Source organism: Amblyomma americanum, chromosome 7 (genome assembly GCF_052857255.1).
Source record: "Amblyomma americanum isolate KBUSLIRL-KWMA chromosome 7, ASM5285725v1, whole genome shotgun sequence".
Classification (NCBI taxonomy): Eukaryota; Metazoa; Arthropoda; class Arachnida; order Ixodida; family Ixodidae; genus Amblyomma; species Amblyomma americanum.
The window spans coordinates 10132649-10275656 of NC_135503.1; the positions used below are offsets into that span (position 1 = coordinate 10132649).

The window sequence follows — 143008 nt, forward strand, 5'->3', positions numbered from 1 at the left end:
GGAATAATTCAAATTTCGCCCCTCATATGGTTAAATATCATTCTATGCACTGGAAATGAATATTGACAAAAATCTTTATGATATTTGTTCGTTTATTCTTCAAAGTTGCCAGCACGCTGCTTTATCGCTGTTCGTGATGCAAGACGCGAACAGATTTATCTGGATTGATCGCGCCCAGGCGGAGTCGATTCTGTGTTGTTCCAGACAATTGTGGTTATTTGCTTGCCGTATCACAAAAGTTTGTTGTCGTTTTAAAATTGAGCGCAGTCGAGGGTGGCAGCTAGGCATTCTGTTCGACAACCACTAAGGACGCTTGTTGCCTTCGCTGCAGCAGAGCCATTCTGTTCACCGTGAGCGCAGGTCTGCCCAATAAACAGTTTCATTTGGAAGCCTTCTTTCGTAGTCTCGCTCACTGCTTGAACTGCCGTCACCACTATGTGACAATATTTGTCTTCTTCCGAGCATGTCAACACAGCCTTTTTTAAATGCCTCGCAACTATGTAGCAACTACTTCAAACAAATCTTAACTTTATTGAGGCAGTTATTTCTGGTCTTTAAGCAGATTATTAAAATATGTTCTGGTATGGTCGGCCAGAAGCATAATACACATGAAGCAGCACATTTAAATGATGAGGGCCAGGCAGTTGTAAAGCATACAAGGCGCTGCCTTTCTTTCACCCCTGTTTCGTTGCTTACCAGTGACAAAAAATATGTAGCACACACTTCTACTGGGGAAAAGCCAGATAAAAAATTTTATCGATTTTATGTTACGCCATGATGTAAACCAATGTCTCTGTTGTTTTAAATTCATTTCATAAGCGTGAAAATCTGAAATGTGACTGTAGAACACACATTAGCCATCATAATCATGCACACAATGACAAGAGTTTGTCATATACCTTTTAGCTCTGATGAGTAAATAGTGAACAAATTTAAGTTATACATGCGTACACCAAGATTTGCATCACTCATTAAATAAGACACTCACCTGTTCAAATTATTCCTCTTGAGATAGCCATTACATTTCTGGCTCCAAGAAATCACGTTGTATTGGTCTTCATATGAAGATGTGTCAGTATAGCTTTTGTATGCATTTAGATTTTGGTCATGAGACATATTAGTTTTAAACAATATCCTTTTTTTTAAATATGCACAGAAAAGATGAACCATGGCAAGCGGTCATCAATATATTTATTATGCAAAAAAAAGCAATCATAAACAATTGTAAAATGACTAGGTCTTCATACTGTGACCACCTTAAGAAGATAGCTGCTACATACAGGTCTCAAGCCAAATGAAATGGCCAGTAGAAGCATTAAACTAATACCTATGATTACATGCTTCAAATATACCACAGTTTAGTGACATCACAAGAATCACAGCAATTGTTCTCGTATGAGGTTGTTTTTTTCACCATTCGTTGTGAACCATATCTGTACGCATGTGTGCATGCTAATGGACTAGTCTCCCACAGGGTAAACATAAATATTGCAACAAGTGGCCAAAAAACGTATGACCCTCAGTCAGATGCTGCTCTCCATTTATGAGATCGCCTGAGCTTCTTCTTGGTTTCCCGTACAAGCGTCTGCTGACTTGTGTACACTGAAAAAGAGGAATACTCCGTTTAGATTCTTTGCTTGCATGAGACCTGTGGCAAAGGCTGAGCACTCCCGCTACATTTGGAATTCAATGACACAGTAATTTATAGCAGCGCATTTCAATAAAAATGCTTACAATGAGTAAAAATTACAAAAGTCAATGCAAACTAAGGAGAGCACAAAAAAGCAATCAAAGAAAAACAATTTTCTCTTGCGACACATGTAAATTCAAAGACAAGTACAAGGACAAAAGGTGCTCTGTGAGGACTGATAGTTTCTCAAGAGCATGGCGGTCACTCTCTTCTCTGCTTCGACAAATGCATCAATGTGCAACCTAGTCGCAAACATGGTAACCATGCAAAGCTGCACTAAAGTTTTTATTAAGTATGTGGACCTCAAAATTTATCTAGTGCCCCAGTTTGGTTGCGCTTATTTGTTTCATGCCAGTGAAATCAAACCTTTTTGTTTTCTTGCCTTGTGGCTTGCTAATCTTCTTTATTTGTGCCATCTTTTTACCAACTGCTAATATATTGCAAACTTTGTGCCACATAGAGCATAAAAGGGTACAGCTTTTAAGTTCTATGCTACAGCATTTCATGAAAACAGTTGAAAATTTTTTCTGCATCAGTTTCACAAATTTCCATAATGTGGTTCATACCTTCATCATACTTGCGCAAGTTCATGGGAGAACACGTGATTGAGTTCCCTTGGCTTGATGATGTCAGCTGCCCACGATACGTCATTGATCCAGTGACGCTTGGAAGCCGGATATCCAGATGCGAGCCTTTTTCTGTCACAATCTGCAGTCATGGATTGCAAACGTAAGTTGTTGAGTAACTCTTATTTCATAGTGGAATTGCCTGGCAAGTGGGAGGGGGCTAGTTTCTAATACAGTGGTATAGGCCCCGTATAACTCCATTCATCGTATATTAAGAGCAACAAGTTCATTAAGACAGTGCTGCACAGGAGATATATGAATGGTACATGCCTTTTCATTCATGGCGTAGAGCTTAGATGTGATATCCCTAGCAATCAGCAGCGAAACAACTGTTGCAAGCTGAGGCTCTTTGATGAGCAAGTACTCCAGATTAGAACGCTGCCAAAACAGGTATCGACAGGGTGTCACAGCCAGTATGGACACCTGAAGAAGGAACACAGGGTAATTAGCAAGTGCTACACAATGGTTGCTAAAGAATATATGACATCGAAATTACCAGTAGGTCACAATGGTTAAGGAAAACCAATTACAGTCACAGTCCCCGCGTTTTCATTCTGCTGGGAAGGCAGGGGCCCAATTAGCACCCTCTCCCTTTTTCGTTAGTTGATCTCCCTTCCCCCCTCCCCCCCTGCATGCATGCTCCTTGGTAAAAGGCATATACAGGCGGGAAGGCTAGATATGCAAACATCAATTTTATTCATCTCTAGTCGAGCGAACATGCTAAAAAGAAGGACCTCATGGTCTAAGATATTAAATAAATAAATGAACAAAATACACTGAAAAATATGTGAACTCTTGGCAGACATTCATAACGTCCTTAGTTGAAGTGAGGGAAATCATTGGGCAACACAAACATTTCCACAACAAGCTAAGAATTTAAAAATTTAAAAAAAGATTTTAAACTTTTCGTGTCTAAGGAACACTGGGCAGTACAAACATTTCCACAATTAGCTAACAATTCAAAGTTTATAAACTGCTTATAAACTCATCTTTCAAAAATGTAAAAGAACTACCAAACTCTATATAAAACAGAAAGACCGAAACAAACGTCAAAGAGCAAAGGTTGTAATAATGAATCAGCAGCAACATGGGGTATTGAATGCCGATTTTATGGGAGGGATTACTCTGATGGAGTTCACTGTCCATCAGTTTATACGAAGGCTACCTCGCAATCAAGAATGTGTTTCTTCAATCAGTTGATCTCCAAATAAAACGCGCGGTGATGTCACTGAGATTGACTCTGCAGACGAGTTCTCTCTGCCCATGGAGAAGTGCTATGTGATTTAACCGCACTGGTCTCATTGTTGACCTTAGCTATGTTTTGACACGATGGAGGCGTGAAAACGATCACTCAGTTGTGCATGCGCGACATTCATACTTGACGTTTCGGGACAAGGCTTGATTTAGGTGTTTGGGGAGGGTTCGAAGTCTTAGAAAAAACTGTGCACCAAAGAAAAATCTGCTCTTCACGTGGCCACTCATTTTATTCCGCATAGTGATTTGGAACAAGAGATGTTTCGAAAGCTCTCGTTGCCAGTCGGATCCCTTGATGATGAACTGAATCTAAAACTCATATAGTATTGTCATCCTTCTCCTTTGTTTGTGGGAAAGAAATCTATGTGCCCGCGGCAGCTTATGGCAATGCTGTGCTTAAAACATTTAGGCAACTAGTTTTGTAATACATTTGTCGAAAACTGTACAGAAGAAGACATGCTGCCCCCCCCGACCCCATCGCTCGATCTCTGGGGGTGGGGGAAGCTGGAGCCCCTCGGCCTGCTCGCCACAGTCAACGCCTATGACTACAGCTGACTTAGTTAACAATGAGAGTCACACATCGTGTGTGCAGCCTAGGCCTCATGCATATGATTCCAATGAATTTAAATTAAGTACTCTATAAGAAAGGATAAAAGCACTTCATTTAATCAAAAATCAATAGTGAATTTTTATCTATATTTAAATTGCTCTGATGCAAACTGCTAGAACTCTTAATTACTAACAATGAACTTCACCTTGTTGACTATCACATTCCTTTACTGACAGCTAGTAAAGACAAATGAACGATAATCTGATCTCTGCAAGAAATAAGGGAACAGCGTTTTTGCATGGCAGTGAACTTACCTTGAATTTGTCACCAACACCAGATCGAGTAGACTCAAATTCTGGAGAATCCAAGAACTGACGGGGGTGTATGTAATGTAAGAAATGATGGTCTGTCAATACGCTGACCCTGAAACATATAAAACACTTCAATTTCATGACTTTGAAAAAAAACAGTTGAATATGAACAATTTTGCAGAGTGATAGTGCGCACATTATGTTATATTCAAAGCAGTCTGAGTCCAAGTTACAAATACAATGTGTCTAATCTATTATAGAAATTAATCTATTATAGAAATATTATAGAAATTAACGTGAAATATTTGGAGCTAATAATAACCTTTGTTAACTGGCTTATCTTTTAATTATCTGAAAGTTCCACAATAACTTGACCTAAATTAACTACAACAAATATACCTGATAATCTTGACAGATGTGTTTCAATACAGAAACTCAAGACTATGGCAGCATGCAAAGTGCAAGTGCACCATGATGATATAACTCATGACCACATTGCAACTTCTAAGCATTTATTTCACAACAAAAAGAAATTTGTATGTGAATATAATAATCTCAGCAGCCACAGAATTATACAGACATTATACAGAATTGGACATTAAAAAAAAATTTCAACATCTTGTTTTCAAATCTTTCTTGCATATTTGCATAATTCACACTACAAAAAACCATACATAGCGCTCTCAAAGATGCATCTTGAAGTTTCAGCGTGCAATGGTGGTCTGGCTGCAGAAGATGACATGACAAGCGCAAGCAGAATAGATTCGGTGGCTTCACGACTGAATGCCGACGGCACCCTGTCCCTCTTCCGCCTGGCCGAGCGGTCCTATTAAAGATATATTTGTGGAAACCTGACGCAGACTTCTGTCTGGGATTCTTCTGCGGCCAGATCACCATGCCACACTGCAAATTAACATCAAAAACATTTACTTCACCGATGACGAGAAAAATATTACTAACTTTCCTGCAATCAGGAGACCAAGACGGTCTGTCTTTGTCAAGTTTTGCATGGCGTAAGCTTCTCCAGCGTGAAGGTTACATATCTGGGCATACTCAAGGCTAACCAATTTCTTGAACAGCAGCCGTGGCACCTGACAAAAAAAGTCAGAATTTATAACCGTGCACATTCACTTTCACCTGAAACTGCAGCCATTAATTTATTTCCAAAAATTCACATGTACAAAGAAAAGCAATGCCTGCTAAATTAAATAGAGGCTAAAACCCTAAGTGGACATGTGAGAATAGTCAGTGTTATGAGTGAGTGAGGGAATATTATATCAACAAGATATATGAGCAGAAATTAAACAATAAGTTTTATACATTTAAATTATTTAAATTATTTTTTTTAAGTTGAAGGTGCACCATAAGCTTCGAGGCAAGTTGTAGTGCTGGGCTCCAGAATATGAGTACACAATTGTCATTGTATTTCAGCTAAATGCAGCTACTGCAAATGAGTTTAAACCAATGAACTTGCCTTCCAAAGCAGGACACCACAGTTACTAATTACAGTAAGTTATACATAAGGGTTGGACATCTCGGTTTTTATTTTTTGAAAATTTGGTCGACTTTTTCGGTGGTCATTTCAGAATGCAAGTTGCGGTTTTCTTCTGCGAATATTATTTTCGACGAATCAGTTACTGACTTTTTTGCGTGAGTTAATGCGGCAATCCTGTGTGGACAGAAGTCACTTGGAGTCTATCTTGGTATTTTTGTCAGCATGAACAGTTCATTTAACAGTCATTAGCAGAATTTGCCAGTAATTTTTAGACTTGGAGGTATGGTTTTAGAAGGAATTGCTTTGTTCATTAAAAAAGTAATGCAAGTTTAATGAGACGTCAGCCAGCAGACAAGAATGCAAGTGGAAGCTTACTTCTAAGAGCTAGGTCGACAAGTTTTCTTTGTGTTGTTGCATAATGGGTTCAGCTACAGAGCGCAGCATCACGTGGTCCGCGTATTTATGGCAGTGATAGAACTACAGCTCGATCATCGCAGCAGACCGAACATAACACTTTTAATGATGACCATGTACGGTTCCGTATCAGTGTCTCATATGCAGTTGACAAACCTACTTAACTGACTAACAACTCTAAGCAGGTGCTGATAGCGAAAAAACACTGTTTAGCTAGCTAGCTTTGAGGAGGTGGTGCTTCCCGGTGTACAGAGGCATGTGAGCAAGCGGAAAAATGCTTCAAATCGTACAAATGTGCAACTTATCTAACGATACCACCATCTCATCATGTCCCTGTATTCCCTATTCATTAGTTTTCAAGTTTGACTGAGTGTAACTTGTAGTCGACAGCCAGCCAGCTATGCCTTGCATGCCAAGAATACTGACCTTTCTTGCATGAAACCGAATTTGAATTGAAACTAAATTCGGCGCACTTTCATTGTTTGGTTTTTTCGGTCTAAACGTAGAAATCTAATCCCTCGTTATACGTATACCGAGGCTCCTGGTAAAATACGTAGAAGGACTTTGTTCCTTTTTCAGCTAAAATTTTTTTTTACTCCAGCAACTTTTTCTCTGCATGTTTATAATTACATGCCATACACAATGACGACTACAATTGTACTTTCAAAGGCACAAGTACAGCCTTCCATATTTTTGATAATATCCAGGCAGCGCCAACTGCCTATTGCTACTGTGCTGGATGGTGAAGGCGAGAGAAAGAGGGTGAGGCTGGGGCATGCGCACAAATCCTGCTGTGGGGGGAGCAGCGTCTAGTAGGCTATTCTTGGTGCACAACCCCGCAGCAGCGCATTTATTAGCAGCGTGCGTGAGCGTTCTTTCTCTGTTCTACTGCACGTATCTGGCTCTGGCTGCCCATATAAGTGCCGCGTTTTGAGTACAGAGCTCCACCTCGGCTGCATTTGTGGGCACTGTCCAGAGAGTGTTAATTGGTTTTTATGTTGTTAAAGTGCCGGCATTGAAGGTCCTCCAGAATTCGTTTTAAAGTATTAGCTGCTTATGAGACACATTCCAATCATGCGTAGCTACCCCCAACCACAGGGAGCTCTATGCTGTGCGCAGGTAATAATAATAATAATATTAATTCGGTGGGCTCAACTCGTGCCTGGCTCCTCTTGCCAACTTCATTGCCATTGGGTGAGACGCGCAGCTCGTAGGAAGCTGCCAAATGCTTCGAAATACCACCCAGACCCTCTGTTCACTTCTGTACAGGGTAGGTATAGTTATAAAAGGAAAGGCACAGAAGCGTCTCACCGTGGATGAACACCTGAATAGTGCACAGTATATGAAGGAATCAAGGAATAGGTGGAAGGGGAGAGTTTTGGAAACAAAGCGTTAAGTGCGCTCTCTTTGGGTTTCACAAGTTACAAAGCATAGCATAAGCATAGTAAATTGTGAATTTTAAAATTTGTAAGAGTTATAAATTCCTGAAGCGACACAAGGGCTACGAGTCATGCCGTAGTGGAGGACTGCGGATTAATTTCTTTATGTGCAGTGACATCACACAGAACATGGGCGCAGGCATAGTAATTATTTGCAATTCGATTCGTAACAATTGCAACTGCAACTCTTTCCTCAGATTTTCGCTATTTATTGCAAATGCGTGCTTGTTTCAAGGTACGGCTCCACAATGTATCGGGTGGCCAGTTGAAATCAAGCAGGCGTAACAGCTTGGTGTTCTGCTGTGCAGTAGCGATGAATGGGAGCTGGGGGTTAGTAGTATTGGTGCATGCCCTGACCCTTGCCCTCTTTCTGGTATACTTTGCTCCTGCGCAGGCGGTTGACACTTCCCAGATATTATAAAAGATTTGGAGGGCTCTGTACATCCATTGACACTTGCAGTGTAATGACTCGCATTACAAAATCAGTGAAACTGGAGCAACCTACAGATATTCTTACCTGCAAAGGCTGAAACATCAGCACATATATGTCTTCCAACTCCCTGGGAAATTTGACTTGTCTCATGGTGTACAGAAGGAACATGGTTTGAACCATGTTGAGTATCATGAAACTAAAACTCCATGAGAACATGTCAGGAGCACATATCACATTCCATGCCCATGTGGAATTAAGCAGAAATCCTGGAAGAGAAAAGGAAAAATTGTAAATAGACAAATAGAAGAATGAATAGAATTTTGTTTCATGAAGAGAGGCAATATATATATATATATATATATATATATATATATATATATACACACACACACACACCACTCAAAAGTTTACAGAATTTGTTTCCTGTTTGCAAAGGACTGCACCAATGATACATACCCCTAGGCATCTCCAGAATGGTTAATCCGTTCATATGCGCTGTACACAATTGTGCAGACAGCAAACTCACAGCTTTTCTTGAGTGTGCTGCACCTAGGACTGATTTCATTGTTTCAGTCGAATTTAGCATCCTTCTTGTCACAAATAAGTTGGAATGTGAAAAACTGCACTCAAATTTCGCAATACTACCGTAATTGTCCGTAATCATAGTTTTTTGTGCCATACAGTGAATGACATCACATTGCACCATTGTCACTGACTTGTTATGATGTCATGCTCATATGATATGCCATCACTATGCTAATTAGTCTTGGTGCTACCTAATTACTATTATGAGGTATGCTAATTATCATTAATGATGTGAAATCATCATCATCATGTGACTTGTTGGCTCGTGGCGTCACACGGTGCCCTTTCTTGCAGACATGACCTTGAGACTGAGCCATCTAATGCTTTTGCATTAATAAACTAACCATAATAATAAATATTAATTGGTTTTGGGGGAAAGAAAATGGCACAGTATCTGTCTCACATATCGGAGGGCAGCACTGTAAGGGAAGGGAGTAAAAGGGAGTAAAAGAAGACAGGAAGAAAGAGGTGCAGTAGTGGAGGACTCTGGAATAATTTAAACCACCTGGGGATCTTTAACGTGCACTGACATTGCACAGCACACCTCAGTGTTTCGCCTCGATCGAAACGCGGCCATCGCAGTCGGGTTCGAACCTGGGTACTCCGGATCAGTAGCCGAGCGCCCTAACCACTGAGCCACCGCGGTAACCATAGTGCTATCTCCTCTTTTGCGAGACACTATACTATATGCCCTGTTTGCAGTTATGAATTTGCTTTGTCTGCTGTAAAATCCTTCAAAGTATTTGTTCCATAAGGCAACTGCATAATGAGTAAAAAGAAAATGCTTTAAAATTGCTTCTGAAGACGAATTAAACAGAATGATGCAAGCAGTGGGCCAGAAAATGTGCATACATGCACCACGATATAGTGTGCCAGCTCATTCAACACTCATCAGTGAGTGTTCTGCTTTCATGGAAGCAACTGCCACTTTAAACCACAAGTAGTCATCGCACGTTACAGTGATTTTTATTTGTTCTCTAAACTAAAAACAGAGTTGACTGGGATCGAGAAATTTTAACACTGCATGCATGCTGACATTCCAAGCAGGGCATCCATATATTAATTAAGAGAAGGATATGGCCAAATAACTCCAGAATTACATTGGTGTCTCCTGCTCCTGTACTTGCAAGTGACACCTTTGCATGTTTAAGTCATATGGTTTGTTGCAAAAGTGATAATTATAGTGACAGAGGGTTCTCAAAACTCACCTAGAATGAGAAGGGCATGTAGAAAGAGTATTCCATATCGGCCATTTGGAGCGAGATAGGATATGCAGAAGCAGGTGTTGGCCAGTTGAAATAGCACATGTTGAGGCTGTTTCCAAACATCGCAAGTTGTGTCTCCAAAAAGGCTCGGAAGCGAAATGTTCCGCATGGTGTACGCCTGGACGCTTGCATTGGCTAGCATGGCCGCTGTAGGAACTGAACTGCGGCCGACCTGCATTGAGTAGCATGAAATCAGCGCACCACAAATTGGGAAAACTCATCCTATGCGTGTTGCACACAAGCAAGTTCATTTTTGAAGCAAAAACAAAAAAACCCACTTCGCTGAGCCACCAGTGAGGTTCGAACTCACGACCCCTGGTTTACGAGACCAGTGCTCTAACCACTGAGCTATGGTGGCGGCTGCTGCGGAGAGTCCTAAACATCCATTAAATATCCTATCGAGCTTTTTTAACACTACTACTTGCTTTGGAATTGTATTTCCCACAAGTAACATTGGACAAAGGACCGGCATGCATGTACCGCACTAAACGCGTAGCTGCATGCAAGTAGTCGAGTAACATCGTGTAAGGAGCGTTCCGATGCGATATACGTGACAGCAAAACGTTACGCACGCATCGAAGTTGAGCTCGCTTCATAAACGCCTTTGTAATAGATATTCAAATTCAAGTGACACTGACCGATTCAAGAAATGACCAAACAATAGCTATTGAATAGAAGTAATCACCATTACAGCGCAGTTATCCCATTGTATGTGCGGTAAACTTTGTCCGGCCGTGGCGCGACTGACGAAGCGCAATGCGGAACCATGTGCGGAATTATGGAGGCGTGATCCCGGCAGCACCGACAGTCTTCAGTAATAAGCACTGCTCACGGAAAGAAGCAATTTAATTCAAGCCGCGAGTCATGGAGAGTAGCATAGGCCACTCGAGTTTTCATTCCCATTCTATTATGGCCCTCATTTTTTTTTTTTTTTGCTTCTCAACATTACGGTGACAAACATAGCAGACAGCTTCTGCCGAGCGACTTCGGTGCTTAACTCACAGCAGCGTGCAGCTTTTATTTTTAATCTAGACTAGCAGGCACCTCATGCGTAAGAAATATTTCAGTAATTCACGCAGTAAACTCGCAAAAAAAACTAACAATAATAATGAAGCGGGAGAGATCCACGCGTGAGAACTTAGCGGTGAAACTCGAATATTACAGGCGCTATTTCAGACATATAAATCGAGTAAAAACGAACCTCATCAGCAGTAAATCCATGCATTTAGCTGAAATGTCGGGCACATCATCCTTGAGAAGTACAGTTATTCGAGAACAATAACAACCAAAACATATGTTCGCGCATGGCGACCAAGCAGTGGAGGACAGCCAGATCCCCATCGATCGCCTCGACGTTCCATAGGAACTTCACAGTGTTATTGATAATATAATAAAATATATTCATTAGTAGTGCGGTATTATCAATGCGTTACTGACCCTGTTATATTAATTTTTGCTAAATTGCAGTAAAAAAAAATGCTTTTTACAACTAGCGCTAACGTTATTCAACGGCGAAAAACTTTTTATGAGCCTTAAAGCAAGCCTGTGTGGGCAGCCGGTCACTATTGCATGATGCCTGTTATTAGAATGATCCAAGCAAGTAACAACAAGCTTGTATTCCTCGCCGTTAGGTGGCGGCACGAGTTTTATCTTTGAGCGCCTAGTTTATTATCAATCTTTTTGGACGCATGGTGAGAGTTATGATTCTAATAGAGATATAAATCGTGAAAACTTGTTATTTTAAACCTATGCGCGTATTAGTTTTCAAGCGTGTGTTTATGGAAAGATTTTACCGCTATATTTATTTGTCCTAAGAAATTTTTTTTGGTTTGCAGCGCCCTCTGAGCAAAAGGCGTTGGGTTGCAGCTGACAGCAACGTCAAAACGAGAACTGGCGGCTTGGTGTGTTCTCGTCATAGTTGGTTGTGTAGGTGTGGTCGCGCGAGAAATGTTTACACGCATGCGCAGCTGATCTGTAATCTGACATGGCGGATGATCCGCAGCTCGCCAGCCCCAAAAGAAATACGTCGGGTGAGTAATGATTTTTCTAATCATATTTTGAAACGGTGCCTCACGCAGTGAGTATTCGTGTTTGCTGACTTCGCAGTGCGTTCGACGCAGATGTCTTCCGGTGTACTGCCGAAGACTGGTGTCTTACGTTAACCCTAAAGAAATCTGCGATGATATTTCATTCAGGGTGTAAATTGCTTCGTCTTCTGATCCGATTCTCATGCAGAAGATAGCGTCGACGCAGTGAATCTGTTTATCCCAGTATATCCTCCAAATCGCCAATGGCGCTTTCTTTTATTGTCGGCTCGCAACTGCGCCCATGCATCCTATTAGGTGGCATGCGGTTTACTCGAGCTCTGGAGCGAATATGAAATCATCCCGATGAGTGGGATCGTTGCATGTGACAGCGCACAATGCTTCGTCTTTGGCATACGCAGAAAGGTGTGGTGATGTAGTGACACACAATTATATCGATGAATTGGTTTTACTTGACTGTCCGTGTCATTTCTTTCTCTGGTTTTAGCAGCGCTCATGTCGATCAAAACTGAAAATGCCGGTCTGACGCTTCCTGTGACAAGTCCCTGCGATACGCACATTCGTTTCGCCAGCCACACATCTTTATCACCGAAATGAAGAAAATCGAGGCTGGTGAAATCTGAAGTTCCCTGGCTTCTATTATTTTCGCGACGGTACGTAGGCTCTGGTCTTGCGTCATGGTCGTTTGAGAGATACACGACGCCCGCAAGCCACCTTTTTTATCGTGGAATACTTGCTGAGGTTACCGTTTTGTCCTCGCTTTTTTGCTAGTTTTATTTGCCCTTGAATCGTAGCTAGCAGGTCTTGCCCTGCATTTCGCTGCCGGGGATAAATAAATCTAGCCTGAATGGATGTCGCTACGCTGCCGGCATACCTGAAAGGTCGTACGCGCGTCCTGTTTATGTGGGGAAGGGGACCTCGGGCGGCACTACGGGATTACGAACGCTGATAAATTGTGTTCGGATCGAATTTTTCTCACACTGGAATGCTTCCGTTGGATCGCCAGCTGATTTCATTTCAGGCAATATACGGCGAGGAGGCGCCTCATTCTTTAATCCGTTAAGCTATTTTCTTGTCTCTAAGCGCTACAGTCAGCTACTAGCTCAGATAGGGGCTTGGTCTCACCTGCTTCTGGTACAGGTGCCGTTTTTGAGCATGACTGCTTGTTTTTTGTATTTTTGTTAACCCTCGATCTGCCGTAACATCCGAATAAAATTAACTGTAGCTGTCGACTGTGCTTCAAGTGAATAACCTTTCTTCTGGTAGCATATGAATTCCTTGGCGCGATCATGGGATGGAACTCATCGCTATTTTTGCGTGCACAGCTTTTTCTTTGCCTCTGCGGTGTTTCCCGGCGATTTGGCGCGTGCTTGCTCACTTATGCTGCGGCCAGCTTGCCTCTGCATCCGGCAAGGCCGGCACCGAAAGTAGAGCGTATTGCATTCTTCATTTGATGTGTGGCGAGGGTGGTCATTGATAGCCGTAGATAAGGTGATGAAATAACCTTTCAGTAACGGGTCAAGGTGGCGCGGTTGTCTGATAAGCGACTGTATGGTGACAGGAAAATGAAAATATTTATTTAGAATATCTGTTCGGTTTTGTGCAATAGCACTGCGTACTAGGCTTACGTAACAGGAACAAAAGTACAAAGCGTGATAAATGAAAACAGGCAAAAATAAAATGCAAAGGACGCTGAATTATACTCCTCTGTATAGCGCGATGCGTACGCAATCGCAAACTATCTCGATTTTTGGTGGAAGCGACGGCATGCAGGTGATCATTCCGAAGTAAAATGCCATAAAGCAGCTCAGAAGAAACGAAACTACGTCTGGGGGGGGGGGGGGGGGGGGGGGGGGTCGATGGACTAGTTTTCTTCTAGTTTCTTTTTTTCTTTTTCGGAAAACATTTCCTACGGACCTCTTTCATGGGGTGATTGATATATTGTGCTATGGCTGTGCCCTAAAAAGTAATTTAGAGTTTACCTTCTCTTTTTGTCAGTCAGGGCATTAATTTACTAATAGTTAACGCACAAGTGGTCGTTAAGTACTGGTAACCACTTATAGGTAACCGCGCAGAAGGAAGTGCTATCGCCAATTACAAATATTTGCGGGAATTATGTGATGAAACTGTTTGACAAATTCGCAAGTGGAATTTTATTTCTGAAAGATGGGTTTCAAACGCTGCGTTGCGCAAGTTCAGGCGAGGGGGCGGGGCATCATGTGGTCTGCGTATTGACCATAATGAACTGCCGCTTAACCGTCGTGGTCACCAGAGGATGACGCGTTTTCGTGACGCTTATGCATGCTTTCGGTATCCTTGCATGCAGTGTAGAAACCTGCTTACGCAGGTAACTGGCCAAAGCGGGTGATGACAGTGAACAGCGCTGCGCTAGCAGTCGACGTTTGGCGACCATCTGAAGCCTCCCTGTCTGTAGAAGGCAGGTGATGTAGCTGGGCAGTGCTTCACAACGCACAGCTGCGCTACTTAATCCATCCAACAGTGCACTGTCTTACCTCGCCCCTGGGTACCCGCACTTAGCGAACTCCCTCCACTGACTGAGTCTGCTCCTTCGATGACCAGCTAGCTGCGGCGTGCCTGGCAGGATACTGACTTTTTGCGGGGGAAACCGTATTTAGAAAATTGTATTCGGCGTATGTTTTGCCCATTTTTTTCTCATTCATTTAAAACCCCATCTTTTTTTTTTCTATTTGTACCTCCCAACTCCCTTTGTGCCCCGAGACAATAAATAACGTTATCAGAAAAAAAAATCGCAAAGCTCCGCCCTTACCTATATCTTGCCGCTTGAAGTATGAGTGGATACGGGGCAATCTGGGCGGGTGCTATGGAGTTATGAGAAAACGAACCTGACCATCGGGAATCGAATCTCCGTGTGACAATTCAAATCCATATGAATATGACCCCTCCAGCAGCAACGTCCGCGAGGAGCTCTATGCTATATGCCCAAGCCTTTTGGGCAGTTTAATCTGAAGCTTCAGGCACGTGTATTCGTGGGTAGTCTTGTGGTCAGCGGTTTCATGCCTGTCCGATAGTGCTGATTTCACTGTCCGTGTCCCCTTCCTATGGTCTCGCTGCATCGGCACGCCCCCAAGGGCCTCGTGCGCATGTGTGCCGCCGCGAAATGTCAAGGTTTCCTGTTTATATTTCTATTTCCTTCTGCCCGCCTGGGGCGAGGCCGTCGCCTTTATCCATAGGGCACGCCCTTCGCCTCTTTCGGCTGTGCAAACCGCGACCAAAGTCGCAGGCTGTGGCGAATCTCATGAGCGTTGGTGCCGTTAGCGAGTCACGGTTACGTTTGCGGAATGACCCCGGCACGGAGCACTGAGGAGCTCCTTCGCCTCACGTCCTATCCGATGGTATGTACTAGTTGCCCCCCCCCCAATAGACAAAAGATTCTCGTAAGACAGCTGAGCGCTGGAAGGGAATCTGTCTCTCCTCATGGAATCATGGAACAAAGAAAGGAGGAACAGAAGAAGCGTGGCCGTCTGCGTTATAACGAGCGGGACCCCGCGCAGACCGAGTTGCCGCTGTGTGTGCGTGCGCGCGCGGTCGTTCCTCCTTTCGTGGTGGAAGCCGCTCTCGTATGGCGCGCGTGCCTTTCTTCTTAGCTTTGCTCCACCATTGGCCCCCTTTTTTTTTCGCATCGTCTGGCTGTTTTCGTCGCCGCGTGGTGCATCGTGGCGCCCCGAGGAATGCCTCGACTCCTCCTCGAGGTCGTCGCGCGGGCCTTTTGTCTTGGACCCCCTGTTGGGACGGACGTGACCGTGTGGCGGCAACCCTCACCTTTCGTTTTTTGCGGCCATTGTCGCCGAGCCTTCTCGCTTGTGCGCGGCCCTCCGAACGTGTTTTCTTCTCTCATTTTATGCCTTGGAAAAACTAAGTAAGGAAGGCTTCCGTGACGTTCGGTCGAATGGACCTCGTTGACTACTGTGTTTCCAAGTGACCGCCTGTCGCGATTGTCTCCCGTTTGCAAAATATAAATAGATAAAGAAAGCGTAAGCGCAAGGCACTTGATATGCATTTGCATTGGGGGCGCTTCCTAACAAGGCAACCGTTCGTACCTCGGGCGTCAAGTTGGCGATGCGCCGGAGTTAGAAAGAAGTGTGGTCGCGGGGAAAGAGTGTGACCGAAGAGACGCGAAAATTGCGACTAATGGCATCGGCTGGCCAATTAGCGCTGACGTCGCGGCACGCGCTGATCATCGGAAGCGGCCGTCGCGGTCGTCGTAGCTATACACGAACTGCGCCGCAGGCCTTGCTCCTTGTTTCAGTGCGTCGTTTCGCCGCAGCTTGCCATTGTCGCGCCAACTCTATTATGTGAGCGTTCACTCCCGCATCTGTAACGAGCATTGTGCGGACGTTGAATGGGTTCTGCGGTGCCGATGCCCCCCCCCCCCCCCCCACCCCCCTTGCTGGGCTGTGCACCGCTCTGGAAGGAGCTTTGGTGGGCTGGTGCTTTTAGCAACAGCTGCGTGTTTTTACGCCGAGTGTTGTTTTCTGGCACTTGAGCACCAAAGTACAGAATGAGTAAATCCGCAGGCATGGGATGAGCTGTGTATGCGTGCAGCGTTTACCTCGCATTCGTTAAGCCGCATGGTTTGTGTCCCCGTAGTGGCCAGGTTAAGGAAACGATCGTCGTCATAATCATCAGCATCTTCATAATTAATTTTCAATCATTCCAGGTTTATTTCAGACAAAATTGTCCAAGCTAGGGGTCGGAGCTGGGTCAATTGTACGCCAGAATTCACGCTACATGGCATTCAGTTCTTGTTCGTGCTTCGCGTGTGTGTACTGTATGTGTGTGCATACAATGAGTGTTTGATAAGTTGTGGAGCCCAGTATCTTGTGCCAGTGTCGTCAGAGCTCAGCTTGACATGCAACACACATGGTTGCGACAGTGTGGGTCTACACAGGTCAGGGATTTGGAGCTTTTCCTTATGACATAATTCCTTACAAAACAAAGCCAAAGGGATCCATGAAGTAATCATTGCTGTATATGTTGATGGTGCACCTTCTTATTACTTTATTAATAAAGTTTTGAGCCAAGCAGTCTACACGGGGTAGGGAATTAGTTGAAGATGATCTTTGTTAAGGACGACCTGCCAAAGCAAATGCAGAGGACGTGTGCCTTAAAGTGGGGGCCATGATTTTGAAAGACAGTTAGTCCGAAGTGTGTTTTAGCTTGGAGTTAGGCATTTGAGTTAGGCATTGTTTACAGTATCATTCATGATTTTTTGATTAAGTCACAGGCCAGTTCCTTGTGGATGCCATGAATGTTGATGCCAGAGAAAAAAGCTTGTTGTGAGTATTTTAGCCAAGGTAATTTATACATGTTTAGAGATAATTCAGGAGGCTGCAACATGTGTCCACCACCATAATCCACAAGCCAGGAAAGAGATCATTGCAATAGAACCAAAATAAGTTGGTGAGCACCAACTCTAAAGAAATTTCATGCTCATTTCACTTGGATTGAAAGATCATGGCAAACAATTTTTTGGAATACAGAAGGCGCCTTATTACTAGAATTTATGCCTCACAAGAGAACAGTTATTGGAGAAGAGGCCAATGCTTCAGTAATGAAGGTGTTGCAGGAGGCAGTTGAATAGACACATCGTGTGCAGTTGTTAGCAAGTGTGTTGCTGCTTCAGGACAATACCCCAGCTCACAGGTGTCTGAAATCAGCAGTTTCTGTCAAGGCATACATCATCATGGAGCCTAGTCATCCACCCTACAGGTCAGACCTGGCTTCCTGTGATTACTCTCAAGTCTCCTGAGTGCATCCAGTCACTGGCGGAAAAGTGGATAAGGGTGTTGAAGTCACTTGGGACTGGATTGATTTCCTCACGAAATTTTGTTTTCATATGCAGTTATGCAATTTATTGAAAAACCCCTCGTACTCGTAGGAACCACCCCTTGTCGAAAGCTAGCTTGACTGCCCTGTAAACGAAGTAAGGCTACTGCAAGTGGAGTGCGTTGTTTGCATGCCCTCAGTTTTGCCTCTGTTTCCTTGGGGAGCGTAAGTGCGAAAACTTAAGAGGGGCAGAACGCTCGTTTAGCGTCCGTTTTCTTTGTCTCTTGCCGAGAGAAGATCGGTGACTCCCCCCGAGTTTCCGTCGATATGAACTTGGCGTAGCATCAATCCACAGCTACGTCTCTCCTGTGGAGGAGGCGCTACCGAAATCTGCACGTCCTCAACGTTGGCGGCGGGCCGGCGGTAGGTGTGTGTGTGGGGGAGGGGGGGGGGGCGGTAGAAATCCGCTGCGGAGGCATGATAATGTGTTCACGTTCATGAGTGCAGGACAAGCGTAGCTAGGGCATCGGAACTTTTGGCTGATTCGTGCAGACGCGTATTTGCGGCTGACGAGGTCGACGTTCACGTGTCTCGTCAAGAACTGCGTAGTTTAAAAAAAAAGGAATATATATATAAAAAAAGAAAGACGCTGTCCCGCTCTGCGTGTCCACCCGTAATACATCGATCCCGTATCGAACGGGTGGGCGGCGCGATACGTGCAGGCTTTCGCCGTGATGCTCGCTTTCCGGCGTCGCTTGCCTGCCTTTCCCCGTCCCCTGTCCGGGTTCGCTTCCGTTTTCGCCCGGATAACGGGTGGTCGCTGATTCGCGGCGGAGCTCGCTCTCGGCTCCAACCCGATACGCGACCGTCGATCTGGATGATCGAAGACGCGCGGAGGCGTTCGCGTCACGCCTTCCGGGCCGGTATTTTCGCGCTGTTGTGGATTTTAAAAAACGAAGAAGAGACAAAACTCGCAGGCAACTTGGGATTTCTGCAAGCGCCGTGTAGTCACTTTGGAGACAGGTACGGAAAAGACGCGCTGTAATTTACTGGCTAAGTTTGAACAGGCGCCGGCCCGATATAGATGGGAAGCTACCGATTCAGGAACGGCGGCCCTTTTCACGGTCCCGGTACTGATCGAACTTCCGGTGCGCGTTCAGTAACCCCCGGGGTGGTCTCCAAATGTGCCGGATTTTTTTTTACCTGTGCGGCGCGAAATAAAAAAAAAATTGTCCTAAATACGCCGGCATTGTGACTTGCATTGCCGCAGCGTAGAAAGGGTAGCTCTGTTCTCGTGCATTGTTGGTGAAAACTCGTTTGGGCGCTTGCCGCTCAGACAGGCTTTTTTTCTTCTTTTTCTTTTGCTTGAGCGCTCACATAGTCTTGAGATACACTGGGGGCATTCGGCTCTGTAGATTCCGGCCAGTCAGTGAAAAGCCCTGCCAGCTTTTGAAAAGCACTATAGCCATCATGTCACCGTGTCATATTGCCACGCGGGTACGTAACTGGCGGCTGCAGCGCTTACCAATGAAGCTCGGTTTAGGAGCAAAACCGTTGTCGCGATGCAGTTACGAGAAATGTAAGAGGGAACACAAGTTTGGTGCTCGAATACCTATTCAATGTTTACGTCTGCGCTGATCTTGAAAGGGCGAAAAACAAAAGTAGGGTTCAAACGTCGAGCGCTAAGCTACCTTGGAGGAAAAAAAAAAATTAGTGTAGCCGGAGAGTAATGTAGTCCCTAGCAGAAAGGGGTCAGAAGTCACGGCAGAAACACTGCGATCACGGCGGCGGTGGCAAAAACCTTGTGTACCTGTATGAGGCCAGCTGAACGTGGTTGAATGCTGCGTAAACATAACGTCATATTCCGTAGTTAAGCGCTGTTCGCCAAGATGTCGCTTACCATCGCGAAGATTCTCTCGGCTGCGCGCGTGGATGCGACGCTACTAATTAATACAATACGCTAATTACGATCGCGGCGTCCCGGCCGTCCTGCTCGCACATAAATGGTGGCCTGTGTGGCCTTTGATGTATGTACGCCGGTCACACTGGCCAATCAGAGAAAACTGTCATGAGTGTGAAAAAGCTTTTGCGATTTTCGATCCGTGGTCAGCGCTGCTACACGCAGACAAACCTGTCTGATGAGAGTCCAATCTTGGCTTTTAAACAAATTGTTATATTTATAAGCCGACTCCTGCTATGGAGCTTTTTCTCAACGCTTATATGCGTTGTGTTCTTAAGGCGGTGTATGAGAGTGTACTGCTCTTCAGGCGCGCATTCCTTAGCCGTCCGTCCGATGTCCTCTCTACCGCCACGACAGTTCTTTCCTACTCACTCGCGCCTACGTGCCTCGCACTTCCTTCCTCAGCCTTCGGTTTTCCCTCTTTCGTCGCCACTGCGCAGTGATGCTGCGTTGCGGGCACGGACGCCGCCAGTGTCTATCGGGATGCTGCGATCGTCGAATTAAACCGCGGCTCACTCCAGCCTCGATTCTGGCGATAGACGACGCGCCTATAGTGCCTTCCGTTCGCGCTCACCTGTCTCGGCAACTTTTGTTCGTTGCGCCGCTTCGGAAGAGATTGCCGGAGAAACGCCTTTGAGCGTTATTTGCAAACTTACCTTTTGTAACCCTCTCCTGCCTGGGCAGCACTGCTGCCTGCAGTGTTTGGAAATAAATTTATTTTGGCCGAAAAGCAGTCAAGTGCCCCATGCGGGGTCTTTCCCAATGGCACGTCTTTTAACGCAGTCTCCATCGCGGTGCTGTCGTCGTCTTTGTTTTATCTGCTTCCTCCGATGCAGCCAGGTTCCACTACACTCATGCTGCGTCTTTTTTGTTTGTTTGGCTTATCTTCCATCTCAGGTGTTGTCCTGTTTATGGAAGGCGTCTCGCCGTCTCGCGCTCCTATCGGCGGCTGCGCGAGGGGGACAATCACATCCTCGATAATTGCTGCCCTGCGGACAATTACCGTATATAGTAGAGTTATCGCCGCCGACCTCCTGGCGAGATAACGGTGGGCGTTTCGATAAGGCACTGGAAGACATACGCTGACGGTTGGGGCTGCCTCTGTTTTGTATGCCGGTGGAGTTCGTTTGTGTCCCGTGTCGTTGTCTTTCTTTTTCTTTTTTTTTTGTGGCTGCGGATCGTCAGATGTGACGAAGAGTGCGGTGTGCAAATCGAAGTGAGAAGTTTGTGCGCTAAAGTGGTCGTGCGGATCGGCCCTCTCCTGGGCGGTTTTAGTCGGCATTTCGGAAGATATCTACCAAGTCGGGAGACTTTCAGTTGCGGAGAATCGCTGGGAGAAGTGTACACAGATAGTGGGAAGTCGGGAGAATTCCAGTCTTCTGAGGGATTATTCTCGTTCTCACTACCCCGACTCCGGAAATCCTTCCGGTCTGCGGCACTTGGAAGTCTTGAATGGACGCGCTTTTCCTCAGTTGCGTTCAGCACGCTAATGTGTAGAAAGACCGTTGTAAACAATTCGCGGCTGCGTGATCACACACGCCTGGACTGTGGCGGATATTCGTTTTATTGACTAATTACCCTCGCCTGAGTTCAGGCACATCATTATGCACACCGCCGGCTTTGCGAATGACGTGTAGCTGCACCGCGCGTTATTCTGTTTCTGTTGTTTTTTTTTTTTTGCTGTACCTTTCCTTTCCGGCGGTGAGGCTTGCAAGAGATGGCCTCGGTGGCTATAGATCGGTGAGGGCGCTCCGATCCTGTTTACCTGTGGGCTGGCTGTCTTTTCGTCCCGTTATCGTTCGGGCCAGGCTGAACTTGACTGAAGCCTATACTCCGCGCGTGGGAATTTCACACTTAAGAGATTATTTGCCCTTTGGGCGTTCAGCTTCGCCGAACTTGTCGCGTACTTATCTTTTCTCATTTATTCCCGCTGCGGCCTTGTGCAAAAAAATAAAATAAATAAAAACAGAATGCTTCCGCACCCATTGGTCTTGAAAACGAACGGCCTTTTTTTTTTTTTCTCGCTGCATTCATTACGTTTTCCCAGCGTGTTTATCGCGCGCACGAAGCGACACACGCATTTGTATACGCGGATGCCCGGTCGACAGCCGTGGCGGCGTTTTTATCTTACATATATTCGTTCCCCCTGCTTAACGCCAGAAATGAAAGCGGTACGTATACTACGCTTGTCTAACACGTTCTCAAAGCGAGACTATAGATTTCATTTTTCTTTCGTTTGCGCTCGTTTTCTCTCTCTCTCTCTTGGAGGGAGTAACCGAACAACGATCGAGGAAGAAAGAGGGCAGACAAGGCCGCCAGCAGCGCTGGCGCTTTCTTTCTCTGCGACACTCGAGCGCGCTAATCTCCGGATTAGGGTTACGAATGCGCGTCGGATCGTGCCGCCATCGCTAAAAGCCGATTGTCGGGAGCCTGGGTTCCGCCGCAGGCGTGGCCTTTGTGCCGTGCTCATTGAAGGGGAGGGGGGCTTCTTCCTTGAGGTGGACCGTTTTTCCGCTTCCTCCTATGTTTGCGTGTGACATTCTTTGTCGCGGGGACTCTCTCTCTCTCTCTACCGACCGAAACAACTTCCTCGTCCTTTCACTTCCTTTAATCCGTTTTTCTGTATTTTAGGGTCCCCCCCCCCCCCCCCTCCCCCTTTTCCGTGTCCTCAGCGCTCGACTCGGTAGATTCAGGCGCGTGGCGCGAACGTGAGTTTTGCGCCTGTTGACGTCGAGGCGGTCACATAGTTTGTCAAACGCAGCGCTTGCTACGTAGACTCGACCTCAGAAGCGTGCGTTGAGTCTGGTCGTCGAATCGGAATCTGGCTGTCGGCTTCGTGCCGCCTCAGTCGGAGCTGGCGCGCCATGATGCGTTTGTGCGTTGCGGCCGACCCGTCTTCATTCGGAGTAGATTATCTCGACTCGCTTAGCAGTGGCGTATAAACGCGGTCGGGGAGAGGGACGATCCGACGCAACTTCCGAGTCGACCCGCTTCGCAACTGTTCTCTCGGCAGGGAATATTAAAATGAACTCGTACGGACTGCAGTGCCACCAGGGTTAGTATATTGTGCGCAGTGGAATAGAGTGGTCTGATCCACGGAGCATGTTCTCAGTGGCGCGTGACTGTTTGACCGCCGGCATCGCGCAGCCGTTGTTCGAAAATGAGCGCATTGCGCGCAGCCCTGGTTGAGTGTGCGTCCTGCGGCCCCAGTAGTAAAGTTAGCGGCACCTTCCCCAGCGCCGACGGAGCTTCTGCTGCGAGGCGGCTGCTGGCTTCAGCGTTCACATACCTCTAGGCCCGTTGCGATCGCAGGCAAACAGGTTCTCTACAAGCCTGCTGGGGAGATCGGGTGCTAAGATAGCGGAGGGAGCGCGCGAAGCTCTATATCCCGAAAAGTTATTATGGCGGCCATTGTCCGCGCTACCGGAAAATCACTGCCATTAGCGCGCGGCGCTCGTATAGGCGTATATACCGCGCCTTGACCAACGGGGAACGTGGGTGTGCGAATGCGGTCTTCTTTTGTTGGGAGAATAGCCTGCTTGCGTACGTCGGTCGGTGGTGCTTCGCGCGTGGTGCGATTGAATTATCAACGCGCCGCGTTATTCGCCATTTCTATATAGAGCGCGGGACCGACCCCGAGTCGTGGTCTAACGTCGCGGTGATCTCTTGTAACGGGCTCGTTTCTTGGCGAGCTGATCTCGGCGGTCTGTACCGGCCGATGTGGGGCGTGAAATTGAGTCGCGAAAGAAAAGAAAGAGAGAGATGCGGTATTGAAGTGCGACTAGCGTTATGTTGTGAATTACTATTTCGATGCACTACGCAGCCCCAGTGCCGCCGAGTGTCCACCGGTGTAGTATACAGCAGGTACAAGCTTTCCCCTGTCCTGGTGATCGGATGAAATGGTTGGGAAATAGGTGTTCGACATCACCTTGAGTAGACGAAAACACCTTGTGCTATGGCGCTCTTTGGCCAAAGCTGCGCTTTCGCCAATAAAAAAAAAAATCAGCGTCGTCATTATGCACTATACCCGCAGCATGCACAGTCGCGTTTTGTGGTGGCCTCTAACCATATATATAATGAGCGGGAACAAAGGTATACCTGCATAGTGGCGGCTTTTCGACGAAATTGTGAGGTCCACTACATTTGACTGCGGGCCCTGCAGTGCAGCCCGTTATGCGTCGCTAGCGCTCTTTTTTTTTTTTTTTTTCAGAGCGAAGGGAGCTATCGGCCTTGCCCCTTCAGAGCTTGAGAGTTACTATAATTTCTGTACGAGTTAACGTGATGGCCTGTAGCTAATCCGGTGGCCCGTTTATTTTTTCTAAACAATGTACGCGGAGTAGTGCGAAAATTCCGCACCGAATATACGTGGTGATCGCACTAACGTCGACATCCTTCTAATCGTGTCTCAGCTCCTGGGGCGAAGCAGAAAGAGTGGTACAGGATTCCGCACACCGATGGAAAACCCGTATGTTGCGAAGCCGGGCACTTGTGCTTCGTGAAGGCTCAGCATGCGTTCACTCGCGTGTCTAATGGGGCTAACATTAAAACTGAAGTAGTATCCTTTTCTTTCCCGTTTTGTCGGTGTAATGCGTACGTGGCTGTCTGCAGAGCGCTTATCTCTCATGACGGTTTCGTGAAGCTTGCGCGGTGCGTATATTTGGCGGCCGGTGTTTTGACTAAGCCTCTCTTGCTCGTCGATGAAGCGGCGAGAGACGGGAGCACGAACCGAGCAGCCGTGAAACCGGCGACGCGTATCGTCAAGGGCGCAGTGAATCATCCGGACGGCATGGTTGTGTGGTTACGTTTAGAGTGAATCTATTCCTCGCCCAGATACCGGTTGAGCTGCAGCAGCGATGCGAGCGCGGTCGCATTCGAGTGGACGCATTGCTGCGCCTCATTGTTGCGTTGCATTGTTGCGTGTGCAACGATGGTACCACGTTTCTATTATTGTTCCGCTCGCCTTTCAGTTGCCCTGCGGCGAACAGCGCGTCACTTCGCGTGTCGCTTCAGTGCCGTGAGATGCATAATGTCATAGTAGTTGTGCATGATAACGGGAGACTTGTCGTGTCTTTTCGTGACATGTGAGAGCACATATATAACCGGAAAGACGAAACATATCGCGAGTGTTTTTGATGGCATTGTTCTCTTGAAGTTGCCGCGGCTCCATCTGTTGCCAACGGTCCCTTGGCTCCGGACTCCGGGCTGTGTGTTCACCGCTTGCAAATGTAGCCCTGGACGGGACATAGGCCAGAAGCGGGTGCCTCGATTCCACTGACCGATACCGGTCGTAGAGCGCCAAACCGACTTTACAGAGCGGAATAGAGCTCGTAAGGACATGACTTAACACGACAACATAGCATGGCTGCCGCTGTATATACATAGAGGTATGTGTACGATAGCAGCGAAGTTCTTACCCATGTGTGTAAACTGCTTCTGAATTAACTGCTGTGTGGGACTAATTGGCTCACTTTCTGAGCGTTCGCAGGTCACTTAGCACCGCTTGGCGTTTTTGCGCAAGTGCCAAGGAGCGGGAAGCCGAAATTGCTACTCAGAAGTTTTGCACGAATAGCTGATGTGCTCACTGAACCAAGCTAGCACCTTCCTTCGTCCGAAGTGCAGGAAAAATAACCCACACTTGGCCCCCTGCTAGTTGGTTCTGAGGTCGCCGGCGTCTTCGACGAAGGCTTTCGAGTTCCAGTCCCCCCCACCGCCCCCGAGAGACCGAGTTCGCGGTGGCGGCGGCCCACACCCTATATGGAGCTTGCGTGCTCGGCGAGCCAGCGCCAACTTAAGCGTCTCTGCCGTGGCGACCCACATTTTCTGCAGCAGCAGCAGCAAGCCGTCGTCGCCCGACGCGGGGTCGGCCATAACTCTCCCGCGGAACGGCCTTGGGCGTCCTTGGCGAGGCGGAAAGGCGCGGCCTCCTCGGCTCAAATGCCTCGTCGTCTCCGCGTGCTGCGTGTCATTCGTGCAGGGCGGCCAAAGCTGTACTGGTCGGGTCGGCTGAGGTGGGGGGCGGTATGAAAGGGGACAAGCATCCAGTTCTCGCTCGAAAATCAGCCTTTTTACTTGGGTGTCAAACTAGAAATGTCGTGAGGAGAGCGCTAGGCCAGGGGAAAACTTCTTAGGAAAACTGAAGCCGAAAGCATACGCTTCTCGTTTTTACTTGGGGAGTGATCGCCCGTTGCGGTGCTAATGATAAGGCGCGTTTTGGTTCATATTTCACGCACCTTTACAAACTCGCACAGCGGGCATGCACGGTAGCCGTACCGACTTCTTAAATAAAATTTTGAAAACTAATAAAGAGCGACAAGTCTATCTGGGGGAATATGTGCATGTGCTCGCTTCGTCGTGTTCAAGCATTTAGTGGTCGCCTCTTTAAAATCCGAATCCTTACTTCTAAGTATAGCTGTTTATGGTCCGCTTGAGATCTGACCAATTGTTAAAGCGCTTCTTCGTGGAACGACTTAAGGAAAAGGTGCATCTGCAGCTTACAAGCGGCCTCAAAGCACGAAACAGTGCACATTGCCGCCGCCTACTTTCGCCTAGCCGCAGCCTGGGCAACGCTGCACGGAACGACTCCTCTGTCTTCAAGTGCCCACCAAAGGCATTGCCTTGTTCTGTCTGGGCCCCTTTTAAAGGAATCGTTTTGTAAACGGCCGGATCATTTCGACTGGTCTCCCCTCTATTCACAGGGCTCTCGCGTTCGACGCCGTCGAGATGCGATAGCTTTCTTTAAAAAAAAAAGTAGCAAACGCGTTTTGCTGGCGTCGTCGTTGCGTGACGTCGTCAAACTGCAAAATCTCCAGAGATTGCGAAATGAAAAAAAAAAGCGCGAATAAAATGAGGAAAAGACTGTGAGAGCAGCCAAGCGAGAGGCCCATCCGGTTTTCACCTAAAATATAGAGTAATTGTTGAAGGTGCCTATTGGTTTGTAGCGATGGAAGCCAGACAAGCAGCGTCCACGCCGGGCGCTCTTTCTGGAAAATTCGCTGCACTGATCCTCGTCATTGAGATTGGAAGCTGCGCTACGCTTCGCCTCCTGCCAGCCGGGGCCTCTGTTCGCGGTTTCTTTGTGAGGAGGTTGGGCTTTTTTAGACCCGCTCGGCCGGCGCTTGGCAACTCGCTGGCTGGCGACTGTCCACCGCCAGATTACGTCACACCGGCTCAGTTGTCAAACGCCGCTGGGGCCATCGTTGCTCGAGAGGGTAGGTTTTGGCTCGTTTTTGTGTGAGGCGACCCTGGAGTGCTTGCAGCGCGGCTTTTCGACGGGTGGCTCGAAGAGCCACCAGATGGCGCTAGTTTGATCCGAAATTTTTTCGTTAAACTTTTCTTTTTTCTTCGAGCGGTCTTCCTTTCTTGATGCGACTGTTACAACTCTAAAACATGCCATGCAGTTGCATCGTGTTGTACCGTTCCTGTCTGACTGCTTGTGTGGGCTGCAAAGCGTGGTTAACAGCGTTTCAGCGCTTGGATTTGCGCCGGTATTACGTCAGCTGAGAACGCCCTGTTCCTTCTCGTCCTCTCTTTTTCCGCCAAGTCGCGATACGTGATTCGCAATTCCTTAGGTGTGATTTGGGACCGTCTATCAGCATCACACTGCATTGAGCACATGCGCTCAAGGCACCTGGCAATAGAGACAGTTATAGCACCGCCGTGACTACGACCGTACGACCAATGTGGCTCTATGCGCGCACCCTAGACTCGCTGCAGACCCCTAACGTGCATGCGAGACCTCCCGCGCACATTTATCACTCGCGCTTCATGTCGCTGACTGCGCCTTGCATACGGGGGTGGGTGCAGAGTGGTGTCGCCCATGCGGCGCCTTCCCAATCGTTGCGGCACCGTTCAGCCGATCTCGACGCATAGCCGAGCTGCGGGACAGTCGGTGCATGCGGAGGGAAGAATGTTCCAATGCATCCGCACTTGTGGGTGCGGCGCGTGGCGCGTTTTTTTTTTCTTTTTTTGCGTGCGCGCGAACGGAGGGTGCGGGTCTCTGGCGTCGGGCCAACGCGGAAGAGTCAGCGGCGCTCGAGCAGGCGCCCATCTCCGGTGCTGCTGTTCCTCCTCGCCCTCTCCGGCTGTTGCGTAAGGGCAATGCCTTCCCCCCCATTTTCCTCGTACTCTGTACGAGCGTAGTGCGTAGCGTACGCCTGCGTGCCCATGAGCGCCAGAGTGACGGGACACCGTATAAGGTAGAGGCGACGCCTGGTGATCGGCTTTCCTGTGGGGCGGCTCGCGACGGCAGATGCCCCTAGAGGGCAACCATATACCGCATTCGTGACCCCAGCCATCCAACCAACCAAGTCACCAAGATGCGCTAGCGCTGCTGTCATGCATGGTTACTTGCCGTTGTATGTTTATAGCGATAGTTTTTACAGGTCCGTTTCTTGGGTTGGGCGCCGTTGTAGTAGTAGTAGTAGTAGTAGTAGTAGTAGTAGTAGTAGTAGTAGTGGACGTAACCAGAGGATGGGTACCACGGTAATCACTTGGAGCGGTTGCCGTGGAAGGAGGAGGAAGGTTACACCGACGTCACTCATGACGTCACTGGAACGCGTCACGTCACGTGCGACAGCGTATAGTTCCTCTACCGTCTTGCAACTCCCCGCATTGCTGTGACGACCTTCCGAAGCGCATGCATTGAGTCTTCCTGAATCGTGCCTTGGTCCAAAACCTCGAACACGTCTCGTATGACTTCTGAAATCACAAAGCTTCCTTCTAGACTATCAAGGACTGGAAGCGTGTGGTCTATAACAGTGCATATACATGTCGCTCACAAGTTGCGAAATGTGGAATGAGCTGCCCATCCTGTAATTTTTTTTATTTTTGGGATCCTTTCTAGAGCTGTTCCAGTCACCCGGGTGGCGTACACGAAATTCCTTTTGTTTTGTACGCTCAGCGGTATCAGCACGTTGCCGCTAACGTGGATGTGTGCAGCTGATGCGCAGTACTCTAGTGGAAAAAAATGGCCTGGCTTAGCTAAGGTTAAGCCTAGGATGCGAAGCATAATAGATTTGTGAAAGGGATTCGGTATCGCCTGCCCGTAAGTCAGGCTAGTCTCTTCGTTGTTTAGCAATCTCCTGGAGGAGCGGGAGTTAGCCTTGGTGGTCGCGGCCGCGCGACGACCACGCGAGTTGAGCCCTGTTTCCCCACAGCTGGCGTGACGTCAGACCACGTGCTCGGCTGCCGCGCCCCTAGCGGGAGGAGCGGGAGTTAGCCTTGGTGGTCGCGGCCGCGCCAGGCTGGGCTATGGTTGAGCTAAGTAGTGTCCCTATTATGCTTAGCATAAAAGTTCTTTGGGAATTCATCGACACTGCAGTGTGTAGCCTTCAGCAGAATTTCCTGGCGGATTTATGTCATTCTGTTGTTGCGTATGATGACGGTGCAACGCCTACCACCGCTCTCTTGTAATGGGCCGGCGGTTGTACTTTGACATGTTTTGCATTTCGATGGAGCGACCCCCTCCCTTCACCGAGGTTTCGATGCACGTCACTTGGCATCTCTCCAGTGTGAGCCACGCCTCTGAGCGGGGGTGGACGTCGGTGCCACTAACTTCATCAGTATTTGCGCATCATCGTCTCGCCACGTTGGAGTTCCCCGAACGCCGTCTTAATTCGTTGTTGGGCCGCAGTCGGCGAACCATCTCCGCTCGCTGATTTTGCCCTCGGGAGCACGGCGTCGGGTGACTGCCCCCCAACGCTCGGCATTCCTCCCACGGCTTCGTGCTAACGCGCGCCGGTACACAATTATCGGAAACGCCGTGGCAGCGAGCGCGTCGCCTAATTCTCTCAGACACCCATGCATGTTGAGGCCGCCGCGAATCAAGTTGCCGCTGGCCTGTATGCTAGGCGCGCAGTCGGCCGCGTTTCTTGCGCTGGCGCTCGCGACCTTGGCCCGAGTCGGTTAGCCGCTCGCGCCGGTGCGCTGACCCCTCCGTGTAGTGCCGCTGCGGGCGGGCAAGTTTCCGAGAGGCGATAATAGCGCCCGTGGGACGGGAGCTGCGTCGGCGTTGCCGTTTCTCTGCTTGTGCGATTTCGCATGAATGCTCCTCGCTTGCAAGGCCTTCCGCGGCTGCGAACACCTCATCATTCCTCGGACGTCGTTGACGGCTAAGGTTCTGAACTTGTTTTGGCGGCTTCCAGAGGACGCCTCCGCGCTGTAATTGCTCGAACGCGTTTCTTCTCGCGTACGTTGTGCCTTGTGCTGGGGCGAAAATTTCCTTTTTCTGTCGGATTTTTTTTACCTTCCTTTTATTGTTTATCGTGTATCTTCTGCTGTTATTTTTGTCTTTATCTTTACGCTTTTCTTGCAAATTTTTCACCAGCTGGTCTTTCTCGAAGTAAGTTCCTGTGCAGCTCGCCCACAAGGACATGTACTGCGTGCACGGCGTGCGACGTGTCGCGTGCATCTACGCTTCCAATATGCGCTATCTACGCGTGCCGTCCTGAACATTGTTTTTCTTTTTTTTTTGGGGGGGGGGGGGGGGGGAAATGGCGCGCATTGATTGTCTCGCGTCTCGGTGGACACCCGAACCGTGCCGTAAGCGAAGGGAGGAAGGTGGGAGTGAAAGAAGAAAGAGAGAACACTCCGCGGGGGTCCATTTGCGACGCATCGCCCGAAGACAATCGAGATACCCGCCGGTTCACAGGCCTGCCCGTACATCTGTAGGCGCCCTTGGATGTAGAGCGTTCACTCGCACAGTCATCTATGTGTATCTTTGTTGACGATGTGTGTGTGTCGAGGCCCGTGCACCTCGCAGTAGCGGCCCGATCCGTCAGCAGCGCCGTTGACAGCCGGCCGATGAGCTGTCGTCGTCCCAGTAGAGACGCGTCGCCTCGCCCCTGGCCGTCGTCCACATCGGGTCGCGAGCGCACAACGTCGTCCTTTTTTTGGCCGCCTGCTCAGTAACTGGGCACAGTGTGCGGCTTGTCCCCCCATAGACACGGGCCAGCGGTCCCCCCGCCAGGCGCCGCCGCGCTCTAGAAGAGTGGATAAACGGTGGACAACCGATGTGGGCGGGCCCCGCCCCCTTATTCTTCAATCGACGTCGCCCGTTGTTTGGCGCTGCCCGAACGGGGCGCCCCGATTGTCTCCTCCTCTGTGTGTGGACGGCGACCCAGAAAGATCCCCGAGCGTTTGCTGTTCTTTAAAGCTCTGCGCAGACCGAAGTGCGATACGGTACGTCACGTCTTCTTTAGTATACAGCCCGCAGCGACAGCGCCCCTTCCCCCGTGAAACCCGGTGTTACGCCCTAATGATAGCAAGAAAAAGTTTTTCTTTGTGTCAGAACAAAAGCACCTTTTCTTTCCTTCGGCCGCGTTCAGCAGTGGGTTATAGGTACGGTCGGGTAATGCGAGGCTAGGCGAATCTACCTGGTTAGGGTTCTAGCCGAGGCACCGTTCTTTCATCTCCGTGTGCGAAGGACATCGCGCCGCCTCTCGAAGTGGCTGTCATCGCCCCGATACACTTGTCGTCGTTTTTGTTTGTTTGTTTGTCTGTGTGTGTGTGTGTGTGTGTGTGTGTGTGTGTGTGTGTGTGTGTGTGTGTGTGTGTGTGTGTGTGTGTGTGTGTGTGTGTGTGTGTGTGTGTGTGTTCTCTGCACAGCAGGGGTCTTTAAAAAGCAACAGCTAGCTGACCAGAACCGAACTAAGCGTAAGTTAGGACATCGCTTGTCCAGGCCGCCTGTTAGTTTTCTATTCCTCGAGTAAAGGGGACCTGCTGCGCGTGTGCAAATGAATGCGCAGTGGCAAATGCACGTTCCAGTTTTCTATTGCGCATGCGCTACATGCACACGGGCCACTCCGGTATACGTCCACGCACATCTTGTAAGCGAAAAAACTCGCTGTTTGCCTGCGAACACTGACAGTGCCATCAACAACAGCCCAACTGTGTCCACTGCAGCACACAGGCTGACCTCTGCGAACTCATTCCTGCGCTAGCTGCGACCACTTTCCCCGCAAAATTGCCCATCTCATCCGGCCGTTGGCTATCGTGACTTTCTGTTGACTTCCATTTTGGACGGGGCTGTACAGAGCTCGTCAGCGTCGGCACCTCCCCGCGTTCCTGCTGCTTTCGGCAGTGATCCTTCGCCTTCCGCATTGTATCGGCCTCTGCGGCGGAGATCAAAAGGTCCTCTCCGTTACTGCTGTCGGTGCACACTCGGACTCCTCCTCCGCCTCTGCCCGCCGGCGTAACGGACCTGTCGGAGCTCCGGATGTGCCGAAGACGTAGCCTCTCCTCCGTCGGCCGTCGCTTGCGGCACGTGTGGGTTGCCTACGCGGCGCCGAGTTGTGGAGATGTTCGAGAGGCATGTCGAGAGGTATATGAACGGCAAGGCGATAGCCGCCCTTCGGTGCTGCACACTGCGTCCGCGTTTGACGGACAGCCCCCCCCCCCCCCCCCCCCTCCTCTCGACGCGCACCGGCGCTTCTTGGTGCTGCGCGCCGCCGTTACACTCTGCGGCGCCCGGGTGAAGCAACGCGCAGGCAACATGTGGCAGGCACGGAGAATAATACCCCTGTCACACGGCCAGTTTCAATCACCCTTGAGTCGAGGGTCTTCGAGATTCTCAATCGCCATCGAACTCGTCGCTGCTACACGGCAAATCTCAATGGCCATTGAAATGGTTCTCGTGTCTTACGCCACGGATGTGTGGCGCCACAATCGCTACTTTGGATTTTGCAAAAATAACAAAATTATTTGATAAATGTATACTAAATGCTGAAATACACGCATACGCGAGTCGTTCAAAACCCTTTTAATTGCACGTACGCGACGGACATGTGCAGACCCTGCTGTAGCCACTCTAATACAAGACGAGCCAAAACCAAGCCAGTACAACTGCGTCGGAGCGCTGCCTCGTCAGGCTTAAGACCTGGGAAATTGCTATGATATCTGAAAAACAAGAGCTACTTGTCTCTTGAAACTTTATGCGAGGGTAAGAATGGGCAAATCGAAGGCGAATACAACAGCTTAGAACACGATATTGCTTTGAGGGATTAGCGACGAAGCTGTTATCGCTGTGAAGCGGGCGGGCAGGGTGCCGCCATGTTGTCAACATTAAGTACGCAAGCAACGCAAAGACTGCAACGCAAAATTAATGCGCTTAATGCACTTAAAACCAGACTAATAAAATTTTAAAATAATGTTACAGGCTGTTTGCAATAAATTTTATGCGAATAATGATTGTTCATGCTTTTGTACAATGAATGTGTCGTGTACGAAAGTGCGCTTGACGCCGCTCGGAGCAACGCTAGCAACCTTGGGCAGCGCTCGAAGGCCCTCGAAATCTCGATGGAGTTCTGCGCTACTCCGTTGACTCGATAGGCTATTGACTCGATCGCCATTGAAACTGCCCGTGTGGCAGCGCTCGATCGCCTTTGAGTCGATAGACTATCGGTTCGAGGGCCCTCGAAATGCCCGTGTGACAGGGGTATAACACCCGCATGCCCGGCGTCGTGCGTTATGCGGACGAGAAGTCGGCTGCCGACCGGCTCTTCGGATAGGTTTTCGTCGAGTTCGGTGACTATATGATTTCCGTGATGGCTGCCGTCCCCGTCTTGTATCGTCGTCTTTGCGTGGCCCGCTACCTCATAAACACTCGAGCAGTGCACTCGGCGACACTGGACGACCTGTGGCATCGCCTTGTTCGCTGGTGTTGTCCCGTCAGCCGTCGCGCTGCGCTGACGCCACTCGAAAGTATACGCACCGGTCCTTGTGCCCAGGGCAGGTCGCAGCCGAACTCTCAGCTAGGGCAGCGTGTTCGCGATCAGAGGAACCGTGAGGGAGGGGGCGGCTGTTCACACTGCAGCAGCGAAACGGATGCCGCTGCTTTTTCGGGGCTGGGTCGCGATTACACGCGTAAATCGCGTGTGGGACTCGTGGGAACGCTCTCGGTCGTGGGGAAGACGCGCGCTGCAGCTGCTGCCGGTGACTAACCCGGACCGGCCTGCGCGATGTGGGGCGAAGGGGGGCCGCGCCGCTTCCCTCTTCCTCCGCTGTGCGTTCCTTTCTAAAGGTTCGTTTATTGTTTCCGTGCTGCCGGTGGGGGCCAGCGTGGGCAGCGATGACTTCGGTACACCTCACAAGCGCGGACGGATGCTGCCGCAGTGGCGCTTTAACGTGGTAGCGTTAAAATCGCCGTTGTCCAGAAAATCCCGAGTCGGCGTTTTGAGCGAAAAATCACGAGCGTGACTCTGGCAGGTGGTGTCCAGAGGGCAACCTACAGGAGGCAAACTGCCCACCGGATAGTGAGCAAGCTGCCCACCGTGACAGGTGGCAGTCAAATCAGTGATTGGTCGCTCGGAAAGAGCAACCTGGGTCGCACAAAGGCCCACCGCTGGGAGCATCTTCCGTCGCAGTGGCGCTTCGCTCAACCGCTGCACCACTGCGCCAGGAGTGGTATGAGGACTCCCAGGGATCAGTGAATGTAGGGAATGACCTTCTGCATTAATTCGTTATCGCGTCACACCCTTAAGGCGGGCCTCAAGTGTCCACTCCAATTTTTTATTGAATTATTGGTATTGTTTCTTGACGTCAGGGCTGGAATACTGTGGGCGTGACCACCCGGTGTTTGACGCCCTACTACCGGCTCCTTTGTTTCCTACGCACCTGCCGTGCTTGAGCCATGCTGCGAAGCACGCAAGGCTCCACTTTGGTATTCGTGTTAACTCTGGTGTTGATATGCTCCGAAATCACTTCTCGCCACAGATGAGACAGATGCCGTTATTTTTTCTCTCTCGCTTCCCTCATAATTCGGGCATTGACGTGGCCGCCGCGGTGGCTCAATGGTTATGGCACTCGGCTGCGGACCCGAAAGACGTGTGCTCGACCCTGGCCGCGGCGGTCGAATTTCGATGGAGGCGAAATTCTACAGGCCCGTGTATTGTGCGATGTCAGTGCACGTTAAAGAACCCCAGGTGGTCGAAATTTCCGGAGCCCTTCACTACGGCGTCCCTCATAGCCTGAGTTGCTTTGGGACGTTAAACTCCCACAAACCAAACCAATCACCTACTGACGCAAACAGATTGTACGCGATACAGCTGTGTGAAGGCGATGAGCGTGCCTGGGCACCATAAGACGCGGCTCACTCACGAATACTCTTTTTGCAGCGAGAACTGCCATGAGGAGCCTGATCGGAGCGCAACATCACGTCGCCCGTTATTCGCTTCGCCAATTTGGCCAACTTCGATGGAGGGGCGGGGCGGTCGTAATTCAACCAGTCAGAAGCGCTGACGGTAGTTGGATGCTGAGGTGCATTGGTTTCGCTGACTTTACGGCGTTGTGCAACGCAGAGCGTTAACTCTTGGCAGTGTTTCCTCCCCCCAATTTACTCGCTCTCAGGCTCACATGTACCCACTCACCCTATCTCTCTCACATACTCTCAGTCACACGCTGTACCGCCACTCATTCGCACTCACATCCACTCACACTTATGACAGCTAACGCTGTGAACGAGATAAACAAAAAAGAAAAGGCGGTGGTCCGTTTTTTTTTTTTTTTCACGTCGCCCGATTTCTGCGCCATGCGGAAGTGGCGGCCAGTCGCTCGGACACAAGCAACTCCACGCACAATGCGCCCGCGCGCTTTCTCTCGCTCGCTCTGCTCACGAAGCGTGCAGAATGGACCAATTAGGCGAGGACCCGGTTTCGGGCAGATAAGAATTGCGTTGGTTATACGCCCCCCAGACTCTGTGAAACTGCACGGCCGTTTTTCCACTCTCTTGCTGGTTGGTCGGCCGGTTGGCGTGCGCTCTCGTGTAACACCCCGCGTTTTCCTTAGCCCTTTTCGTACCACGAGGTAGATGAATAAACCGAAAGATCGAATCTATAGCCCCATGACGCCAACCCCTTTGAATGAAAGGCCCCGTATGGAGGCCGATGCAAATGTTGTTTATGGTTTCTTCGCTGTCATAAGTGACCGGTTGCGAAGGCGGTGACTCCGTTCTGTACAGTATCCTAAGGAGGTCGTGTGAACTTTAGCGGTAGATGTCATCTCATGGCGTTCAATAGAGGCGTCGTGTTGCACTTCGGCGGGTCGGCTTAGTTGTACGCTTTCATATCTGGCACTCTAGCTGTTGCGCGACACCGTGGTTTCAAACGAAAGCTTCCTCGCATGTGCTAATGGCTCATGACCGGGTGTGTGTGGCGATTTGGATTCCGAAATCATCTGCGTCCGTACTTGAATGATGACTCCGGAGTGGTGGATTAGGTAACGGCCGCGTCGCCAAGGCATTGCACTGTTTTTCGGCGTTGTTTTCGTTCGCGACTGACTTTTTAATGACGAGTTACTGTACACGTGTGTGCGCATTAATTTTTCATGCTAATGGCGAAGGCGCACTTTTGTTGGCTGCTTCGTTGCTCAGTCCATACCGATCCCTGTAGTGCTGCATCGTGGCTGATGGCTGGGACGTCAGATTCGAATTCATGGCCTCGGAGATCACCTCCAGGGTTTTTCTTGCGCGTTGTAAGCAGGTCCTCCACTGGCTGTGGGGGGCAGCCCGGACATTTAATGACTCGTCAGCGCCATCTCCAGCGGCGTTGTGATGCCGAGGCGCTGGATGGATATCTTTGCGTTGGAATAGAGATCAAACGAGCACGCACGCACCCCCCCCCCCCCCCCACACACACACACACAAAGCAAAAGTATGTTATTTGAATTCGATTACTGCAGTCCCCGGATAATTATAACCCTCGGTATAAGGCGGGCTCGTCTCCTTGGGATTACAAGGCGCCCAAAGCCGGTCGAGGATTGATGGTCCGAACCGCGGCGCGCGTCGGGGCCCTCCCCCATTGTGATGCAGCGCCGCGCTCCCTTTATGCGCGCGCGTACAATAGGCGGCGCGCTGTGTACCGGCGGCGCATGCATAACTCGGCCGTGGGCCGAGCAGCTGTTGTGGCGGCGGTCAGCCGTGGCAGCGGCGGTGGTGGGTGCCGGTTGCGCGAGCCGAGCGAGGAAGAAGCTTCCAGCGGAGGCGGGCCGACCTCGAAATAGAGTTTGCCCGCGGCGGGCTGCCGTGGCCGTCTCCTCACTCCTTCGCCAGCCGCCGATCGAGCCGCATCGACGACGGAGCGGACGACCCATGGATTAGCGCGCGTGGCCGGTTGTCTCTCTCTCTTGGCGGTGTTGTGTGTGTGACGAAAACTCTGCCCCGAGGAGGAGGAATACTATGAGGCTGTACTTCTGCGATTCCGGCGTCGTCCAATTTGCCGGTGAGCGGGCCTCCTTTGCTTGCTTACTTGTTTCGTGATGGTGCCCTGCCGGTGTGTGGTGCTGGTTGTCTAGTGCTCCGACGCTGCTTGCTGATTGTTCCTTTGATAGTGCTCGGTCAAGTCGGCCGTGCGGTGCTGAAGCGTGTTCCCGTAGCCGCCCAGTGAAGCGTGTGCGGAGGAGCGGGACGTTGACAGTGTTAGGAGACAAAGCTTAGCGAGCAGGGATAAGGTACTGGCTCCGGAAGCTTTAATCACTGTATGTACAGGGGCTGTGGCAAGTGTGTGTGTGTGAGGGCGGTGGACAACTGCGCACGTTTGACCAATACATGTCTCGTGCAAGTTGAGAGGCTGCAGGGCCAGATCAAGCGGATAATGTATTTGCATTGTGCAAGCCTCCAGTATAAGCGGAAACCGCATGACTCGGGACGCAGTGAAATGTTTGTTGTTGTCTTTTCCTTCTTCAAAAGCGATGTGCTCGCGATTTGAGACCTTTGTTCGCTGCGTAAAGATAAGAGCCACTGTGAAAGAAGCCTGTCTTCGTTCTCCATGCAGGTGAAGCCTGCGAACTGCCGCGTAGTGCCAAGCGATTTAAGTGGCATTGAGCCCCGTCGTCGTAAACAAAACAAAAAAATCCGTGCCTATTCTCTTTGTCTATATATAGCAAGCCGCTCGCTCGAAGCAGGCGGGCGCCACCGTTCCCAGTGCGGTAGGAACCCCCCCGTCCTAAGCTCGACCCCCCGGCGGCTTTCAGCTAGCTATACGGAGTGGCGCCGGTGGCGTACTACACGCCGACCCTTCCTTCGGCTCCCTGCCGGCAGTGGCACCGCTGGTGCGTGACCCTTTCCGCGGCACTACGTGAACGGTCGCTATAAAAAGAACGCCTCCCGGTTGTGGTGGCGCGAACCCCGGGTTCAATGTACGGGGCGTGAACCCTGCCGAGACGGACTGACGCTGGGATGCCTCCGCACTGGCCCGAGAGACGATATTAGTGAAGAAAAATTGGGAAGAGCGGGTTCACCTGGTGAGGTTGTAGTGTTCGTTCGTTCATCTCTGTTTATTATAATTGCGGTCCTATTGGTCGAGTGACCTTCGAGGGTTGCGCGGTAGTTTGGGACGTGTCTATCGTCGCTTGGGACAAGTCAGCGCAACGGACCGTTCCAGCTCAGTGGACAGGGCTTCGGTGACTGCGTGTCCAAGGGTTGCCTTCCCAGCTTTTTGCTTGAGTGAAACAGTTTCGTACAGAAGAGCGCCCTTTGTTCGACTCTAGATACTCAAGTGTATGGGTGCCCGCTTTCTGGGCACGGCTGTACGGGATGCGGGTGCGCGATATTTCGCTCACCCGCCGCTACAAATAGTCCGTTTTCTCAGAAGCTCTGGTTCTTTTGCGAAAGAGTTGATGTAGTGCGCTGGGTCTGAAACCCGGCGTTGAGTGTTTGGTGGGCTTTCGAACAATTATCCACTGGTCGTTCTTCCCGAGTCCCCTGCCGGTTCGGACGTGTTCTGTCTGTTTTCGAGTCGCGTCAGCGTTGGGAGGCAATCCTGCCGCCTCGAGGAAAGTGCGACAATGTTGTACGCCGCTGCTCTTGTTTTTTGTTGCGTTTTTTTTCCCGCTTGCGATGGCGCCTTCGCTGGTGGGAACGTCCTCCACGCTCCGCTTTCCCGCTGCGTTCCTTCCGCGGCCGCAGTGCGGCGTGACGATTTTTTTCTTTAGTTTTGCGTCCTTGGCGGAAATTCGCGCCACTGTCGTCGTCATTGTGCTTCTCTCTCTCTTTCTCTCTCTCTCCCCCTCTCTCTCTCTCTGTTTTGCGGCTGCAAGGACGAACGTGTTGATTGTCAGCTCGTTCTCGTCGCAGCCTGCCTGGTGATCGCCGCGTCCGTATTATGCGCGCGATTGGTGCCCGCGCTTGAGCGCATGCCGTTTCCATTGTGCGCGCGCATACTTGCGTAAGCACCGTGCAACTGCGGCTGCCTGTTCCCGTGAGCAGAGATGCGGAGAGGCGTGCTCGCGACCTTGCCTGGCGCGCGGATGACCGGACTCGACGTGCTTCGCTTTCCAGCCCAGTTCGTATAGCTTGACGAGGTGGGAAAGAGGGGAGGTGTTGTCATTCGCGACGAAAGGCTGCCGCAGGAGGACTGAACGTCGCTGCTGGGTTGTTTTCAGGCCTCGCTATAGATTGCATACTGTATATGACGCTTACGATTGTAGCCTGCCCTTGGCTGAACGTAGCTGCGTAGTGTAACTAACTGCACATCGTCACGGAGTTGTATAGTTGCGCCGGTTGGAGGAACAGCATGGGCTGGCGTCGAGGGCGACATGAACTTTGTCAACTTAGGAGGATATAAGACATTACTTGCACTAAGTTAAAAATAGATTTGAAACGGGGAACGGTTTGTGATAACATGTTGCGCGCGGCATCTCCGGGGGCAAGAGGTCACTGGCTGCATCACGCTGGTGGCTGCTACCCTCTCGATCTCCAAATCCTCAGCTGCCCGCTTCAGTAACGCTCGGCATCATTTTAGGGACCATTTTTCCTGATCGATCAGAACAGATCTCGTCGGGACCAATCGTTTGGCTCTGATTTGAACCCAATGGACAAATCAGATTGCAGCGTTCGTGACCTGTTAGTAGTAAAGCGCTGCCGAAGGCTTATACGAGGCTCTGAGCTGAAGTGGCATGTGACGCTGCTTACAAAAGCGGAAATACAAAACCATTCCTGCTAGCCGGCCTGGAATGCGGAGTAGAGCGGCGCATTCCCCCCCCCCCCCCCCCCCCCTCCCTCTTGAAGCTAATTTGAAACAAACGCACTACAGCAGTGGAAAAGACGGCTGTCCGCAAGCTAAGCTGGCAACACGCGACCGTCGTATCTTTGATGAACCGCAGACGCGACAAGAAATATTTCTCGCGTCCATGGGTCAATGCACCCCGCATTCAGGTCTCGGAGGTTGCCTCGCTCGTTGGGTTTGGAAACTTCGAACCGCTCTGGAAAATTCGAAATCATGTTTCGCGACAATAGCCAGGAAGGCGCCAACCTTTATCACGCTGTGGTGCAGTTTTAAAATTCGGGTCAACCGGACCGTGAACTGCGAGGGAACTTATGACGTCTTCCGCGATCCTTAGCCCGTTTTCTTCTTCCGTGCACCTAAAAGCGTGCTTCTCTGGTCGATTTGGGTTCAAATCGTGTGTTCTTATTGGCCGAGGCGGATTTCGTGCTCCTCTGCGGATTTAGGGCTTTGCTCCGGATCGACGATTGGAGTATGGGTCATTATTAATTATACTGATCGACCCGCTGTTCACATTCATTGCGTTGTGATTCACTCGAGCTGCATACTTCTGCGGGCCCCATGTTGTTGTACAGGCGATGTAGTACACACCTGTGCAGCTTTACTGTTCCGCGTTATCTAGCTTCGACCTGCTATTCGCGTTTGTCGCTGCTGTTTGCCGGCTCTTGCAATCCTTGTTTGCTGTGTCGGCCGTCACTAGGTGTAACCGCAACAAGGCAGGAGTAACTGGCATACCTATGAGGACATCGGCTGATGCGTTGTCCGGACGTGGTTCACGTTTCTGCAGATAGTATCAGCCGCTATGCGATGACAAAGCTCCATATTTTCCCTTTTTCTATGGCGCGTAGATAACTTTGCGAAAGCCGGGCCGCGTCATGGACCTTTTAGGCATGAACGTTTGAGTGTGGTGGGGTCGTGCGGGTACCCAGGGGCCTGGGAGGCCCGAATTCCTGTGCAAAATAAAGTCTCTCTCTCTCTCTCTGCCGCTATTTTTTTATTTGCCTCGCATGCCGTTCCCGATTTATTTCCTTTTCTCATTTTCTTTTTTTTTGCCCCTCTCACCCATTTCTCTTTTTCTCTCTATCCTTTTATTTCCGCCTTCCGCAGATAAGCTGTTTGATGAACATGTAGCAGTTCGCACTATTGGGAAGTATTTGTTTTCTTAGTTTCGACTGCGATTTCAACAAAACCACTACCGCCGAACCAGTTCCGTAACACTGGTCCAGTAGTGACAAGCGTCAGTGTGTACTAGTGAATGGCTGGCAGTGGCTGACCATTCTGTAGGAACTTCCACGTGTAGTCGCTAGTTAAATCTTGCGCTACGTTGGCTACTATGGGACGGTTTGCGCGTAAGTGCGCTCTCGCACAGCGGGGGCAGCAGTGAAGTGGTCTCACGAGAGCCGCAGGTGGTTTCGTGGAACCGCGAAAGTATTAAACGCAGTGACTGACCGTCGCGGAAGGAATTCGCCTTCGTTTATCGGGGAAGCTGGTGAGATGCGTGAGATTGGTCCGCGGAAGCGCCCCGCTTCTCGGTCGTCCCAGGGTGCCTCGATGCCAGGACGGCGAAGCTGGGCATTTTATTCAGGCGCCCTCTGCGCGTGCCAAAACGGCGCGTGCCGCATTAGTGGACCTTCGCAGCGCGACCTCGCGCACTTGGCGCGTTTTCTTCCGCGCGCTTTTTTTTCTTTTTCCGCGCGCCGTCTTTTGCCTTGAGCGCGCGCGCGCACAAGGCTGGCACTCTGCGTGCTGTAGGCCGTCAGCTGGTGACCGCTGTCGGGCCACGCCCCTTTTTCCGGTACTTCCGTTTGTTGTGTCTGCGAGCACGTTATTGTTTGGCTCGCTTTGCCTTTTGTTATATTGTTTTGTTTCCACTACCCAGAAGCGCTTTTTGTGTGGTCGGATCCATTTGGGTTGATTATCTATTTATTTGCGCGTCCTTAACGAGTCAGCGTGGTTGGCACTGGCGCTATGTTGTCAGGAGTGCGTACGCCGAGTAAATAAATTACCGTTGGCTCTTGTATACCCTCGCTTTTGTCCCTGCTGTCGTTTTTAAACGCGCCTTATGTTTGGTTCTGTTTGATCTCTTGTTTGTGCGTGCTTTCCGCGCCGATAATTCCTATTCCGGCGCGAGCACTCGGTAGTCTTCTAGGTCCGAAGCAAGCCTCCGCTCCCTCGGTGGTTCGATGTCGGTGCCGCAGCTGCAGTGTTGAGAGTCGCGCTCTGAGGCTGCCTCTGCCGTCTCGTTTGCTCGGAGCGGTTGAGGAGCGAAGAGGACGTGAGGAGAGAACGAAAGAATTACTGCGAAGGAAGAAGGGACGAAAGAAAGAGAAAGCGAAGAGCACGCTTTCGTTGTTCCCTCGTGTCTGCGCGTGGGGCTTCCGTCCCCTGCCCCACTTCTCGGCCTGGGCCCCGCTTCCAGCTTTCATTCCTGGCTCGCTGGAATTCGCCCTCCGCTCGGTTTCGCTCGCTCTCCTACGCGGAATGTCGCGCTGGCTTATTCGCGCGGGGACACAAGGCTGCCTCGTTGTGTCTTTCCTCGCGCTTACTCTCCCCCTTCTCTCTCTCTCTCTCTCTACGGTGTGTGCGTTGCGTTGTTAGGGGGGTGTATTGCTGTGCGTTTCCCCCTAACTGTGAACCGAGCTCTTTGTTCGGGGATGCCGTGCCGCCGATCATCGTAATAACGAGCGCAGAGAAGGCATTTTGTTGTGTGATTCCCCCATCCACTCCTTGCATTCCCTACACGCATGAGCGTGCGCAGCTGTTTCGTACACGGCAGATGTACCACGTTGGTCTCTTGGAAGGGGGATCCCTGTTCCTCCCGCAGTTCTGGTGAGACGCGACGAATCCCGAGAGAGAGTCAAGAATCAAGTTCATTATGGCCTCCTGTCGTGTGTTTGACAGGGGCTTTTTTGCGCCCCTCTTCGCAACCCACTCGTTCGTTTCCGTCTTTTGATGGCTCTAGCGCGGACACGAGGAGCTAACCTAAATATTAGCTTTCCCTATATACAGCGCATGTCGAAGAGGCATCGCGGTCTTTCTGTTCTATTTGTCGTCTGCTGTTGCGCAGTTAGCTGTCCGTTCTCTCGCGCGCTCCAGTAGTGAAAGCGCGCTGATTCTGCCGAATGGATTCGCGTCGGTTACATTTCCTTCCACTTTCTTTTCTTTTTTGTCTTCTTCTTCAGTGTCAACGGCAGCAGTCGCACATCTTTTTGTGTCTCAGTCGTGCCTACCGTTGCGCGCCCTCCTCGCGTCGTCCGGCCGGCCGGCCTGGGGTCGTGGTGTTTCTTATTACACCCCGGCTCCTTTCCGGCTTTCGCTGAACCGCAGCCGCGCGCGGTTAGCGAGAACTCGGGAAGGAATATATATCCGGTCGCAGCCAGCTTTCCCGATGACGACGAGTCTGTCACAGCCGTGTGTGTGTGTATACCTGCGGGTGACTAACCTCGCACCGTCACTCTCTCTCTCTCTCCCGCGCGGTTTGAACGAGAGTTCGTGCGTGCGTTTGTCTCCGGCGTGTCGTCGGAGGTGTCGCGACCGGAGGCTGCCTCTTTCCCCTCCTCCCCTGTCTGGAGGCCCGCGCTGACAGGCAGTGCCTCTGCTGCTGCCTCGTGTTGTGGTGGTGTTGCTTTGCTCGCTTTTGCTCCTGTCGTGTTGCACGCGCGCTGCTCCAGGGCGGCAAGCTCGGGCGGGTGAGGCAGTGCCGATTTTAGACGGCATGCACCTCCTCCTTTTCCACCGCGTCTCGACGGCGTAGGGAAGGCTGCCGCCAATGCAGTACCTGCAAAAAGGAGAAGCGAGAAAACAAAAAAAAAAACAAGATATTTGGAAGAACTCCCGGTGTTGCATTGCTTTACGTAACGAAAAGTCCTTGGGTTTTTTTAGACGCGCGCTTGGTTGTTGTTTTTCTAGAGGGGCCCAGATTTTGTACGTGTTCTTTACGTGCATAAACTTAGCCCGTGATTTACGGGCTGTCTTCGGTAAGGTGCCCGGGTACAGCGTGACGCCGTGCTATAGCCGGCGTGTAATGTCTCGGTTTTGCTCAGCTTTCGCTTTGCTGGCGTCTTCGGTATCGGGGAAGTTGCAGTACCGACTTGATACGTTATTGCCGTGATGTGCCTCCGTGATATGCGTCATTTTCGGCTCACTGCGTTCGCTCCCTCGGCAGCCGCCGTGTGAATAGTTCCTGGCTATGCTGCGCCAGAGGGAAAACGCCGAAGGCCACAGCGCTGCGGCGTCGCCATGCTAACTTTACCGAATGCTCCTTAATTGCTGCTTAGGCTTATAGCGCAGCCTCCGCAGCGAAGGTCGTAGCTATCTACCGTGCTCTCGGATTTGAATGTATGCCGGTAAGGTCCAGTCGGTTTGTACATACATGGGCGTCGAATTCGGTATTGCTTTTCCGATACGTCTTAACGTACGGGGGACAGCTGTCAGGAAAGCTTGAAGCGAGTCAGGAGCACGGACGGGCGGGTTCGAAGGCGGTGTCGGTATAAAGCTTGCAACGGGTTCCGACCTCAGAGTTGGGAAGTGCTGGCACTGAGAATAGAAAACGGGCGCGGCGTTTCCCGAGGCGCGACGTCATGTCCGGTTCGGCAGGGCGCCAGCGCTTGCTCTTTAACCTAACCGAGTGCCGCGTTTAAAGACGTTGGCAGCAGTCTCTCCGCGACGAGCGTGGGTCAGCGCGAAGATGCAGCGGCGGCTCGCGCGTTTCCCCGACGCCTGTGTTACGTGGGCTGCCGGCCTCTGCGTCTGCATGGCTCTCGCCACCGCAGTTAGCGCGTGGGACGAAATGTCGCGGACGGTCGCATGCCCGCTGTGCGAGGTTTTGTAGGCGGGCCGCTTTCCGATGAGTATGCACTACGGGCGCGAGCAGCACGAAAGGGAACGCTTGGCTCCAACAAGCGGGGGAGCTGTACATGCTCGCAAACCACGTGCTCATCTTTGTCCTTTTTTGCGCGGCGTGGGGGAGGGGGAATGTCGTAATCGTTGGTTGCGGAAAAATAAAGGTGTTTGTTTCCAACTTGCTTGGACACCTGTACTCGTTAAGCTGTCAGTGCCACCGCGCGCAGAATGTACGGATCTCCGAAGCATTGGCAATTCTTTTTTGCCCCCCACGGGCCCGCACCCGGAAACGGGGAAGACGATATAAAGTATGTGTAGCCGCCGGCGCTAGCAAGGCGTTTTGTTTCAAAGACTGGCCAGTGCTAAAGGGGTGCGATGCTGATCGACATGAAACTCAAGATGTCACAAACGGCGCCAACAACTGGCCTGCGTTTCGTTTCGTCAAGCTGTGTAGGCCGGGTTAAGCGCCACCGGTACCGGAAGCACAGTCTGCAGCGTCACAACCTCCCACTGTTTATGTACGCAAAGAATAGAATGGGCCGGTAAAAATTAAAAAAAAAAGTTAAAATGCCCACGGGACGAGATAGTGCTCAGTTGCTCCCTATATTGTGGTCACCATCTGCGTGAGCGCGCCTTGTTAGAAGCGAGGAGGCCACTACAGGCCTGATTGAAACGGAATGCATGGAACGCTGCAGAAGTCGGCTACGTGTGAGGTGGCCGACCTAACTCTTCTTATATATCCCGTGTTCCGAAACACGGCCGGCCTCATTGGAAGGCGTTTCGTCCTCACCCACTCTCATCGACCTCTAGCCTAACAATCGTTTGCTTGACCGAGAAAAAAAACACAAACAAGAACGACCACGTCGCGGAAGCACTGCCGCTGTCGAATGTCAACCGTATGGGGAACTTGGGCTGAAGTTTGCGGTGCCGATTGCAGCGCCATAACACACTGCGTAGCGAGAAGAGCAAGCAGTTTTGGGTAGTACTGGATGGATGGATGGATGGATGGATGGATGGATGGATGGATGGATGGACGGACGGACGGACGGACGGACGGACGGACGGACGGACGGATGGATGGATGGATGGATGGATGGATGGATGGATGGATGGATGGATGGATGGAGAAATTTTACTCCTGCCTTGCTTTTAGCCACCAATCAGATAACCTTCGCTTGGTTACTTCTAACCTCTTAAAATCCACTTTCCCTTCACTATCCCTAAACCCCAATGCCTTGGGTAAGTCAGCCCCGCTGCCTTCCACTGTAGGGTGAAGCCCTTTACAGAAAAGTATCAAGTGTTCAGCCGTTTCCTCCTCCTCTCCGCACGCAATGCACAACGTGTCTATCTCGTGGTACCTGACTCTATACGTCTTAGTCCGCAAAACTCCCGTCCTGGCCTCAAACAACAAAGAACTTCCCCTACAATTATCATAGATATTTTCTTTGACAATTTCCTGTTTAAAGGTCCGGTATGTTTCCAGTGCCGATTTCGTACTCTTAGTACTTTTCCGCGCCATCTTCAGGCGCTTATTGGCGTGAGCCTCCGCGCTCTGTGGAAGGCGCACGTGCCGTGCGTCAGCTATCTGGGCTACGCCGAGAGAAGCTAGGCAATGAGTGCTGTCAGCTAAACGCGGGTATCTAATCGCGCAGAATGTGTTCTCGCGTTTGCAGCGGCCCAAGCGGCTGAAAAAAGCAGTTTTGAGTCACTGAATGGAAGAATTGCAGTGCCACCTTGGCAGCGCAGGTTCCCCATACCCTCGACACGGCCCGGCGTTGGTCCCGGCCGCCCGTGCGGTGGGTATGCCGTGCATTTTGCGGGCGAACACTGTAGTACGCGTTTTCTCGCCCTCCGGGTGTCGACAGCCGCGCATGCATGCGAAAACGCACGTAGCTGTGCGAGGGCACGCTGTCAAGGTCGTCGCTTGTCGGGCGGGAATTTACCGCGGGTTATCGCCTCACTTTCTGTGTCTGCGTAGAAGTGGAGGGAGGGGCGGTAAGCGGTGCGGCGTGGGACCCGCGGTCGTCGGCGTCGACCCAGCGTTGCGTGGTTCCGGCGACACTCGCTCTGCCGCTGCTTCTGCGTCGTCGGGAGCCCAGCAGCTATGTGGCCGTTATCGGGCGCGCACTCTCGCCCCCTGTCACCTCGTGTTGCCGCGGACGCCGCATCTGCATGACGGATCCGCTTTCTACCTCGGCTGCCTTGGGGGCGCCATCTCCCGTCCTTCTCTCGGCTGCAGCCATCACGCCGAAAAGACGCCTGCACTCTGGGACGAGGAAAATGAGCGCAAAAAAAAATATAGAGAGGGGACACACATGCTCCGCCTTAAGGGTATGACGCGATAGTGTAATGGGTTAATTCCCATATATGCAGAAGGTCACTCTCTACATTCATAGATCGCTGGGAGTCCCCTCATGGCGCAGTAGTGCAGCGTTTAAGCGATGCGCCACTGCCTTGCGATGGCAGGTTCTGGCTCCGGTGGGTTTTTGCGACGCAGGCTGTTCTCCTCTCGCTACCAATCACTTATTGAACTGCCGCCTACCACTGTGGGCAGTTTGCCCACAATACAGTAGGCTAGTTGTGATGTCGGGGGACCACCTACGGGTGGGCCACCCTACGTTGCTTCTGTGGGGATTCTTTCGTGGATTTTTCGCTCTCCGGTGAACGACGACGACGACGACGCCGCCAGATTTTCTGTGACAGGAAATGGAGGGGATGCAGAGAGAGGGGGGCAGGTAGGAACTCTGGCCATCGCTTTGTTTCAGCTGGCGGCTCACTCTTTGACTGGGCGCCCAAGTTTACTCTGTACGTATGTGCTGCTTGTCGGCGGATTGAGTTCATGCGCCAGAGAGGAGCGCATCCTGAGAGGTCCCGTCACTGATGACCCTCTTGTTGGGCTCGGAAGGAAACCGCGAGCGTGTTCCTCTCCGCCCCGCAGACACGTCGTGCTGAGCGATGCATTCGGGAAGCTTTCGCGCATTGACGGTCCGCATTAAGTCCCGCTCGAGAGATCCCGCGCTAGACATTCGCCCTCCGACGGGTGTGCGCGCACCGAGAAAGCCGCGCGCCCTTATCTCTCGGTCTCCGCGTGTCGCCCTGAGGAGTTTGTCCCGGCACTCCAGCTGGCAAACAGCTGATCGAACGGGAGCGCCAAGTGCCTCTTTGTGCGTTTGCTGGAGCACCTTTGTTCGCGTTCTCCGTGTGGGCGGCTCTGTCTGGAGTGCGATTCCCGCGGTCCTTTAGGGATGACTGCGGCTCTCGCCACGGCCTCTGCGCTGCTGGCTTTGGGAGGTAAACGCGGCTTTATTATTAACACCTCGGCCATCCTCCACGTCTCCTCGTCTACGCTTCCGCGGCCTTGTGTATGTGCGCGCTGTGTCGCCCTTGTGCGTCGCGGCTGTTGACTCAACCTTGTAACCCTTGTTTTAACTAGGAGCGGGGCGGTGAGCGTGTTAAATGCCCTTCTCCCTCGCTTTCTCTCCTTTGCGGCGAAAGTGAGAACTATGCGTGCGTGTGGCTCGCTTGTCGCGCCGCCGCGGCCGCTCTGTGCGCTGAATAATTGAGCGGGGAGGAGGACGTCGGATGCTCGCGCGACCTTGCCGTGAGGCTACGCCTGTGCACGCTGCATCTCGTCCCGTCTCTCTCTCTCTCTCTCTCTCTCCCCATCTCGTCGTGGTTTGTGTTCCGTCCGTGGCTCGCGCGTGGCCCCCATTCATTGTGCCGCCTATTAGCACCGACTGTGGTTGGCATTGGACGAGCGTCGCCCGGCGCTGCCTCCTCGGCCTTCCGCTCTGGGGTGCCGGGCAAAAAGAATGGGAATATTGCTTGAAGCGGGGAAAGAAAACAAAGCGTGTTTGTAAACGGCGGGAATGAAAGCAACCAGCTCTCTCAAAGTCTAAACGGCGGCTGGGGCGTTGCAGTTAACCAGCCGCTTAATAAGCGTAGCGTGGCGGTCCTCCGCGCGGCTTTGAGACTTATATTTCTTTGAAATTCCGTAGCCCCCCACCAGAACTTTATATCGTCGTTGTGTGTTGTCAGGAAGACAGCAAGCACGTAGCGTAGCGAGGAAAAAAAAAATAATCTAGGATTATTCCTGTTGCTCAGATCTCTAGCGTGCAGTCTCGTAGTTTGCATGCGCTACGCGCACGCGTAAACGTGCCCAGGAACGCGGCCAAAGTTGCTTTCCTAGGTTGAAGTCGTGCAGGCAGGCGCTCTCGAACTGCGCTCTTTTTCTCGCCTCCCCCGTTAATTGTGGCGGCGCCGATCTGCAGTCGGCTTTTCTGCGGGCCGTCCAATTTGTTTTACCGCTTGTCCGCTACGCCGCAGCCGCCTTCTCTTGTTCGCAACGATGCAGTGGGTGCCCGTGACTCACGTCGTTATCACTGCTGCTGACGGCGCAGCTGTTTCGACCGCGCGCGTACTGCTGCTGCTGCTGCTGCTGCGTGCAGCGGCAGCAGCTCGGCGGCGCCGACGCCGAAGCGCGTGAGTCGCCTCGGGCTTTCGGCGAAAGCTGCGAAGACATGCGAGACTCTCCGCCGCGGAGAGGAAAACGAAAACATTGGCCGCGCCGTCTCGCTCTCGAGGAAGAAGCCCCGACGACGTGAGAGGCTTTGCGGAGGCTCGAATTCCCGCTTGGTTGGTCGGTCCCGACCGATAGCTCCGTATTTACAAATCGTGGGCGGCCTTCTTCTACTCCCTGTAGGTTGTGTGCACTGGAAGATACGCTGAGCGTTGAAAACTGGCTGGCGGTGTCTCCTCGCAAAGGCGCTCCGAATTCTTAGTATGTTCTAGCCCTTTGGTGGAGGAGACTAAGGTATGCATTAACGTACGAAGGAGCATCGTGAATGTACCTAAATACGAATTAACGTTAATTAGAACGGAGGCTCCTATCGGATCTCACGTATTCTCTAAAAGCTGTCTCCTCCTCATTATTCTACTTCTCTTCCGCATCTTCTAGGCCTACATGGATAGCATCGTACTCTGTCGAGGCATTGCGGGACGGGAAAAAAGGGCTTGGCTTGTTGGTCTAAGCGCCAAGTATTTAATAAATGCCCTGGAATACGCTTGAATGAATTTAGCGCTGCAGAGTTTTCGAATGAGGTGCAATTCGGCCTCTTCTCCCCCCCCCCCCCGCCTCCTTGAAAAAAAAAATTCATGTGGCACAGAACATGGGTGTAAGCAGCGAAACTTGCACCTATAGGCATGTGCTGTAGCACTACGTGACATGGCGCAATGTGTTCACGAGGCTTTGACGTGCGTAGCGGCACCCGTCGCGTGCTGCACTGGACATGATTGTTAAATAGGCGCCCTGAGCTGTCTGTCAACCGTCCTGATTGGTTCAGCCGTTACGGTCGCCGGCCCGTGGTAACATATACCTCCCTTGCGTACGGGCAGCTGTGTCCGGCGATCTGACGCTAGGTGCAGTTTGTGTAACGCCGCACCATTTACCAGAGGCACAGGGTGTCGGTGGATGTGCATGCGTACAGCTTGGTCTCGTACTTACTCGGGCACGTCGCGTGTAGCTGTGTTGTGAGGTGGAGGGGGTGAGAAGGGGGCGGGGTCTTGCACTGCGAAGCGATTGTTGGAATATTTTCCTGCTGACTAATCTCAGTCGAAGGGCGTTTCTGTTGCGCGAAGCAGAGAGCCGCTGCAGTATCGATATCTCGTTTGTGTCAATATTCTTGGTGGGAAGGAGCGTGGCGGGGAATAAGCTACTCACTGCGGTATATACTGGAAGCACCAGGGGGAGGACATGGGAAAGTTGCTTGGAGCTTTTTTTTTTTATCACCTCGTCAGAACGCCCCCGCTGTGTTTGCTGAAGCGTCGAAACCTTTAAAGGCGCGCAGGTAGAATGAGCTTCTCCCTCGGTGTCAGCTGTCTCCGCTCCTCCGGCATTAACCGGTTTCGCCTGTAAAGGCGGCGCTCTTATAAAGGGAGCGCCGACAATGGCCGCCGCCTCGGTGAAGTGCTCCCTCTCTCGTCTCCCCGTCAGCGCGCATACCGCTCTATCTTCTTCGGCCCTTCGCACGTGATGGACGGCGGAGCAAATAGGCCGTCGTAAAGTCGGACGTTCTTGCCATATCGCGGCATCCCGAATGCGCGCCCAACAATAAAAGGCCATTTGGCGCGAAAGGGGGGGAGGAGGCCTTCGAGGACGCGCGCAGTTTTCTCGCCTCTCATCCTTGACGGGCTGTCGAAGTTAGTTGCACTTGGCAGGCCCTCCGTCCCCCTTTGAGCGGCGAGTCGAGAATTCCCCCTTGTATGTGCAGCGCAGCGAAGGTGATCTCTGAAAATAGAGACAGTTGCACGCGCTGCACAGAATTACTTCCAAAACGAAGAACCACAGGACTGCGAGTCGAGAAGCGGTGTACGCCGCGGCCGCTTGGGGTTGCGAACGTTTCGGTGGTCTGCGTTCGCCGGGCCAGAAGAAAGTGCGACAGTGGCGCGTGATTACAGTTGCAGTCCGCCTAACCGAAGCCAATTGGCTTCAACGGGAGACCGTTTCTCTGCTAGGCGCCTGGCTTCGTTCATCAGGTCGACGTTCGGTGCAGTTGCGGTCTCGTTATAGAAATGTACTGCTGGGCGGATTCCTCACAGCGCGGCACTCTTTGCTGGCATGGCGCCCTGCGCTCATTAGGCCCCGATAGTACGCGAGTGTGTTTGCGTATATGATAAAATCGCTGCAATCGGTCAGTTCGCGTGCTTATTGTTACGCCTCCACCGTCCTCCCTGGCAGCATTTTGTGTGCATGGTGTACCGCAGGCCGGGATTCCACCTCTTGTCAATGGCAGCGCGGCACTTCTTAGTGCGCGTGTGTCGATTGACCGTTGTTCTTCTTCACATACCTCGGTATCTGCCTGGCGCATATTAGTCCCGGGCTGGCCGAGAAGGCACCGTCCGTGACTTCGTCTCCCGCTCATCTTTGCGCGAGCCGGCCGCTGTGGTAATCTGCCGAGAGAGCTCCGTTTCCGGCACTGACCCCAATAATCTCGGTGCAGACACTGGAGATACGAATAAGAGGTGTGCCTCTTCTCTTTGATATCTCTGGCTGCCCGCCGGCGTTCTCTTCAGCAGCCCGTCGTTTTATATAGTGCTGCTGCTGCTGCTTGTCGGCCCTGTTATTCGCTCTGGTCCCCTTTATTATGTTGTTCTTTTTGCGCGGCGCCGCCGAGTGGAACCAATTTTCGCCGCCCCGGCTGCCGTTGCCCAGGCATCGGATGGGAAGCGACGCGGCCTCGTCTTTTCTCTTGCCGTTGAGCGCGGTCCCCTCTCTCCCGGAATAGCGGCGGCCGTGGGACGGCGCGAGCCTGGCGTGGCTGACGCGTTTCTTCCCGCGCGAGCAAGGACGCGAGAAGGGGGCTCTGCTCCCAGCTAGCTGCCTTTTTACCCCGCTGTTCTGTTGGCTAACTTTGACTCGGGGACGCCGCCGAGCGTGTATCACGTACGGTGCAGGCTGTAAAAAAAAAAAAAAAATGTGGGCAGTGTTTCCTTCCGCTCGAGAGGATGTCTAACTGCCACGGTAATATACAAACCGCATTTCTCTACGTATATTTCTGAAAGCGGAGCCACAATCTGTGAGCAGCCAGAGAGGCGTGCTGCAATCCACTTTCTGCAAAGGGTGCCTCCCACCCTTCCTCTACCGGTAAAGGTGTGTAAAATTTCAAAGGGTTTACAGCTACAGCAGCATGGTAATGGAGTGGTTTTAAATTTTGCGCTCTATATAGCACGTACTACGTGCCTGTATGAGCAGTTTCATGTTCTTCTTCAACGGTCTGAAATTAAACTTGATGTTATAGCTTTTGATCATGCAGTAATGTTTTTTTCGCAGTGACTACCAGTTTTAACCTTCGCAATTAAGGGGCCAGGAAGGACGAAATTATTGAAAGTGAGGCCTTTGACACCCCATTTTCATTGAATGGGCATCGAAGGGAATTAATGCGGTGCTCGTGCTTTATGTGTATATTGAGAAACATATATACTGAGTGGATGTCTTATATTCTGTTTATTTACTCTATTTAAAATAACCACGGCCCGTGCTGACCTAGTCTTCTATTGGCGATTTTCACGAAATCGACGCCACGCTGCGGAGGCCCTGGGAACTTGCCCGAGAAGGGTCGGCGCGCGCGAAACCGTGTTCGCCGGCACATTCAGGCCTCATTGCGGCATGCGTGTATGGCGGTATGGGGCTTTGCATGGATTTAGATGGAATTTCATTTCATTCTGATTCTTTTAGCACTTCAGTTGCCTCATGACTTCGCCGCCGCAAAGCTGGCTGGGATCAGACAGACAGGTGGGAGGAAGGCAAGGGCCGAATAGAATCGGGACGATAAGAATACCTGCCTTACATTCATTGTATCACCCTTCCATTCAGTGCTTAGAAAGAAGCCGAAAGCACGGGGTGCGGCTATTTGTTCCGAGAAGAGAGCGCTCGGGAAAAGGCGACCTCATTTTTCGCGCTTCACACCTATACATACGATTAGAAACTTGTAGTCGCGGTTAATTAGCGCATGGCTAATAAAATGTGAGCACAAAAAGTGCAGGAGAGTGCAACTTCAGCAGTTAAAGCTCCAGCGACTACCACTGGCAAACTTCACCAGCTTACGACAGATTGACACCACTCGTTGGGTCTTGGTTACAACACTTTTTTTTTATTCGCGCGCTGTACGAGCTTTTCAGCGTGGATGTCGTTGATTTTAAATGCTCCCAAAAGCGCGTGTCCACCGTATTATAAATGCCGCTTTCACGCCGGCCGTTTGCTGATGCCAGACATCGATTTCTCCCTTGACTCGTTTATATTTACTCGCACCCTCGAGAAGACTGTTTGGCTCCCGCGAAGTTAATTGACACCGTCGAAGAGCAAGCACTATTTCACCGTAAAATTTTGAAGAAGGTGGTTCTAGCCATGCTGACTCCTGAAGCAGACCTCCGTAACTAACGCCGCCATATTGTACACCTAGGTCAGGGATAGGAAACTTTCATTCCAGGCGTCAGCGCCATTCCCTGCCACAGTGGCTGGAGGAAAGCCAACCAGAGCGTCGTATCGTTGTCATGGTAACGCTATCGAGCTAAAAAAAAAAAGATGATAACAAGGATCTTCGTTTCCGGGTGCCTCAGAAAATTCGGCCATCGCCGCAGCCTGTCGCGCTGCGTCCATGTCTACCATTTATTCATTTTTTTTTTCAACATCATGTCTCCATCAGTAATCAGGTGCGCACAAGTAGTTGAAACCGAAACCAAGTGGAGTTTCTCACCTCTGTCTGGGTCGCAAAAACCGCCACTACAGCCTCTCCTGTTTTTCCCCTTAATTACGCTGCTCTTGCCGGTGTTACCAGTTCACTGAATTTTCATGCGTGCTACGCGTTGCATGAGTATGTTTACGTGCGCGAGGATGGTGCAGCCATATTTCATCCGCTGCGGCCGAGATTGCCCGTTCGCAAGCTTGGGACTGGCCGCCGCCGCTGTGTGCTGCTACGCCTTGCCCATTACGTGCGCGCCGCGCTGGTCAGCATTCATCTGTTCCTCCTCCCCTGCGGAATTTCAGTCCGGAGAGAAGAGGGACGCTAATTGTGGTCGGCTGGCATCTCCGCGCACACATGTGTGTTGTGCGCATTCACTGCAGACTCAAATGAGAGATGGGATGGGGAGAAAAAAAAAAAAAGTCCTCTCAAAGAGGGAGAGCGAGCTTGCCCGATTTCGTGCGGAATCGCCATTCGCGCACCTAAAGAAAAAGGACGAGCAATTTGTGCGGCGTCGTGCGAACAGCAGAGCATGCTACGCGAACTGCCAACGAGTGTTCGGACTCTTTATCTGATACAAGGCCCCGAGGGCGATTACGTTGCGGTGGCTCTGTTTTTGCGATCAGCGAGCGCGCGAATCACTTCCCGTGGTCGGCCTATATATGTAGCTGACGCTGTACCGCGCTCGTACGCGTGTCTACATAGGCTAATCACCCGTAAGGATGAACCGGCTCCTGCCGTGTGTGTGCCGCCCCTCATCCCCCTTTCAATGTTCTGCTCTTCGTACACCGTTCTCGTGCGGCGATGTTCGGCTTTGGCACTCGTGCCAGCGTCTAAAACTGAACACGTGTCTGTGTAGCGTGCGTCGCGCTTTTGGGACATGCGGCCTCCACGCACGCGAAGAAGCGCATATCGATGCAGGCAGAGGCGGTTCTTTTCCACACCGAAGCAGTAGCTGAGCGGGTGCGGACGTTGTCTCTCTCCCTCTCTCAGCCGGCAGGGAGCGCCGGTGGCGATGGCTGGGTAGTCGCCGAGCGTCGAGTAACCAGTCCGGCGGTGGCGCCTCTTCCGCCGGTGGATCAAAAGCGTGGCGGCGAGGGAGAGGAGGTCGCCCGTTTAGTTTCCTTGCCCGAGGGGGTGCCGCGGCAATTGGCGCTGACCGCTACCGACGCTGACCGCTTCTATTAAACTGGAACCCCCCCTCACCCGTTCTGCCGGGCAGCTGGACTCGACTCACTGACCGACGGCTCAGCGTAGTGCGCGCAGTTTTATGTGTCCAGTTGGGGGAACTTCCGTCCGTAGTTGGTTGGGCTGCTTCGCTGGCGCGTCGCTTTGGATGCCCGACAGAAGTGGCCGTTTCGTACGACTCCGTGCAGGTGGCCGTCATTTGGACGCGCGGCCGCCTTTGGCAATGCAAGTTTCCGGCCATTGTCTTTGAAATGTGTTTCTCTTACAGCAAGATGCGCAAGTTGGCACGAAATGCCGGGGCGTTTTCAGAAACAGCCGTTATACCACTTGAAGGAAACTGCGAAGGCCGTTCTATTCACGAAGGGACCTCTCACTGCCCCCTATCCAAGCTTATAGCCCCAGAAACCCCTCTTCTACCCAGGGGTGGATGTGAGGAGGGGGGGGGGGGGAGGAATGAGAATTTGGGAATACCGCATTGCCCGAACCGCCCCCTCCGAGAGTCCGTAAATCTACCGCTGCTGCGGCCGGCGTGCGTAATGGTTCCCCAGATCGGCCTCTTGTCCCGAGCTTGTAGATAGCATAACGACAGGTTGAGGAGGAAAGGAGAGCAGCGTTGAGCGTGACGCAGTTTGTTCCGCACCGAGGACCCGTTGCTCTCCGTGGCTGCCTCTTAAAGCGACGACGAGATGTGCCGACACGCGGCTCTTGGGGCGGTGTCTTGTCTGCGCGCGCATTTTTAACGAGGCGAAATTGGGCGCTCGACTGGGTCGGGGTGGCCCTCCAGGCGTCGCGCGTGGTTGCGTCGCGTTGGGCTGACCGCGGTACGACAGCGGCGTGTGGATATGAGAGACGTCGAGTTCTGGTGCTTGGTGCGTGGCACAGCTGGTACTTTCCGTCGTGGGGAGGACTCGGCGGCGTTAGATGGACACCTAGCGTAACTCGCGGAATCGACGAATAAGCGGAATTTGTTCATTTGCTTTCGCATGCCCGTTTGACTAAGTTGCGAGCTAAACTATAGTAAACAAAGCGTGTACACAGCTAGTGACGTGCATTAGAGGTTATCGTTAAGAGTGAGCTACATGTGTGCGAAAAAGAGAGCGAAACGACGGCCAGGCCTTCATTCGCTCTGACGCAACCCCCAAGCAAGCGAAGCCTGCACGCGACGTGCGCCAGAGCAAACGAAACATTGTGGCGGCAGTGGCGATATGGCCAAGCCGGACACTATTGCGGAGGCGCGCTGTGCTTTGCATGTGGTCGTCTTCATCAACTTCGATCCGTGCGCTATGGATACGAACAAGCCGAGCCGCGAACCGAAGCCGAAGTGGGCGCGCACCTAATTCGCATTTGGCCTAACCGTTTTTTTTTTTTTCCCCGCTTTGCTGTCACCAGGTCAGCACTCGCTCTATATCGGGGCTTGCATAGGCCGGCGCTTTTCGAAATGATCTGGCCGCTTACGCACAGTCACCGCAGCCCGTATTGTGCTGGCGGCACATCACACGAAAGCAAGCCGTACAAATCTAATCTGTCAATAATACTCTGTCGATGTTTCTTCAAGAGTGGGTAGTCCCGTAACCTTGTTCCCTTGTCGCCGCGGTAGCCGAGGGAGGTCTGTGGGGAGGGAGGATAGTACTGCAATTCGAGGCCACTACTCGGTATCACGGCTATCGCACGCCCCGTAAGCAGGTCCACCATCATTACGCTTTATATATACGCTTGCAACCTTCTTGTGCGGATATTTTTTTCTCTCTCTCTTGGTTTCGGTCTACAGACAGCCAGGCGAGAGGCTTTCGAGGCGCTTTAATCTTCAGTCCGGCATCGGCCGCGTGCTCTGCTTGTTGAGTTTGTGTGCGTGCGGGCGGCCGTTCACACGGCTAGTGCGGAGGGACTGCATTCTTTCTTTCTTCGGTGGTGGGCATGAACACTGCGCCCTTCCCCCCCCCCCCCCCCCCCCCCCCCCCCCGCCATTCTTTTACAGAGTCTGAGGAGAGACGAGAAAAAGAATGGCACATAGCAGCAAAAAAGTGGGACGGCGGGAAGGCTTTCTTTAGTCTTCGTACTTTTTTCCCCCCTGTTCTGAAGTGGTGGTGGCTCACGTCAGAGTCGCCCTTTCGTCACACCGCGGCCGGGCTGTTTTGGTCGCGTGGTAGGCAAGGGCCGCGGTCTGTGGCCGCCTGTCGGGCTAGTTGGCTCATAGTTGACTGCGCCGTGAGTCGTCCGGTTTCGCCATCCTTGCTGAACGTTTGGTTTATGGTTTATGGGGGTTTAACGTCCCAAAGCGACTCGGGCTCTAAGGGACGCCGTGGCGAAGGGCTCCGGAAAATTCGACCACCTGGGGTTCTTTAACGTGCACTGACACCGCACAGTACACGGGCCTCTAGCATTTCGCCTCCATCGAAATGCGACCGCCGCGGCCGGGATCGAACCCGCGTCTTTCGGGTCAGCAGCCGAGCCAAACGTCTCGTGGACTGCGGGCAGCGTCCTGTGTAAGCGACTTCTCGATGTTTCAGTGTATGGCCGGCTCCTGAACCAGGATGGCACTTCGGCCTACGCAGGGGAAGGGTTACGAAAGGTAAAAGGAAACAGTGAAGTGCAAGTTACATCCTGCCGAGCAGGCCGGCTTCGTATGCGAAGTCCCACAGGGAGCGAAGTGCGGTACGCTCGTCAGACCCCGGCTGCGGCGGTGACGTCCACTCAAAGTTCTCCGTTCGACGCACGTTTGTGGTGCGGACATTGCTGTTCATACTGGCTCGCGGCCGTAGGAGCAGCTGGAGTTCTTACGCGTGATGCGCGCGAAATTTGACCGGTGCCTGTTCGGCAACCTGCCTAGCGCTGTAGGGGCGAGACCCGCGATGTGGATGCGGGATCCAGGAACGCTTTGAGGCCCCAGATTTCGATGCGCGCTGGAGCATTTGCCGGGCGAACGAAAGCAACCACGTGTACGCGGTACATGTAATCTTACGCGGCCCTCATCAACCGGTGTGGTGTGGCTATCCCTGTCGCGTCTTCGCCACAGGAAGGGCTTTGAAAATTCTTCCCCGAGTGATTTTTTTTCTTCATCTTTCTCCGTTGAGGCTCTTGGGAAAACGGGTCTTACGTGTCTCTCTTTTTTTCGGTGGTTGGTTTCCTCGCGCGAGAAGCCAGCTGTGCGGCGGGATAAATTCTGCATGCCCCGTTTCTTTTCTCCTTGCTCGACGAACTAGACGCTATGGGAAAAAGGCTGCGTGTCGCGACCCTAGGCGGGCGCGTTCTTTCCGCGTGTGTCGTGGCGTGTGTACGGGTGCGAGTCGCCGGCCGGGCTCGCGTCGGCGTGAATAATCGCCCGGTATGCGGTCGGCCGGGCTGGCGAAGCGCGGCGCAGTGGTGGCGTGTCACCTCGTGGTGACCTTGACGCGGGCGAGAAAGTCGTCCGAGGATGACGCGGGCGCAGCAGGTAGGCGCGCGCACGCTCACTTCGGGGAAGAGCCGTCGGGGGCTTTAATGGCGTGCCGATCGCTGCGCCGCCGCTCCTCACCGCGGTCGAGGAGCGCACTAATAGTGCGAGTGAAACTTGCCCCTGTGTGGAGTCCGATATAAAAAAAGAAAAAGTAGTAATAAAGTGCTTGAGGCCCGTTACAGTGCCCCCTTTCTGCGTGTGTGTGTGAGAGGTTTTGGCGCCTTTAAAGTACAACGATCAATTACCAACTAGCCCAACAAGAAGTGCTGTGTCTGATCCGTGGTGGTCTGGCCATTCTTCGTAGCTTCCGTTGCTCTGCTGAAAGGTGGAAACGCAGTCGTTGGTCGCCCTTTGCAAGGTGGTTTTGGCCGATCTCCTCCGTGCTTTGTGTCTGTCCCCCGACCTTGGGGTGACTGCTTGGCATCTTCGAGGTCGAGCACCCGCAGGGGTCTGTCGGCACGTGCCGTACGTGAGGCGCGGAGATCAGCGCGTTTCGTTGAGCTGGTGTGAACAGTGCGCAACCACACCAACGCTGAGCGGTGAAAGTATCGCCACTTCTGCTTTGAACCCGCCGACGGTAGAGTTCGAAAGTTTGGGCGCTTCTAGGCACGGAGTTACAGTGCACCGTTATTTCGCTTCCTGTAGTCGCGGCCGATGCTGGTGGCGCGTTTCACTTCCTGCCGCTTCACTCAGGCTGCTGATATGCCACTTCTATTCGCTAATGAGCATTCATTCATTGTTTGTAGAGAACAATGGTTCGCTACATTCGTCCCAAAGGGAAACTCTGTGCAGTTAAATAGCCATTTTCAAGAGACGTTACGTTTCATTCGTTTCTTGCTTATACATGCTCTTAGTTGTACAGAATCGAAAGTGTTGTGTATTTTCGCTTAATTAGGTTACATGTTAGGGTCGGCTGCCGATGTGTGTCATTAGTCTAAATCGGGCACATGCAGGATTTTGCGAGGTCAGCCGAGCTTGGCTCCGATTGGCAAGCAGCGACACCGGTTGGCGACACATCACGCGTTGCGAATAACTCTCTCGAGTTGGTCTCAGCAGTGTCCGGGTCGGGTGTTCAGAATTTTCCGCGTTGTCTCCTGCCACGGCTATTTAATTAAAGGGACCGACAACTGACCTAGACATGTCTTGAGGTTATGGTGGAAATTGAGATCTTGCCTCATACCCTTAAGAATCGATCACTGCAGCATCGAACAAACGACGAGTTGCAATTTTAATTTGCCATTGAAAATTGCGTTAAAAAAAAAACAAGTGCCGTCTTGCGATGAAACCCTCCCGTTATCAGCGTATCCCACCACGTGCCACGTCTCGGTAAAATGGTGCAGTTGTTGTGGAGTGCACTGCTTGATTTATTTAAGGAGTGTTCATCATATTTTGGTATTGCTTGCGCTCTCTCCAGTGTGCCCTTGTTCTCATCGCATCGTCGATGAAGTGCTTTAGTTTTTTTTACTAGATAGCGACCGTGTTTTGCAATGAAGTGATAACCACGGTCCACTAAATGTTTCGTCGACGAGGCGTACGTCACTGCCGTAACAGCTTTGGGTGTGGAAACTCAAATGGACGTTGCTCTGTGCCAAAACTGTTTATAGTTAGTGTGGCAGGCGAGATTTATATTTTTCGTTAAATTATTTTTGTCGGGGCCGCGTTGCTGTGCTCAGCTGCTGGCTCGAAAGACGCGGGTTCGGTCCCGGTAGCGGCAGTCGCATTTCGATGGAGGCGAAATGCTGGAGGCCCGTGTACTGTGCGATGTCAGTGCACGATAAAGAACCCCAGGTGGTCGAAATTTCCGGAGCCCTTCACTACGGCGGCCCTCATAGCCTGTCTCTAGCTTTGGGACGTTAAACCCCCGTAAACTAAACCACTTTTGCCGGCGCGCAATCGCCATCGAGCTCGCTGGCCATGGTTTCCAGTGATCGAAAAATTCTCAGCAAAAATTCCACAGCGTTTCTAACAAAACTTTGTTGAATCGAGCAGCTTAGATAGAAAGTTCTTTGTTGCGCCGAAAAAAAAAATGGGTGCTTGAAATTCAGTTTCTTTTAAGAAAAAAAAATTGGAGAACGCTTAAGCTTCGCCTTTAAGAGTGGAACGCGACAGCGTGTTGCAGCACTGCCAGGGAATCCACGGAACGCCATCGCCCGTTCGGCGCGACGCCTTGCCCGTTAGGCAAATCGCTCTGCTACGTACGGTGAAACGGACGCGCGGAGCGGCAAACCACGCAGAAGCGCTGCCGAAACGCGCGGGACTCAAGTTGCAGTGGTAGTTCGTCGGCACATCGTTCTCGACAAACCCGATGCCACGAACGCCAGCATAGCTTCCGCGCCGAACGAACGGGCAGCAAGCCCCAAGCTTCGTGGTAGAAGCGCTTTGGATATGCGCTGCGCTGTTCGCCGCTCACCGCGCGATTCCTGCGTGCCCGCATGGCCCCATTGCGCCCGAACGAGACGAGCGGGAGGCGCTGCCGTCGCGCACTATCTGTTGGGGCAGTGGGGTACATTGCGAGGAAGAGGAGGAGGAGGGAGTGGTTTTAGTGGGCGGCGCCTGATGGCGCTACGTGCGCGCTTCTGGGATTTTTCGCTCACGGCCAACGACGCCGACAACACCGGCTTTTCTGCGACACGGGGCCTTTAACGCTGTCGCGTTAAAATGGAGGAGCGCTCAATAAGCCTGCCTGAAAATTTTTACTCCGCGCGGCATCTGCTTTGTCGTGTGCGCTGTGTAAACAGTGTCGCGACTCGCGAGTGACAACGGTCGTCACAAATGAGGCTGTTTGTCATTTTCTCTCGGCACCGCTTTGACAAGCTAATTGTTTGCGGTCGGATACGCTGTCCAGATTGGAGCGACGGTCTTGTTTGTTTACTACGCTTGCCGTATAGGCGCTTCCGCATTCCACGAATTGAGATGCTTTTCTTTGCCGTTTTTTTTTTTTTCATATGAGGGAGAGTAACTGTCAGGGTGCTTCTCGAACACTAGGGAGTTTTGTCTATATCAAACGCGATTTGAGGGTGATCGCTTCAGAGTTTATACCTGCTAGGATTAAACTGCTCTAATGATGTTTATTTTCGCGGCAATGCTGCTAGGAATGCATGCGCTTAGCTAGCCGAAGATTTCCTCTATCGTGTACCGTCATTATTGTTGCGACGTGAGGGTCCGTCGCGCACGGAACAAAATTGTTGGTCCGCTTCAGCCAGAACGAGCTTGTTGATGACCTTCAAATCGCGCTAGACTGTGTATGAGGAAATCCAGGCAGGAGTTCCGTAGTTATCATAACTTGTTGGGTGAGGTGTCCTGTCGCGCAGTGTGCATGCCCCGAATGTCATCTGTAGCGTGGCCAGGTTCCGTCCCCCTCCCCGCCCCCACCAAAGAGAGAGAGAGAGACCGTTTCAGTAAACAATAGTTCGGCAGCTGATCCGAAGTGTTTTCTGTTTCATAGTCGATTCTGACTAGGCACCACAGTGCCGGTGGCCGAGTTTGTGAAGAGCCATGATTAGCGCAGATTCGGCACCGGGGACACGATGTGTTGCTGTTGAGAACTCTTGGCACGGTCGGGGGCGCTTTGCTCGTGAGTCACACAGGCGCCGGGCGTACGCCCGCTTGTCTGGTTGGTTAGCAGTCAGCGTGGGCGGCGCAATGTGTTTATGGTTGTTTAGTCGCCAGAGCAGTCGACGTTTCTCGGTTGCAAAACGTCCCTATTTCTCGCTCGTGTTGCGTTGCCTACCGGCGGTGCACGGCTCTCTCTCTGTCCCGCGCGTGCGCTTCATGGCAGCATGTATGCCTCTTGCAACGGCCGCACGTGATGGGCTGTTGTGTTGTGGCTTCTCTCCTTTTTTTATTTTTTCTATTCTCAATTGCTGCTAACACCCTTGCGGCGGCCCCCCGAACCAGCACGCCTGATAGGGGCAGTCGTGGACGGCACTGCTCTCGAAGAAAGCTCAGAACGTTGTGGCAAGAGGCGTTTGGCCGCTGTTCGCGTTTAGAAACAAACTACGTCGGAATAGCGTCAGTAGAGAGCATGGCGCAGTACGCGCGCCCGTTAGTGCGCCCGCGCTGATTAGTGAAGCTCCGCCCACGTTCACGACCGCGGCACAGATTTCCTCCATGACAAAAAAAGTAGACCATTGTTAAAACTTTTCTTGTTACCCAAACAAAGAACTAATCACAAGAAAAAAAATTGTAAGAGCTAGAATTTTGATACCTGGCTTCTTTAATATAGTCAAACATTAAAAAGCTGATTTCGTTTACTGTTGTGATTGGCTAGCGGAGTAATGCAGGACGCCGCGGACCGCGTCCGAGTGTTCGCAACTGCTGTTTCTTTTTTTTAAGTTGTATCCTACTATAGCTGACTTCAGAGTGTATCGAAATTTGAAAATGCAGATCACAAAGGAATCGTTCTTTGATAACTCAAGAGGCAATGCCCTGCTCTTTGAAGCTAGATCAGGGTGTCTTAGAACGCGATCGAAGCTAGAAAAAAAAAACCAGAAAATGACTGATGTGCAGTGTGTGGTATGTCTGCAGAAACAATTGAACATCTTATACTCGAAACTGGTAGTATCCATCCGGGGGTCGATGCAGGCACAGCCACTCTCCCTGAGGCCCTAGAGTTTAGAGATAGCAATGGTCATGTGAATTAATCTGCGGTAGAAGCTAGCAAAAAGCGATTGAAAGATTGGTGGCTCAAAAGCAGAGAGGTGGCATAAGGCTTGGGCCGAATTTAAAAATGTATTTAAAGCAAATGGCGAATTTATAGACCGAGTTATAACGTCATTAAATAAATAGTAAAAAGCCGAGCACAATGGCAACTGCCACCATCCCGCTTCAAAGGGGACGCTCCTATCTTCCACCCACCCATTAAGGCAAGTCACTGGTTTAGTCAAGAGCCTACGGTCAAACATTAAGAATCGGGTTTCGTTTCTTGTGGTTGGCCAGTGCTCTAAAGCAGGAAGCCGCGGACTTGACCCAGTGTTAACTACAGTGTTTATTTTTAAAGTTTTATCTCACTATAATGAAAAGTCTCGTGCAACGCTGCGTACCAAACAAAGCTAAATCGGCCTTGGTGTTTGCAAGCTGTTTATTGCGGCGTACGAGCCGCTGCTCTGACCTCGCCCTCTGCATCCTGCGTAGTGCCGCTGCTAATGATTGATGCACCCATTGGTCGTTAGTTAGGGGCCCTGTCAGGACCTTGGCCAACCTCTTTCGCGCGCGCCTTCCCTGCTGTGTGCACGCTCTGCGAATGAAAAAGAAAACGCGGGTCTTCCGTTCTTCGATCGAACGCTGTGGCCGGCGGTAAAAGTTGTGTGGAGGTCTGCCACAACACCATAGCGTGTTCTAGCATGACGAAGACACACGGACTGCTGCGCAGATGCCACTACGCGTGCGCCGAAGCCAGCCGGTTCTTGCCTGTGCTAGTAGTATGCCTCCGCTCTTGCTAAAACTGTTTGCTGAAGCGCACCACCACGAGCCAGCGGTCGCGCAGCTGGCGACGACATCCGCGTCCTTCCCGGCGTGCACGTCGTATCCGGTGTCACGCCAGGTCTTGATGAGAAGAGGACATGTTTTTTTCCTTTTCTCTTTTTGCGGAGCCTAAAAGCAGGGCCAGGCATGTGCGGGGGAGGGGATGGTGGAAGGAAGTTTCCAAACAAGGAGCCCGAGCCGCTGCCTTCCTCGCGACGCCGGGCCGGCGGCACGAGTGAAGGATGACGCGGCCCGCACGCGACTGGCGGGCGGTCGCCCTCCCGCCACCGCCTTCGCGCCAAGAGCTTTATTTTTCCCTTCCGCAGCAGAGCCGCCCGAAGACAGCCAGTCTTGCGCGCCGAGCGTCTTCTCGCCTGCAGAACCCTTCGGCTCGCGCAGTGCGTCGCGAAGGTCGTTGAACGACCGGGGCTGACAAGAATGCGCCGCCGCTGTGTCGGGCTGCTCGGCCATCGGCTCTGCAGCGAGCGAGGCCTGCGCGGCAGCTGTTGGCGAGAGGCCACGATTAGCGCCGCTGCCGTAGTCGTCCACCGGCGAGAAGTTGCCACGCCTGAGGCAGCGGCGGCGTTAGGTTTTGTTCGACGCCTGCGAAGCGCGCCCGGCGACGAGAGCCTATGCCGCGGTGATAGGCGCGGCTATTATTGCCCCCGGCTCCAGAGTGGCAACTTTCTAGCTCCCCTGGCGCATCGCTTTTGTTCTGTTGCTTAACTTGAGTGTTTATTTTATTAATGCACACATTGTTTGGCTATGGGTGCGTTCCAATTCTCTATTCGTCTAGGAAGCCGTCTACATGTTCATAAATTCTAACTTGTCTACTGCTCACTCCACCTAGCGGCATAAAAACGTAACTAATGCTTAAAGACAGTTATACTAAAATTTTTATTAAACTTAGCAATAATAATCACTAAAGACGTGTTTTCCACAGTTTGCACATTTTTTACTGCAATAATTTTGCGCGTAAATCAGACTGGTGGCAGCGCCTATCAGTTAGTCTACTTGTAGCAGATCTCCGAAGACGACGCTAAAGACACATGCCATTATTCTTTTATTATTGATGTTAAACTGTACATGCTCCTGGAACGTGCTCTTCCAGGCGATCCTGTAAACATAAAAAATAATACGAAAGACTGTAAGCACAAAATTAATATGAGCGAAAGGTGATATGGCTATTGTACACTGCAACAGAAAAACACATGCGTGCAATTAAACCTGCTGTCTACCATACGTGGTACTTGGCGATGGCGAGAAACCTAAATACAGCAGCGAGCTTTAATCCTGGAAACCCTAAAATAATTCGCAACATTGCAGCACCGTTGGGTGTGTTTGTTCCGAGACTGTAGAGGTAAAAAAGAATGTGCATGAAAGAGTTTGTGCAGCTAATCCGGCAACAGAAAAACACATTTGTATGCCGTTACGCCAGCCACCTTGACACACGGCAAGGAACCCAACGACAGTGATCCATGAAATCAAGGCACTAAGAGCCATCATCGTGAGGTTATAAACAGACCATGTAAAAAGACCTACAGCGTCAGCTGCTGTAGCAAAGCTTTCAACCGCACGGTTTTCTCCTACGTGATCACATATATACACTGCTAGGAATCACACATCCACGAAGACTGCTCAATTAGCCACTAGTTTGTGTATCAATTAACTTGACAGAATCACTCACATTTGAAAGACGATGCCTATCCATACTTCGACTTCAGTCCATCGCCCGAGCGTGACGCGCTCATCCACGTAATACACGAGCTCCGCCATCTTTAGACAAGAGGTTAGCCTGCATCGATTTTGACTTCGGTGAAGCAGTCATCTTAGACAGCTTCGTGAGTATAGTGAACTAGAATACTGGTATTCCAGTTCACTATATTCGTGAGAAATGGAACGCGTCCCAAGCTTGCGGCTGTCCGGCTAGACGTTTAAGTAGCCGTCTACTCGGAGGTATTGGAACGCACCATATGTAGGCGGTTTCAGCGTGGACTAGATAGTCTCGGTCATGTAACGGAGGAAAAAGAACGGTGCCGTCGGATAGAGCATCGAAAGAGGATGTGCAAGTGACATGTTAAGGTGGGTTAATTAGGTAATTAATTGGAGCCAAAAATGTCGAAATGGTGGATGGGGCCGGCGCAAAAGGGGCGCCAAATTTGAAAACACCGTAAGTGGGCGGAGCGAAAGCGTGGCGCCAAATTTGAAAAACTGCAACTGTGGACGGAGCGAAGCGTGGCGACAAGTTTGAAAACTCAAAATGGGCAATGATGGAACTTGATTAACTTAGGCAAAGAGGGGCGAGGTGGCGTCACTGCTTACGCATTCCTCTAATGCAGGTGCTGCAGTGATCTCATAATTTTTTGTTTAACGTGCAGTAAAAACTACATGATTCTACTTTGGTTTCTGCATAGACAGCGCTGAGCTCGTTTGCTTGGGGAACCTTTGGGAAAACTCTGAAGAGGACGCTGGGCAGTGTTGCGATGACTTTTTCCTAAGCCCAGCAGCAAGTTTTACTTGCTTTGAGGTCTTTCGGTACCAAGGACTGTTCAAGAGAAAGAATGCAGGCAACACAAATGGATTCATGATGTTCATGAAAATAGCATAATGTGGTACTCTCTCTCTTTTGCAGAAATCAAGTTTTTTGAGGTTCTCTACTTTTAGGAAAATGCTTTTATGCCAGTGATACTTGGGGCTGTGTAGCTGTAAGAGACTCTTTTTTTGTCAGGCAGACAACTCACTGGCTTTTTCCACGTTTTTTTTTTGTTTCAGATTCAAATCACATAACGAAAAAGTCAGCATGTAACACACCAATGGCACAAAAGTCACCAAAACAAGGTAAGGATTATGTCAGTATGTACATCTTCCAGCATCACATCATACCTAATTGTAATTTGTGAGCTGTTTGCAGATCATTTGTGAAGAATTCAAGAAAGGCCATATTTTTGATTAATTCTTTTAGTATGATGCCTCTTAAGGACCCGATGGATGGTAGTGGTCAGTGAGGACAAGCTTGAAAACCAGTGAACTAATGGGCTTATGACTGCTACTCACCTTGTTCGGTTTGGAACTTTCCCTTTGCTTATTTTCTTTTATGCAGGTGGTTGTGTTTAGCTCTTATGCCCGGTGAAAATATTAGAGTAGAAGTCTTGGCCAAGAAAATACTGTCACTGCCCACGTGTGGAACCTGTGGTTAATGGCAGCCAGCTTGTAATTTCTACTAGTATTGGCTGTAATCCTCGATTGTAGCAACTGAGTAATGTGAGATTATAGGAAATGTGTAGTTGCCATTTCTAGAAACTGAACTGCTCGAGCAGTGGAAAAATGATAAATTATCACTAACCTGATTGCAGCCACAGAGCTGCAAAGAAACTTTGTGCCTTTTCTCTCCTTTTTTTTTTTTGTAAGGCTGCATAGCTTTCCTTTGTTACTCTAGGGCTGTGCTCAGGCAGGTGTTAATTATAATTATGGCCTTGCTTGAAATTTTTCCACCTTGGTGAATTCTTTTAACCCCATGGAACATTATTGTGGACCCATGTTGTCACGGAAGATACATTGTCATCTACATCCCAGTTTTGGAATAAAAGTGATTCATGAGCATGTTGAGCATTGTTCTTCGCTGGTATGTAGGTAACTGCTGCCTGGGTAACCCAGTGCTGTATTGCCTGCACTCCTTCTATGCTTCGTGAACATTAGCTTGGAGGCTTACCGCAGTTCCTGCTCTCGCCACTGTCAGCTTCTTTGCCTTTAGCACAGGAAGGATGAGAGTGAGCCTAGCAAAGGGGAGGATGGAATGTGACAGCAGGAAAGGTGTCATTATGCTTCGCCATTGACCTCTCTGCACCAGTGTTGGTTAGAGAGGGCATGGGAATGAAGAGGCGCGGGACAGCGTCATTCAAGGTGGTTCTTGTGGGGTGTCCAGACATGTACTGGTTTGCGTACGCCGCGGACCCTCCGGCGGAGCGACACAGGCGGGGTCTCTGGGCCCAGCAGGTAGACGAACTAGCAAGTCCCGAGCAGGAGCTCGACGGTGCGACAAGTGCGCAGAAAGAGTCCCCCTGCTCCCCTCTAGGTATGTCGGTGTGCTGGCCCCTCCCCTCTCCCCCGCCCAGTGTGCCCCCGTGAGCCTCCCCTCCCATGCAAGAGCATGCTGGCTGACCCCGATTGGCTGGATGGAGCACGACTTGTTGTAAACTGGCACGGACTGGTCTCGTGGCTGCGCTGCGTTCATGGGCAGACACCTGGTGTCGCATTTCACAGCTGTGTGAAGCCAAACTGACGGCTTGGATTTCAAAGCGATCAGCAGTGTGCTACTAGGGAACAAGCGTTTAAGGCCCTGCCTGTCAAACGCATAGTACTGTCATGCAGTAGTGTACAGCCGCCCAAATATTTAACTAACGTGCGCAACAGTCATCTTTTCTGGGCTGCTGCGCGTTATAAACAAAGGAGGTAGCCTGTGAAAACATCAAATGTAAACAGAGAATCACCAAGCCCTTGCCTAATGTTGACCTTTCTCCGTCTTTGATCCACTCTAAGGTGCAGGGGTGCCGAAAACAGGATCATCGCGCATGCTAGCTAAAGATTTGGACGGCTGTACATACTCGCTTTCATGCAGATCTAAGCTTGTGTAATGCAAAAGAAAAGTATTAGCATATCAAGGTTGACCTTACAGAAGCAAGCTCAACACCCACAAGGTAATCAGCTCTGATTAATGGGCTGTTCTCCCATTGTTCTTGAAGTCACAGCGCGGCAGTTGCATGTTAAAGGAATGAGCTTGCAGTAGAGTCGTCCTCTTCAGCCTATGCTGTTAAAAGAATTTCAGTTCTTTCCCACAATGCAGACACATTAACCGTTGATCTAGTGCATGATGGCCTCAGTTTCCTAGGTGCCGTAAAACCCAACACAACACAACACAATCTTCTGCCTATGAAAGACAACATACTTGTGGCTGGCTGTGAAAAATTCAAAAAAATAATAATAATAAAAAGTCACTCTCAGGCTTCATACCAAACATGTGCCATAGATCTGTGGCATTGGCTGCTTTACTGTCACATAAGGAGCTTCTGTTTATTGTGTCATCGTCGTCATCATCAATGCATTGCTCATAGAGGAAATCAAATTTAAGAATTTAGGTGCTAAAGAATCGGGCAGTGCAACACAGTTATCTTCAGAACCTAACAAGCTTTGAGATCACCTTGATAATAGTTTAATTGGCCCTCTTTATTCCATCTTGTTCAGAAAGGTGCAAAGAAGTCCAGAAATTGGGTCAGAAATAGTAATAGGAGCTTAGTTTCATCTTGTGCTACATAAAAAATAACTAGCTGGTGAGCCTGTAGCGCCCCGGTCCGTGCGCCCAGCACGTGCTGGTGAGAACGCTCCGTCCTTTTCGGTATCAGGCGCACTGCCGGCCGCGCAGGGCGCTACAAGCCCTCTGGCTTCATATCATGCAGAAAGATTGGTTTTCTCGTTTGGCATTAGAGGTAGCTTACTGCATTACAAACCTAGCTTTTTTTTTTTTCGTGAAGGTGATCGGCCCAAAAATACTATGCTGCTTGAATATTCTTGTTATGTTATCAGTGTGCCAAAGCGAAAGCTGTATTTCTGTGGCATGCATGTATTGTGCCTCTGTGCATATGTGTTCTTCCCTCGGTGATATTGCATGGAAACCTTCGTTTGGGGCCTTATTTCATGTTTTGGAAGATGAAATATGTGGTAGTATAGTTGAACTTGCTTGATATTGCCATTAGTACATTAATGCATGTCTCCCATGTACCCCTGTGGTACCCAGTTTTCAGGGCAACGTGGTGTAGCCAGTAGTGCGATGCCATACAGAAACAGCTGCTGGAAGGAGTAATGTAATGCAGAAAAAGGAAGAATTTTCTGCTCATTGTGGTTTGGCATGCATGGGCATTGTTATAACAACGCAAAACATAGATACCTCTCAGGTAACATTTTTACTGTGTGCCTCAGGTCAGAAAATGTAGTACATCAAGCATAAGCTTGTGGCAAAATACAGCGCGCAGTGTGTGCCACTATTGTCATAAGTGTTGAGTCAAGTGTCATTTGATGTGCACATTGCCATTTGCCTGCCTGTTGTGACCTGCATTTTGTGTGCTGCTTGCTGTGCTTTCTTTGCTCTTTGTTTGTGTCGAAAATGCGCTGCTTTGTTTTGTTCTGTACTGTGCAAGTTGCACCTGCACTTCTGTCTGCACCTTTCTACTTGAGCATCTTTTTGAACTGTGTCTAGCCTAACAATGAATGATTCAGTTATTGTTTCTTGTCTTTGTGTATCATATGTTGCCGTTGTTGATTGTTTGAAGCTGTACCCTTTGAGTCAAGATTCCCATATAGGTTCCCTTTTTACAAGGAAGATTGCATTTTACAGGAAGTTGCAGATAGAAAGTGCAAAAATTTTGACTGGCGTCTCTAATATGTAGTCATTCATGGATGACTAAATTAAAGAGCATATCAAAATGGTCCATGCTGAAAGCTTCTAAACTATTCACAAGGACAAAGCAGAAAACTTTTAAGTTTATTTCGACATTGTGTACATGTTTGAAAATGCCATGAAGAAAAAGTTACATACAGCAGGACCTTCGCTGTTGCCATGAGCACTCTTTGCTGAGTGTTTTAAACTTATTGGTAGCCACGTTATTACAAAAGGCTTTGAAAATGTGAAAGTTGAGGAATTTGTGCTAGCCCTGAATTATGTTTCGTTTATTTGTGGAATGCTTAACCTTTAAACCGTATCCTATTCTCTTCACCTGATCGGCTCTTTCCACACATTTAGACCTCTTTGCTTAAGTAAAGCTGCATTGAGGCTGTCAAGCTGCTTTTTTTGTTTGATTGTACTGCTTCTGTTGAAGTGTTAATTGTGCTTCACATTTCTATACTCTTTTTTATCTTTTGCTCTTGTCTTCGTGTACCTTTTGTTATTTGAAACCTTCAGCGTCACTGTCTGCTTTCGTGTTTGGCACCATATTTTTTGTGCACTTTAAGTGCATGGTGTGCTTGGCTGTTTTTCAAACAGCTGAAATTCGAAAGCTTTTTTTGCAAGCTTCTTTTTCTTTTTTTGTTTCCTCCCTCCTGTTTTCCTGCACCAGACACTTACTGGTTTGCTCACGCTGGCGGAGACGCACCCAGTGAGGATGGCGCCGAACGTAGGTTATCCCCAGGTAAAAAAAAAACAATGGAAAATGCTGTGGTCTTACATGTTGAAGAGCGCCAAGTTTTAAAAACTGTTGGCCTCTTTCACTGTTGACGTTAGGTGCAAGGCATGAAATGCACTCTCTCCTTGTGTGACATTTCTTAAATACAAATTCGACAAATAGCAATGCTGTTTGCTGTTTAGGGTCACCGGTAAAAGTGAGTGATATTGGTGAGCACTAAGATGCGTATCATGGAGCACATTTAGCAGATTTAATTTTATCACACCTACTGCATCATTTTGATAGCAAACATGTTCATGCCTTAAACAGCATTCATGACTGCTTTTTGACTAAGCTGCCCTTGCAACTCAACCATCGTCATCAGTTATTCAGCCATCGTCATCATCATTCGTCTCAGAACACTGCGACGTTCACTCTCGCTAGCGCATAATCGGCTGCCACTGTTGTTACTGGCCTCTTTGAAAAGATGGCTTGTGATAGTTTGCATGCATTGTGGCCGCGAAACCTTGGTGCTGATCAGTGTAGTTATCTGTATTTGCCTGATTTCAAGCAAAGGGTAATTGCTAACTGATGTGTTAAATCGCCTACAGCAGGTGGGCTTTGCAAATTTTAGGGAAGCTAGGTTTTCAAATTGTTTTTTTTTGCCAGGTAATGGGGCATATCAAGGACTTACATCGATGTTAACGTGAAACCAGTTTTGGCATAGGCAGATGAGTTCCAAAAGAGGTTTGAACCCAAGGTTTGATGTTTGTTCTGAATGAATGTTGTAATTGTGAGTGCCAAGAGTGTTCAATGTTTAAAAACATCATTTGCTTTAGTGCCGAGTAATTGAAAGGCAGCACTTTTCATGGGTCCTGTGCATCCTTCGCTGTTGTGCATTGTGACATCATTTGAGAGGGTTTAGGCTAGTGATGGCTATTCTTTTATGTTTGTACTGTGCGGAGCTCTTAGTGAGCTTGCTTAGGTTCAAGATAGTGTGCTGGGAAGATACTAAAGATTCAGCATAGTGTACATCCAGTAAAGTGATTTTTCACCTTCTTGTGACTGGCTCCTTGAATCAGCTGACATGCACAGTAGGTTCACAGTACGCTTAACTGCATTTAAATCACTAAACAGCCACTAATAGCCGGTAATAGAACGTGTTATGTATACCCACAGGCAGAAGTTTATAGAATGCGATATTGACAGAAAAACTGTTTCGTCACCATCCTTGCATGCAGCGTGGAATTTCAAGCAAATGTGCAGTCTAATTATGACTGTGCTAATTACAAAATGCAAAATTAAATCTCAAACAATGCTAGTGGGCAAAGAATGTTTTTTTTTTTCCAAAGCCATGTCTCAAACTTTTCAAAGGAGGTGTACATATCTGGAGAAAGAATGTTACTTTATATGATTGGAAATAATCATTACTCTTAGTGGATAAAGTATACTGTTGATTGGATTTTTACACAGGGTTTCTTAGAGTTCTGTTTGCATTTTTAACCCATATGTGCCTAGCATCTGACAAGTAATGATGATTGCATGCATATGTGATTAGGTCTTACATGTATGATAGAAAATAATCATTACCCTTAGTGAATAAAGTATACTGTCGATTGGGTTGTTACACGGCGTTTCCTAGAGTTCTGGTGCATTTTTAACCAATAAATGCCTAGCGTCCTACATGTAGGGCACCACATTTTGCGCAGTAGCTCTAAAATTTTATTGTATAAAACCTTGTGCCCGCTAGAATAGGCCCAAAAGGGTCTAAACTTTTCCTCTGCAAGAGTTGTGTTGTGTTCATTCAGTTTTGTGTGTTCAGGAAGACCCGCCAGTCTCCTCTGGATGCCATTTTTGAAATTTGACCCGATCGACTACATTGTAATTCTGCAAGAAAAACAAATAATTTTTGCACGTTGTCTTTTGCGCACAGACTTTTTGTTTTCTTCAGAGAGGAAGCAGGAATCTTGTGGTTCACATCTACACATTCAAGCTGATGTGCTTAGCTGTGCTGCAGTAAACTTTTTCTCTGTTGTCATCTTGCGTGCAGCATTGTCTGGCTTATTAAAGGGTCTCATTTACTGTGCTGATTGGCCACGAAATTGTTGCACAGTGTGTAGCTCAGCTGCAAACTGTGGCCTTGCAGACCAAAGAGAGTATGTAGCTCAGCTGCGAATTGTGGCCTTGCAGATCGAAGCCAGTTGGGTGACAGCGAGTCTGGGAGTGAATCGCCCCAGCACCCACAGCTCTCTCAACTGTCGCGAGAGGAGCGACTGCGGCTGGTCAAGGAGCGACAGGAGGAGCAGCGTGCACGGCGTCTGCATGAGCTGGAACAGCAGGCTCACGCGGCACAGCAGTACCGCGAGCATATGGAGGAAGAGCGTCGCAGACGTATTGAGGAGATGAGGCACAGAGACCAGGAGCGCCGGCTACAGGTTGAGGAGCGCAAGAGGCTCATATGGGAGGCTGATCACGTAAGCAGCTTTTAGTTGGAGCAGGGGTGATGAGGACAAAGAGGGGAGCAGGGGTATTTCTCGCTGAGAAATGGGGGTTACAACTGTCGCCCCTCTCCCCACGAAAGAAATTTTGCCTAGGAAACTATGTTGAACCCCATTTTTTGGACAAAAATAGTCCATGAAATGCTTAGTTCGATTGGGGCTGCCTCCTCCAAGAGTGGCCCTTGAATCCGCCCCGAGTGGTTGCTGCATTTGAGGGCTTTGCTTGGGATAATCTGAAAAGCAGTGCCAAAGTTGAGATTCACAGAAGTAATGAGGCCGGAAGACAGCAAAAGGAATGTCACTATTTTGCACAAATTTTTAGCAGACACTGAGCAAGTCTGCTCAGACTCTGGCGTTTGGCTCGATTGGACCTATGACTTGCTCACATGCTAGAATGTAGATGCTGATTCTGGATTTGTTGGTGAGGCTATATTCTGTCATGTTGCTTCTGTGCCTCATTTTGGTGTGACCTGGTTTGTTTGTGAAGGCAAATTTTACCACTTGTGTAAATTGACTGGCCAGGATGGATCTTATGAAAGGTAAAAGGGTATGCACTACACTTCCACGCCAGACTGGTCGGAGTAATGGAAATTGGCTCAGGAGGCATGGAAGATATACGCAAGCTGCTAGCATTCTTGTCCTCTTGGTTTTGCACCCACCTAACCAGCCACTGGGTCTCTGATGTAGGTGGTGTTGCTCCCAGAGCATGGCACGGAGCGGTTCACTGAATGTCTCTCTTGCCTAGGAACGAAAGGAAGCCATGCTGAAGCGGAATATGGAACGAGAGAACAAGATAGATCAGCGGCGCAACACCAACCGCATGAGCATGAGCTTTGCCTTTGGCAGCTCCACGCCCAGGACTTTTGACCTGGATCTAGCCACCATGAGCTCGGCCGGTGCGCCCGTGCTCATGTCTGCAGCACCCCAGAGGAAATCGGAAGAGCGGGACTTTGAGAGCAGTCGCAAGAGAGCAGCTTCAGCCTACAATTTGTGCCAAGCAGCAGGTAATGTCGTTTTCACATCCCTACACTGTGATTGAACGCAGAATTCACAATCATTACCAGACGAGTTTCTGAAAGCTAGCTTCTGTACTGTGCTTTTCTGTATTGCCATCTTGTCTAACTTTTTTCTGACGTTCTCCCTCTCTGCATTGAAGCCACTTCCACGCGCACAAAAAAAGTCACGCTTTGTACTTCATCATCAGATACTTGTCTGTGATAGTCACAGCAAGGTTGTGACTGCCACAGCTGTGTCAAGTCAAGTTGGTAAAACAAAACAGTAGATCTGAATTTTCTTTGGTGCAGTCCCATTGTGCCGCCATGATTGTGCATTTCAGTTTGTCACATTTTTAATGGTAAACTACTGACTTGACAAGTGCAACATGCACAGTCTCCAGATATGCACTGCACATTTAAATAGCTTTGGCCTCTTTTGGGACTTCACCTACCTTTGATTGTCATCACTCCTTCTTAACACATGGAAATGATATTAAAAGGCTGCATTATCAGTTAGTACAAAAATAGTTGGTCAACACAGCAGTACATACAGTAACAAAATGCACAGATGTATAAAATGTGCCATGTTTACTAATATGGTCGCAAAGTTATATAAAATTTTTGCATATAGAGTCCTGAATTAAATGCGAGGTAGACAGAACCATTTTCTTTGTCTTTTGCAAGCCATAATTTTGTATCATTGAAAAGCCAAGATTTATCTGATGTTTTCGTCACAGAGAGATGCATGAGAATCTGTCACTGAAAGTGTTCACTGTACTTTTGCTTCCCCTATTCACAGTATTGCTACGAAAACATTTTTATTATCCTAGATCTGAATGCCTGAAGAGGGCCTAGATTCAATATATTTGAGAGCTAAAGTATGAGCAAAGAGCCTAGCACTTGCCAGGGATGGCACAAGAATTTGTTTTAAACATGAAGTAGGTAGCTTTTACTGCGCTCAGTTTAATGGTACTACTCTTGTTCTGGTAAAATAAATGTGTGTTATCAGCTTTGACTTGAGTTTCTCTTCTGTGCTTCAAGGTAACATTATCTTGCCATTTGTGTTGTTTATTTTATGAGGGACTTGCTTATTTCCTGCTTATTGACAGCAGATCGCCAAGGTTTTTATTGTTATTCGATCATTTGCTCAGAGCACACTGAGAAACTTACAATGGCCTGTATATAATTTTATTCTCTTCTCACTGCTTGTTCACTCCTGTGTAGACCAGTGTCCAACAAGGTGAGCGGGGGAAAAGTGGTTCCACAAGGTGTTGAGGTGGGCCGGGGCTTCTCTTGCAGACGCGGCTCAGACTGACTCGCCCCCAAGTCAGGGGGCAGTGCCTGATGTGGCATTCATTTCCCCCACGGTGGGAGGGTGGCTTGTGGGGTCAGGGGTCACAGTGGGTGAGTAGAGGGAGGAGGGGGCTCTTCTTTGCTTGCTGCACCCCTGTCCCCCCAGCCAGCTGTGGTGGTGTCCGCGCCGCGTGTGACTGTCGCTTTCCTCTGGGAAGGGGTCGGAGGGGGGACAGTTTGAACGGGGCCGCTGCTTTTCTTGGGTCCTTCCTTTCGGGCCACTCTAACACACTCGTCGGCACAGAGGTCTGCATTGATGGCAGTTTGGGTTCGCTTTCCTGTGGATGACGCCAGCTCTGCAATAAAGGACCCTTTTAATGAGCTCACTTTTTACCACTTGGAGCCTTGTACATGGCAGTGTTTTTACTGTGGGCATGAACCACAGCAGTTTAGTGTGTGTCTGCACATAGAGAGTGAGATCATTTTCCTCTCATGAGTCACATGGTGTGCCAGGAGTAGTGGTGGCACAGGTAACAAATAATCACGTGGGTTGAAAAAATAAAAGGGGCATATGTCCTTTGTGAAGACAGTGGCAGAATCTTGAATTCAGGATTTAAGTTCTTGGATAAGCCAGTTCTTTTGAAGCCCTCTCTCCCTCCTCTCTTAATTATGATCCCCGTATAATTCGACAAGGAAGGTCAGCCACGAGATCTAGCTGGCACAAAATTTGTAATTACAAAAGAGGAAATAAAGGTTTGCCGTCACCTTGGTCTCTCTACCACATTTTATTGTATTCCCTGGAGAGTGCTCGGCCCTCCGTGCTATTAATTTCTTTGCATTTGTTTCTGCCTAGTCCCATCGCAGTAAACGTGGAGCGTGCGTCTTATGATAAGCATCACAGTCACATTTTTGTCCCCGTCCTCACGAGTAATGTAAAGAAAGTTCCTTGCTGACCTCTGTGTTTGAAAATTCTTTGCTTTGTGTGGAAATCGTTTGGAAGATAGATATTGCATCTTGCAAAATGGAGAGTGTAGTGGATCTCCGCACTCCAGTAGTGCATCGCTGTGTTTTGGCTTGTCGTCTCGTCTCTCTGACAGTCATTCTTTCTGATGCAGCGTGTCTTTTGCAGTGGGCTCTGTCTCGTAGTTTGCGCTCGCTTTACTCACCTGAACTGCTTCTTCACCTTCAGGTGTCGTCTCTGCACGCAGTGTAGCCTGCTGCTGCACTGTGGTGTAAAGAGCACCGACTCACACCTGCCTAACACTCACTCCTCTGTAGGCCTCTTGCTCTGTGGCGCTGCCAGTAGAATCTGTGCACGCTCACTTGTGGATTGTGGGTTGATGTGACCTGTTGCATTTGTCCTCTCGAAGGCAAAACATGTTTTATAACAGTAGCCTACTAACTGCTTGTGCCATTTAGCTATTGGGCATCAGTATATTTTGCAGTGTTGTGTGCAAAATGTGCCTTCATGTTGGTCTTTTCTTGCCAATCTCATGAAATGTAATTGTTCAAACAGAGCAAGCGTTACTTGTGCTACTATTTTGGATGATTGTGCAAACATTTTAAAGGCATTCATATTTTATTACCGTCTTTCATGTGAGCGTGAGAGAGTTCCACTGATGAGGTTCAGGAGCTCATGTGGCATAATGTCCCATTAATTGCCTTTAGGTTAATTTAATATGATCACCCCGTACTGTTAACTAACCTCATTGTGCCATTTAACTTTTTGCTTTGTGCCTCATATCCCCTCAGATTTCTCATTGCCACCTATATATCATGAATGCACCTGTTTAACTCTCTTCCCCCTCCGTTTTTTAACCATCCCTTTGTGCTGCAAAATACCATTTTAATAAATTTGGGCAGGGTTCCGGGGGTTTGTTTTGTTGCAGCTACTGCATGCTATCTGTTTCCATTGTCCTGATATTCGTTAGACACACTAATTTCACATGGAACACATCATTAACTCAGACAGTCTGCTTTTCCCTTGTCTTCTTGTAAAGGAATTACTTTGTAGACAATTTTTTGCCTGGTTATATAGCTGTTTTTGAATAAAAAATCTCTTAGGTATGTCCCCCATAAATTGTCTACTGGGACAACCGGATACATTTACCAAGGCACTAACAATAAAAAAGCACTGGCTGATGGGTAATTTTGTAGTATACAGCAGACGGGAAATATATTGGCATACGGGATAGCAGGGTAGTATTGGATGGCGCTGATGCCAATTTTTGACATGGAAGTCGCCCAGAAGTTTCGTGTTCAGTGGCAAACATGGTTGTGGTCCCTTTGTCCCGTCTCGCTGGTTGCTTTCTGGTCTTTGCGAGGGGGCCCTACAGCGCTGGCTATTGGCCACGCAGACTCTCGCAGACGAGCCGCTGCTCCACAAGTGCGCTGCTTGGTGTCTGGCCCCCCAGGAGAGGACCCCATGACGCGCAGCATGACTGCGCTGCCCAGCCAGCAGAACCGGGGCCGGCGCAAGACAGACCTGATGCCCGTCATCCCCTGGAACCGTGGGGCCGCCTCGCGTTCCCGCTCTCCGACCTCTGCAGCCCCTTCGTCGTCCACAGGTGTGGCCCAGCGAGCTGTGAGCATGTCTCGCCTGGACCTGCTTGCACAGCCCCGCCGGCGGCTTCTGCCAGCCAGCCCCAGCACGGGTGCCTCCGCTGCTACGCCGCCAAGTATGGCTGCCAAGAGCATGCTCAACTTGTCACAGGGCAGCCCTCCTTCCAGGCGGGGGGTGGTGGACATGTCCCAAAGCATGGTGCTGCCAGGCCGGGGTGGTGGGGTGGGGGGCAGCGGGGGTGGCGGCAAGCTGCGGTCAGCACGCAGCATGAGCCAGCTGGCAATTGCACCCCGCCCCACGCGGGCTTCGCAGCTCAGGGCCACAAACCGGATGCCGGCGGCAGGTAAGTGGGGGGGGTGCTGCTTTTGCTCAAAGTTTTTTTTTTTTACCTCGCAATTACAAACCAGCAGCTCTAAATTCAGGCATCACGATTACCTGTGTAGCTGAACGTCAGTTCGTGCAATTTTGTGGTTCTTAAGATCGAAATTGTGTGCAGCAGGAATGGCCCCTTAAAGTCATGTTATTTTCCTCCAATACGCTCCTGGATAACGAAATTTCCCACTAACAGCATTCATAATTGTGCCTAAATCTGCCCTGTAGTAAGTTTAGTGACCAGTTCACTCTCACTAATGTCCAAGCTTGATCCTGGATGCACACAGCTAAGAGCAAAAGCAAATTGGCAGTCTGCTTTTGGGATGGCTGCTTTGTTGTGCATAAGTTCAAGAGGTAAAGCATACAAAAACAGTGACGATGACAATAGGGAAAAGATCTGGGCTACTTTAGGTTTTGCCAGGCTGAATACGTTGTAAAGTTCTTCTGTGCTAAGGGCAACGCATATGCAGACAGAAGCCAGCAAGCACTAGAAAACGAGCTCTTCATACTTTGTGCCAGCGAGTGCTGACTGACATCTTTAGGAAGTAAACTGTTGTTGAATGCCTGCACTTCATTTTTGAGTGACATTTAAAAAATATTCATGCTTTTTTCCGAGCAATACGTTTTTTCCCCCGAATTTTTAAAAGCACGTCAGCAAGGTCCTGCTGTTTTAATGCTCCTTTTACGCTACTCTGCACTTGCCTCTGAGCAAGAAAGTTTAATTTAGGGGATATCTTATTCCCATAAACTGCAGCAGAATGTTAGTTATGTCCAGCTAGCGTAGTGATAGGAGTATTTGGAGAACTTTTGTCGTCTAAAATCCTTTTTGCCTGTGCCACGCTATCACTGTCCACACATCATTTGCAGTACAATAAAAGCTCGTTAATTCAAAGTTATGGGACCAAAAAAATGTTTGAGTTATATTCATTAGTTCGAATTATTTAATGACTGCGAAAAAACTAACAACTGCTTGCATCGCGGTAAATTTATGTGGCGAAAGACTGGACGATGGTTGCTTGTTTTTAAGATGAGAATGGCACAACAATGACTATTTTTTGTGATGTAGCCTCACCACTACTGTATCCCACATCTTGCAAGTGGCAGCTTCGCGTGTGAGGAGGCTTCACCACACAAAAGTGCAAACAACACGTGACTAGCGCACAGTTTCAGCACACTGGAAGGGTGGAAGAACGGGATGTACGGAAATGCTCAGCGGCGCCCAAGCGGCGAGGAAAAATTTATGGATAAAAAAGACTAGCGAGATGCACTATTCAACACCCGAACGGAGCATGGCTGGGCTCGGTTAGCTGGCTGATGCGGAATGGCACGAAGCTTAGAAAGGTGAAGCTGAAACTATGTAGTGTGACTGTTCCTAGAGATGGGGCCATCCATTCGTCATCACGCCTGCCATTGCGCACATGTCAGAAGTGCGTGAGCAACTCTGCAGCATGGAATTCAGGCTTGAATAGGGTTACTTGGATGATCGCTTGCCGTGTCAGGCATACCTGGACGCGGCCTGGACACTGCATCGGAATTAACCGGTGCGAGACCCGCAGCGTCCAACTTAGCAAGCATGCGATGCCATAGACTTGTATGGCCGTTAGCCGAGACAGTGCCGGCAGTTTGAATTATCCGGATTTTGTGATTAACGAGCTTTTGCTGTATATATTGATAGTACTGGCCATTAGTAAAACATAAGGATTCTTCCTCAGGTTGTAATGCTGGAACGTTAACACGAAGGTTATCCAGAAAGTAATGCCTCTGTTTTTTTTTCTTCTCACTGTAAGAATAAATTCGAAACCCATTAAATTTTCATTGAGAATCACTGTTTACCTCACACACAGATATTTCTGAACACTTTTCAGCTGCTATGCCTTCAAACATAGCGCACCTTTGAGTGGCCCCCCCAATAAAAGATTATCATCAGTTCTAATCTGATGGAGAAGTAACATCTAGCTAATCTTGTCAGCTGCCATTTAGTTTAGTTTCTGGCAGTTGTAAGGATACCAATGTCGTGCTTGAGAACAGTGGTTTCTGGGTCCCAACAAGAGCCCGGAACACCAGTAATGGGGAGGTTCTAATCCGAATTTTTGTTCTCATTTGTGGGCACCACATACCATGAGAGTAGCACCCCTGTTGTCCAAGAATTATGAGCAGAAATTTTCCAGCAAAGGAGTCATCTGATGAACATGCAGCTCTGTTTCTTTGCTTTCTTGGGCATAAGTGCAGAGGGCACGGTCTCCAGCTATGCTTCTACTGTCTGGAACATTACTACTTGGAAAGGATGTTTATGAATTTCTCCAACCATTTCCTCCTTTGTCATTGGGAATCATTATGACCGATTGCCGATACATATCAGGAGTGGACGCTATAGTAGGTATTATGAATCGGCAAGCAGCAAAGCGCACTTTGTACACCAGCGCAGCGACTGCATCTGTGCCAGCAGAAAACATCAGTGTTTGAACCTCTGAATTTTGAATTTTCCATTTCCAAGCATTTCTTTTTGGACAACCTTACTAGTATGTGCCAGAGAGCTGCATAGCAGAAGTTTGGAATTTTTCTTTTGCCAGCCCGTAGGCGTCATACAGCACAGGTATTGCGTGTCATTTTCAATGTATATGGTACATCAGGGCAATTGGATCACAGGAGTTTCCGTTTTGCCACTTATGGTGCCCCCTTTAACGTGTCCTGTCCTCACTTTTGTGCGAAAGAGACAATACCTCAAGAGTGGAGTGTTTCTTGCTTGCTTTGCTTGCATGCTCTGAGTACTGTTCCCACCCTGACAACGGTGATGGGTTCCTTTCGACCACTTGTGAGTATGCCATCCTTCTCATGGCCTTGTTTGATGGGCATGATGGTGCACCTGCCAACTCACAGCCTTGGCATGCCATGCTTTTGATTTTTCGCCTCTGCCTGGAGGGAGGGTGGGTCATCTCTTTACCGTTCCTGGCTTTCACTGCCCCCACCAGCTCTAACCCTGCACCGGGCTGACTTCTCTGAAGGGCTGTTGACAACCTTGCTCTCTGCACCACCAGTCTTTTGCAATCTTTGATTGAAAAGTGATTGGTGCTCTTAACATTGATGAAGTTTTCATTTAACGTGCAAAACTAACCTGCACACTTACTGTGGTAATTGATCCATGTTCCTGATTGATGTCTTTTCATTTTGCACCTGCACAAATGAGCACTTGTAATATCTTTGAATGAATGTGTCTTTTTATGTGTGTGTGCTTTCCTGAGTTGTATAGCAACATGAAGGCAGAGCTGAATGGACCAACTGTCTGTAATGCAAAATGTTCATTGGCACAGTTATCGAACTTGTTCGGTCAAAAAGTAAGAGTGGAGCAGTCTTTCTAGCCACAAAATTTTAAGGAATGAAATTTTTATCAGAAGACAAACTGTCTTTGTATCTATGTCATGTTTTATGGAATTGTAAAGCTGAGTCTGCACCTGCTTGTGTGAATACAGTTGCACACTTACTTGAAAAGGAAACCTAATGCCGTCTCTTCTGGCAAGTTTTAAAAGATTTCCTATGAAGGACATAGCAAAGGCTTTCAAATTTGTGGTGCATTATTCTTATATTGACCAACAGCATTCTGTTTTATTACCTGCTTGGAATAAATTTATTCAGTTTGGTTGGTTTAAGACTGAAAGCACTTGTCGACTGAAAACAAGTAAAATGTGTTTATATGACTCCTGTTAGTGTTCATGACTCATTCTTGTTGATTCATTGGAGACAGCATGTAGGTATTTTGTTGGGTAAAACACAGTGCAAAGACACGGCTGTACTTCAAATGGACACAGGAGAAGGTGCAAGAAGCAGCCTATACGTTCTTCGTGTGGATTGTGTGTGCACACACTTGAACTCAATGTGGCCGCTATTTAATGATTATTGCAGTGATACTCAGTGGTGGGAATGCTGTGCCAGTTGCACTAAACTGCGCCATTGCGTGAAACGTGCTACTTGCTGCTACAGATTAGTGTTTTTTTTTTATGTAATTGTGGAAAGGCTGCGCCAAAATGCTATTCCAGCAACCAAGAACGGCTGCCAAAGTGAAGAGGTTGAGGCTAGCGCCCAACGTGCACTGCTGCCCCCGCCTATTGTGCTGAGGCTTGACTCTGGTTCCTTCCCCCAATATGTGACGAGAAAGATTGCTGATGAAATCCAACCGCATCCTGTTTCGCGGTGGATGCATATGAAAAGAAAAACTTGCTTTTTGTAGGCTCAGATAATGCTAAATTTTGATCCTGCTAGACTTAGAGGGCTTTTGTGCAGCAGCGTCTCGTGTCCCATTAGCTCAGTCTAAGACTTTGAGAAAGGTTTCGGACTCACTGCAGCTAATATAGCTCGATTTCACAGATTTGATTGGAGCACCCGATTTGTTTGTACAATACACCATGGTCATTTGAAGCTAAGCATAGATGGTTGGCTCGTATAAATAGGAATTGTAACTAAATTGAGCCATTTCCAATGATGGGTGGCGTTCTCCATGGGTTGGCGTACTGTAACTACATTGTGCACCCGTAATCTCGAGCTTGTGTCATTGCTGGGCGTCTTGTCACACTAACTTGAACTTTGGTGCAAACACTTGAAGAGTCATCAGTAAAGCACGTGGGGAGCACACGGCAAGCTGAATCCATCAGCAGAGGAAGATAGTGGTGCTCCTTGAGATGAGGACCATCATGCACGATAAAACACTTTGTCGCGGGGGTGCAGTCATGTTGGACTGCAAGAAACCTTATTCTTCTGTGAACTTTGGAATGCCATGCACTGACTTCTTCTATGCTGTGAAATGACGATAGTGTTGTCATGCTCATTGCTGCGACATCATAACTTCAATGAAGTAAAGTGGCCGCGCTCATTCTGGAACGAACGCTGTGACTGCGGTGGCCTCTTTAGTCATTCTGGCTTTCCCTAACAGGGTTCTTTCATTCAGAGGGCGTTTTGAAGTGCTAGTGCTGTCATAGGAGCGTCACAGAAGTGCAGTCACACGTCTATCTTTAAATGTCACAAGCTTTTTGTGTATTTTTTTTTAAGTTTTAAAACAGAAACTGCACTTAAGTGATGAAAGAACAAAGAAACAGCAATAGGCATTTCTCAATATTCTCTGCAAACTTTGTACAGACTAATTTTCATTAATGTTAACAGTGTAAAATTTCACTCATTTTAATTTGTTACAGAATAGGTGAATTTTTGCACATTTAAAACAATATGCAGCGCTTGCCAGGATAGCTGCCTACAACCCTGCACGACTCAAATCTTTCTGCAGCAAGTTAACACTTTTTAATCCTTAGCATTCTTACCACAGGACACTTGCTATGAAACACGAGGAATCTGCTGCAAACTGAATTTTCAGCTGCTGCAAAGCCTGCTCCAAAATGCTCTTGGCCATTCCCACCACTGTGTACTTTACAGACGGATGCTTTTGCAGGAGAAATAACTCATGCTAGAAGATGTTTCAGCCAACCCTGCGTTCTGCAATAAAACTGTTGTGGATTTTACTGGTTATTTTGGAGCAAGGTTCAGAGTGCGGTACAGTGTGACCACAGCCTGGTCAACCAGTGGGAGTTGTCAAGTGCTACTGGTTTCGAAAGATAAGACTGGCATACGCCTGCTACACTTTTGTTTTCAGCTCCATACCATGCCTGTACAGAAAACTCTTGTGTCTTGCAATTTAAGTCATCAGGTGTGTTGGATTTTGGTAGGCCTTGTGTCCAATGACAACAACGTATAATGAACCTTGGAGATGTATACATATCATCATATGTCTATAGAGTTGTGCTGTGAGGCATCAGTGTAGTGTAGCTATGGTCTTTAACCGTTTGTTTAAAACAGTTCAGGGAATGGAACATTTCGGCGGATAATCATTCCCTAGGACCATAGTAAACTGTAGTAAAACATGAACACTCCTGAAAAAAAAAAAAAAAACACTCTGCACTTAAAACAAATTGCCGATATTTCACCAAGATATAGTCAGGAGGTGGGGTACACTGATAATAACGGGTTTCACCGCAAGATGGTTTTTATGCAATTATAAATTCTTAAATATTTGATATTGCAGTGGTCAATTCCTACAATATGAGGCACATTCTATTCTTTTTTGCAGTAATCTCGTTACACATTTTGGTTAGTGGTCAGTCCCTGTAAGGTTGATTGCCATTAAGTCGTTGGCTCATTGTGTCCAGTTAGGTGTAACCCTGTCCTTGCACTGTTCTCTCCTCTTTTTTTTTCTTTTTTTTTCTGCCCTTCAGGTAATGCTGTAAAGTGTTCCACCAGCCAGCCCAACTCTGCACTCTAGTTGACAGCGGTAGTCAGCCCTGTGCATAAGTGCAGTGACGCAAAGTATAGCATTGGCATCCTTTTGTTGTGTCGTGGTTGCTGCATCGTGTTCTGACATTGCTTCATCATCTCCACGTAGGTGCCGGCAAGGAGCAGCAGTCACCATCGCGGCCCCGTTCGTCCATGTCTGTTGCATCTGAGCACTCAGTTGCTTCGAGTCAGATGTCCACATCAGTGGTGATGCGCCCCAGACCACCACCCCGCAAGCCCAGACCGCTTAGCATTGCTGGCACCATCCCGGACAAAGCACTGCAAAGTAGGCAGAATCTCATTGCCGAAAGAACAGGTACACTAACTGCAGCCATGCGGTATGCGATGTCACCCTGTCCTAGCTGCCCGTCTTTGCTGTTTGGGCTTGTTTTGGTTCCCGTTGGAAAGTAGGTGGCATGTGTCATCTTCAGTCACTTTTATTTGTTTATTTATTTTTGTGTATTCATGCGCACAATTTTTGTTAATTTTATTTTGCATTCTTTCAAATGCATGAAACCTGCTCTAACTTTTTGTGATAATTGTAACAAGTCTACATTTTATTCAATTTCTGATGATTTCTACTTTTGCATGAACTCACTCTTCGTTGGTGTATGGTGCTTTTGTTGCATGCACTCTTTCTCATGTTCCTTGGCAAGAGCCAAAAGGTTCCCAGTGTTGCATGTTGTGGACATGCTCACCCTGAATATTTGCAATATTTTCATGCGGGAACCAGTGCCGATACTAGAGATGCTAGCCCTTGTTTTTAGTTGGGTTCAATCGGAGTTCGATGTACCGAAACAAAGTGTCGCTTGTTTGACTTCCATTTTTTCTTGCATGTAAGCCAGTATTCATATTGTGGGCCAGCGCAAAACGGACAGCGGACCTAGGAAAGAGAAGACGACACGGGCGCTGTCTAGGAACTGAATTTTATTGAAATATATAAGGTTAAAAACACATGAAAGCAAACAAAAAAAAACATCAGATTACACAAGACTCTTATCGAGGAAGGCTATCTTATTTCTCTCTAATGCCATGGATGGTTTCACCACACACGTGTCAGTGTTCTTAGCGATGCAATAAGCTTCAAAGACTTCCCGGCCTACCTGGTTGCTTCTGTAGTATTGGATCTCAGTATTGTGCAAGTCAGGCAGGCAAGGTTCATCATTTTGATCTTTGCAATCGCGGCAATGCTGCACTAGGTTGGAAGAAGGAGGTTTTTTAATGTTGAGCGAATTCTCATGCTCTTTCAGCTTTGATGTTAATGCACCTTCCCGCCTGGCCATATTAACCTTTCCGCAAGACACAGGAACCCTATACACAACGCCTTTTTTGCAGTTCATGAACTTTTCTGTGTGTGACACTGCGCATTGCCGAAAATTTTTTCTGGAAGAGGCTGGCTCCGGCTACTTGTGCACTGCAGCACACCTTCCCAACTTTACGTTCGGTGGAAAACACCACCTGCACATTATGCCATGCAGCGATCTTCTTCAGATGACGTGAGACACCATGTAGGTACGGGACGCACACGACCTTCCTTCGTTCCTCATCCTTCTGCCCCGGAGGGTGAGGTGCCGCCTTTACCTTCAGCTTGCACAACATTCATTCTGCTAACCATGCAAGGTTCCTTTCTTGATAGCCTGCTTCACGAAGTTTGGCCACCTGCCCAAAGAAACCTTCCTCGGTCCGGTGGTGATATGACATTTCAAGGGCTGTCGACAGGCATGACACCGCTATCCCGTCCTTCACCGGTCTGGAATGTTGTGCTGGCCCACAATATGAATTACTTCCAACTTGCCCAACACAACGCATTGTTATGCCAATATGTTCATTGAAAGTGGCTGCAGCTATGCTGAAGGCTAAGACAAGTTTCAATTTCATCAGTGCTTTGTTGTGCTACTGGCAGGCGATGCTACTAACATTTATTTGTGGTAGTATCTTGTGGTCTTTTAAGCTCAACATCACAGGTTCAGCTCCAGTCCATTGGATTGTTGAGATTTGGGTGAGGTTCTGAGGTAGTCGGAATTAACCATGAGTCCCCATCACCACTGCACATATCTCAAGCCCCAGAGCAGGTTTGGCATGTAAAAAATGTTCTAATTTAGCGCCATGTTCGAGTTTACATTAGCGTTGTCTGCATGAAATGCATACCAAATGTTGTGTTCCATCCTTTCATACACAGCGCCTCCGTCAGCAGAAAAGAAGAGGCCGACAACAGCTGCAAAGTCTTCTGGCAGCTCAGAAGGTGCTGCGCCAGGCACAGCACCACCTGAGGTGCCGCCGAAGCCAGCCCACCTGCGGAAGCCTCAGAAGCCTCAGCCACCAGCTGCCTCCGCCTTCCGCAGAGGGGAGCGCGCCCCGGTTCCCCCGGCCAGGGCTCCCAAAGATGCCACTCCTAAGGAACGTGGCGCTTCAAAGGAGAAGAGCACGCCGGCATCCAAAGAACCCAGCCCGGCTCCTGCTGCTGCCTCCCTCCCAACAGCAGCAGTCGCTCCCATTGTGGCCACAGCAATAGCAGCAGCAGCAGTAAAACCTGCCGTGCCCACTGCACCAGAGCCCACCACAGTTTCTGCACCGCCCGATGTGGTCACCTCGAGTGTTGTTGCAGCAATGGATGAGGCACAGAAACCACCTGCTTCTGATAATTCCGTCTCTGAAGAGCAGCCCGCGGTGACCAACAAGGTGACTTTTTCCATCTTTCTGCTCACTGTTGCACGTGCTTAAACACATGCGTCCATTCACACAGGAGCACATTTACTGGTGTTGTGTGCAGATAAATCTGCTAATCTCTCTTGAAGGGCTGCAGTTCTGGCAGCAGCAACGCAACCTGCATGACCAGGCTCGACATGTCTGCATTCGCATTAGTGCCAAAAAATTAAAAACAGTTTCTTTTGACTGGAGAGGCAATGAATTTATTGTAATTGATTGCCATGGCAGGGCAAATTTCTATAGCAGCTGGCAAAACCTTGCTAAGATTATGCAGTGCAAAGCCAAAATTAGAAGCACAGGCGGCCAAGGCAATTGTTAATGAGTGAGTTGTCATTGCTTGTTGTTGGAAGCAGTTGTCACTGCACCTGTTTTCTTAGCTCAGAGCATAATTTGAATGGGCTTTTGCATTGTAGGTCACAGACAGACATGTGCTTTAACTTTATATGCTCCTGCCATGCTCTCTGTTCGTGATGATGCATTTTATGTCTTAATTTTGTGTTGATGCTACAAAACTGATGTTAGCTGTGTGAACTTCCTTTCAGGAACAGGGGGCGGCGGTGCCTAAGGAGACTGCCATTCCTTCCACACCAGCCGAACACAAACTAACATCTCCCCTGACCACTGCACCTGAAGTGTCTGCACAGGGTGCAGTGCCTAGCACAGATTCCGGTGCTGAGGAGAGTGCGGTGCCCAGCAAACCAGCACCACGTGTTATCTCAGAGGAAGAAGCTCGGGCCCTTCTGGCCGAGAAGCGTCGCCTAGCTCGTGAGCAGGCCGAGAGGGAGGCAGAACTGGAACGCCAGCGACAAGAAGAATTGAGGTTTGTTGTGATGCGTTTGTCACACTGTCATGTGACCATTAGCTTTGCAGGAAATGGTGGAGCCTTATCCATGTACAGCTGGCTGATAAACTTTCACGAAAATGCATTAGCTTGGCAATATGCTGCAGTATTCTCTCAGGCTGCTTGTGCCAGCCTGAGAGGTGCCAGGAATCATACTGCTAAGCTAATGCATTTTCGTGAAAGTTTATCAGCCAACTGTAAGTATAAAAAAAAAAACAGATGGACGGGTTAATAAAGTGGCTGGGATATATCTGCAACTCGTAGAGTACATATAACTTTTTTGTTCATCTTGCAGTGCATGCCTGTGTGTATTCATGTACTATAGCCCTCAATATGAGCTGCAACGCAGGAGCTGTGGCCGGAGGCAGGTCAATTCTTAAGCATTGCTGCCGGGAATTCTTGCACTTGCTCATTGATCTAAAGAAAAATGTACACTCTGTTTTTGTGCAGCTTGGGTGCTCTATATAAGGGCCCGTTGTTGTAGGTCATTGGCAGTATTACTTAACTAATAACCAGATTTTGTTAAGCAAAGGTTATCAGCAGCTCCACTATTAGGGGGTCCTAGAAATATGTGAAAAGCTTTGAACGATCATGCATGATGTGTAGCGAATGAGGTCAGATCATCTTGGCTAGCTATCATGTCTCAGTGTACTGTGGGAAGCTTGTGTGTAACTGAATATCTCTACACATTTTGTCCAACTTGACCTGTTGCAATGGCTCAGTGGTTAAGGCACTTGGCTACTGAGGCGTAGGACCCAAATTCAATCCCAGCCGCAGCAGCCATGTTACGATAGAGGCGGAATGCAGAAGGCGCCGGTACACTGTACAATAGGAGTGCATGTTATTCCAGGTGGTCTAAATTAATCGAGCCCTCCATTGTGGCATCCCTCATACATAGCCTGTGTATCACTTTAGGACATTAAACCACACAATTTATCATTTTTATTTTGTTCAACTTGAGTTTCTAGTGCTTACTCTGCTAATCCTTGTTTCAACAAACTAACTAAAAGCCTTGCAACTTGATCTCAGCACCAATACTGTTACCTTCATTTCATTATGCTTCGCAGTAAAGTGCTAAACAGTGATAGGGCCTTAATTGGCTAAAAATAAACATTTATGCTGATCACATGCTGCAGCAAAGCATTATGCAGCACGAAGTGTGCATGCATTCTCGTGCAGTCAGCTGTCCTCATGCGGTATCTTCTGTGGCCTCCATTCAAGCTCTAGCGTTAGTTCCCAGGCATGTGTCCCATTTCTAAAAGGAGACTAGAGAACAGTTACGTGCCATGTGGCAGGAACTGCTAAAGAAGGGATGAAAGGCAGCCGGGTCGAGCATTTTGACAACAACAGCGTTAAGGTTGGCCAGCAGCTTCGCTCCTGGCAGGTACTGGCTGGCATCTGGAAAACAGCAACCAATGCCTGTTTGGCTGTGGTCTTCACTAGATGGTAAATAGCAGCACTCAGAGGCTTGCCTGCTGGGATCTGGCCTTCATTTCTACTCTTGCGAATGGGGTGACCCTTTCGAATCTGCTCTGGACTGCATTTGAGCTCTCCTCGGCTCAGCCACTGTGCGTATTATTCCCATAGGCAGGTTACACTTCCAAAGGTTACCTTTGGACACAGGGTCATTTTGCCTCCTTTAAGTGCTTTAGTTTTTCTGCCATTGTTGTGCTAGCTTGCACCATGTGCGGCTCCCTCTGGCTGCAGGCGTCAGGAAGAGGAGCGTCTCCGGCTGGAGGAAGAAGAGCAGCGGAGGGCTGAGGAAGAGCAGCTGCGCCTGGCGGAAGAGTTTCGCCGCCAGGAGGAAGAGAAGCTTCAGCGGGCCATTGAGGAGCAGCAGAAGCGGGAAGCTGAGGAGAAGGAGCGCCGGGAGCAGGAGGCCCAGCAGAAAGCGGAGCGCGAGGAGCAGGAGCGCAAGGCCCGCGAGGAGGCCGAGAAGCAGCGCAAGGAGCTCGAGGAACGACTCAAGCGGGAGGAAGCTGAGCGTGCCGAGAGGAAAAAGGTCAGTTTGCTGAAATAGACGTCCTGGTGCGAGGGGAAGTTAGAGTCTGTGACATAAAAGTGTGCCAGAGCGTAGGCAAGGTCAGCGTGGAAGGTGGGGCTGATGCTCACATCTGGTCTAGGATCCTCTTCTACCTCATCTTGTTTCATGCTCTTGTACACTTTAAAGCCCGTTTACTCTCCAAGCATCCTTCTCTTTTTGCTTGTACTGGTACAGGCCCCATTTTATTTTACTTTTGATTGCACTGGTGTTTCAAAAAGGTTTTTGTCTTCTTTGGGCTGGAATTGTGGTCTCCTTTGTTTTGAGGGTGTTCCCTAGAATCATTTTTGTATAAACAAAAAAAAAATAGTGTGCGAGTGTTTGTTAAAAGTTGTGCTGTGATTTGTGTCAGCATTTGCATGCCCAAGCTCCAGAGTCAGTATTCATTGCTGTTCTATTACTTAGGATCAGCATTCTGACAAGAACTTAAAAGACAGGTCCTTTCATCTAAGTTGCTCTCTGCGGAACAAAAATACCTTTCTGAAAGTTCAGCTACGTTTTGAACAGACTTGATGCCTTGAGTCCGAGCTACTAGAATCACTTGCTTCATGCTGCAGAAGCTTGACATCAAATCTTGATGCACTGAACGTTTCTAAGGTCTGAAGACAGTCATAATTTGGAGGTTGTTCTCAGTAGGGGAGATTCCTTACGAAAAACTTTTCAAGGAACCTTTGTTACCACTATCGTACGTTGGGCTGTACCTGAAGAAACAGTAATGTCACCTTTAAAACCGTAAAGATGGACATGCTTAGCTCTTGTCTTAAAAGCTTGTATTGCACAGTGTCCCATGTTGCTTTGATCATCAAGGAAGGCCCCAAAGGTTAATCAGGGTTTCACAAGTCACCGGAGCTCGTATGTTGTTTGGTGGGTGGTTCCTCAATACGAACTTAATATATTGACTTTAATGTTCTTTACGTATAATTTTGATTCTATTTTCTTCGCGTTTTCTTTTTTTCTCTTGCATGAACGGTGCTCAGAGAGTGGAAGAGATCATGAGTCGGACACGGAGGAGAGGGGCCAAGGACCCAGGCTCTCCGGCCAACAGCAAGACTGGGGACGCCCAGGCATCTCCAGAGAGGGACAGCTCACCGTGCCTTTCGGGTCGATCATCGCCCCAGCCACAGAGCAAGTCATCCGATGACAAGAGCAGCAGTGCTTCAGCCCAGCCAGGAGCCAGTACTACTGTAGAAACAGCACAGGTTGGCGAGCAGCAACAACAACAACAGCAGCAGCAGCAGCAGCAAGTAGAGCAGCAACAGGAGCTTCGCGATCAGCAGCCACAAGTGCAGCCCAAGGAAGGGGCACCAGAGGAGCAGCAGCAACCTGTGGCCAAGGGGGGCAGCGGGGAGGGGTCTCTAGTAAATGTAGTAGCAGTGCCGGCGGCTGGCTCGCTGGAGGAGAACTGTGTGAATGGTAGGGAACCAATTGTTGTGGTGGCGGACAGCGGCAGCAGCAGCAGCAGTGTGGGCGGCGGCTCTCAGGGTGATGAAGGATCCGCGCCGGCGGAGGAGCCCATGGACCAGTCTCCGCCGCAGGGCAAGTGCTTCTCCCCTCCCTCCGTGACCAGCGAAGGGACAGCCCCCCCGTGCACCAATGGCTACAGCTCGCACCACACCAACGGTAGAGGAGACATCATCAACGGTGTCGGGTGAGCTCCGCTTTCAGCATCGGGACGGCTCGTTTCACCAAGTGCCGAATTTGGTGCTATGTTGAAAACAGTGGCTGGCTCCAGTGCCAAGGGGGCTGCTGAGTTATACACAGCTGCCTGTCATGCTGAACTGGGGTAATATAACACTTTTGAGATCAATTTTATTCCATACTTATATTTCCCTCCCTTCATCATTAGCTGTAGCAGTGCCGTGCCCCATGCTCATTCTCTGTGGTTGCCTCGAGCCAGCAGTGGTGTCGAATTGCTGTCCGTTATTGGAAATGGTCAGTGTGCTATGCGTTTTATAGGTAGGGTCAAAATATTATTATGCAGGGTTTGTCAAATTTCATGTGAGTATATAGGCATTGTAATCAGCGCATACCGTGCAATGTTGTGTGAGGGCCGCACCCGTGTACGCGGTGCACCCACTGTTTTGGACTAGATAATTAAGCAAATAATATGGTTATACATATTTTTTTTTATTTGTGTATTGGCTGCACCTTCAGAATTCACACCTGAATTTTTTTTAAAAATGTGCGGCCCTTGCACAAGTTTGTATGGTAGGTTGCTTGCATTTTTGTCGGTAATCTAATGTTTGCGTTTTGGTGCTCACATGTATTTTTTGTATCATTGGGAATGCATAATCAGTAGGTGTGTGCGAATATTCGATAATTTTCAATATTTGGTCGTATAGTAAAATATTCAATATTCAATTCAATCCGAATGTGGGGTATTCGAAATCTTCGAAGTATTAGTCTTGAACGAATAAGTCTCTCTGGAAAGCTTGCGTGTGGTTTCAGTTCAGCGTACCTCCTTCAAGAAGGTACAGTAAAAGCTCGTTAATTCGACACTGACGGGACCGCGAAAAATTGTCGAATTAACCGAATGTCGAAATATCGAATGAACCACAAAAAAACATGAAATTTGCCCCAGCATGACATACCTTTATTTGGCAAAGAAGTTTGTTATCGTCGTCTGCTTTTTCGGGCGAATTTGAGCGGCTACAATAGCTCTAACAGCTGCCAGATGCTCTGCGGCACGCGAACCATCCGGAATTTGTTCACAGAAGTCTTCCAGCACGGACAAGGCTTCTGCGGCTTCTTTCACCGTGTGCTTCGGCGTTTGGGGCAGGTGCTCACAATCGTCATCTTCCGACGAATCGTCGTTGTCGGCGCCTGTCACTTCTTGGATGATTTCGTCCTCTGTCAGCTGACCGGCAATGGCGACACCATCATCGATGGACACGTAATCCGCGAGCCGCACGGCAGGAGGCAAAACGCTGTCGAAACAGCTGTCGTCTTCTGTGGTTGCGTCAGCTGCTTCTGTCGGCAGTTCCCCAACACCGCAGTTCGGTTGCACAAAACCGCTGTGCCGAAAGCAGTTCGCAATAACTGCTGTAGGCGTGTTGGCCCATTCATGCGCCAGAATGTTCAAAGCGCTGAGGAGCGTAAGGTCGTACTTCTTCCCAGCTTCCATACAGAGAAGCATGCGCTGCAATACATGCTTTCTGTACTTGCATATTATATGCTGGATTATGCCCTGGTCCATGGGCTGAAGGGCTGCGGTTGTATTCGGCAGGAGGAACACAAGCTTAATCCATTCCAGGCCCGACACCTTGCAGTGAGCACTGCAATTGTCCACAACCATGAGGACCTTCCGTTTCTCAGCTCGAAAATGCCGATCCATTTGATGAAGCCAGGACTGAAATATGCTGGACGTCATCCAAGCCTTCCTGTTGGCTTGGTATTCAACCGGAAGGCGCCGCGCGTTCTTGAAGCACCTCGGCTTCTGAGCCTTTCCGATCACTAGGAGAGGCAGACGCTCTGTTCCCGTCATGTTGGCGGCAAGTAGCACAGTGACCCTTTCTTTGCTTCTTTTCCCTGCTGTGCAGGGGTCACCTTTAAAGGTGATCGTCTTATCCGGGAGTGCTTTAAAGAAAAGCGCTGTTTCATCGGCGTTAAATATATTCAGATCGTCGTACGCAGCTAGGTGTTCACGAAGCCCGGTGATCCGCCACTCCTCGATCCTGTCTTCGTCCACGGATGCTCTTTCGCCACACACACTCTTAAAAGTCAGATTGTGACGGCTTCTGAAGCGAGCAAGCCAACCTTCAGAAGCTTTGAACTCTTAAAGGTTCATTTTTGTGGCGAACCTTTCAGCCTGGGCACAAATTAATGGCCCACTCACAAGGAGGTAGGCCTCACGTGCGTTTCTAATCCATCGCATTACGGCTTCTTCGAGTTCCGGGTGGGCCGCAGTCCGCAGTTGTTTCCTTTTGTCACTGTAGGCTTCACTGTCAAACGCCTCCATAATGCTGTTTTCATTCTTCACGTAAGTGGCCAAGGTGGTTCTTTTAACATCATACTTGACCATCACGTCAGAGCGTGAAACACCATCCTTCAGCACCTTCAATATTTCCACTTTCGTGGCTAGGTCCTTCGCCTGGTTGTACTTCGGCCGCTTTGCCGGTGTCGCCATCGGAGCAGGACGCGATGGTGAGGCGCGCTACGCACTCGAAAACAGCACAGTAAACACGCTGGCAAAGCATGCAATATCCAGAAAAGGCGTGTTAGGGTTCAATAACCGCGATCGTAGCAGCAAGAAACACGGGGCAACGACGACACACGCCAAAACGAGACTTGCTGAAGATAGGGTTAACACGACGACTGAGCACGACTGCAAGAGGCAACGAAGCACAAAGAAAGACACCGGGCGCTTCGGCCACTGCTAACCTTGCTTCCCTCGCCCTCTCTCGCACTGCTGATGACGATGACCGTACGGATGGCCTACGCTACATTCTTTTTTTCCAACTTTACAGTAGCGCCGCTCTTGGCGGGCCGTGGAACTAGTTCGAATTAACCGGTGGGCGGTAAAATTTGTCCGAATTAACGAGTTTTGCCCCATAGACTCCTATATATAATTGTAGGGACCATGCGTTCAGGTCGAATTATCCGATTGTCCGAATTAACGGGGGTCGAATTAACGAGCTTTCACTGTACTGCGATCCACACGCTGCGAAGGCCCTGACTTCATGGACACTTCCTAGGCGTATGCGCCGCATGCCTGCCAAAGCCAGTGTGCGCATGCGCAAGGCAGGAGACTTGAGCAGGTGCAAGTGCGGTACGCAGATCAGTATCTGCCAGATGTCTGCGCCCGCACTTCTGCAGGAGGAGTGTGCAGCTGCTCTTCTTCCATGAAATGAGCTAATCGAGCATGACAGCATGAGCACAAAGGGGAGCTAGCACAAGACACATTGAAATGGGTGCGCACTTCAGACACCTGACGCAGGAGGGACTCCATGGACGCCTAGCAGGTGTCCATGGAGTCCCTGCTTGAAAGCGACAGCTGCGAAAATGACGCAATCTCAATTACCTAAGAGCAGCAGTCGAAGGTCCCGCAGATAGGTCTTGCACTACAGAAATACGTCGGCACTGCATGTAAGTCGACTCCACCAGGTTCTGATTGCAATTTTTGCAGAAAGTTGACACAGCTTCAGTGAATTTGCAAACTTCAAAAAGCTTCAGTGCACATTCTTTTGTTTTTCATGTAATGGCTTTGTGTGTTAAATAACACATAATTTTGAAAATATAGTTGACTCCTGACCGACTTGAAGGGACCAGAAAAATTTGTTCGTTTTGTCAGAAGTTCATCTCAGCAGAAGCACCCCTAAAAAAGATGTGTGCTAGGTGTGCCTATATGTATGTTAAATGAAAACAGTGAATATAATAGCATTTCAGAGAGAGGAAAGCTGCAGATAGAGCATTATTGTGCTATGTTTGAAGTGAGGTGAAGTCTGAGAACGTGAAGCAAACTTGTGTTATCTTACTTGAAAATGGCATTGGCCTAGTTTCCTTTTTGTTCGTCATCTCATTTTTTCTCACTGTATCCCTTAGAAGCTGCTATTTGCGTAGTTTTTTTTTTGCTTTCCATTCTGCTTCGAGCGCTTCAAAGGTGCCCAGCAGGGTAGCCGTGTATATCTCTTTTATATTGCTCCTTGCTCCTTGTGCAGCACAGCTGTTACCAACTCCACAAGCAGGCACATTACGCACCTATCCATACTCCGCACGCAGTGTGCACGGCGCTGATATCTGGCCATCTCTGTACTGCGATAACATGCGTTGTGGTGCTGCATCAGTTGAAAATGCAGCCCCTGAGTTAATCCTCAAGTCAACGAGTGGGTGCACTTTGTGCACACGCGCCTTTTAGTGAGGGGGAGGCAATTCACGGCATGTGACACGCGTGCAATGGCGATATCTGACCATTTTCTGCACCGGCAAGAAAGCTTTCCCACTAGAAAGTGCGCTCCCGCAAGACAGCTTTTCTGCTTTTCTCCACAATGGTGTGCTGAAGCCATCTTGTGGAATGTGCACTTTCTTGCATAGATGTATTTTATGTATTGTTCGTTTCCTTGACAGTACCACGCGGACGCTCCTGGGGTGCCGTTGCTTGCGGTCGCTGCAAAAGTTCCGTCTTACCCAGAGGACACAAATAGGTAGTCTTTAGCTATGTTCAGTCTAATGGGAACCCAACCAAATGGTCTCACATTGTTCATCTTATCCGAGAATTCATCTTAATGGAGTTGGTCTTAATGGGAGTCTACTGTACTTATTGTGTCATTCAGCCTTTTTTGCATGCCAGAAGTATTCGAAGAACATTACTAATCTCTTTGAATTCGCTTCAAACCAATAAACCATTTATCTGCACACCAGTAACAATCAGTTATTGCTTTTCTTATTAGGATAGTGCTTATTCAGGATGGTAGGATCAAAGCTATAAATAATAAAATGGTGCAATAGACAAGACATATAGAAGGATGATCTGGTATGCCTTTTTCCTGTTGTTCCTGTTGTTATAATTTTTCTTTCAACTGCAAACTGCTGGAAGAGTTTGTAAACGGGCCTTCAAACGGTGTGTCCAATAACTGGAATGGTGATGTGTTCCTGGCAGATCGGAGAAAGTGGCTGACCTGCTGGGTCTAGACTCCTTGGACTCGCTAGGACCTCTGAAGCCCGAAGCCCTGAACAGCACAAGCGGAAGCCAGGCGGTGGAGAACCTGCGCAATGCAGGGGACATCAACTCCAACCGTATCGTGCCAAGTGGGAACCCGCTGATCGGCTTTGAGGAGGACAACAGGAATAACAGCGCCAAGACCACCCAGGAGATGCAGTTCACCGGTGAGGGCATGCACCACTCTTGCTATGGTCACTTCGCTGAGGTAATGGGACTCTGAGGCTGTCAGGAAAGAGGTTGTTGTGTTGACACCCTGCCATGGTGACTGCATTTCGATAACAGTAAAGAATTGTGCAGTGCAAAAATTTGGGCTGCTGCCTTGTGTGAAATGCCTAAAGCCTCAGAGGAGCCCTGCAGAAATATTGAGCTCGCAGTCTTGCTCATGTGGCACATAGTTATATTAACCCTTTAATATAAGAGAGTTTTAGTTTCACGTATGTAGAGGATTCACGTATGTAGAGCTCTTACGGGTGACCAGTGCGCATGCGCAGAACACAAAGGGTATGCGCGAGTCTCACATACGTACGTGAGATTCGGATTTTTACGTTGCGGCATTTGCGTTGCTTGCGTACGTAGTGTTGACAAACATGGCGGCGCCCTGCCCACCGCTTCACAGCGATAACAGCTTCGTCGCTAATCCCTCGACGCAATGTCGTGTTCTAAACTGTTGTATTCGCCTTTGATTTGCCCATTTCTACCCTAGCATAAGGTTTCAAGCGACAAATAGCTTTTGTTTTCCAGACAGAAGGGCGATTTTTCAGCTTTTAAACCTGACGAAGTAGCGTTGGTCGTCGTCATAACAACGGTCTTACAAGATCTCGAACTGAGAGAGCCCCAAACCAGCCATACATAGCCAAACCGCCAAACACGAGGACAGACCGAATGGCTTGGCTTAAAGACTTGTCTATTTAGGCTACAACCAGTGTCTGTGTTTCTTAGTAGATGGGGCTAGTAGTAATGCGCGGCATGCATCGCGTACGTGTAACTATAAGGGTTTCAAACGACCTGCGTGCAGGCTGCGTAGAATTCTCACGTTTCCGTACGTGAACCCTCTGCGTACGTGAAACTAAACACCTCTATAATCACAAAGTATTCAATTTGACACCCTGCAAATGCAGTTTTACCAAGCAGAGATTAGCTTTGATACTATATAAATGAATGGCCCAACAGCAACCAGACATAAACAAGACGCACAATTTATGCTCGTGTACTGTTTACAGTTGAGCCTGGATAAATCGAACCTCAGCCGCACTGCAGTGTTGTCATGCAGCCCACCTGAAAATAAAACTACTGTATTAACACGAATATAACGCAAATTATTTGTGCTCTTTTTATCTGTTGTATTTAGATTGCTTTATATTTGGATCCAAGGTATGAATATAAAGCCGTTTTGTTACTCGCTGCTTCTCAAGGTAGCGACAGTGAGCTTCCCCATAAGACTCTTAAGCTGCTAGGAGAAGCCCCCCCCCCCCCCCCCCCCTTTTTTTAGCGAAAGTTCTACTTCACTATCGAAGCTGCAAAAACCAGGCCATCTCTGAGGCCTTGACCTTGAATGGATAAATAGATAACATAAATATTGCCGCTACTGGGATTCGAATCACGGCAGCGCGAGAAGATCAGCTTTGCTGGCCACTGCACGAGAGCAGTGTGCTATCGCCACAGCTGATCGCGCCTTGTGTTAAACTGCAACTCATTCTCGTGCTGCGCATTGCACGCTGTTCTCCCCGTCAGCTTACATCTGCAATGCAAACAGATCAGATCAGCTTAATTTCAATCAGACTTTAACCTGAGCCTAATAATTGCGGCCTCTGCTGCCTAGGAGGCTTCATGCGTTACACTGCTGTGTTTTCAGTTAAAAGTTGCCTTTTTTTTGTCATTCGAAAATGGTAATCAATCCATACAGGTGATTTTCAATTTGTCCTCAGTATCCTTTACCACGTGCAGTGGAGCCAGTAGTGCAAAACATAGATGATGAGTCTTATGGCCTTCTTTTGCAGATTTGCTCTCGTAAATGGACCAGTGCTGCATCCTCTGCCTGTCTTGAGTGACCAGCCTCCCTTTCCCTAGCAGCAAGCTTCCTGCATTGTCAAGAGCCTCTGTGGGAGCTAGCCCACAGGCGAACCTCTTGTTTCTGGCCGTTCTCCTTCTTTTTTTTTTTGTTAACACCTAGGAGCTTCAGCAGTTGGTCATGCTAAAGTACAGAGTGTCATTGTTGAGTCTCTCACAAAAGAAGAGTAGCTGGCTTCTGTAGCTGCCCTTCACAGGTTTTTTTCCTGCTGAGACGGGTGTCTTAAAAAGCTTGGCCGTGCCAGAACCAACTGCAGAGAAAAACTATGAATGGCTTTTGTTGTTAACACATAACGTCAAATAGCCTGAAGTTTTTTTGCATTGTTTTTATAACACTGGATTGCCTCTGGGATTCTATAGGTTTTGAAATTATTTATGTGTTTGTGTGTGCATCATGAGTGATGCAGCAAGAGAAGTGGGATAGGAAGGCTTGTCTTGTTGACGTATTGAATCGAAGAAACTTTCTTGAGATGCAGGCATCGTGCTGTGCAAAACCCCAGAAAGCATTGAGCAGAATGATGCCATGGATTTTTAGGATATTCTAAGATAACCAAGTTACTAATTGTGTGTGTGCAATGCGGTTTCTTGGCTCTATGGGATAAATAACATCATGTTCCAACTTCTATGGCATGTTTAGGTCCAGCTATTGCAGCTCTTTTACTGAATCTTGAGGAAGAGAAAATACATACTGTTGGGCCGTTGCCATTACTGTTGGTTGAGACAGACCTATCAGACCAAATTCATTTTATGATGTTTTTCTCCCCGCTATATTTCTTTCTTTTTTTTTTCACCCCTGCTGAGTTGCCTCTTCTTATAAATTCACACCAGTGCTCTTTCCAGGAACAAGGGCAGCTTCAGCCCAGAGGATTCTCAGAGTGTTGAAATGCCAGCACACACATTTGGCATTTTGTGCGATAGTCAACAAGATCTTCAAGCTCCTACTACTTGTAACAAGGGCCACTTTTAGCTTTGTTGTCGTGCTTGCAAAGAAAGCCTTGTGGTCTTAAGCATGTCTGTAAATATAAGCAGCGAGTCTGTTGTGTCTTGTTTTTCTCTTTTCTCTCGCTCTCCTTCTGACTGCTGATTGCGAAATACCAGTCACCTATGCTGTGCCTTTATTTCTCTTTGTTGTTTATTTTTTAGCGCAAGAATTGGGATATACTCCTCCATTTTTTTTTACTTGTTCTGTAAAAAATGTAGGTAGCCAATTTGCCCTCCGTTATTTTCTCTTGTCTACTATGCCTAACTTCTGTGCACTGTATAGTTAAATAAAATGATGAACTAACAATGGTCATTTCATTCGTCTGTGATTTTCTTTAGTTTATATTGTACATGGCAAAATTACTTTCGGAAAATAATAAATTAAATTGCTAATTGCGTTTATGGAAATAGCAAGAGTGCAATTACATTACATTATAATTACTTTTAGATAGTAAATTATTTCTTAGTTTCTGGTTTTCACGAACAAAAATACACTGTATGCAGCTGCTACGATCATTTCAGATTTCTCAATAATTGCAGGGAGCAACTGAGCTTCAAAGTGGGCATTAAAATTTTTACCCTGCTTTGAAAGGTGCCCATTGCAGTGCTGAACAGCCTTTCTGCTGATGCATTTTAGGGCAACAGTGTCTTGTGCATGATGAAAACCTTTTTCAGTACTGAGTACAACTGAAAAAATCATAAAACCTGTGTCCTATTTCTGTGTTCGTTTAAAGTGCCAAATGCTAAGTAGCTTTCCAAGTTCCAAGTTGGCAGCTAAGGTAACATGCACTGCTACTCGCCCGCGTGTGCAACTTTGCTGGCTTGCTGGCTCAGGCTTATTGTGCGTTGCTCCAGCTTTCAAGGTTCCTGACCCAGCAATACGTTTCAGTAATTATTTTCAGTCCTAAATTACTATAATTGAAGTACTGCAATGTATGGCTTATGTATATGCATTGTAGTGTCCTTCACTATACTGTGCCACACAGCTGGAACACAGTAAAGTGTCTGTGCTGTTTTCAGTGTACTGATCAATATGCTTTCATCATTGCTGTAGTTTGGTTAGCAATTTTTTGTAAAAGGTGCAACTTGAGGGTGCCCTGCATTCAGGTTCATAACTCACTGAAGGCAGAAAAAAAAATTCTGGTATGAACTCCTTTATACGTGGTCAAGATGTGTTGCTACCTGCCCATGCAGCTCCCTGTTCATTTCCACCTCTGGCATGGATGTAAGAATGAGCCTGAATGAAGAGGCATAAACATGGCGCCATGTTTATGTTCTACTTCTGTCAGTAGTAAAAGTTTTACTCCCTTCTATTCCTAAATACTTCTATAGAATGCCTAGAAGGATCTAGAGAAGGATTGAATATTTAAAATAGTAAAACTGCGGTGTGAATCGAATGCCCAATGTTATCCGCAAACTATTAGAAATTTCTAATGTTCGAACACTCCTAAAATTGCTCAGTGTCCTCAGTCATACATGTTTGTTACCGAGACAGAAGAGAGGATGACCACTTTTAAATTAAGGGCCTGTGAATTGTGCTTTTTCAAAGTCTGATTGTATACGAATAGTGCTGCAAGAAACCAAATCAGATTCAAATCAGACAGTTATAGAATCAAATATCATATTTTTACTAATATGCATGTGTAGCGATTATTCATACAACACAATTAAAACAGCGAAGCCTTAACGGTGGCACTGTGGTATGGCACTATAACTTGTGCATTTATAACTGTAGCTCTCAAAAAATGGAACATTGATCTCTACTAGGGGTTATGCAATGCGAAGTGACTACACTAATCTAATGATCGCCATGTTAACCATATAGGAAAATTAGCTTTTGCTACTGATGACGACAGCAAATTTACTAGCTCCACATCTGAGTAGATGACAGGGCCAAGAAATAGGTATGAGGCGTGGCTTCCGGGATCGAACACCAAAACAGTGTTCGCTCAACCTGCCTGAGCCCCGCTGCTCATGTATGAACACAACTAGCACCACGACTTAAAGGGACTATGCAACAAATAAAAAGTCACTTGTAAATGTTTTCAATGCTTAGAAATGATGCTAAGGAGCATTCACACCAACTATGAGTCTTCAGAACTGAGCCAGCAATTTATTATGAACTTATAAATACCGTGTTTTTTAAAATTCGCGGGCCAATTGGTGTGCTCGTAGTGACCGATTTTGAAACTAAAATCGTGGAAGAAAGACATCACACTACCCATGATGTCGCCAGGCCACCACACGCTCTCATTCGCTGGAGCCACGGCAGCCACGACGTCACGGGCACACTTCATGTCGCCGTTAAAATCGTCTGCTCGTGCCGCCGCGCGACCCTCTCGGGCAAGCGCAGTTCAGGGCATTGCCTTCGCGCACATGGTTTCAATTTTCCTCTGCCGCCTCCTTCTGTCGGGAGTTCCGGAGCCACTCGCACGGCTCTTCGTGCGCACGCATAGGGCTCGATGCCCATCGCGGCCGTAAAAGCGAGCAGTCGCACCTCGAGGTCCGGGTTTATTACTGCTAATTACCACAGGTGACAAGGAAAGAAACCCGATGCGCGCCGCAATCCAGGAAGGCGAAGAGACCGGAGAGATGCCGCCACGCCGCCGACGCTGCTGCTGGGGGGGCTAGGAGCGATAACCGGAAGTTGCAAAATAAACGTCAGCGGATGACGTATTCATGGGCGGGGCCCAGTCCCAGAGCTGTTTTCTTTATTTTTTTTCTGGTGCTCCTCGTGTACGAGTTGAGGAGGGAGAGGAGCGTAATTTTTAATCGTCTATACCTTCGCTGCCGTTGATGCTAGCTCAAAAATTCTTGCACTGGGGTGACGAGTGATCGAATGCCTGTCTCTTGTCTGCTTTACGTAATCTCGGTTTAATTTATTGCATAGTCCCTTTAAATGGACCGCGTCCAGCGCTAAATACTTCATCCCGCGCAAAGTGATCACAGCAGTGTGCTGTGTGGTGCCGAACTAGTAGGCCCTGTTTTTGAAATACTCGTGCAAGAAAACTATGGCGCACCTTATTCAGACTTCACGCCAATTCGAAAAGTATTCAAAAACTTGATTCACTTTGAATAATTGTGAACATGCACTATTCGATTCTCTCTCGCACCCCTTGTTTTTATGTTCAGGCAGGTTAGTTTAGTGTTTTCACCATGGTGCTCCTGCATGGTAAACACACTGAAAAGTGTCACAGCACACTGAAAATGTGCCCCCCATTCTATGGGTGCCTATGTACAAACACAGGAGAGTAAGAGTTGGTTGGAGACATTTTTCTGGTGCTAGCCCCTAGGTCATGATAGCGGGTTACCAATATCTCTCAAGAGGAAAGGGTACAGCCGTTGTATGTCGCCAGTTCTCGAGTACTGGTAAGAAAAGCAGAGTGGGTGTCAGAGAGGACTTGAGTAGCATATTCTACGATGTGTTCCAGCCGCAGGAGGCCCATTCAAAGTCCGTTATCCATCCAGCACTGCTCGCAGTGACGCGGAACATATTTTTGTGGGAGGGAGAAGTGGCGGAACTGTTATCCATTCAAGGTCATACAACCTCTTAAACTGACTGAAGTGGCTGCAATAGAAGATGCTATACACTCTACATGGTCAGCAGACACACAGCCAGAGGAGTGCATAATTGCTGTTCCAGGTTAGTCTTGCAGCTAACAAGCTCTTTATAAAACTGGGAATCTGCGCCCAGCTATTTCCTGGAATTGTGCTTTTGCTTGCCTTTACCCCTCTGCACTATAAATTGAAAATTAGTCTTTATGGAAACGGACTGGCGCAGTATCTGTCTCGCATATCGGCAGACACCTGAGCTGCGCCGTAAAGGAAGGACTGAGAGAAGAAAGGAAGAAAGAGGTGGCTTAGTGGAGGGCTCCGCAATAATTGCGACCACCTGGGGATCTTTAACTTGCACTGACATAGCTCAGCACACGGGCGCCTTTGCGTTTCGCCTCCATCAAAACGCGGCCGCCGCGGTCGGGTTCGAACCACGGTACTCCAGAGCAGTAGCCGAGCGCCCTAACCACTGAGCTACCGACCAGTTATCTCTTCTCTGCATTACAAGCGCTCCACCACAAATTTAGGTACTCCTCTTGATCTCAGCCAGCAGACAAAAAAAAAGTTGCTAGTTTCTTGATTTGTACATGTGCCCTCTATTACTCTCGGTAACTGCATTCATCTACGTAGAAATCGTGCAGCACATGCACTGATTAAAGGCCCTGTTCCATAACTGATACTAGATCGAGACTATGCATGCAGACGAATGTCAGCCATTCGAACTCGATGGAGAGCGAAAGCTAGTTCGATTCACACGGTGTTCGAGGCACGTGATGGTAGGGGGACCAAGGCGTCGGTTCGAATAAACCGAAAGTTCGGACCAAGCGAGATTGTGAGAGTTTGTTTCTGACATCTGAATGCATCACACTTGCGAAGTGGCGGGCACGTGCTTTTCTAGAACATCCCGGGCGTCTATCAGGAGCAGCCCCATGACGAGATTGAAGCCTTCAGGGTCTGTGATTTCGACACGTGCATTCATTTTTCGTTTCGCGGACTCGACATACTCGTTTATTCGGAGAAATACGTTCATTGCCTTGAAAGCAAAGACACCGCGAATGGTATTTCAATTAAAATCAGTCTACTATCCAAGAAGAAGAAAAAAACACCCTGCAGAGGTTCACTGGCTAAAAACTTATGAACAGCTTGATTTGGCCCAAACACCTCTCACTCGGCGTTCATCGACACAGTATGCGCAAATACTAGTAAATAGCACAAAGGTATGTTGCTCTATGGATACGGTTACGCTGAAGTGCGTTTACCTGTGCCTTCATCATCTGTGGACACTGAAAAAGCGTACAAGGAAGATTTTAAAGCTGCCTGCTCTGAGGAGAGCCTGCTTGTTCAGTCTTTGTCAAAAATATAGAGCCCAAGGGGTGGCGTGCTTTCCGGGCACCTTTGGGAAACTTTGGAGGCGTGAGCGCGAGAGTTCATTTCAACCTCCAGATATTTGGAACGACCAGGATTCAAACAAGCCCTTCAGCAAGGACCCAGACGAAAACCGGCGGGGTACATATTTTTAACGAAAGGTTGTTGTTCAGGGTGGCTCATTATGAAATGGAAAATGCGAGCGCGTGGCCGCCGAAAGACCAAAAATGGGTGGCATCAGGCGCGTGCGCGGAAAGGGCGGCCGGCCTCGCTCACTGCTCCTTTGCTGCCGATTCACGTCGGCTCCAGTTTTAAAGCGAAAGCTTTACTGGCCTAGCGGCGTCGATTTCGCCGTGGGCTGCAGTTTGCCCTTAAACGTCCTTGCTGCGCCGCTACCATAGCAACGTATCATGTGACTTCGCCGAGTCTTCGCCGTCACTGCGTCGGGAATCCTCAGCTGCGGAGCCGCTGCTGCCTGACCACGTGATCAAGCCGAACAGATGCGGCTTGGCGTCTGTAGCGTTGAGTGCGTTTTGCACACGGGATAGGCAGCACGCCCACCCTGCCACGCAAGCAGGTGGCATTGATTGATTGAGTGAAGACATCTTTATTTGCGGCTGCGCTGGCCCTCCCCACCAGCCAGTGCTGACGGTCAGGATCATCGCTGAGCAGAATACCCACTGCTCCTCTGAGGGGTTTGGAATGCGGTCAACTATGGGATTAAATTGGCGTGCCCACACCACGTGGTAGAGGTTAGCTACCTCTCCACATTGCGGGCACTGCTGAGATGGCAGTTAATGGTTGATCGCGAGAGGTGATGGTCACCCAATGAACGCTGCGTTCTGTTGGTGACGTGCCGCGTGTCTGCCGCAGCGTTGTCAGCGCTAATGTATGCAGCCCACATCTCTCTCTCACCACCGCCACGTACCTCAAAGCACGATTGAGGCGTCGACTGACCCAGGGAGCCAGTTATGCGCCCTTCCTTACCTCAAATCATCGGCGTCTAGAGCGTTGTCAACGCCAATGAACGCCGACAGCTTTCGCTTTGTATATCTTGGATTAGCTGAGCTGAGCTAATCCACATTCATTTTTCCAGTGACTCTAGCCGGCTCTAGGCAGCAGCGCTCGCACTCACACGCGCCACTTGCTGGCGTGTTCCCTTTCATATCGAGCGCCATAGGCGAAGGGCGGCGCTGCTCTCGGACACGAAAAGTGCTCCAACTCCGCGTTGCTGCTGTCTCAACCTGTGTTAGTGCTTTATGTGATGGAAAGCTTCTCTGCAGCCATGTGAGACGACGGCAATGTGCCAGGGAGTTCGCGGAGGCGAAACACGCCCTCTCTCCGCCCAAACGGAATACACTCTATTGTGCCTTTTGAGCGACCAGAGCGCAACGCTGCATTAGAGACCACCCGAGGGGTGTCTGCCAGCAAAATACGGGCGGCGCGTGCTCGTTGTCCTCCTTCCAACAACTTTTGTCTGCACCGCGCAAAAATACATGCGCTTTTGAGAAGCTTGCAGGCAAAGCAACCTCTCCAGTGCACATAACTCGTCGAAATAGCCCAAATTTGTTGGGCCACAGCGCCGAGGGCAACCGCGTTTTCGAAATTCTAAAAACTGATATGGATATTACTTACGGTGGGCTACACGCTTCTCAATAATTAACGAGCCGAACAGTAATAGTTAACCATTCAATATTAGTTAACCAGCCTGCTAGCTAGCACGCCTTAGCTGTATTCTGAGGTACTAGACGGCTGACAATATGCTGTGCCGAAAAAAAAGCTCTCTTCTAACTTAAAAAGCCTGTTTTTATAAATTGTGGAAAATCTTAGGTGAAACACACTGTGTATAGTATAGGCGATATTGAAAATGCGATGGCGTGGCGGCGCTTAAGCTAGTGGTGAAAAGCGGAAGTGAATAAAACTCGTGAGAGAATCGTGACACCCTTCAAAGAGGGGTGCACCCGGCTTGGCGTGTCATTGGTTAATTGTGCTGGGGATTAGAAAATGCGCATTGTCTATATGTGTAGAACTGGTGACGCCTCGCTAGGCCCCCATACGAAAAGAAAGCATGAACGAACATGCTGCGAGAAAGACCTCTGTAGCGCGCACACATGTATTGTTACTTGGGGAGCCACACCTCACGTAAACAACAGAAAATATCTTTGGGTACGGGGTTCCCAATTGCTATAGATGCTTCACTCACAGCTGCAGGCTAGCCATTCCTGGAAATGATACCCGTGATATCCCAGATGATACCCCGCACCTCACACCAAATGTTACGTGGCAGCCAGCCGAAGAATGAGGCGTGAATTGACCGATGGCACAGAGATGATTTAATGGCTGTTGTTGTTACCCTCACACAATGGCACATGCCCACACAGGGGGATTGGCCAAGAATTGGGAAGCACAGAGAGTTTTTCAGATAAATCTTTTAATGGACAAAAATAAAATGAATGCTGGGGAAGAAGTAAGCAAAAACAAACCGAAATAAAACGGGAAATGCATAACGCACGCAGGAGATGGACACTGAGATTTGTAGCCGGATGGTTAAAAGATAATTGTAAAAACAATAATATTGAAGAACATGTTACCAAAGCAGCCGATTTGATTTCATTAAGACGTTTTGGACGGCAGTAAAAACAGACTGGTGGCTGTACCCAAGTATGGTGATGCCAAATGACAATATGATCGGGCTGCTGAAACTATAAGTCCAAGCTGTTGTAATGGCTTCTCTAAAAACCGTCTTCTAATAATGTCTTCTCATGGCTGCTGGCCTAGAGCAAGCGCTTCGTCCCGCGCTATAGACTGCCAGCTTCGCATTCGTGCCGACATAGCATTGGGGCACAGATGTTCACAGCATACGGCCACGGAAAAAAAATTCTAACAAGCGAGCCTCTCAGTCTGGTGGTTATGGCTGAGTTGCTTCGAATTTTGCGCGCTGAGTGGAGACAAAGGGGTCACACGGCAGAGAAAAAAATATTCCGAACGCTTAACTGGGCTTCACCAACGAACTTGTTGTTGTTGTCCTCAGGAGATAACTGGCGCATATCCACTGTGAGGGAGCTCCCTGCACATCGCGTTTTACTGTTATTCTCTCCTTCGTTCTCTTCGCTTCAGAGCGCCAACCAAATATGGACGAAATGACGCAAGTGTCGTTCTTACTCTTGCAGCCACGAGTCCGGCGGAGATCACGTTGAACAATAAGTAGGAGCTTATAAACACACATTCACTAGGGGGGGGGGGGGGGGGGGGGGGATATAGTGTACTTGAATACTACATCTGTTCATATCGTCGTTGACGGCATCTATTCAGGTAAAGCAAAACAGACGCTTCTTCAATTTCTCGCAAGAATGTTGTAGCTGCCACCTTTTACATATTCAAGGAAAGGCGGACGGTGGTAATTTCTCTTCGTCCCTCAACTGATCTCTTTCGCTTTGCCATCCTTTATTTTACTCCCAACTGTTTGCTACAATGTTTAGCAGTGTTGTTTTTTTTTTAGAATTGGTGCTGGCCCCGTGTAAATTAGACTTCTTTTTCATAGAGCTTTAGGGAAGATCACCTTTTTTGTCTTCTTTTTTCTTTCTCTTTTCATTTTTACATATTTCTACATGTGCTACTTAGGGACTAGCCGAAATTATCGCCATTATTTATCCGCAGCAGCAGCATAATCATCTCGGCATTCATGTAGAGGTCGCCGTGAGCAATGGGGTTTTTCTTCTTTTTTCATCTTCGACTGAAATCGCCCGAGGGGGCTGCGCACGCCCAGGCCTCTCGCACAGCGTTAGCTGCACATCGAGGAGTCAGCATGACCGACGAACCTTCCACGAGCTACTACGAGCGAAGTAGGACTTTCGTGGACCGCCATGAAGCACGTCCGGACCGCAGTGAACGATACCGGAGTTCCGTTGACCGTGATGGGCGGCGCAGCCGGCCGAAGAGCACCGGTGGTTGGCTGTCCATGTTTGGAAGCAACCGCAAGAAACCTGCGAACCGGAGCTTCTTCAGGCTGCCCCCCTTCTCTCTGCTGGGTCGATCCCGGTCTACAGCAGCGAAAGCCCCACGGGCGACGTCTAGGCCTTTCCACCGTCGACCGGCTGGAGTGCGCTGGCGCGGCGGCGGCGGCGGCCGCAGGCCCCGAGACACTACCGGGGCTATGTGGTCGACGTCCCGCTTCAGCGAGAGCGGCACCTCGACAGCGGCTCCCGATGACTACTGGCTGTTAGGCGGCGTTCCAGCCGACCCGTATGCAGCACCACCCTTGTCTTTCGACGCGCAGCAAGCTGGCGCATTCAACCAATTTGCGGGGCCACAGTTTCCAAATACCACGCAGTCGCAGTATCCAATCCAGGCTCCATCTGCGCCGGCCGCTACAGCTAACGAGGATGCCATGGCCGCGAGGTTTGCGGAGCTGCTGGATACGGCTACATCGTCGCCGCCGTTAGCAACGCAGCCGCCCTGTGCCTCTTCCGAGCCGGTACAAACACCGCCCCCAGCTCCGGAGCTTGCCATGGCTACCGACGCTACGTCGTCGCTCGCTGCGCCTCAGGCAGCGCCAGCTGCCGCTTGCCGCGACGCTAGTGACGCCCCTGCTCCGGCCGCTTCTGCCTACACTGTCCCCAGCGCTAATGCTCCTGCCCCCACTGCCGCCCCTGGCGACAATGCTCCTGCTGTTTCTGCTGTACCTAGCGCCACTGCTGCTGTGATCCCTACCGTTCCTGACGCTCATATCCCTTGTGGCTCTACTGTTCCTAACGCGTATGCTGCTGCAGTGCCTACCGTGCCTTGCGAGCCTGTTCCTGCGGCCCCTCAGCTCTCAAGTGCCCCTATTTCTACCCCCACTGCCGCCGCCTTCCGCGCGAAGCGAGAAGACATCGGCCACGCTAGCCAGATGGTGGGTAGTCAGGCGAGGTCGCAAGCCGACGCCTGGCATAATGCCTACTATTTTCCGGAGACTGACGCCGACTACGGAATGACTGGGGCCCACTGGCGCGGATACCCGAACGAAGCCGACCCATGGGTGGAACTGCCTGAGTACGGATACCCTTCCGGGAGCTACGCATACAGAGGCCCAAGACAACACTCCAGTCCATGGTCACGCCATAGGGAAAGGCGCAAACGCAGCATGTCGGTGCGAAGACGTAGTACGTCGGGGAGTAGGCGACGTGGACGACGGGATCGGCGGAGTCGGAGGAGGACCAGGCACGATGACGAGGAAGACGAAGAACCGGACTCCGAAAGCGATTCGGAATCGTCTTCTGATGACAGTGATGACTACGACGAGTCTCCCCGTCGTTCGAACGACCGCAAGAGGCACAAGCATCAAAGGAAAGAGAGTAAAAAAAAGAAGCGTCGCCACTACAGGCGCTCTATTTGCGAATGTGACGAGTACGAATGTTGGCCTCGAACGTGGAGGTCAGCCAAGGAAAAGACGCAGCCCCCGGTTGTAGAACAGGCGAAACAGCCGCTAGACGCGAACAGTGCGCAGTTTCCCGACTTCTTCGAGGAGGTGACGGAAGATTACCTTGCGCCAGGTCACCCGAATTATGACGCTGCGTTTGGAGGTCCAGTTGTGCGAAGGACGCGTTCCATACGGCCTTTAAAAGATGAGAATGTATTTCAGCCGGACGATCAATCTAGCCTAATGCCCCGGCTGACTACCAGCAGGCAGTGGAAGATGCCCCAGCAGACGATGGCAGCTTTTCCGAGTTACGAGCTGGCAGGTGTGCGTACGCAACCAGCCGAAATACAAGCGATAATGCCAGCTGGTGGCAGCGCATGCGCACTTCCACTCCAGCGCTACGGATATGGTTATGATGGACAGGCATTTGAGGAAGCGAACGTGTCGAATCCAGCGCCTAGGAACAACGTGGTGACGCCCGAGTTTTTTTGCGGCATATGCAGGTGCGTCGATTGCCCTGGTGACTGCTGGGCTTACTCGGATCTGCCGCAAAGCGACTTGGAAGAGCGTTTGCGGATGGACGAGCGCCAACGACTTGACTTTGAAGAGCGAGTGCGCATGCAGGAGCGAATGGAGCGGCTAGAAGAGCGGATGTGGATGTACGACCGCTGGGGTCGCAGGCCGACACCACGCCTTGGCCGGTTCGGAGGGCACGGACCAGCGGGCGAACAGTTTGTCGAAGAGGGCTACGACTTCGCTGACCCGAACGAGGCATGGTCGGATGGTTCTGAGGCAGAATCGCTTTACTCGGTGACCGGAAGGACGAAGAGTTCCAGGGGCCAGGTTCCGCGTGAGCGCAGATCCATGCGAGATAAGGGCATGCGCGCGTCCGCCACAGAGAGATATCGCCCCTGGGAGCAAACTCGGTGCTCCGCTCACCGCAGGAGCTCTGGTTCAAACACGTCAGGGTCGACCAGGATGTCAATGACAGGGAAGCGACGGAAGAAGGGTGAACAGGGGCTTAGCGAAGGCGCAAGAGACATAGAAGAATCATCTGAGGAGGCGGAGCTGGAGCTACCGGAGCCAGCTGCTGCTGCAAGTGACAAACCGTTTTCGTGGGCAGCGGCTGTTATGGCTTCAAGTGCTACGAGGCGCCAGCATTTCGCCTGGTCCTCCCTTTACAAAACACCGTCGGCCATGCGAGGTGGCAAGAGAGTTTCGTACGGAGGCGGAGGTCCGCTCGAGGACGACAAAGCGAGCATAGGATCAAGGTTGTCTGCAACCAGTCGAGACGTGGACGGGGAGGAACTCTCTCGCATTTGTACTGCTCTCGACGAAGCGGCAGCTGGCCGCCGAAGATCTGTCGACCACCGCAAACTGAGCGCCGTTGAGGACGAAGCAAAGAACGCGGAAGAAATAAAAGGTGTAAAGGAAGAAACGAGCACGGCCGTGTACGACACAGCGATTGGCGCCAGTGAAACGAGCGCATCCCAAGCTGCGAAACCTGCGTCGCTGGAAGAAGTAGCACCGGCTGATGCCGAAGCCAAAGATAGGTCCGGGTTCAGAACGGTGGCCCAGCAGACTGAGCCGCCGGCAGAGGAGCAAGCTGGCAAGCTGCCAGAAATACCTGGCGAAGCAGCTCGCGAAGCGGAATCTCAGCAGCTTTCCTTGGTTGCCGACGAGAAAGACGTCGAGAAGGACATGCTAAATATGACGCTGAGCAGCACGAACTTGTTTCCAGAAAGCGGCGTAGTGTGCGTCATCAGTCTGCTGGCACTCATATGGATCGCGATTATTTTTGTTACGAGCACGGCGATACACAGTGACAACGCGACGGCGTTCACATCACCAGAAACGCCGGCAACGAAGGTCCCACCGAACGAACCCAACACATCCCTGCCACCGTATTTTTGCCACACCGTACGATGTCTACGCGAAGGTGATTATTTGAGGAGCCTGATGGACGGGCTGGAACGGCCGTGCGACAACTTCTACCGTCACGTCTGCGACCGCTGGTCTCGTGCAGTCGGTCGAAAACATCCACAAGTGCCAGAGGCAGTAAGCACGGACAGCCAACTGCAGAGCAGAATGCAGGAAAATTTAGTGGCCTTCGTTCAAAATCTTGCCACTGCAGTTGACGTAAAGCCTGCATCAGACCTCCTGACTGCATGCCAGGACCGCACCCAAGCAAACTCTCATTCCGTTAACCAAGCCAAAGACCTTTTTCGGAACTGGGCAATCGGAAAATGGCCTCTTGGAAGCTACGACGACGGCCGTTTAGACGACGTGTGGTCACTGGCAGGGCAGCTGGTGCGTGACCTTGACCTTGCAGTCTTCGTGGGTATGACTGTTGCTTTCGACCCCGCAAACACAAAGAAAGGCATTGTCGCTTTCTTTGAAGCCGAACCTTTGCCGGTTCTTTATCAAGACGATGACCGAGATCTGGTGACAACTGCATTGAAAGAAGCGCTCATCGCCTTTGGCGTCACGGATGCGGCTCACGTCGATGTTTTGGCTCAGGAAGTATTGTCCGCATTTAACGTCTTTGACGGAATCCTCGACATCGATGCCAACAACGACGACGCCAAGGTCTCGACTCTGTTCAAGCTCGACCCTGGATTCAGCAGCATGGCCAACGCAGCGCTCGGTTCGCACACAATCCTGGACGTGTCGTCTCGCGTGCTTCTGCTGAACACAGGGTTCCTCGAGATACACCTTCCTGCCGCGCTGCGCAACATGTCCACTCGGCCCCGAATTTTTCTCAACCACTTAGGCTTCCGAGCGCTTGTGAGAATGGCAGCCTTCCTACCGGACAGTCTTGACTCCCTGCGGCAACTGTCCCTGCTGGAATCTACTGGCGTCCGAGCGCCACCGGATCCGCTCAGTCTGTGCGTCCGTGCCTTGGAGCGGGCTATGCCGATGTGCCTCCTGAAGGCGCTAGCCGTGCCTCTGTCGCGTACGGGCAAAGCGGTGTGGGAGCGCCGCTCCATATTCGACCTGGAAACGGTCTTCCTCCGCGGCCTGCGTCGCATCCGCTGGATTGACGAGCTCAGCCTCTACACGCTCTCCTTTCGGCTGCAGCACTGGAGGTTTGACGCCCTCTACCCGACGGACCTGGCTTGGGACAGTTCTCCGTGTGCACTCATCTCGTCGAGTCAGACGGCTCCCATCGAGAGGCTGGTCGACGCCTTTTCGCAGCGGATGCGGGAGCTTCCGCAACAACTGCAGACAGGGCCGGACTGGCGGACCAGCCCTCCACTCTCCGTGTGGCCGCAGCTGGACTTGCCGGCGCTGGCCGTTCGCGTGCCCCAAGGCCTTCTCAACGGAACGCTGCCCTCCAACGACACCCTCTCCACGTTCCAGCTAACCGCCCGCGTCGCGGTCCGCCTCTACGCCGCCATTGTGCCTCTCCTCTATACGGGCACAGTCTTTGATCGCGAGGCGGCGCTGGACATCAGCAGCGACTCTCAGAGACGGCTCGATGACCTCCGCGAGTGCCTGATGGCCGACTGGCAGTCGGTGCGACGGCGCCTCCACGTGCAGCAGACGCCGTGGCGCGAGCTGAACGCCCAGCGTTGGTTCCGCGACTGGCTGCTGGAACAGGCGACGGGGCTCCACCTGGCGGTGTACGCGTTCCGCGAGCTCATGCACGTGGGGCGCGTGTGGCGCGTCGACTTCCGCCTGGGCAACCTCAAGTACGTGAGCTCCACCCAGCTCTTCTTCCTGTACTACGCGCTGGACCACTGCGAGCGCAGCAGCGGCCCCTACCAGCGACGCCGCATACGCCAGCGACGACCGCCGGCCCATCTGCGGGTCATGCTGCCGCTGCGGCACGTGAGTGTGTTCGCCCGCGAGTTCCAATGCGCCCACAGGGACCTGCTGAGGGCCGAGTCGCCGTGCCGGATATTCGACTGGTGACAGCCGCTGTTGGGATTGTTGCTGCTCGTGGCTTCTATATCAGCGGCTCGCAACCAATAGCTTTGGGCCGCATTGGTGCAAAGTTTTGTGACGACGTGTATTTGCTGTTTTGTGACTTTTCAACATTTCGTCTGACTCAGATTTCTTCTTATTTGTATCGTAGCTGATTAGTTTTCTGGTGTGCTGTACTGGAGTTCGTTCCGAAGGCCAGTGCGACGGACACTCGCTAAAAGCATTGGCGATTCCACAAGATAACATAGTACGTCCAGATTAGTCGAGGTAGGCCGTCGTTAATGGACGCCCAATTTTTCGTTGTCGTGAAAAATACTTTTCTTTTATCATGACTGTTCAACACGATGGCAAGACGGGCGAGTTGGTGATACATACTTCTGGGAAAATAGCGCAGAAAACAGACAACGGAGAAAAAAAAGACTGTATTCCGTCATATACATATTGAGAAACCTATGAGAACCCCCCCACTGCGCTGGCATTTCTTCACTCAATTTCCTGCTGTCCAGATTGAGAGGGCAGTGAGCAACCACAACCTTCTTTTGGAACATCGCAGTAGACTGTGTGTGCTCGACTGAACCGCACGTGTTCCGTCGCATACACAGGCAGGTAATTTGGGAAAATAGCGCAAAAAACAAGGACAACAAAGAAATGAAACAGCAGGCGGGTAAGTGGGTATACGAGGGAAAATGGTTGTCCAGAAATTTACGTTTACGATCCACAGCTCACGGGTACGAATCGCGCAAAATATAATTACATTACATAGTTGAAAATACTTATCGCTTACATTACGTAGTTCTCATGCCAAAGTGACCAAGAAATGTGCACGAAAATTTCACTACGGCGTCTACGCAGAGGCGCAGCTCGAGGTCGCACCCTTGCAAAGCATATTTGTTCGCTCTCCACACCTTAAACGTTGCTGACAAGAGCGGCAATATATAGCGGAGCAAATTAATTGGTTGGTTGCCGGAGTAAGTCGGTGTCTCCGCATGCGGTGTCACGCAAGGGTGTAATGCCGAAGCGAAGTAGGCGTTAGCCGGCATGTGTTTCCCGCACAGTCACTTGTTGCTCGAAGCCGCGGAGCCCTTCCAAGTTTCGGAACTCATGTAGTCAATGGCACTCGCTGCGAAGACTCAGTACTTAAACGCCGCCAATACGAACTTCAGAGGGGCCCGCTGCACCCCCTCCACCCCACCCCCCCCACACACACACACAAAGAAAATCTTATGTTACGCAAAGCTAAAGAAAAATGCGTTATTACGGAGATGGCTTTAAGGCTCCCGTTCTGCAAAAAAATCCGTCGTCGGCGTTGTAAGCGAAAAAGAAGATGGCCACCTGCCAATCAGGTCACGTGACCTTGTAACGTCATCACAACCTGCCCACCGGATTGTGAGCAAACTGACCACCGAATTGTGAACAAAATCCTCTGTGGTAGGTGGCCGTTAAATTAACGATTGGTCGCGAGAGGTTGCTCAGAGAGAGCAACCTGTGTTTCACAAGGCCCACCGGTGGCTGTGTTTGATTGAACCCACTCTCCGAGACAGTGGCGCATCGCTTAACCGCTGCTCCATTGCGCCAAGAGTGGTATGAGGACTGTTCTCGATCTTTGATTCTAAAGAAGTGGAGGTTGACCGTGTTTGCGAAGTGATACGCAGTTAGAACCTATAGGCCGCCATTGACGCTGTCACGTCATACACACCCTTAAGGCGAAGCTTATAAGTGTCCACTCATTTTTTTTTTCATCGCTGCTAATTTTATCACTCCATCGTAGGCAAAGGCAGATTGAAGATGTGGAAAAGCGTTAGCTGTGACGTCCAGGGTTAGATTAGAAAAAGTGCAGATCAGACTGCTTGCGAATGTCTCGTTTTCTTTTTTACATATCATACATAACTTCATCGTTCCAGGGTTTGTGGTACGCGGACCGTACACGCACTTCTTTGCATAGTATATGTTAAGTGGAAGCCCATGGGGCCGATGCCCCCCTCCCCCCGCACCTGTTACCAGGAGCGATCATGCCCGGGGAGGGGAGGGGGGGGGGGAATCGAGGAATGTACGTCGAGGCGTGACGCCCGCTTAGGGTGAGAGCTGCGCATTCCACTGGGCTCGCGACAGCCCACGGGGACAATGCCCCCCCCCCCCCCCGCACCTGCTACCAGGAGCGATCATGCCCGGGGCGGGCCCTGGACTCCGCCCACTAGTACATACGATGCAATTGCTTTGCTATTGGTCTAAATTGGGCGAGAGCTAGATTACTCAAGCTCCGCCCAATTATCGAAGGGGTTAAAACCCGCGGAAAACGACGACTTGGGAGGAGCGCGCCGAGTCTCAAGCTCGGCCGTTTTTAACAGCCTTTTTTTTAAATAGCCTTTCTTTACCAGCCTTTTCTTTAAACTGCCTTTTACTCACCTGCCTTTTTATGTCAGTCCCGTCTTTAATAAATAAGTTTTGCTTTGAGAAGTTGGAACTGCTGCCTCAACCGGCAACGTGTCGCCGGACGAAGACCTGAAGTACTCTTCGTACTGCTAAAAGCCGTCCCCATCCGATAGGGCAGAGGAAAGTTTAACTGGTGCCGTGACCAGGATCGTCTGAGCGGCTTCCTGCAGAGCGGTTGGAGGCAGTACCCACCAGAAGATTGACGGAGCAATATCTTGGTGAGAAGCCCCGGGGACCAAGGTCCGAGACCATATTCTTGCGAGAAGCCTTGGGAGTCAAGACTCCAAGGCAGTGACGAGGAGGGAGAGAAGTGGACCGACGGAGCGAAGCGCTGCGACTTCTTCGGCACCTTCGGTTGGCGGCTCAAAAAGGGTGGCACCTGCGGCTGGCGACATTGCAGGCCTGGAGGACGCGATAGGCCTGCGGTGAGCTCTGGATTCCGGCCACTTACACGTCTGCGACTCAGCACGTGACCTGCTGCTGCCACGAAGCGAATGCCATGACCGACGGTCCAACAACGGAGTGAGTTTCCCCATTCTCACTTTACTTGCCTCGGGAGTGCTTGAGCCGCGGGGTTGGACTTAAACAAGGCACAATGGCTACTATAGGCTGGGGAGGTCGATACGACTATGAGTATGGCGCTGAGCGCGCAGAAATGTCAGAGGCCAAGCGGGCCTTAGAAAAGGAGCGAGGTGACGCTATCATTCGAGAGCTCAAGCGCCAGTTAGCTATTGCCGAAGAGAAGCTCCGGCAGGAGAGGAAGAGAATTGAGGAGGAGGAACACTCACGGAGAGCTGCGCGTGCATTGCCGAAGACGGCACAGACACAGTCATGCACTACCATCGAAAACGGCGCTGATCAAACGCTGATCGGTGCGACGATTAAAGAGGATAGCGGCATTCATTCGGTGCCTATTCAGGACAGTCAGGAGGAGAATCAGGTTCCTCCAGACGGTGCAGCGATCAGTAGAGTCGAGGAGCCGCACGTTGTGCAGTCAACCACGGGTGTTGACACACACCAACACCCCTTGATCCCTAGAGCGGAGGTGGGCTCTGCGCACGTGCCCGGGAAAGATTCGACCAGCGATCAGACCATGCAGGCCGAATATTGCGAAGCAGCCGAGCATGTGGATAGTAAGGCTAATGGCACTGATGAGCGAAACGGCACGGACTGCCTTGCCGGACGGGTTGCCCAGTGTGACACGTTGTTGCCAGTAGAAGCGCCAGTAGGCCAGACAGCGTTTGGCGAAAGCGGCGTGTGCGTGCAAACAGCATGCGCAGCACTCACAGCTGCGTTGGAGAAGCCAGCCCCACAGCTGGGTAGTCGCGACTGTTTGGAGCCGGAAAACTCGTCTAACGCGGCGATAAGTTGGGCGGAAGATGAGTGGAGTCCCAGCAGCGACGACGGTAAAATTGCTCCACGCCCTGAGAGAAGCAAAGTTACAATGCCGCTTACAGCGGCGAACCGCGACCCATGCTGCGATCTCATTACGGGGCTGGGCAACTGGCGGGTCGCAAACCTAGAGGCCGGTGATGATGAATGCAATGAGCCGACCATGCCACATTCTAAAAGGCCCTCTCGATATGAGCATTTTGAGCCGTTCGCGGAAGCTTGCGCCCCATATGCGCAGACTGTCGGCGGCTCCACCGAGGTAGAAGATGAGCAATGCAACCGGAGAGCAGGACAAATGCCAGAATGGTGCACGCTGCATCAAGTAATCTCCAGTTTTATGCCATCGGGCCACGTGTTCGATCCTGGTGGATAAAGACAAACGCCTAAAGATCCCAGCCTTAACTCACTCTGCCAGGTGGCGATAGGTGTAAAGATGTACTTGTGGCTCGAGCACACAACGAGGCAGGGGGTGAGAGTGGGGGAACATGAGCAGGTTACTGCTAAAAGACACTGAAGATGGTTGGACAGGCTCATGCCAGTGGGCTTATTCTGTCCTTTGCGAACTGTTTTCTTTTCTGAGGACATATAATCCATGTCTGGCGAATAGCGCCGCGTCACAATGCCTGTATTGCCCTCATTTGGATCGGGTTGCGGTGTATATGCAACTTCATGAAGCTATGCATTGATTGGATGTTTCCTCATTCAGTATTTATTTACATGCCGTTGCTTGTGCGATTTTTGTAATGCTTTTACGAGAGGTTTTCATTTATGCTTGTCTTCCTGTAACTGAGATATCTGCATGCATGAAGGCAATTTTTTTTTAGTACTCTTTTTGCTATTGTAAGTAGGATGTGAAGTGCCCCTCCTTGGTTTGTGTTTTTTTTTTTGTGCTAGTACTTGTGCTTTCGCGCGTTTTGTATGTTGTTGAAGGCCGGATGCATTGTGCTATTGTGGGCTTCGGTATGTTGTTTGTACAGCAAGTGTCCCCCCAACATTCTTGGTGGGGAGGTGTTAAGTGGAAGCCCACGGGGCCGATGCCCCCCCCCCCCCCTCCCCCCGCACCTGTTACCAGGAGCGATCATGCCCGGGGAGGGGGGGGGGGGGAATCGAGGAATGTACGTCGAGGCGTGACGCCCGCTTAGGGTGAGAGCTGCGCATTCCACTGGGCTCGCGACAGCCCACGGGGGGGGGGGGGGGGGGGGAATCGAGGAATGTACGTCGAGGCGTGACGCCCGCTTAGGGTGAGAGCTGCGCATTCCACTGGGCTCGCGACAGCCCACGGGGACAATGCCCCCCCCCCGCACCTGCTACCAGGAGCGATCATGCCCGGGGCGGGCCCTGGGCTCCGCCCACTAGTACATACGATGCAATTGCTTTGCTATTGGTCTAAATTGGGCGAGAGCTAGATTACTCAAGCTCCGCCCAATTATCGAAGGGGTTAAAACCCGCGGAAAACGACGAGTTGGGAGGAGCGCGCCGAGTCTCAAGCTCGGCCGTTTTTAACAGCCTTTTTTTTAAACAGCCTTTCTTTAAACTGCCTTGTCATCATCACCTTGTATTTCCATCCCGTCTTTAATAAATAAGTTTTGCTTTGAGAAGTTGGAATTTCTGCCCCAACCGGCAACGTGTCGCCGGACGACGACCTGAAGTACTCTTCGTACTGCTAACCGCCGTTCCCATCGGTAGGAGGGCAAGTGGAAACTTTAACTGTATACCTGAAGGGCGCACCCTGGCAAAGCATATTTGTTCGCTCTCACGCGAATTGCCAACTTCCGCATCTTAAACGTCGCTGACAGGAGCAGCAATATATAGCCGAGCAAGTTGGTGTCTCCGCTACGTGAATAGCAGCTCGCGAGACGCACACAGAGCCCAACAACGCGCTTTTATTTGCGCAACATCACGCATCTCGGTTGTGACGGAAACTGCGACGCCCGATGCAGTCTCGTCTACATCTAACAAGCCTGGGCAGCGCCTACCGTATAAGCTCTGGAGGACACTCGCCTTCCCCACGGCAATGTCTTGGAGGCAAGGAACCGCTGAGAAAGAGTTGGTCGTCGACGAAGTTGTATAACGCACGAGTAGCAACGTGTGAGAGTCGGAGCACGATAGTTCCACGCTGTGGACTGCGCTAATTGAGCGGACGCTGCAGCCACCGCTGGTCGCAGTGAGCGCGTCCATGCGCCGATGTTTCCGGCATGCACTACGTCTGTGCATCTGGACGAGGCCGCCGGTGCTGGCCGGCAGAGGGCGAGTCACGGCGTCTTCGTTGCCCGATAAGAGATGGGAGGTGACCGATAAGCAGCAGGAAGGAAACGTCTGCACAGACGCGGGCTGCGCCCCGGCGCATGCAGCAAGGCTGCGAGACTGCGTGAATAACGCGGGCGGTAAGCATGCAAGGGCGCTGCTTCGCGGAATGAGCCGCTGCGGTCGCTGACTGGTTTTGATGTTCGAATGTTGAGCTCGAAGTCGAGGAATGCGAAATGCAGGAACGCTCAATGAATAATAATAATAATTGGTTTTGGGGGAAAGGAAATGGCGCAGTATCTGTCTCATATATCGTTGGACACCTGAACCGCGCTGTAAGGGAAGGGATAAAGGAGGGAGTGAAAGAAGAAAGAGTTGCCGTAGCGGACGGCTCCGGAATAATTTCGACCACCTGGGGATCTTTAACGTGCACTGACATCGCACAGTACACCGGGCGCCTTAGCGTTTTTCCTCCATAAAAACGCAGCCGCCGCGGTCGGGCTCGAACCCGGGAACTCCGGATCAGTAGTCGAGCTCCCTAACCACTGAGCCACCGCGGCTCAATGGGCTGTAAGGGAAATGCAGGTGGTCGAGATTTATCGAGAGTCGTGCATCTTGAAAATACAGATACCTTCTTGGAAATGCCGTTCAAATGACGAGGCGGTTCAGTAACTCGAATACATAGTTCTCTTCCGGAAAATCCTCTTGATATTGCCCGTACTATACTAAAGCAAGTAGAAAAATTTTATATATTTATGCACTTGTACTACACCAAATATTCACGTGTTTCGTATTCGGAGGTCTCCAATGTATATCTTGCACGCACAGATATGACCTTTCATTGAACCTTCGAAATTGACCACCCTGTCTTTTGGTATAATCGCAAACATTGTATTCTAGACTACATTTATTGCTCTTCATCTTATCTGTTCCCGATTTTATGCTGAATCCGTAATCCTTAATAAGCTTTCATTTGAAAATAAATCTTTACTTCTGGTTGGTGACACTGACATCAACCTCCTAGATACTAGCGGTAGAGCATACATTTCGTACACCATTTGTCTTACTGCGGCCGCTGCGGTGGCTCAGTGGTTACGGCGCTCGGCTGCTGACCCGAAAGATGCGGGTTCGATCCCGGTCGGATTTCGATGGAGGCGAAATTCCAGAGGCTCGTGCACTGTGCGATGTCAGTGCACGTGAAAGAACCCCAGGTGGTCGAAATCTCCGGAGCCCTTCGCTACGGTGTCCCTCATAGCCTGAGTCGCTTTAGGATATTAAACCCTTATGAATCGTAAATCAATTGTCTTACGGCATGTTTTGTTTTCGAATCACTGATTCATAGTCCAATTAGACGACCCTTTGAAGGGACATGTGCTCTTCTATTATTTATCTTAATAAATATACTGCAGGCCAATTTGGGACAAGCAGGAGGGACATAACAACAATTTGGCATTTTAAGTAAACCCCTACTATAATACTACTACTACTACAGCACAAGCCATGCAACGCTAGCTTGTCCCTATACGCATAAACCATGCCACCTACGTAAAGGACAGACATCAAGAACGCAAAACAGCCGATCTGCCAGGCACACTTACTGAAGGAATCTGTGAATATGAAGGCGTTGAGAGCCTGCACGGGAATTATTCACCTGGAGCAAACACCGACATGATATATGCAATGCCCGGTCTGATCCTCAGCACATGCACTCATACCGTGTCCGCATTATGCGCTCCTCTCTGCCAATAAGCGAGCGACCTTTATGCGGGACCGCACACGGTGGACTCACGCGGTGTGTATACTCTGCATACCGCACCTGCGACGGTTCCCCGTCACTGTTTGTGAACGGTAGTTGGAAGGCACGCGCGTATGGCGACGACGGAGCGTGTGCTCCAGGCAGGATTGCGCGTGAGCGCTTGTTTGTTCGCGGAGAACCTTGGCCTGAGCACGCAGACAATTGCCGACGACGACCTGCAAGCAGCTGCGACCGACGGGAGAGATCGCGAGGTCACCTCGCGTTCGCCGAATGATTCGCAACGCTAATCGGGCTGATCGGGGATGCGCGAGCAGCCAATGTGTAATGGGTTTCGAGAGTGGTCATAAATCTTTCACCAGTTCAGGCCTACGGAAGCGGTTCGTAAGCTTGGGTCGCAAACTTCTCGCCAGACGTACACAACAGCTCGGTCACGCAGCCGCCGGGTTCAACGGAGACCCATTGGAGTGGTGCATACGGGGGGTCACAGGGCGTTCGCCGAAATGAAACACTCGCCCCGATTCGCGGCACTGAACGACCGCTGATGAACCGCTCAAATACAATGAGCTGTTTTGCATGGCACCCCAACCCTCCTCTCCCTTGACAACCACCCAAGTTTCTCTTTTGAATAGCGTGTCTGCATGTGCGTTCGAAGCAGACTTGTGCGCGAACACTTCAGCAGTTACCGCTGTGCATATGACGTTCACAAAACTAGCATTTTCGTATTTTCATTAGTTCGTTCCCGCAGAGGAAAGGCTCGATCTCATGGAGCAGAGGCGGAAAAAGCAGTAAAGAATATATACCCCCGCGTGTGCCACAGGCTTTATCTCTAGAATAATTGAATTATGGTAGCATAAAATTTAATGGCAGAGTTTAGCAGTAACGACCTAGAGAAACCACCGAAAATAAAAACTAACACGGCAGATACCACTGTGTAACGGGAGACTCAGCGACAGCCTGTTTGAGGTAGTGGATATTATATTTGTCTTCTGTGCTCATGACGTCCCTGTGGTGTCAAGTGACGTCACTGCATTCAAACCACTCGGTGTGACGGGTTGCAGTGACGTCACGCGCGACGTCACAATGGCTAGTGTGGTGTCAACGCCACAGGAGTGGAAAATGTGGCATTAACAGCTGTCACTGTGAAACTTTACCAAGGCCGAAGAAGCGGCATTAATAACTGTGCCACCCCCCTTGACCTCTTTATTCGTCCAATGGTCCAAGGGCACCTGGATTACGTGGCCCTATGTAGAGTCGCCTGATCTGTTATACTCGAGCACGTACACTCTCGACCCTGCCCCCTGGATAATATTTTCGTTGCTCGACAGGGACATGGCGGTCTTCAGTACAGCGACATGACACAACAACGCCATTTGTGCAGTTTTTCCTGCAGAAGAAAAGCAGGTGGTTCTAATTACTGAAAGTATACATAGTAGCCTGCTTCTACTGGTTTCGACGGCGCATTCCTTTTTTGGCGCGAAATTCACCCAGACGGAGCAAAACAGCCAAATATGACGAAAGTAAACACTATGAACAGACTGTGAATATGCGAGCGCATTAAAAGAGCAGCCCTTTACTGAGAATTACTACTCTTTGGCACATGTACAGGCTGTTTCACACTTAGAGGGAAATTGGAGGCTCGTGGCAGCCACCATTCGAGCAGCGCTGCCGCCGAGATCCGGCTAGAATGTGACACCAGGCGCATGCGCGGAAAGAGCAGTCAGCCATGCTTATTGCGCATGCGTCTTTGCCGCCGATTCTTGTAGGCTGTCGGCGGCAGCGCTTCGCAAAACATGGCGGCTACGCACCTCCAATTTCCCTCTAAGTGTGAAACAGCCGGTACATACAAAAAAAGAAACGTGCAGACCAGATGAACGGATCGAAAGGGCGAACTCAGAAAGAACTTCCCCTGGCAACTACCCGTCGATTTCACTTTGATCGTTTGGAGAAACCACCTAAGTACAGGCGCCGCAGCCTCTTAAGTTTTCAGCGTTACAGAATGCGGTCGAATGTTGGCCACTGAAAGAAATTACGCAAAAAGGCGAAGCGTCATGAGCTCCAGTGCACTGAAAAGTCGACTCGCGTAAACAACTACGCATACATGGGCGTATTTGCTGAATCGCCGCCTCGCCACTCAATCTCGTGGTAGCGCTCAGGGTATTTCGGCGTATAATGATTGCATACTTCATGTCTATCCGTGCCATGTAGTCCTATATATAGCGGTGAGGAGATCGCGAATTCTTTCTGAACGGCATCCCCATTCAGTCTCTTAAGTGAGGACAGAACATACCAGACGCGCGCAAAAGAAAAAAAAAACGGAAGAAAGGAACGACGGCACAGTGCGACGGCTGCCAACTACACTTCTGTCAAACCTGACTATACAACGCGGGAAAACCGCTAGTTTGTATGCACTCTCCGGCAATTTAATAGGAGGGACTCATCCCGCTCCTCAAATTCTTAAGTCCCTCATTAAAGAGCAAGAATTTTCTGTGGGAGAACTATGCACAGACTCCCGTTTTTTATGTGAATCAAGTCAAAAGATGTCTGGTAAATACGGAATCCCTCTCACCCCTCCATTGCTTCCTGCAAAAGTTGCCCAGAAAATTGGTCTGTCTCTCCTCACGGGGCGTATGCCGTGCTTATACAAGGCGAAAGTCTGAAGCATGCATTTAACAGCAGCTGGTGCCGCGCGAGTCCAAACAGAACGAATTGCGCGTATACTTGTCGGGCACGCGGATCGGGATGCAACCGAGTGTGCATAAATGCGTGGAATCAGCGTCGTCGCGGACAGCGTATCCGTGCGTCGAAATATCTGCACTGCGAAAATGAAGAGAGAACCGAGGGGGAAACAGGCGTGCCTTTGAAACAGCCTGGTCACGACGAGCTGCACGACCCACCCCCACCCGCCGAGTAGTGTCTCGTTTACACACACACACACACACACACACACACACACACACACACACACACACACACACACACACACACACACACACACACACACACACACACACACACACACACGCACACACACACACACACGCACACACACACACACACACACACACACACACACACACACACACACACACGCGCACGCACACACACACACACACACGCACGCACATGCACGCACACACACACACACACACGCACACGCACACGCACACACACACACATATGCACGCTCTGTGAGGGCAGGGCATGCCGCAAGCCCGCCCGTGAGGGCAGGGCATGCCGCAAGCCCGCCCGTGTAGAGGATCCCCGAGGCACATTCAGCAGACCGTCGATCGGTTTAGCACGGCGCTGCAAGCATGCAGCGATCGACGAGAGTGCGTTGAGGGACGTAGTATATATAACGGGCGATCGAGCACATCTTGGCTGGCACCTCAGGCGGCCGAGCTCACCACTTTCAAGATGATGTCCTCAGGCGCTGGGGCGATTCTCTTCCTCCTACTCTGGATGAAAGGAAAGAAGAGAGCGAAAAGACTGTATCTGAGGTGGTATGGCACGTGGGGGTTACCGTCCCGAAGCGACACTTGGGCTGCGAGAGATGCCATAGTGGAGGACTTCGGATTAATTTAAACCCTCGAGTTCTTTAACGTGCGCTGACATCGCGCAGCCCACGGGCGTCCTTTGCATTTCGTCTCCATCGAAGTGCGGCCATAATTCCTCCCCCTCCCCTCCCCCTCCCCTCATCCTTCACACCTTCCCTTCCCAAGACGCCAAGCAGTGCCCCCATCACGGACAGCAGATGACACGTCTAGAATCCCCTCAAAGCTGACATCGCCACCACCACTACCATAGGCACTGGCCACCGCGGTGGGTCCTAGGTCCGCTAAGAGGACCGCAAAGGTCGAAAAGTGAACAACATGGGTGAAACCAAGAAGGTTAGTTGTCGGGGCGTTGTTTCTTCCGCAAAAAGACTGTGATACAGCTGTCAGTGCGAGAGAAGGATCTGAACTGCTTCAGTGGGAGAAGGGGAGGATAACTTCTAACCATAAGGTGAAAGTTATGGCAGTTCCAGAATACGAGGTCTTCTGCAATTAGCAGAAACTCCAAAAAGTTCCTACGGGGGTAATAACTCCGCGGCACAAAGCGTTTATCAAACGACGTCTTCTGCACAGCTTGTCATTTTTTTTTTCTTAATTCAGTTTGTTTTTGTTTTGTTTGGACAGGTTGGAGTATTGGCACTGCATGCAACTATTGCTTTGTTGGCGATGGTTCACTGTAATATCTGCTACTTGCATTTACGGGACGTGGTAATAATTCATAGACTGCCTACTTTTCTTCCTGGGATTCCCAAGCTTCTCTGCTAGTACGATACGAGTTCCTTTCTTATAGCTTCCGATAGAAAGGGACAAAGTTCAGGCGACCTCACCCGAATATGCATGGCGCTGCAACGAACGAACCGGCAGCGGACGCGCTCTAAAACGTAGGAAGCGAAGAAAAGTAGAAACAAATCGTCGCAGAGTATAAGACAGATCGGAGTTCCGCTCTCTTCACTCGCCGTGTTGCTCTTTCTTGGATGCTTTTCGGCGCGAATGGAAAATGTGCTTCGAAAGTCAATTTTGTATCAATCCATTCGCCTTCCTACGCCGGCGAAGGTTTTGCAATCGTGTAGTTGCCATAACTCGAGGTCGTTCTGTTATATTCTACGTGATGCGCATTTGCCGAAACACGTCCTCTCGTTTCAGGTGGGCGCGGATGCACTCGCCACGGTCAGAAGCTGCAAGTGCGATGACGTGCGGGTAATTGGGGTCGGGCGCAGTCAAACTGAGTCTTTTCTTTTTCCGAGAAGCATCTGACCAGCGGGGAACATCGGCAATCTCGCAGTGCATCTGAGAGATGAGGCAGGCGAGGGAGGGTCGCAATCCATGTTCCGCAAAGCGAACATCGCGTACTGAGGCGTTACTTGCGCGATCGGCAGCGATACGGCCAGTCGACTGACCGACGCGCCGCCGGTGCGACGTCGTCGCCATCTTCTGCTAAAGCTTCGCACCAAATCCGCGCAGTACTGGGACGGCTACGGATGACGTCAGTCCAATCGGAACGGCATGGGTGTTCGACCAATGTGAGCATTGCTGTCACGTAAGACACCTAAACCTCTATAATCATGTTCGTAAGCTTAGAACATGCACGTCCTTTTGCATCTCACCAGCTCACGTTTCATTCAGCACACTCCCGAAGAAAAGAAAACAGCCACCGTCTCCATACTCGGGTGTATCGCGGCGCCCGTTCTCCGTGCTTTTTGCTCTGATCATCCGGCGGCGCTGCGCAGAACTTGCGGGCCCAAGTGCGAGAGGTAAAGGAAAAGCGAAATGGGAGGGCGAGGGACGACGGGGCGAGAGGGCGGCGGTCGACCCCGCGGCAAAAGGTGCAGCTCACCTCTGACCCCGTGGCCCCGGCCGCAGGTCCCCCCCGCGTAGCCATTCCAGGAATGCATGAATCGCTCGCAGGTGACGCGGGGGCCCTTCATTAATTCTGCGCCGCTGGGTGAAGAAGCAGCGGAGGAACAAGAAACAAAAGAGCAGGCGAGGGAGAGACCGCACACCAGTACAGTGGCTGGGCCTCATTGGTGTTGCGCCCGTCTCTTTTTCTTTCCTTCTTCCGTCCGTTTGGTTCGGCCGCTCCGCTGCATTTCTTCTACACGGCCGTGGTTCCACACAGCGCGCGGGCGCACATCACCGACTCCCACGGCACCGCGGGCGCAGTTTTCTTATTACCAGACTTGATCCTTTTTGTTTTCTCTTCCCGTGACGCGAGCGCCGGTTCTTTCTCTTATACATACCCTGTCCGTCCGTCGCGTTTTCCATCTTGCGCCGTATCACGTGCCCCTCGTGCTGCTGGCGCCGAGGCTCGTTGCCATTCTGGTATATGGAGAGACTGCGTCGGCGGAATGCTTTCAATCCGCCGGTGCCGTCGCTCGAGTTGAAGGGCACTGAACGATCTGCAGTGGCCCCAGGCTCCGCGTGCGCACCAAGCAGCGGTTGACCCCCAGCGCCATCTCTCGCGAGCCGTGAAACCGCGCCGCTTTTGGTGCCTCCCACCACGATCTGCCGGCCGGCTGCGGGTATAATAATAATAATAATTGGTTTTTGGGGAAAGGAAATGGCGCAGTATCTGTCTCATATATCTTTGGACACCTGAACCGCGCCGTAAGGGAAGGGATATAGGAGGGAGTGAAAGAAAGGAAGAAAGAGGTGCCGTAGTGGAGGGCTCCGGAATAATTTCGACCACCTGGGGATCTTTAACGTGCACTGACATCGCACAGCACGCGGGCGCCTTAGCGTTTTTCCCCCATAAAAACGCAGCCGCCGCGGTCGGGTTCGAACCCGGGAACTCCGGATCAGTAGTCGAGCGCCCTAACCACTGAGCCACCGCGGCGGGGCCCACGGCAAAGTGAATTAGGGTTTATCGCCCGGAGCTTCTGCCAGCAATGGATTTGGCGATGCACTGTAATGTGGAGAGAAGAGTGAGAGTGACTTTGGTATGGCTGATGCTGTGCTTGTTCTGTGCAACCGCGAGTACTTGGTTCACTCAGCGAAGCGAGGCATCTAGCAGTAACAAGTGAGGTTTGGCGAGCTCAGGGATATTCAACAAAGCGGGAATTGCCGACTACCAATGATAGACCGATCATCGGTCTTAGGTAGGCAACCCACGTGATCGACAGCTCTGCCTGCACCGACGTTGAGCCAACGTTAAACAGGGACGCATATCTGGCAAGTAACGTTGGGTCCACGATATGCAGTGACGAGTTTGCAATCATTTTTTAGGGTTACCGACCCTACGATGCATATTATCGGCTGGCCGATCGACAAGGTAACCCTACGATGCATATCATCGGCTGGCCGATCGACAAGGAGGTCAAAATATGGCTGAATATTTCGCACCATGTTATATTACATGCATGCACTTCGAACAAAACGGTATAAATATTTGACGTTATGCGCAAAAGCGGAGGAAATAAACTGAGCGTCCAATAACTCATGTGAGTACTTACTCACATTAGTTATTGGACTCTTTTTTTTTTGTGGTACAATTTGACATTGCAACCCTTGTGCTATATTTTAAAGCTTGCTACAGTTTATTACAGAAACTTAGAAAAATAAAATAACAGTGCTTTTCTCTAAACGTCAGTAATTTTTATAAAAATGGTATACAGTAGGGTACAACCTTAAAAAAGCAGCAGTTAGTAACAATGGGCCATTCGTCCTTTCTTGTAGTTTGTTCGAGTCGGGATTTTTAAGAAATCTATATTGCTCAGAACTGCGACCGGGGATCTTACTCAAGATGCGTCTTTTTTAAAAGTAGTAACATTTTTTCTCCGCCTTGGCTATAGTTTGGTAATACGGTGGGCCAGCAACGGTAAGCGCAGCATTTGCGTCTTTTTTAAAAGTAGTAACATTTTTTCTCCGCCTTGGCTATAGTTTGGTAATACGGTGGGCCAGCAACGGTAAGCGCAGCATTTGATGTTGGCCCGAGATTGAGGAGCCGACTTTGGGTCGCATAAGGAGCATGTCCATCTCTATTCTGTTCTATCTTTTTGGCGCACCGAGCATATTTTTTGGTTGGGGTGGGGATGTTGGCCGGCCTTTATGCCGAGGTTGTTTTGGCTGTTGTGGAGCTATGATGTAATTGGCGTCAGCTGAGCACGGTTGGACCACGCATGCTTCGGCGCATTTACTTCTCCAGGAAGTCTGTACTTGAGTTCTTAAATGTGCAGGTCCCTCCAGTATGAACGGGAACAAGGTTTGAGCATTCAGTTAATGTTTAATTTACAATTATGTGTAACAAGCGCATTTTTTTTTCAAGTTTTCTGACTATGACCTCCTGGCCGTATAATAATCAAAAGTGATTTTTAACTTCAGAACAAGAATAACAAAAATTCGCATTTTTGTGAAAACTGGTTGTAGCAACGGAGAAGTGCACTCCCAAGTGTTTTCTTTATCTTTTTTTTTTCAAAAAATAAAGTTTCTGGCGTGTCGGCGAGTATTAGTTGAGGGGACGAGGCGGAGCATCATTTTTAATCGCCCATATCTTCCGTGCTAATGAAGCTAGCCTAAATATGTTTGCAATGCGGTGACAAGTGATGAAACACCGATCGCTCGTTCGCTTTTCCTAACCTCAGCCTGCTATACCATTTCACGGTCCCTTTAAACTCGAGTAGGCGTAGGAATGGCGCTGCGCATCATTTAGCATACAAGACGGGACCAGACGTATGTGGCAGTGCATGCAGCATCGCCGCATTTCGTCGCAAGTTCAAAATTATCACGCGTGATATTTTTTTTTTTTTGAAAACAAACTGTAGCGCAGCAGAAGACGAAAGCCAGAAACGGAGACGACGTACTGTTCGTCTCGGCTTCTGTCTGTCGTCTTCTGTTGCGCTACTGTTTATTAAAGCAGTCACCAACAATCCCAACAAGCCACGCTTTCTGGGAAATATGAATCAGAGGCGCCCCATACAGGCTGAAACCAGCACTAAAATATTGCTTTTCTCACCATTTTTTTTTTGTGAGCTAAAAGGATCTTTTTTTTTTAACCGCGGTCAAAACAAAAGAACAGACACTCCGTATATCAGTCACTAAACATGCACAGTCAGCCTATGCTGCCGCCCAACCGCTACCACCGCCGTAAGACTTAAGAGCACGGCATCCATTAGCTGCTCGTGGGCGTTTCCGTGGCGCTGCGTTCGACATCGCCTGGTCGCTGCACTTCTTCCAGCAGCATACGGCCGACTGCGATGTTATCTGCGCGAGTCTGTCGACGACGTATTTATATACGCGCCGTGCGATGCCTGCCAGTGATGCGGCAAGTCATGACACCACATATGGCGCCATAAACTTAGTTTGTCGCGGACGCGAATGGTGACGCCGGAATCGAATGGGCCGTGCGGGAAATTTACGCAGTGCCGAGAGGAGATCGCTATCGATAACGGCGCCGCATGGTTGTAACGTCGTAAACTAAGCGTTGTCCCCGGAAGGCACCCACACACACACGTCCGTGCGGTTCATGCCGCCCATGCATGTCCACTGCAGATATCTTACGATGACAGCGCCGTCGTCTCCACTTCCGATGTTCGCCCGAGCTCCACTGTGCAAGACAATGGATCACCGAAGAGTGCTTGCGGTCACTGAGAGCTCGGCGGAGACGGTCTGCATACGCGCCGTGCGTACTGTGTGAGGTTTTCTTCCTTTAAGTTTGTGTATTTTATTTCGCTGCGTTTGGGAGGGCGCTTGTCACGACAGCTGTCGCGGTTGATCCACTGGAGTGGCTTTTGTCAGTGACGCGATCGCCATCAAATCCAGGAAGAGGGCATTACCGAAGTCGTCAAGATGGTAGAAAGAGTAAAATATTTCTTTTCTTCGTTTTTCTTTTCCTCTGTCTTCCGCCACTCCCACGAAAGTGAACTGCAGGGCTGTGGAAATAGTTCACTGTCACTGCCTGTTCCTGGGATCAAAAAAATCTCGAATTGCGAGTTGTGAAGAAACTGAGTTGCGCCATTTTCGTGTGGGCGCTTTATGCCTTCGAGTACCGCATACACAGTTCTGTGGACGGCTATACACATTCGCACGCCTCTTTTATCTTCATTTCATAGCTTATCGCTCGGCGGGGACTAAGGCAGGCTTGCGCACTGCTTAATACATCACTTCTAAAATGCAGATAACGAGAAGACAGCGGTTGCGTTATCGCGGCTGCTGCAGCTTGCTCTCCCTTTGTAACGGAAACGGCTCACTAATTTCCTTGACTTGATTAAACGAAAGCCTACCGAAGTTAATCGTTTTCCTGCTGAGTCACTGCAGTGCATCTTTATACGTGGAAATGTTCGAAGTGATAAGGGGGACACACTGCGAATTTCAGTTGCATGTTGACTGCCGTAACAGGTGCGTGTCTGATAGGTGACGGACTGTGCTAGCCTTTCTTGTGCGACTGTGTCAATGCACCCACAGAATGAGGTTCTGCTTTGTTGGGATAGCTATAACCGGTCGACTTCTCCCATGGTCGCATTTAAGAAGAAATAGAGTAAACATCTTTATTACAACAAATGAATGCGTGCCCCTGGGCGGACACCCTAGCCAGGGCCATTTTAGAAAGGCAGAAATATGGCCCAACTGTGCATCGTTCTTGTTCTGTGCATCTTTCAGAGTGCGCAAGCATTCACTGCCTGTATGTTTTCCGACAGTCGACAGTGTCGGAAAACATACAGGAAAACATACATTTTTGTTGTAAGGGACAGTGTACTGACTTTTATCAACGATATTTTCATTACAGCAGTTTAAAACTCCTTGCCAAATTAATCGCATACCTAGCTGTGGGGCTGAGAAACCTAGCAGAATTAATTAAAACGTAATTTTTTGATATGGGAATGTCGCTTTCCCGTGGTAGTCGCCATCTGCAAACGCTGGCATCGCAGATGCTAGATCCCGTCATAGGCAGCGGGCAGTGGCAATCCATGGGACAGTAATGAGCATGACAATTAACTGGAATGCGTATATTTTGTTAAATATATAGTTGAAAGCATTAAGATGGTTTTAGAAAGCAATTAAAGACTGCTGATAGCTACCACAGATGCCAACAATAATTTTTTTTTGCCGGTAGAGCGCTGCCAGCATAGTGACTGTCTACCTTTTCAAAAAATTTTAATAGTGATGAAAGAACAGGATTATAAACTGTGTAACAAAGTTATGAACTCTGCAGTACTGTCCAGCAATGATAAACCTCCGTCCGGCGTTTAGCTGTATGTCAATGAGTACTTACTCCTTTATTAATAGGCTACATTCCCGTCATCAATCAGATTATAGATAAATCAGCTGAATACGACGAATCTGAGCGGATAGCCGTCATAAATTACGAAAAGCATTTTATTCATTGAAAACATCTGCAGTCGTGAAGGCATTGCGTAACCAGGTGGCGGCATATGTAATCGGAAAAATACTCGTTCAACCTCTATGCAAAAGTATTCATACGGTTGGATTAGGCAGAACTATATAGCATAGAGCAAGGATTTGCAGGAACATCTTAGCAAGTGACATATTGCTAATAACATATCTCTAAGTCGCTCAGGATGTGAACTACAGCCTAAGATTGAAAACATATGCATGAAAAATGCGACGGTGGACTTCTAAGTCAATATGAAGGAAACACTGGTAATGCTCTTTCGTCTGCAAAGGAATACAGTTGCAAAGGGTATGGCGAAGTACTGAAACTGAGGGAGTGCATTTATCTTGACACACTACTAAAACTAAACGGCGAGTACATATGAGTATACATGTGTTCTCTCGATCGTATTCGTGCTCAGCCCTTCTTGCTGTGATCTGTAACTCCTGAAGCTGCGGTATTTTCTGGTCGTTTTCGCGCATAATTTTCCGTCATCAATCCGTGCCGTGACGAATCGGGCTAATTCGTCTAACTTGCGTGACGAAAACGGTCACCACGAAAACTAATCACTCTTCGAAGTTAAGGACTTGATTTCCTCGCGGACTTCGTTAAAGAAAACACAGTTCCGGGTTCTGCCGCGTGACTCGGTACAGCATGGGCAGGTCATTCTCGTACATTGTTTGCGCTCGATTCTCAATTCTGCATGCTTTCTAACTTTCAGCAGAAAATTACATTATCTGTCTCATTTCTTTTAATAAAATTTTACTTTTTTCTTAAGCAATGCCATATCTGCGTAGGACCACCCACTCTGACGGTTGCTTAGCACTCCGTCTCGCCCTCAAGCCGCACTTCAAGAGTATCAAGACTTCCGTAGAGGCAGGCGAAAATGATCCCTGCATCTGATAACATTAATATAAATGAAGAACGCCATTTCCATACGAGTTGAAGGCGTAGGTGAAGCATAAGAATAATTATATTGTAGCACCAGTGTTGCGATCAGATGTCTGGCAATGCCTCGTTTCCATCTGACGGGTCGTTGAGAACGAGATTAACGCTATTTCACTGCCTGTAAGCCATCACGTGCACAAATAAAACCCGTAGCGGTCGAAAACCTCAGTGCCCACAACGAGTAACTATACGACACTTATAGCGATGGAGCCAGGCGCATACCATCCCAATGGGGCGGCAGGTCACCAAACGCTTCTGACCCAAGCGCTCTAAAGAATGCCAGTGAGGGGCTCGCAGGCAGGGGTCACGTGGGTCCGTCTGTAAGCGCGCGTGTGCAGCACGGGGCATATCTGTGCCCATCAGTAACTAACGTGAACGCATGCGAACCGTGCTCCGCGGGCCCTTTGACAGGGGAGGCACTCGCAGCCGCGCAAAAAGGTCGTCGTCGGCTTCGGCGGCGTTTCTCGCGTGTAATGGCCCACGGCAGATGCCCTTCCATCGTTTGAAGAGGGCGGCAGCTGAAGCTTTTCAACCACTCTAGTTGTGAAACTCCCTGTCGACCTCATGCTCCAGATATGACCGCAATAACTAGCTCGTAAAGAACTTTTACAATTTGTCGCGCCATCTGCATTCAAACAAATAAACTAAAGTAACCAAAAACAATTTAAGAAAATTGCAGATATGTTGTATATATGCAACTATAGGTAACGCTTTCATTGCTTAGTTTTTAATAACTTGTTGCCCAGATGATGCGGGTTTAAAATTGAGGTTTCTCGCCTGTTACTGTTTATTCCCAGTTCTCTGACCGGCAGTGGCAGCCGACGACGCCTCGTCCACCAGCGGCGAAGATAACGAGAGCGGCCGTAAATTCTTCGGGGCGTGGCGGCGCGGGGCCAAGTCGTGATCGGAGCATCGCGCGCGTCTCGCGCGATCGCCATGCGAGCACCGTCACGCGAGCACCGGGCTCGCCGCGTGCGTGAGTGCGTGCGAAAGAGCGCGGCGGCTGCACCGAGCAGCTGTTGCACTTCGAGAAGGCGATCGCGCGTGCTTGCTGTGTGGCGTATGGGAGCTGCCGCCTCAGGATCACCGGGAGGTCGCTTTATGAGAGCACACCTTGCGTGTGGGGTTCGTTCGGCCGCACTGCCTGTGAGGGGTTCAAAAAAAAAAAAAGCCGAACGAGCATATAGCGCGCAAGTCGCGTGTTTCGGCGTTTATGACTGCGTTGTCTCAAAAACGCAATCGGAGAGACGGCCTGCCCGCCGCGGTGGCTCAGTGGTTTGGGCGCTCGGCTACTGATCCGGAGTTCCCGGGTTCGAACCCGACTGCTGCGGCTGCGTTTTTATGGAGGCAAAACTCTAAGGCGCCCGTGTGCTGTGCGATGTCAGTGCACGTTAAAGATCCCCAGGGGGTCGAAATTATTCCGGAGCCCTCCACTACGGCACCTCTTTCTTCTTTCACTCCCTCCTTTATCCCTTCCCTTACGGCGCGGTTCAGGTGTCCAAAGTTATATGAGAGAGATACTGCGCAATTTCCTTTCCCCAAAACCAATTATTATTATTATTATTATTATTATTATTATTATTATTATTATTATTATTATTATTATTATTATTATTATTATTATTATTATTATTATTATTAAGACCGCCTGAAATGGTCTCCAGAAAAACGGAGTGATTTCGAAGTGTACGCTGCAGCGCCGGCCTGGAAAGTTTTCCCCTGTGACGTTCTGATCTGGAACAGGTGTATTCTGCGAACGAATCGAACTTATTTCAGGCGACTTCGATGGGATTTAAGCAGACCGCTCGCATGTGCGCTTGCGTTCCAGCAGGTGACCTCAAGCGAGGATGTTCCGAAGACAAGGAAAGGGTGCTTTAACCCTTAGCTGCCTGGATTACAAACAAACAAATGAATAAATACCTATGCAAGCTAATGTATCGACAGTCAGAAGCCGAATTTCAAAAATCTGTTAGCGCCGCAAGAATGTGAGAAATTGACGTGCGGCGATTTCGAAACGATGGTCATTTGGTCTGTTTTGTGCAGATAGTACAAGTTGCAAGAAAGACCAATTCGAAGTCCTCGAACAAACTCGAAGGTCGGAGGACACTCGAAAAATTTTATCCAAGAAATGTGTTCCGATTCTTCCCAACACAAGTGTTGCCACACTAGAGGAGCTGGAGAGTTATTTTGGACGCTGGTTGAAAGCCGCATGCACATTCACGCTCCCTTTTTTTCTTCGCACAGCTTCTACCCGGTGACGTCTAACATTGTGACCCAAAAACGCTGTTTACAGAGAACACGTCGACATGAGACTTCACATGCGAGCTCCCTGTAGGAATAAGTGCGCCGCTTGCAAACAGTAAGGTGCGAAATCGCGACCCAGGGCGGTAAATGGTTACTGGCGTCAGCTGTTAGAGCGGGAAGCTCAAACGCACTGCGTGTATTGAAGGATAGGGGAGTATGGGAGAGCAGGAGGGCTTTTTTTGTTTTGCTCCCTCTTATTTAGCTCACTGTTTTTGTTAGTTTGTGCACCGTTGTACTGTGTGGTACCGTCACACCCGTGCGCATTGTGCCCCCTCTCGTACGCACATATTGCTGTTTTGTTCTCTAATCTCTTTTGTAAGATTATTGGACTGCAAGGCATTTCACGCGATTTTTATTTATTAGAGCACACAAGGACATTGGTTTTTATTTTCGCGTCGATAAAAAGAAAACTTTTCTGCGAAGACATCGCTAAAATTTCCAGCTTATTGTTGCGGCTGCACTCTACCTGACGGGTATTTCACCGTTTGCCGGAAAGCATGTTGTCAGTTTTCAAATATTATTACTTTTATTAATGTTGTTGTGGTTGTAGTTAAAGCGAAAGGCAAGATGAGACCTCATGTCTGAAAAAAACAGACTAGCCGCAAAAGTCACTTGCTGGTCCCGGTGGCTAAGTGGTTAGGGCGCTCGGCTACTGAGATGGTGTACACGGGTCCGAACCCGACCGCGGCGGCCGCGTTTCGATGCAGTGCACGGTGGTTGGTTTTTATTTTAAATTTATTTTTGTAAATATGGCAGAGTGCTTGAAGCACTCCGGCACGGGTTGGCCCGGTATTACACTGCCTCCGGTATTGGCCCGGGACATGCTAGCGCGCGCGCGTCATTCCTGATCTTTCCTCTCCTATCTTTCGACTCTCCTATTTCTTCATCATGTAGCAGCGGTTGTGGCTCAGCTTGAGCCAGTGGGCAGGCCCGTGCACTTTCCTCTTCATTCTTCCTGACAGCAATAGCAGTAGCAGTATGACAGTGCACATTTAAGATCCCCAGGTGGTCGAAATTATTCCGGAACCCTCCACTGCGGCACCTCTTTCTTCCTTTCTTCTTTCACTCCCACCTTCCTCCCTTCCCTTCCGGCGCGGTTCGGGTGTCCACCGAGATATGTGAGACAATTACTGCGCCATTTCCTTTCCTCAAAAACCAATTTTCAATTTAATTTTCCCCGCTGGACGTTGAACAGTCCGGGGGCTTTCCTGCGTTTTTATGTCTTGGTCTCTTAGCACTGACGACACTTATCTCAGCAGATATCGCAGCTTGTACAACAGCGGACGCTTTTGCGCTTCTCGACCACGACGTTAATGGTCCGCATGAGACGCCAACGCTCAAACTTGGAACAAAATACGTGTCCGACGTCACACTGCCAACGCACGCCCTACGTAGGCCTTTTACGTCTTCGTGTGCAAAAATCAAAGTGATACTTGGGTGGGCGGGAAAGCAGGCACGAAAGCAGGCACGAAAGCGTATACGTACACACACGGCAGACGGCTCATTTTCTCACGAACCGTTGCAAATTCGACCGAACAATGGGGAACCGTCGAGAGTCCCCGAGACGAGCTAGTTACCGGCAAATTCCGCGACGAACGACTTTGACAGCCGAGACGCGAGGATCGTCATCATTCCGGTGCTTCAGGTGGCAGCGGGGTCAGCCGTCTCTCCGCTTTCGATGACCGGACAGAATCAGCCGCGCGGACCCCATCTGTGTCTGCGTCTACTTGCGTGCAGCGGATGCGGGGGCTGCAGCACCTCTCGGTCTCTTCATGAAAGGACATTGAGCGCCGACCACTTCACAAGTAAGCACTGAGTAAACTCACCTGTATCTATCTGCTGCCGAGGCAATGCACGAGTTAACACGGCATCTTCTCGGCAGCTTTTCTCTGCTGCGGAGACGTTACACGACTAAGCATCGCACCAACTTGTATTCCTTTGCTAGGAAGCTGACTAATGCATCAACTCGGCTTTCTACACTGTCAGGGTATGTATGGCACAGGTGAGCACTGTATCAAAATGGTCTTTCTCTGCATGGTACCGAGGCAGTACACACATTGCATCAGTTAGTATTTCATGGATTAGTCACTATTGAAAATTTGGCGAGTTTGGTTTGCCATTATACAGAACTTAATGCCTTAACCGACAAAGACACAAGGCGGAACAAATGGACAGCACAGGCAGCAGTGTTATCCTCTCTTGAGTTTAGTTGCCGGTGCTTCATTTCTTCCCATTAAGTTCGTTGACAAAGCTGTAAAAAACGAGCAGGGGGTAGGAAATAAGCGCCAATATTCGAGCAACTTCATAGCGTTACGTACGTGGGATGATCTAGTATGGGCACAACTGTCGTACACTCTTCAGTACTGCTCAACTGAAATTCGTGAAAAGTACAGACTAAAACAGTCTTTGCGTAACTCTGAGCCACACGGCTCACTTTCCGTTACCGCCATGTATAGCGCAGTATAGGATTAACAATTGTCTTGGTGATAACTTTAGTAGCAGCCTAAGTAGTTGACGTTTCACATGGTGTAGTACGAGGGCTTCGATAGCTTTATTAGAAGGCCTCTCTCCGAGCTGGCAAAGGACAGGGTTAATTGGAGAGACATGGGGGGAGGCCTTTGCCCTGCAGTGGTACAGTCAGGCTGATGATGGTGGTGGTGGTAGTGGTGGTGGTGATGATGATGATGATGATGATGATGATGAAGTCTCCGAGGTTGTACTTAGGCTTCTGGAGACTAGAAACAGAACGACTGTGCATGAGTGAGGAACTGACGTGTCCACGCTCTCAATTGAGCCCTCGACTCTCGCAGTGGTGCACACAACTGTCGAGATAACATGGGTACTCTTCCGTCGTACACGTTTTTGCGGAAGAAGACGCGTGCACACACGCCATCGGGATTCAATTTGCGCGGCTCGCGAGAAGTGCCGCGCGCACGCGATCCAAGACCGGCCCGCTTCAGTGGTGCAGCGAGGCGCGCATGCGGTCGTCCATTGTTGGGGAATCGGCGCAGACGGAGACCACACATGGCTCCCCCGGTGGGAATCACTCCTCAGCCGACGCATCGGGTCTTGTGTGCTCGCACAAAGGACGGCGTCTCGCCTTTCACGAGTGCGTGTATGCACGTGAGTGATGGTGCTAAAGGTTAGGCTGTTCCAGGAGAAGAGAAATAAGAGAGGCAAAAGAGCACGGCTCTTCATCCTTTGAAATGCTGTGATGAACTGGTAGCTAGAGTCAGTCTTTATTTAGTGACTCTTCTGGTAGCTATATATAAAGGCAGAGGTGAAGACGAAAGAAGGCGTATACATCGTATAAGGCATCCACGTATAATTAAGAAAACTGGTTGCCCCTGTCAGTCAGAAACGGCCGCTGTGTCCCATTCCTTGCCGATTATTCCTCAAGTTTCATTTTTTTCTCAACAACCACAGGACAACACTGCTGCTAAAGTGCACGGGCCTGCCTACTGGCTCAAGCCGAACGACGCTCGCTGCCGCGTGCTGAAAGTAGGGGCTTTAAAGGATAGGAGAGCAAAGGTAGATCGAAAAGGCGCCGCGCGCTAATAGGCCCATAGGCTCCGGGCCGATCCCGGAGGCAGAGCAATACCGTGCCGACCCGTGCCAGAGTGCGTCTAGCACTCCGCCACGTTCCAAAAATAATTTTAATATCTTCGGTCCAAGTACCTGCAGCAGATATTTAATCTGGTATCAGGTATCGGGCCTAAACGCCTAAAGTCAGCGGTAAGATGCTAGCCCGTCGGCGGACGGCTCGTCGCTGCAAGAAGCGCGTCGCTACCGGGGGTTCAATGTATTCTTTCGTCTAGGCTCCTGATAAGCTTATCTAGTGCCGTCTTATATATCTAATTCTCTACACGTCGAATTATTTCGCGATTCCCTTCGAGTTCGATATATCCGGGTTCGATTGAAATAATAAGGCGACGTGCTGGCGGCTATCAACAAAGCGTGCGGTTCCGGTTACAAAAAATGCACATAACAAAACTACCTGCAACATAAACAAACAAGCAAATAAACGAACTGCGAAAGATGTCAGTGGTGAAACGTGGCATCCCAGTAGTTATTTGCCTCGGTGCTCCATGTCCGTTCGCGCTCGGCAATAATAAGCATGTCTTCTTGCCAATGATTGGAACGGTCGATGAAAAAAAAAGAATAAAATCTAATGCCGGCGCCTGTCACACATTCGCCATCATCGCGGCCGAGGATCACGAAAAAGAAAACGCGTGCTGCATTCGGTGGCGCAACTTGATTTGACACCAGGTATGGCGGAAGTCAAGCACTCATCGATACGCGGCAGCGGAAAGGAAAAAGCGCGTTCTGCGGTTCGCAGCAAAAGCAAGCAGAGGAAGAGCACGCACTTCGCCGCGTGCGCCCCCAGTGTTCGTGTGCTGTCGTGTCAGTTGCAGCCGGCAGCGAAGCAACCTAGTCGACCCCCGGCGGTGCGAAGCGCGCCGTCACCTTTCTCTCCTGCCCCGTAGGTTGAGGGGCGGTGAAAACAAGCTCGCAATCGTCGGCGCGTAGCCGTCACCGCTGCCCAGTGCCGAAAAACACACCTCAACGCGACTCCTTTCGTCTCCGCTTGCGACTTGCGCAAGAACATTAGTATATCACTGTAGCTGCGATCGTCTGCTCATTCGCCTATACGACATACCGACAACAGGGTTCTCCATTCGCCGCTTATCTGAAATAAGAGGAGAGAATTAATTGGAGGAAGGAAGGAATTCGTGTAAGCTTGTGATAGCGCAATGTTGCGTAGTGTAAGGTCGCAAAAGCGGAAAACGACAACACTGCAGGTAGCGTCGTCCACCACGCTGACCGGAAAGAAGAGAGTAATGTCCGCAACCCAAAATTGGAAACGGGGAATCCGAATGTGGAGGGGAGGAGAGGCGGCAGAGAAGAGCGGGCATGCAGGGAGAGAGGTGAGAGCGCGCGGCGGCGCGGACAGCGGTGATGAAGCGCACGACAGCGCGCGTCGATCGCGTCAAGCGGGTCGGCTCCCCGCAGCGTCCGGACGTTGGCGCGCCGCCGCCGCTCGATCAGCGCCCGCACCGTGGGGCGCCGGGGACTATTGGACGCGCCCGGCGAGCTGCCGACACGTCGCGGCATGGGCGCCGAAAGGAGACCCTTCGCCACCATCCGCACCCCCCGCCTGGCACAGCCTGCTTTCCATTTTCCAGGATCGCGACTTTTGAGCTCGACCGCACCCGGCGACTTTGACTCGGCCTGTTTGTTGGAGACGGCTGCTTTCTTGGCTGAGCAGCCATGCGCTGGAAGGAAGCTAGCTGTTCTCGTGTCAACGTTGCCCGCTTTATTGTTCTTCATTCATAATAATAATAATTGGTTTTTGGCGAAAAGAAATGGCGCAGTATCTGTCTCATATATCGTTGGACACCCGAACCGCGCCGTATGGGAAGGGATAAGGGAGGGAGTGAAAGAAGAAAGGAAGAAAGAGGTGCCGTAGTGGAGGGCTCCGGAATAATTTCGACCACCTGGGGATCTTTATAACGTGCACTGACATCCCACAGCACACGGGCGCCTTATCGTTTTTCCTCCATAAAGACGCAGCCGCCGCGGTCGGGTTCGAACCCTGTTTCTGTTTTCTTGCTTTCTCTCGTGCTCTCTTGCTGCACTGCTAGAATTCAGGAGTTGGGTATTTTCGCGTAATTACACTTAATTCGGTGCTCTGTGTTTTTGCCTGTTGTTTTTTTTTAGTTTCTTTCCTCGCTGCACTGCGCACGTACTGTGTTGACCAAATGAAACACGGAAGGGACAGGATATAGAGTGAGGTAATGAGGAGACCTCTACTACACCACTAACGTATCGCAGGGGATACAAAAGAGACAGTACAGTACAGAATGTAAAAAGCGGGTAGGCATGGTCGATGAAAGCTAAGTGGTGGAATCGTTGCTTTGCACTTCAGTACTTCGCCGTACGTAGTCAGTAAAAATCAGCCTTGACACTGAATGATGTACATCAACTAAAGAACTACTGGCATTTGCGTTCTCAGCTGTGTCGTGCTGTTCGTGCTTCGTTCGTACCTGACAGCACCTTACTGCGCCCGCAGAATAATCCTCTGAAGTAAGGTATATCTTGAAGTAAGTGTACATTGCACTATAATAGGCGCAAAAAAAAAAGGAAACGATGCACTGTCTTGGGCCAAAGGTAAGTCACTGAGTGCTGTAATAAAGGAGGGTATAAAGGAGGGAGGGTAAAATAAAGGATACATTTAAGTTTGATAGAATGGGATGGGATCCTATATAGGATATGTAATGGCGCGAGGGGGGGGGGGGGGGGTATAATAC

General features: G+C 49.9%; 2 protein-coding genes and 1 non-coding gene across 52 annotated transcripts; 1 reads left to right on the top strand and 2 right to left on the bottom strand.

The window, feature by feature from the left end:
* Positions 1-1173: 1173 nt before the first annotated feature.
* On the bottom strand, positions 1174-11413 carry LOC144098424 (popeye domain-containing protein 3-like). The gene is made up of 8 exons (XM_077631040.1): positions 11264-11413; positions 10006-10234; positions 8297-8478; positions 5392-5522; positions 4435-4543; positions 2587-2739; positions 2257-2398; positions 1174-1602 (listed from the first exon to the last, which is right to left on the bottom strand). Exons 1-8 carry the CDS (start codon positions 11285-11287, stop codon positions 1520-1522), a joined length of 1053 nt encoding a protein of 350 aa, XP_077487166.1. The 5' UTR covers positions 11288-11413; the 3' UTR covers positions 1174-1519.
* TRNAT-CGU (transfer RNA threonine (anticodon CGU)) lies at positions 10348-10420 on the bottom strand. Its single transcript has one exon. It is a non-coding gene; the product is annotated as a tRNA-Thr (tRNA).
* Positions 11414-11938: 525 nt separating the features above from the next.
* LOC144098425 (uncharacterized) lies at positions 11939-100813 on the top strand. Of its 50 annotated transcripts, none has more exons than XM_077631041.1 (15): positions 11939-12092; positions 66801-66866; positions 67951-68100; positions 71132-71203; positions 73367-73650; positions 74420-74678; positions 75969-76073; positions 78377-78868; positions 85316-85522; positions 87386-87885; positions 88455-88732; positions 90461-90755; positions 91772-92442; positions 97390-97616; positions 99450-100813. In XM_077631041.1, exons 1-15 carry the CDS (start codon positions 12047-12049, stop codon positions 99461-99463), a joined length of 3666 nt encoding a protein of 1221 aa, XP_077487167.1. In that variant the 5' UTR covers positions 11939-12046; the 3' UTR covers positions 99464-100813. The 50 variants fall into 50 exon arrangements, with proteins under 50 accessions (XP_077487167.1, XP_077487169.1, XP_077487168.1 ...); XM_077631043.1 differs by having other exon boundaries at positions 85316-85492; XM_077631042.1 differs by having other exon boundaries at positions 74429-74678.
* The last annotated feature ends 42195 nt before the right edge of the window (positions 100814-143008 follow it).

What these genes read in the sequence shown, in the direction of transcription:
- LOC144098425 (XM_077631041.1), top strand. Translation starts at nt 12,047, where the DNA reads ATGGCGGATGATCCGCAGCTCGCCAGCCCCAAAAGAAATACGTCGG. An exon ending in CGAACGTAGGTTATCCCCAG is followed by an intron (nt 71,204 to 73,366) that starts GTAAAAAAAAAA and finishes GTGGCCTTGCAG; the next exon opens with ATCGAAGCCAGTTGGGTGAC. An exon ending in TCATATGGGAGGCTGATCAC is followed by an intron (nt 73,651 to 74,419) that starts GTAAGCAGCTTT and finishes TCTCTTGCCTAG; the next exon opens with GAACGAAAGGAAGCCATGCT.
- LOC144098424 (XM_077631040.1), bottom strand. Translation starts at nt 11,287, where the DNA reads ATGCATGGATTTACTGCTGATGAG. An exon ending in GTGTTGGTGACAAATTCAAG is followed by an intron (nt 2,740 to 4,434) that starts GTAAGTTCACTG and finishes TTCCTTCTTCAG; the next exon opens with GTGTCCATACTGGCTGTGAC. An exon ending in TCTACGCCATGAATGAAAAG is followed by an intron (nt 2,399 to 2,586) that starts GCATGTACCATT and finishes CCATGACTGCAG; the next exon opens with ATTGTGACAGAAAAAGGCTC.